Source organism: Chlorocebus sabaeus, chromosome 5 (assembly GCF_047675955.1).
Source record: "Chlorocebus sabaeus isolate Y175 chromosome 5, mChlSab1.0.hap1, whole genome shotgun sequence".
Classification (NCBI taxonomy): Eukaryota; Metazoa; Chordata; class Mammalia; order Primates; family Cercopithecidae; genus Chlorocebus; species Chlorocebus sabaeus.
In genome coordinates, this window is record NC_132908.1 from 84,000,823 (window position 1) to 84,144,241 (window position 143,419).

At 48.1% G+C, this 143,419-nt stretch overlaps 2 protein-coding genes and 1 long non-coding RNA gene across 4 annotated transcripts; 1 reads left to right on the forward strand and 2 right to left on the reverse strand.

The window, feature by feature from the left end:
• Positions 1-8,986: 8,986 nt before the first annotated feature.
• Positions 8,987-19,034, forward strand: MAP1LC3B (microtubule associated protein 1 light chain 3 beta). Its single transcript, XM_007994295.3, has 4 exons — positions 8,987-9,247; positions 14,806-14,861; positions 17,823-17,929; positions 18,562-19,034. Exons 1-4 carry the CDS (start codon positions 9,208-9,210, stop codon positions 18,734-18,736), a joined length of 378 nt encoding a protein of 125 aa, XP_007992486.1. The 5' UTR covers positions 8,987-9,207; the 3' UTR covers positions 18,737-19,034.
• A 3,950-nt stretch (positions 19,035-22,984) lies between these two features.
• LOC140711714 (uncharacterized) lies at positions 22,985-24,594 on the reverse strand. The gene is made up of 2 exons (XR_012093007.1): positions 23,907-24,594; positions 22,985-23,228 (listed from the first exon to the last, which is right to left on the reverse strand). It is a non-coding gene; the product is annotated as an uncharacterized lncRNA (long non-coding RNA).
• A 1,795-nt stretch (positions 24,595-26,389) lies between these two features.
• On the reverse strand, positions 26,390-110,419 carry ZCCHC14 (zinc finger CCHC-type containing 14). 2 transcript variants are annotated; one of them, XM_073015628.1, is made up of 13 exons: positions 109,802-110,418; positions 77,848-77,971; positions 49,457-49,530; positions 40,164-40,235; positions 36,938-37,047; positions 36,113-36,207; positions 35,033-35,087; positions 33,660-33,942; positions 31,526-31,617; positions 30,735-30,862; positions 29,586-29,726; positions 28,048-29,508; positions 26,390-26,559 (listed from the first exon to the last, which is right to left on the reverse strand). In XM_073015628.1, the coding sequence occupies exons 1-13, from the start codon at positions 110,369-110,371 to the stop codon at positions 26,504-26,506; spliced, it is 3,261 nt and encodes a 1,086-aa protein (XP_072871729.1). In that variant the 5' UTR covers positions 110,372-110,418; the 3' UTR covers positions 26,390-26,503. The 2 variants fall into 2 exon arrangements, with proteins under 2 accessions (XP_072871729.1, XP_072871728.1); XM_073015627.1 differs by lacking the exon at positions 26,390-26,559 and having other exon boundaries at positions 27,874-29,508; positions 109,802-110,419.
• Between the last annotated feature and the right edge of the window lie 33,000 nt (positions 110,420-143,419).

Here is a 143,419-nt window from a genome sequence, read left to right on the forward strand (position 1 = left end):
TCCAGCCTGGGCAACACAGCGTGACCCTTCCTCCAAAAAAAACAAAAAACAAAAATAGCCACAAATGGCTGGGCGCGACGGCTCACGTCTGTAATCCTGGCACTTTGAGAGGCGGGGACGGGTGGATCACCTGAGGTCAGCAGTTTGAGACCAGCCTGACCAACATGGTGAAACCCTGTCTCTTAAAAAAAAAAAAAAAAAAAGCCACACAGATGAGGAGCAGTGGCTCACGCCTGTAATTCTAGCACTTTGGGAGGCCGAGGCGGGCAGATTGGTTAAGCCCAGGAGTTGGAGAGCAGCCTAAGCACATAGTGAGATGTCCCCATCTCTACAAATAATTTAAAAAGTTAGCCGGGCATGGTGGTGCCTACTTGGGAGGCTGAGGCGGGAGGATCGCTTGAGCCAGGAGTTGGTGGCTCCAGTGAACTGTGATCACACCACTGCACTCCAGTCTGGACAACAGGGCAAGACCCTGTCTCAAAAAAAAAAAAAAAAACCACCAAGGCCAGACGTGGTGGCTCACACCTGTAATCCCAGCACTTTGGGAGGCCTAGGTGGGCGGATCACGAGGGCAGGAGATCGAGACCATCCTGGCTAACATGGTAAAATACCGTCTCTACTAAAAAATTAGCCGGGCGCGGTTGTGGGCGCCTGTAGTCCCAGCTACTCGGCAGGCTGAGGCAGGAGAATGGTGTGAACCCAGGAGGCGGAGCTTGCAATGAGCCGAGATCGGGCCACTGCACTCCAGCCCGGGCGACAGAGCGAGACTCCTTCTCGACAACAACAAAAAAGCCCCACCAAAACCAAAAAATAATAATAACAAAAATCCATACAGATGCGCCTATGTCCAAACCTTGAGCATCTCAGGCCAACACTATTGAAAAATAGTACCTGACTGATTACCCTGGACTCAGGTTCCTTGTTTTTCACTCCATCCCGCAGTTGTTAGAATGCTCCTCCTTCCAGTGACCATAATAAATAAACTGAAAGCAAACTCCTTTCACAAGGTGGACCTACTTATTCACAAGTATGTCATGGTCCACTGATCTCAAACTCCTGACCTCAGATGATCTGCCCACCTTGGCCTCCCAAAGTGCTGGGATTACAGGTATGAGCCAGGAGCCATCACACCTAGCCTACTTGGAATTATACTATTAATAGTTATAGCCATAGACACAGCATAGTGCTTGGTACATAGTAGTTGCATAATTAATTTATCATTGTTGGATGAATCAGTGACAACCACGAACATCTATTCAGTGCATATATTGTGTGACTTTACCGGTATTATTTACTGCTACCAATATGTTTTTTTTTTTTTTTTTTTTCTGAGGGAGTCTCACTCTGTTGCCAGGCTGGAGTGCAGTGGCGTGATCTTGACTCACTGCACCCTCCAACTCCCGGATTCAAGCGATTCTCCTGCCTCAGCCTCCCAAGTACCTGGGACTACAGGCACCCGTCATCACGCCCAGCTAATTTTTTGTATTTTTAGTAGAGACAGGGCTTCACTGTGTTAGCCAGGATGGTCTCCATCTCCTGACCTCGTGATCTGCCAGCCGTGGCCTCCCAAAGTGATGGGATTACAAGTGTGAGCCACCGCGTCCGGCCTTTGTTGTTGTTGTTGTTGTTGTTGTTGTTGTTACAGGGTCTTGCTTTGTCACCCGGGCTGGAGTGCAGTGGTGCAATATCAGCTTACTGTAGCCTTGACCTCCTGGGCTCAGGTGATCCCCTGACCTCAGCTCTTGAGCTAGGAATACAAGCAAACACCATCAAGGCTGATTTTTTTTTTTTTTTTTTTTTTTTTTTTTTTTTTTTTTTTAGAGATGGGGTTTCGCCATGTTGCCCAGGCTCGTCTAGAACTCCTGGACTCAAGTGATCCACCCCACTCCTACCTGCCAAAGTATTGGGATTACAGGTGTGCACCACCAGGCCCCACTGATTTTTGTATTTTTAGTAGAGACGGGGTTGTAGAGACGAGGTTTCACCATTTTGGCCAGGCTAGTCTCTAACTCCTGACTTCGAGTGATCTGCCCAGGTCAGCCTCCCAGAGTGCTGGGATCACAGGCACGTGCCACCACGCCTGGCTTCATTCTTAATTATACAAATATTGTATAAATATTTCCTCACTGTTAAGGTAAACACTACAGATAAAACAAAAGTTTTTGTTGATCACCATTCAATCCCCTCTCATCCTTCGGGATAATCACTGTGAGCAATCTGGAATATTCTCTTGCTGAACATAAGCTCCAAACAGATCTACAGAAATATATTTATAGATGTGTGTCTTTTTAAAAAGTAGGCTGGGCATGGTAGCTCATGCCTATAATCCCAGCACTGCGGGAGGCCGAGGTGGGCGGATCACCTGAGGTCAGGAGTTCGAGACTAGCCTGGCCAACACGGTGAAAATCCATCTCTACTAAAAATACAAAAAGTAGCCGGACGTGGTGGTGTGTGCCTGTAATCCCACCTACTCAGGAGGCTGAGGCAGGTGAATCACTTGAACCCAGTAGGTAGAGGTTGCAGTGAGTTGAAATCATGCCACTGCACTCCAGCCTAGATGATAGAGTGAGACTCCATCTCAAAAAAAAAAAGGCCAGGCGCGATGGCTCATGCCTGTAATCCCAGCACTTTGGCAGGTCGAGGCGGGCGGATCATGAGGTCAGGAGATGGAGACCATCCTGGCTAACACGGTGAAACCCCATCTCTACTAAAACTACAAAAATTAGCCGGATGTGGTGGCGGGCACCTGTAGTCCCAGCTACTCAGGAGACTGAGGCAGGAGAATGGTGTGAGCCGGAGAGGTGGAGCTTGCAGTGAGCCAAGATCATGCAACTGCACTCCAGCCTGGGCAACAGAGCAAGACTCCATCTCAAAAAAAAAAAAAATTGTTTCAACTAATAACATCCTGCCATCTACCAGGGAGATCAGCCATTAAACAAGTGACCACACAGATAAATAACATAAATTATAAATTGTAATGCTCTAACAGTAAGTAAAACTAACAAGATCTTATAACAGAGACCAGACTTTGGATGATCAAAGGTTCTTTGAGGAAATGACATTTATAAATCAAAGGAAAATTTGGAGTTAGCCAGGAGGAGAACACTTGATGGGAGAATGTTCTAGAAAAAAAGGACAGTGGCCAGGCGTGGTGGCTCACACCTGTAATCCCAGCACTTTGGGAGGCCAAGGCGGGCCACTCACCTGAGGCTGGGAGTTCAAGACCAGCCTGGCCAACATGATGAAACCTTGTCTCTACTAAAAAAATACAAAAATTAGCCAGGCGTGGTGGTGGGCACCTGTAATCCCAGCTACTCGGGAGGCTGAGGCAGGAGAGTTGCTTGAACCTGGGAGGCGGAAGTTGCAGTGAGCAGAGATCGAGCCACTGCACTCCAGCCTAGGCAACAGAGCAAGACTCTGTCTCAAAAAAGAGAAAAAGAAAAAAAGGACAGCTGGTTGTCCCTGGCTCACTTAGTAGGAGAAGCCAGGAAGGGAGTTCTCAAGGCAGTGGCATAGACAATGGTGGGAAGGAGCATCACTTGCCAGAGATCAGGTACTCAGGAGGCCCGAGGGAAATAGAAGGCTGTTTCAGTCCAGGGTGTGATCTGAGCAGAAGCTGAAAATATAGGATGGAAATGAAAAATGACAAGAAAAAGAGATAAAAGAAAATATAGGATGGAGTCAGAATGTGAACTTGTGGAACACCAGATGAAGCCCTCACAAATTCGGGAATGACACAGTGAGAAAGTGGTGTTTTGGGAAGCCAACTCAGGCTTCAGTGAGTAGCATAGTATGCAAACGAATTGTATGCAGGACGATTTTATGTGGTACAGAAACATTTTATTTTTTATTTATTTTTATTTTTTTTGAGACTGAGTTATTTTTTTTGAGACTGTTACCCAGGCTGGAGGGCAGTGACACAATCTCAGCTCACTGTAGCCCCCGCCTCCCGGGTTCAAGCTATTCTCCTGCCTCAGCCTCCCCAAGTAGCTGGGATTACAGGCGAGTGCCACCACACACACACACACACAAATATTTTTGTATTTTTAATAGAGACAGGTTTTTTGCCATGTTGGCCAGGCTGGTCTCGAATTCCCGACCTCAGGCGATCCACCCACCTCAGCCTCCCAAAGTGCTAGGATGCCACCGCGCCCGACCTTTATTCTGGTTTAGTATTTGATACATGTAACTAGCACATCAAATTTATGATTGCAGGGTCATTACTGCTTATGGCAAAGCTATTTTAATATAACTTAAATAAAAAATGAGCTGTTTGAAAGAAAATGGTAACCATAGAAGATAGTTGGTGATATATTAATAGCCAAGGATGAAAAGCGCACGATTAGAGGGACAAAAGACAGACAGCAAGAATAAGGAAGGCCGTGTACCCAAAGCTGTGGAATGATGGAATTAACATTGACCATCAGAATAGAATGAAAGGCTGGGAGTGGTGGCTCACACCCAGAATCCCAACACTTTGGGATGCCGAGTGGGGAAGACTGCTTGAGCCCAGGAGACTAGCTTGGGCAAAAGAGTGAAACCTCATCTCTACAAAATAATAATAATAGAAAGAAAAGAATGATTGTGAGAGCTACAGCAACATCTGTTTGTGGGAAGGAACCCAAGGGGAAAGACAGTGCCAGCAGAAAAGTACTACACATTGAATCCTGACAGCTTAATATGTCCTTAGAACACGTTTACAATCCTTTATGTAGAAATGTATCCTTTAAAGAATGAGGGTGCGTGCATTCTAAAATGAGGAAGAACTAGATAGAAGAGATCATTTGTTTTAACACTATGATGAGGCTTTACAATAATGACCTCTTTGTTAGTGAGAACTGATAACATCTAAGGAAATAAGTTGAATATAGGGCTGGGCATTTTCCAATTGGTTGCCTCAAAGGTCACAAGTAGTATTTCTTGGACTGAAGAAAACCACATTAACTGGGCCACGCGGTGGCTCACGCCTGTAATCCCAGCACTTTGGGAGGCTGAGGCGGGCGGATCACGAGGTCTGGAGATCAAGACCATCCTGGCTAACACGGTGAAACCCTGTCTTTACTGAAAATACAAAAAACTAGCCGGGCGTGGCGGTGGGCACCTGTGGTCCCAGCTACTCGGGAGGCTGAGGCAGGAGAATGGTGTGATCCCGAGAGGCGGAGCTTGCAGTGAGCCGAGATCGCACCACTGCACTCCAGCCTGGGCGACACAGCGAGACTCTGTCTCAAAAAAAAAGAAAAAAGAAAGAAAGAAAGAAAACCACGTTAACTGTATCCCAATCAGTTCTCAAAATTTGATGTGAAAAAATGGGATCTTACCCACTGCTCAAAAGAACTAGTCACACTAACTGGAAAGAAGGGAAAATACTCAAACGTTGAACAAGAGGGTCACAGTTTAAAATAAGCGGGCTGATGGAGCCTCCACAGTTGTACACCTTAACAGTCCCGGAATGGAGCAAAAGCTATAAACACAGCAGTCCTACAGAATTTGTTTAGAATTAAACAAACAGGCAAACAAAAACATGGTGGAACCTCAGCGCGTTCCACCAGGTGTTAACACACTCATTTAAGAAACAGCTGCCGGTCGCGTGACTGATTTGTCAACGCTTTACCACGCGTTCTACTTTGCAGATTCTTGAAGCTGAACAGAGGCCAAACTTCCCTGGGGAGGGGGACACTCAACATACAGCCTGCTCTGGCTACTTAACATTCCCTGAAGACTGCAGTCTATTCAGTGTCAACCTCTAAATCCTCCTGACCAAATCCTTTCTGAGAATAGCTCCCTGCACTCCTCTTGAGCAATACTTGTTTGTTTACTTGCTCTCAAGAGCAAAGCGATGACACCACGATGGATAGGACACTGGGCCTATAGTGGTGCAGACAACAAAGCCAGTGGCCTCTCTCTTCCAATCAGAAAGAGGAGAGGAGGGAGAGGCCGAGCAGGCCAGAGGCCCCGAGAAAATTCTCCGCATGACTTGCCATCCATATTGAGTGTGGCAAAAAATAACCCCGATGCCTTCCATAGGGCAGGTTAATGTTTTGTGATTCATTTGACAGGTTCTTACACACAGCTAGACAGCATGATTTATAGCCACTTACATCACTCATGCTGGGCCATCGCATTCAATTCTTAGCAGTTACATCATTTCCCCACGGTTATGGTCATTTCATGGTATGAAAAAAGGAATAGGTTGCCACTGCTGGGCTTTCAAGAATGAATGATTATTTGGTAGTTTAAAGGCGCCGTGAAATTCCTAGAGAAAACATTGAGTAAATTAAAATGAAAGATGTGTTCTTGCTTTTCTACTTTACGTGGATTATTACAGGGAACATTAACGTTTATATTACACTATGCTTATATTAACTAGCTTAAAATGATTCATGAGTAATATTAATTTACCACTCCGAATATTGTTCACTACATTAAATTTCTACTAAACTGCAGTCTTTTGGGTCACATGAAATGTTTCATAAATACTCAAGCACACTTATGCTTCCAAAAGTTACATGAAGTTATTTCTTAATTTATATTTATTTGTATATGAATGTACATTATTATAATATATACTATATATAATTATATATTAACTGTGTTGTTATTACACGGGGATGAAACCTATGAGCCACCTTTATACCCCAATCACTTTGGATTCTTTTCTGACAGCCATGGAAGGATATATGGCTTTAGATTCAAGTTGGAATTAGAAGTTAGGCACAGAAGTGTAGCAGATTTGCAAATGTGGACTTCACTTCTGTATTTTAAAAACACGCAGAGTAATCCTGGCCCATTACTACACAACCATCGATGCTACTTCCTCTGGCCATGAACCCAAGGCCTGGCGTAATTTGGTAAAGCTTTATGGATGCCCAAGGGTAGGAAAATTTGAGACTCTGCTTCCCCTCCCCCATCTCCATATGCCAGATATCGATTTTTCCCCTTCTTCTTGCATTTGGAACAGTTGTCCAGCAAGAGAAAGAAAAAGCCCATTTCTTACAAAGCAGTAATTCAGCCAAGAAAGCACTCACCAGTCAATACTTAATATCATAAAAATCCAGAAAAGAAACCAACACAGACTCCACTATCTTTTAAGACTTCAAAACTGATAATTTTATGTTTGGCAGAAGGTAGGTACATAATATGTGCTTACTGGATTTTTTTCTATTTTCACAGAATGCAAATCAACAGACTATAGACATCTTCTGAACTCTGTCCTGTCCTCCCGGGAAGCAGAGGTTGCACTGAGCTGAGATCACGCCACTGCACTCCAGCCTGGGCAACCGTGCAAGACTCTGTCTCAAAAAACAAATAAAAAAATAAAATAAACAAACAGTGGAAGAATAAAGAACTACAAATAACATCATTCTTCTGATGGTGGGAGTAATTATCCAAGGATCTATGACAGTACTTGGCTTCTCTAGAAGAAATCCCAGCTGTATAAAACCACTTTAAGAAATATATTTCTTTTTTTTTTCTTTTTTCTTTTTTTTGAGACGGAGTTTTGCTCTTTTCCCCAGGCTGGAGTGCAATGGCACGATCTTGGTTGACTGCAGCCTCCGCCTTCCGGTTTCAAGTGATTCTCCTGCCTCAGCCTCCGGAGTAGCTGGGATTGCAGGCGCCCGCCATCACACCCTGCTAATTTTTGTATTTTTAGTAGAGATGGGGTTTCACCATGTTGACCAGGCTGGTCTCTAACTCTTGACCTCGTGATCCTCCTGCCTTTGCCTCCCAAGTTTTGCATGTTTCAAATTCACAGTGTAGATTGTATCAGCCTAATCCAATCACTTTATCCAATTGGGATAGAAGAAAGGCTTTTACAAAGTCAAAAGGAGAAATCCTGGAACTATGGGCTCTTTCAAAGTATTAGATACTAAAGAACAAAAACAGCCAAATAGCCGGGAGCAGTGGCTCACGCCTATAATCCCAACTCTGAAGGAGGCCGAGGCGGGAGGGTCGCTTGAGGCCAGGAGTTCAAGACCAGCCTGGGCAACAAAGCGAAACTGCGGCTCTACTCCCAGCTTCTGGGGAGGCTGAGGCAGGAGGATCCCTTGAGCCCAGGAGGTCGAGGCCGCCACGAGCTATGATCGCGCCACTGCATTCCAGGCTGGGCAACAGAGCAAGACCCTGTCTCAAAAAAAACCCAAAGGATCCAGTGCTGTTCCTACAGAGACACGTTGGCCATAGGCTGAGGTGGGCAATAGCAACCAAATATCGCATGGTGATTGACGCCCTGCGACCCATTTGGAGTCCTCAAATGTGACTGCCCTGTTACAGATGAGCCCGAGACTCAAAAACTGTCACGAGTGTAAGGTGTCCCGCGAGTTCAGTGGCTGGGAGGCTGAGGGGTGGACAGGGCGGCTAGCGACGTGGGGCAGCCTGGCCGTCGCCGCAGGCGACCTAACGGGAGGAAGATCTCACAGCCACCAGGAGCGTCCCAGGATGAAGGCCTCGGGACAAAAGCAGTTCCGTAGACGCCCCAAGGCTGGGCGCCGAGTGACTGCGGGCGGAGGTCACCAGCGGCCGCTCCCCGGAAGCCACCCACGGACCGCACGCGCCCCTGCACGCGGAGGGGGCCCGGGCTCCACGGGCGAGCGGCGACCCTGTCTCCCGAAGAGGGCGCGGCCTGCCCTGCGCGCCTCAGCCCGGGGTGCCGGCGTCTGGGCCCGCACCGCCAAGTCTCTCTCCGGAGGGGAAGGGATGGTCGGGTTTACCCCATGTCCCTTCCTTTGACCGCTCCCTCAAGAGCGCCCCGGGACACCACGCCCGTGGCTCAGCCTCCCCCGCCCCGCGCTGCCCTCTCCTCAGGGCCGGGCAGCAGGCTCCCGAGCGCCCACAGCCCCGGGCTGCGGCCCGGCCCACAACCGTCACCTCAGGCGCCTCAGGCGCTCAGCATTGCTGGGCGGGGCAAGGGCACCACCGGGAGCATGCGCAGAGCGCCCGTTTCACCCATCGCGCATGCTCACACACCTACCCCGCCCCCACGCTGCGTGCCTCCCCTGTGTTCCGCCACGCCCGCCATGGCGGCGGCCCCGGCCGGCTCTGGCCCCGCCCCTCGGTGACGCGCTGCGAGTCACCTGACGAGGCTGCGGGCTGAGAAGACACAAGGGAAGTAGCTATCGCCAGAGTCGGATTCGCCGCCGCAGCCGCCGCCGCCCCCAGGAGCCGCCGGGACCCTCGCGTCGTCGCCGCCGCCGCCCAGATCCCCGCACCATGCCGTCGGAGAAGACTTTCAAGCAGCGCCGCACCTTCGGTGAGTGTCGCCGCGAGGGCGCCGGGTGCGGCGGGTCCGGGGTCCGAGCTGTGGAGGGCGGCAGGGCCTGGGACGCCGTGAGGGGCCGGGGCCGAGCCGGGAGGCCGAGCGGGGCCGGTGGCTGCCGGCCGGCGGGGCCGAGGGACGCGGGGCCCGGGGCACTGTGAGAGACCCAGGCTGGGGCCGAGCCGGGAGGACCGGGGGCTGGTCTGGGCCGGGGCGGCCTGCGGACCCCTCGGAGGCCTAGGAGGAGGCAGCCCGCGGCGGGCGGGCGGGGACCGGTGCGCTCGGGGCCCCCGGGCCTGCTGAATCACCCGGCGCCCTCCGCGGCGGGGTCCCTGCCGCACCCCGGCCACCGCCGCCCCCTCGAGCGTGCTGCCGGGCGAGGGTCGCGCTTCTGGGGCCCAAGGGCTCCGGGGCCACGCTGGACAGTTCGGCTCTGGAGCCAGGCTGCGCCGGGACCCGGCGCGTCACCTTCAGGGCGAGTTTTCCCGTCGAGGGAGCCCGCCCGGCTGCGAGTGCCCCTTACAGACCCCAGAGCCTCGGTCGAGAGCAGGGGAACGTGCTGGGCCCCCGGCCCCGCCGCGCCCGGGACGGCCCACGGCGGTGCTGACAGTTCTGTGTGTAGCCCGGGAGCTGGGGCGGGAGACTTCTCTTGGGTTTGCGTTTCCGTTCTCACCTGGACACCAGGAATACATCCCTTTTCCGCCAGTTAGGACTGGAAACCAACTTAGGTGTCCTGGCATTTGGTTAAACGTGCAGGTGTCACCATCACAATATTTACTCCACGCAGATGGTGCGAAGTGATTCTTTCCCTTTTGAGCAAGAGAACGCAGCAGATCCGGATATCTGTTTTTGCCTAAGCTCCGGGCACCGGTTTGGTGGGGAAGCACCGTGTTCATCCCAGTGGACGGCGAGTGCCTGCCGCCATCCCCGTCTGGAGCCCACACAGTGGTGCTGTTTGTCTGCTTTTGCCTGGTTTCCCGGAGTCTAGAAAGAGCTTAGCGTTCATTTGAGTTTGGATATAGTTTTGCAGGTCTCATTATTGACCGTTATTTTATTTCTTGTGCCTGAGAAACTTCAGTAAATGAAAATGGACCTTGGCTTGCCAAGCGTATCTTCTCCAACAGCCTCTTGAGGCAGTCCGTTGGTTAGCAAGACTTAGACGTGCCCTTTTTTGTTAGAAGTTTTCTTGTTAGTGACCTTAATGAACTCTTACTAGTGTCTAGGCTTATTGAGCCCTGAGGGCAGCATTTAAGGCAGATTTTCTTTCTTTCTTTTGTTTTTGAGACAGGGTCTCGCTCTGTCACCTGGGTTGGAGTGCAGTGGTGCAGTCACAGCCCCCCGCAGCCTCGACCTCCCGGGCTAAAGCGATCCATCGGCCCACCTCAGATCTGGCTTTTGTTTTCACCAGTGAAAAGTTAACTGGGAACATTTGTGTAGGAGAGATGCCATTTTTCTCATAACAGAAACTATAGTTATTTTCTTTTTTGCTTATAGTACTTTTGGGTTATTCTGGAAAAATCTCTGCGAAGAGTAGGTAGTAACGGTAGGAAATGTGAGATTAACACATCCGAACAAGGAATTTCCTGGAACCTAAAAGTGGCCCTGAGGGTAGACCAGCAATAATGCCCCATTTTTCTTCCCGTCGATGTATGTATCTTATATCCTCTGTATTTTCAGGGTTTTTCCCTTGGCTCACCTTTATTTTGTCCCTTCCCCTTTAAATGTCTCTTTAATAGTCACTTTGTAGAAACGTCTTAAGTATCTTTTAACAGCTGTTACCTTTCCTTGCTTCTGATTTTGGTAATTAAAAAATCTTTCTAGTTCATGAATATTTTGGTAATTTTGATCGTGATTACTGACAATTTTCAGACATGTGTCTCACAGGAAGTGAGGGAAATGGATCCTTGCAGAGAACCTCTTTATGGAGTCTAAGATTAGCCCCATTAGCTTGAGTGGTGCCTTCTCTTTCCGAGTGAGTGAGTTTAAGGTTAAAACTGAGTAGAATTCTGCTGATAAACTCTACCAGGATTGAGAGGGTTCTCAAAGTTGAAATGGATTTTAAGACTCACTGAAAAGAACCCCTTCCTTTTGTAGCTAAAGAAACTGGGTGGGGCCTGGCGATGAAGATCATGGTCCACCTAGTGGCAGAGTCTGGACTGGTACCTTTAACCTGGCCTGAATTCTTCCAGTTTCCAGTAGGTAGCCATCATTTCCAGTATATTAAGTGGACCAAGACTGTGAGTCAGGACACATAGTGTGTCCTGGGAGATGTATTGGAAAACTGGAATAAACTTAAAAAATTAAAATTGTGTGGGGCATGGTGGCTCACACCTGTAATCCCAGCACTTTGGGAGGCCAAGGCAGGATCACTTGAGTTCGGGAGTTCAAGACCAGCCTGGGCAACATAGTGAGACCGCATCTCTACCAAAAAAAAAAACAAAAACAGACATAGAGTTGTTGTTGCTGTGTGGCCCAGGCTGGTCTTGAACTCCTGGCCTCAAGTGATCCTCCTGCCTTGGCTTCCCAAAGCCCTGGGATTACAGGTGTGAGCCACCATTCCTGGCCTGGGGAGGGGGAATGCTTCAATTCCTCTCTGAGAAGTAAATCCTGGAAAATATGTGTAACTGAAATTGTAACTGAAGATATCTCAAAACAACTTTGCAAATAATGTGTTCATTAAAATAGGAAACCTTAGGCTCCTACCCTTTATTTTAACGTTTGAAAAGGCTTCTAAGGATTCTTTTTTGTTTTAGAAGAAAGGAATATGGGGAAGGAGATTAGATTTTGGTGTGCATCTGGAGCAATCATTCAGTTGTTGATTAACTATCTTCTATGTAAAGCCTAAGCCCTGGGGGAACACAGTTTGGCCTCGAACTGGGTCCTTGACTGCCAGGGGGACAGTCTGTGGAGAAAGACAAATAAAAACAGATCATTACAGCATTAGGAAACTAAGGAAGTAAAAGACTTGCCCTCTTCTGTGCCATTGACTGTGCTGTTCATAATGCTTCTGTTGAATATACTGTTAGCCTCTAAAACAGCTGTCTCCTGAAGAATGAGTGGAGCGTCAGTGCGTACTGTGTACAGCCAGTTCCTCCAGGCTCAGCACTGGGTGCGTACCGTGTACAGCCAGTTCCTCCAGGCTCAGCACTGGGTGCGTACCGTGTACAGCCAGTTCCTCCAGGCTCAGCACTGGGTTTTCGTTGCTGCTGGACAGGCTGCTAAGATGCTCCTATGGGAGACTTGGGTGCTATTCTTTACAGCTTAAGGAAGTAACTTGTCTTTATACTTCACACCTTTCATGAAAATAATCATTTTGGTCTTTTTAGGTCGTATTTTAGAAATAAATCAGGGTAAAGATAACTTTAAACACTATAGTGTCTGACTTTGAAACTTCATAGAGCCTTTATGTTTTTTCCTTCTTTCCTTTTTTTTTTTCTGAGACAGGGTCTCACGCTGTTGTCACTCAGGCTGGAGTGCAGTGTCATGATCTCAACTCACTGCAACCTCCGCCTCCCGAGTTCAAGCGATTCTCTTGCCTCAGCCTCCCGAGTAGCTGGGATTACAGGCACCCACCTCCACGCCCAGCTAATTTTTGTATTTTTAGTAGAGTTGGGGTATCACCATAATGGCCAGGCTGGTCTTGAACTCCTGACCTCAGGTGATCCACCCGCCTCAGCCTCCCAAAGTACTGGGATTACAGGCATGAGCCACTGCACCCGGCCACTAAATTTATCATTATTTGCATATTTATTCAATAGGAATATGCACTGGTAGAAATCCATGAGTTTGCAATCTTTGTGGCAAAGATGTTTATATTTAGTAATGTATCTTAGAAGCTGATTTTAAAATTTTGGATGGGGAGACAGAAGTCGAACTTATGGCAGTACTTGAAAATAGCAATTTTAAAAGTTTTTATAAAGAGTGATACTAAAATTGGGCCAGGCGCGGTGGCTCACGCGTGTAATCCAGCACTTTGGGAGGCCAAGGAAGGTAGATCATGAGGCCAGGAGATCGAGACCATCCTGGCTATGGATGAAAACCATAGCCCGTGTCTACTAAAAATACAAAAAAATTAGCCAGCCGTGGTAGTGGGCACCTGTAGTCCCAGCTACTCGGGAGGCTGACGCAGGAGAATGGCGTGAACCCGGGAGGCGGAGCTTGCAGTGAGCGGCGATTGCACCACTGCACTCCAGCCTGGGCAACAGAGTGAAACTCCATCTCAAAAAAAAAAAAAAAAAGTGATACTAAAATTTTTTTTAATCCGAATGAGATTGGCAATGATGTTAGAGTAACGTCATCTTTATGTAGGTCACACTATCTTTTTTCTGTCTCAAGAAGTTCATGACATTGATTATTTATTTGCCCTTACCATGAGAATCAATCCTACCGTAGTAAATCAAGGCGATTTTGCTCATTTTTTTTTTTTTTGGAGGTTTTAAATAATGCCATCTAAGTCATATGTTCACATATTGCCTTTTTTTTTAATACATGTGTTGCTTTGTAAGTGACTTCTCTCCAACTATATTTGTGGGTTTTTGAGAACTGAACTTGGCTTGCTTTTTTTCCTGTATTGCCCACAGTCTAGTACAGCTGTTGAACTTTGAATCAGTAAGTCGTTCTGTTAAAAGGGAGAATAGATATGTTTTTAGAAAAATATTCAACAGTAGACTTTGTGTCTTAAGCTGTGATTTCTCTTAGGTACTGAAGAAAACTAAAAAGAGTATTTTTTTTGTTTCCATATTCCGTTCTTTTTTGTTTTTTTGAGACAGAATCTTGCTCTGTTGCCCAGGCTGGAGTGCAGTGGCGCAATCTCTGCTCACCGCAACCTCCGTGTTCCAGGTTCAAGTGATTCTCCTGCCTCAGCCTCCCGAGTAGCTGGGATTACAGGCATGTGCCATCACGCCCGGCTAATTTTTGTATTTTTAGTAGAGATGGGACGGGGTTTCACCATGTTGGCCAGACTGGTCTCGAACTCCTGACCTCAAGTGATCTGCCCACCTCGGCCTCGCAAAGTGCTGGGATTACAGGCATGAACCACTGTGCCCAGCCTCATATTCCATTCTCTTGAGCGGTTTTTCTCTTAGGCACCATATCATTAAAAAGCTGGAAGTGATCAGAGAAAATTGCATTTCCTGGTTTATAAGGGATATAATGGATTCCATTTTCAACTATGGAAAATTAACAAAAATTGAAGTTAATATTATAGGTAGTAGTGGTCTTTGGAGGAAGGATTGGGACTCATGCAGTGGATCTGCCTTGTATATCTGTCCACAAACTTGGGCTCCCAGTTCCTTGAAATTAGTTGTCCCATATTCCTGGTCTGTGTCCTTATCACCTGATGTAGAGCCATGTATGTTATGTTGCCTTTGGCCTTAGATACAAACCTTTATCGGATGTGAAGTGTTCATGTTTTGTGTCCTTAAGTTCCAGGAGAGATGTCTTCACCGTTCTGCTGTGCCACAGCTAACAGCTGAGCTTGGGTGTAGAACCAGCAGCAGTGCTGGAAAGAAACTGGCCCTTCATAATGCTTCTATCTCTTCATTTCATTGCAGAACAAAGAGTAGAAGATGTCCGACTTATTCGAGAGCAGCATCCAACCAAAATCCCGGTAGGTAGTCTCAGGCCTCGGTTTCAGTCACGAATGTACACAGGAGAGCACTGCATAAGTGCATCCACTTGACAGGGTTTTTATAGGAATCACAAGACACCCAAACCCTGGATGTCAGCTTCACAACCTAGAAGGAGGTATCCTTTTTTTTAAGAGACAGGGTCTCACTCTGTTTCCCAGGCTGGAGTGCAGTGGTGCAATCATAGCTCACTGCAGTCTCAACCACCTTGTGCTCAAGCAGTCCTCCCTCCTCAGCCTCCTGAGTATCTGAGACTAGAGGCGAACGCCACCGTACCTGGCTAATTTTTTAAGTTTTTTGGTAGAGACAGGGTCTTGCTGTATTACCCAGGCTGATCTCAAACTCCTGGGCCCAAATAATCCTCCACCTTGATCTCTCAAAGTGTTGGGATTATAGGCATGAGCCAGTGGCTGGCCTCAGGATCCAAGATTTCTGTACTGCCTCTAATTTCTGCTACCACTTAAACTCAGGCAGGTGGAGCCTACACACTGATATTTCCTTGTGGATATCACACTTCTGAACATGCCTGCCAGGTAAAGCTCTCAAACTTACCAGGGAAGGTGATGACAACTTGACTCAGCCTTACACAGAACCTTATGTAGGTCTCACACAATGGAACAATGTACAAATAAGCATTTTTCTTTCCCAAGAAGCATGTAAAGATTTCCCATTCCTGCCACTCAACTTCTCTTTGTTGTGATAGGGTAGAAGAATTACTGTATATAGAGAAGATGTCTGCAGTGCTCAGTAAACACAGACGCTAATGAGACTCAGAGGCTCATCTGTGGTCAGATATTATAGCAACTTAGAATTAAAAAACAAAATATTTTGCTCTATGGAAAGGAAGTATGGTGAGGAGCTGATGGATTATTTATTTATTTATTTATTTATGAGACGGAGTCTCGCTCTGTCGCCCAGACTGGAGTGTAGTGGTGCAATCTCGGCTAACTGCAAGCTCCGCTTCCTGGGTTCACGCCATTCTCCTGCCTCAGCCTCCTGAGTAGCTGGGAGTACAGGCACGTGCCGCCACGCCCAGCTAATTTTTGTATTTTTAGTAGAGATGGGGTTTCACCATGTTGGCCAGGATGGTCTTGATCTCTTGACCTCATGATCCACCCGCCTCGGCCTCCCAAAGTGCTGGGATTACAGGTGTGAGTCACCACGCCGGCCTGATAGATTTATTTAAATTAATAATATGAAACTATATTTGTTCCCTGTGTAGTTCAAATACATATATATATATATATTAAAAAAATTTTTTTTTAAGGCAGAGTCTCGCTCTGTCACCCAGGCTGGAGTGCAGTGGCGCAATCTCAGCTCACTGCAAGCTCCGCCTCCTGGGTTCACACCATTCTCCTGCCTCAGCCTCCCAAGTAGCTGGGACTACAGGCACCCGCCACCACACCCGGCAAGTTTTTTTTTTTTTTTTTTTTTTTTTGCATTTTTCTAGTAGAGACGGGGTTTCACCATGTTAGCCAGGATGGTCTCGATCTTCTGACCTCGTGATCCACCCGCCTCAGCCTCTCAAAGTGCTGAGATTACAGGCATGAGCTACCGCACCCAGCCTCAAATACTTGTATTTTTAACCTCATTTGAAGAAGTATTTTCTCAAAATGAAAGTACCAGGTCATTATGCACAAAATTTTGTCTGTAGAACCATCTAATAATGGACTCTACTCACCTTGTCAAATATAATTTTTTCATGTCAAATAGTCTCTAGTGGAAAAACATTGAGCATATTACTATAATTAGGAACTTACACATTTATTAAAACACATGCATTTATTTATTTATTTTAATGGATGAGAGGTTTTTATGTTGCCCAGGTTGGCCTCGAACGCATAGTCTTGCCTCCGTATGTGCCAGGACAACCATTCAGAGCCACCGAGGCTCCCGAAACACATGCATTTGCTTGCATTAGAACTTCAGCCATGTCTCAGGATATGGTAGTTTTGGAATTGAGAGTTTCAGATGTTTTGTGCTTGAAGCTAGCTCCCAGCCTCTCTGCTTCGGTAAGGCTTGGTCTTTTTCTGACTAGATATGTATTTTTCATTGTTCCAAAATTGAAACACAAAGGATACATAGCAAAGTATTTTCCCCCACTTCCTACCTGGTGGCAGCCATATCGTATCTCGTGTACCGTATGTTGTAAGGGGTAGATGTCTAAGCTAGCAAATGATCACTCTTCACAGGAGAGCTACAAGGAAACTTAATGAATGTGCTTTTTCAAAGCCCATTTTGGCTTGTGCTAGTTAGAATGTAGGAGGCATTTTATCTATTTTTCATTGTTGATGACTGTTTTACTTATTTGTTGATTGGAGACAGTCTAGCTCTATGCCTAGGCTGGAGTGCAGTGGCGCAATCTCAGCTCGCTGCAACCTCCGCCTCCCAAGTTCAAGTGATTCTCATGTCTCAGCATCCCAAGTAGCTGGGATTACAGGCACCTGCCGCCACACCTGGATAATATTTGTATTTTTAGTAGAGACAGAGTTTCTCCATGTTGGTCAGGCTGGTCTCGAACTCCTGACCTCAGGTGATCTGCTCGCCTCACCCTTCCAAAGTGCTGGGATTACAGGCGTGTGCCACCATGCCCAGCCTGATGACTTTTTTTTTTTTTCTGAGATGGAGCGTCACTCTGTTTCCCAGGCTGGAGTGCAGTGGCACGATCTTGGGCTCACTGCAAGCTCCACCTCCCGGGTTCATGCCTTTCTCCTGCCTCAGCCTCCCAAGTAGCTGGGATTATAGGCGCCTGCCACCATGCCCGGCTAATTTTTTTGTATTTTTATTAGAGACAGGGTTTCACCGTGTTAGCCAGAATAGTCTTGATCTCCTGACCTCATGATCTGCCCGCCTTGGCCTCCCAAAGTGCTGGGATTACAGGCGTGAGCCACCGCACCTGGCCCTGATGACTATTTTAAAATCACTTCTGGCTTCCTTTCCAGGTGATAATAGAACGATACAAGGGTGAGAAGCAGCTTCCTGTCCTGGATAAAACAAAGTTCCTTGTACCTGACCATGTCAACATGAGTGAGCTCATCAAGATAATTAGGTATTCAGCCACCTTTGTTTTATAATAAATTTCCTTTGAGTAACTTCTTGTTCTTTATGAAACTTACAGATAAATATTTAGTTCTGGTTAAAATCTTCAAAAAAATCTTTTTCAGCTGAATTCAGTTCTGATTAAAACCATTTCAACTTAAAACTATAAAATGTTTCTTTTTTGAGGTTTTATATTTCTTACTTGCTAGACTTCAGATCCAGTTTCTTTTATCATAACATCTACTGTAGATGTTTCCTGTTGCAAATCAATGTTACAAGTTATTAAGGTTTTGTACAGCAAAGCTAAAGAGAATGTAGACTCAGTGAGTGGCAAAAAATGGCACAGGCTTAGATCTTAGAATAGTTTGGAAACTGTATTTGAACTACTTTCTTACATTAGACATTTTAACAGCTATTCAGACAGCATACTAGTTTAAAGTCAGCCTAAAGTGTAATCTTTCAGTGATTATAGCTCATATCAGTCTAATCAAAGGAAATGTCCTGTGCTTTATGAGAAGTATTGGATTCAAGAGCATTTAGAAAATTTTCATATTTTATTGATCAGATGGGTGATATTTTAACACATGCTTCATCCTTCTTGTATTGTTGTCAATATTTCTTCATGTTGTTTTCTTTCGATAGAAGGCGCTTACAGCTCAATGCTAATCAAGCCTTCTTCCTGTTGGTGAACGGCCACAGCATGGTCAGCGTCTCCACACCAATCTCAGAGGTGTATGAGAGTGAGAAGGATGAAGATGGATTCCTGTACATGGTCTATGCCTCCCAGGAGACGTTTGGGATGAAATTGTCAGTGTAAAACTAGAAAAATACATCTATTCTAGAATTTTTTAAACCCTTACCAAGGAAAAAAAAGGGATGTTACCAACTGAGATGGATCAGTTCATCTAATCACAGATCATCCAACAGTAGTGTTCCCACCTAGGAGTGTTAGGAAGTTGTGTTTGTGTTTCAAGCAGAAAACTGAGCTCCAAGTGAGCATGTTCAGCTTTGGAAACTATATTATTTAATGTAGGCTAGCTTGTTTTCAGATTTTAAAAATTTAAAAATAAAATACTTTGCATTCTAAGTTGCCAATAAAATACACCTTCAAGTTATTTTAATGCTCTTTTCTCACTAATAGGAACTTGCAATTCCAGGAGTAATATAAAGGCTTTCAGAGAGACCCTGAGTCTTCTCTTCAGGTTCACAGAACCCGCCGCCTTTTCGGGTAGAAGTTTTCTACTCAGCTAGAGAGATCTCCCTAAGAAGATCTTTAGGCCTGAGTTGTGAAGCGTAACCCCCGCAAAATGCATTTGCCATCAGAGTTGGCACAAATGCAGGGTAAATGAGGTGTAAGAAAACGGCCCTGACTGTAAACTGCTGGAGGTCCCCAGCTTCTAACAGAACCACACCCAAAGTCCACACTCTTGCAGGGGTAGACATTTCTGGTTTGTTCTCTAGATAGTTACACACATAAAGACTCCACTCAAAAGGAAACTTGAATAATTTATAATTTTGATCTAGTTTCTTAAAAGACCCTGGAGAAAGAGTGGCATTTTTTCTGTTTCAGGTTTTAAGTTCAAACTGGTGCCTGTGTTGTTACGGAAAGCAGCAGAGTACCAGTGTCATTCTGGAAGATAGTGGTAGAAACCACAAAATGGTGTAACTGAAAGCATTAACATTCAGACACACTCGCTTCTGCCTTCTGGCTTAAAGCTATGGATGATTCATGTTTTTTAGTGTTAAATGTATAACTCAATATTACTGAAAAGGTTCCCACATTTTGAATAGTAGTTGTCACTGTTAGGTCAGCCAGCCATCAGAATTCTCCCACACTAAGTGCATGTCAGTTGTGGAGAAAACATAGCAAAAAGAGCCATACGCTCTTTACAGATACTAATGTCAAGAGTTAAACCTCCTCAGGTTCAACCTGTGATAAAAGACCAGTGCTTCCCACTACCTGCATGTGGTTTGCTTTTATAATTTTCTTGGGAGTATCACAGGAAAATCACAGTTACACCACTTTAGACCCTATGTGTAGCAGGTCACAACTTCCCCTTGTGTGTGTAGATGTGTATGGAACACCTGTGTACATTAGTGAAAGCTGTTTACTGTAACGGGGAAAACCAGATTCCTTGCATCTGGGCCCTCTACTGATTGTTAAAGGAGTTCCTGTCACCTGCTCTCCCCCAGTGCATGCGTCTGTCCACCTGGCTAACTTTTAATATGTGTATTTTTACATTATGTAAATTCTTAACTGGCCTGTCTCGTTTAGACTGTATACATCATATCTGACATTATTGTAACTACTGTGTGATCAGTAAGATTCCTATAAGAAATACTGCTTTTTTTTAAAAAAAAAAAAAAAAAGTAACATGCTGAGGGGTGACCTATATCCCATGTGAGTGGTCACTTTATTTATAGGATCTTTAAAACAAGTACATTTTTAATGAACTAAGTTGAATAAAGGCACAATTAAAAACTCATCAAAGCTCAGTTTAATGGGATCCGTTTTTGAGACTTGGATCCCACACTGTGTGTACTTTCCAAAGCAAAGCAGGTCCCTGTATTCCCAAGGAGGGGCATCCAGGCTGGTCCTCTCGTGCTGAGGGGGCACTCACATGGAGGAGCACCACCCTCTGAGGGCCTCTGCCTTGTCAAGGGCACCCTCCCCACCTTGGCCAAGGGCCTGCCACCAGGTCTAGCCTTTATAAAGCGAAGTCCTCTTGAGAACTCGTGTGTCACGGGCTATAAGGATGGATGCGAATTGACTCACGTTTTGTGGAAATAAACACCCAACAACCTACTGCTGTAAACCAGCCACCACAAGTATCAGGTGTGTGTGTGTGGTTAAGAAAGTGTACCCTTGGGGGATGTGGGGAGCTGCTGGCACCGTGTACAGATGCAGCACACACACGCCCTTCAGCACTCAGACCAGACAAAAAGTAGCCAGCCTCCTCATCTAGGGAACTCTGAGCCCAGCTCCAGTTTAAGTAGGCACCTAAAAGTCTGTTGAAAAATACAAGAGTGACATGAGACAACAGACAACTGCCTTCCCAGGCCAGGTGCTCAACAGAAGCAGCTTGTCCCTTGTCCTGTCTTCAGAGCTCCCCGTGGGTGCTGTGTCCCCACTTACTTCCCTGACGTCACCAGAGCACATGCTCAGTATGTTGCCACCTCCCAAATCCAGAAGGTGTGGTCTTAGATGCCATGGGATCGTGATTCTGTATGTTGCCGAGTCGGTCACAGGCTGGTGTAGCAGCTGGTGGCTTTTGTCATTGTGTTGCCCCCCTCTGCAGCAGGCCTGCTCCTTCCCTGGGAGTCACTTCTGGATAGGGCCACATTCCCAAGGTATCTGAGATCCATTCATGCCAACTTTCATTTTTATGGAAACTCACGTTGAAACATCTTTAACCCCAAATCAGGAATTTACATCTTTGTTATTAGCAGGGACACTTTAAAAAAAAAAAAATACACGCCGGGTGCGGTGGCTCACACCTGTAATCCCAACACTTTGAGAGGCCGAGGCAGGCGGATCACAAGGTCAGGGGATCGAGACAATCCTGGCTAACACGGTGAAACCCCGTCTCTACAAAAAAAATTTGAAAAATTAGCCAGGCGTGATGGCGGGTGCCTGTAGGCCCAGCTACTCGGAAGGCTAAGGCAGGAGAATGGCGTGGAGCTTGCAGTGACTGGAGATGGCACCACTGCACTCCAGCCTGGGTGACAGAGCGAGACTCCATCTCAAAAAAAAAAAAAAAGAACACTTGGCCAGGTGTGCTGGCTCACGCCGGTAATACGGCTAAGGTGGGCAGATCACCTGAGGTCCAGAGTTCGAGACCAGCCTGACCAACATGGAGAAGCCCAAGTCTACTGAAAAATACAAAATTAGCCAGACGTGATGGCAGATGCCTGTAATCCCAGCTACTCCAGAGGCTGAGGCAAGAGAATCGCTTGAACCCGGGAGGTTGGCGTGAGCCGAGATCATGCCATCGCATTTCAGCCTGGGCAACAAGAGTGAAACTCCATCTCAAAAGAAAACAACAAAACGGGCCGGGCGCGGTGGCTCAAGCCTGTAATCCCAGCACTTTGGGAGGCCGAGATGGGCGGATCACGAGGTCAGGAGATCGAGACCATCCTGGCTAACACAGTGAAACCCCATCTCTACTAAAAACACAAAAAACTAGCCGGGCGAAGTGGCGGGCGCCTGTAGTCCCCGCTACTCGGGAGGCTGAGGCAGGAGAATGGCGTAAACCCGGGAGGCGGAGCTTGCAGTGAGCTGAGATCCGGCCACTGCACTCCAGCCCGGGCGACAGAGCAAGACTCCGTCTCAAAAAAAAAAAAAAAAAAAAAAAAAGAAAACAACAAAACTTTGGCACCTTGATAGAGAATGAATGGATTTAAAATCAGGTATCCCTTTTGTAAATCTGAGAGGGGAGAAAGGATGGAACCCCTAGTTTGGAGACTCAGACTGATCTGAAAAGGTGTGTGGGTACATATTCTGAGACAAAGACCTAGTGACATCAAACACAGCCTTTTTTAAAATTTTTATTTTCAGTACATTAAATTTACTCATAAAAACATTCTAAAAATGTACAATTTGTCCTTTTTAACAAAGTATAATAAAACATAAAAACCCCAAAAACAGAATACTTGACATTTACAATTCAAAATCAAATTAGCGGAATATTAAATATTTACAAAACTATATCTTTTAAAAATATTTATAAAGTTACATGCAATTTTGTAGAATTGACAAAAGAATGGCTCAAAAATGGGAGAATTTTCCTTCATTCCTAAAAAGAAAACATGTCCAATAGAAGCTGTGAAGGTATCTTGAGTACACAAGGTGTCCAGTTTCAGTACCAAAGCCTTCTCTTTATGTGCACGTAAGACTCATACATGTGATGAGGGCTTGTTACAACGCACGTGAGGCCGCGGCTGATGGCCACTGCCCCCTTCCTTGGTGAACAGTGGAGCAATGTTGACCTTTGGCCTCAACCAGCACAGTATATGGTTTTCTAGAATATTGCGAGTGTTGATTAAAGACGCTTTCATTCAGACCCTTGGGACTTTTCAGCAAATTCGCCTCTTCAGAACCCATGGCGTTCAGTGCCACCTGACTCATTCTTTGGGAGTCACCTGCATGCTGGAAATGACAGCTACCCCCGCTCAGGTCGCACAGGACTCTCCTCTGGGACAGCAGTCGAGTCAAGCAGGCTGACGGCTTTCCTCACAACCTTGAAGACCTCAGCACGCGGTACCATCAGTCATCACGGCGTACAACGAGCAGGGCATACAACAAAACGCTGGGAAGCAGGAAGAGTGACAAGAAAGTGACGGGGAGCAAGGAGGGTGCAACCCGGTTCCCATTTGGCAAGTGCCTAAAGCCCCGCTCAGCCTCTGTTCAGAGGGGAGGCGTTCCAGCCAGGTGACGTTTAGGCCAAGTCACTACCCCGCCCACCACTGTGCCCCAACACAGAGTCTGTGGTAGAAACTAACTGTGCTGACTCTGGGCAATAAAGGACCTAGAATTCTAAGAACTGAATGAAGAATACGGAACCTACTAACACCCCTACATGAACAAGCTGACTCCTGTAATCTTTTGGAGATGACACATGATGCTGGTTTTTCAAATACCCAATCACATATATGCATTCAAGAAAATAACTTGTCTTTATTTTTATTACAAGTGCTAGCTCCCATTTCCTCAGTGCTCTTCAGCAATGAGATTTTATGTTAAACACCTTCCAACGGTCAATATTACCATGAAATCAACATTAGAAAATAAGGTAGAAAACTGAGTGTTTTGCTTAAAAAATAAAACGAAGGACTAAATAGCTGTTGTATCCCAACATCACGTTCTGCTTCCATCTCTACATTCCACTTTCCCCATTCTTGGAGATTAAAAAAACTGGCTTAGAAACTTTAATATCTGACAGACTACAAAGGGCAAAGACGTGGCACGTGGCCAGTGCCACACCTACCTGGTTGCCACAGCATTCTGAAACAGACCACAATTTCAGGAAAATGCCTAAGTACTTGAAAGGGTATGTTCTGTGTTTTCAGATGAGGAAGTCTGATGAACACAAGATGCTCTTCAGGCGCGCCAACCTCGGGTGCTTTTGGAGAGATGCATCCGAGCTCACTGCTGGCAAATTCTCTCAAGTCCAAGCCTGCGGCTCCCTCAGGGAGAGGCCCTCACGGATGGGCGGTTCCATTTTCTCTGCACTGTGTGGTTCCTATTTACAGCTCACGATTCTCGACTTCGGACGGCCTCCCTGGAGACGTCACACCGCCCACACACGTTCAAGACGCCTGGAAGCTCCACAGAGACCTCCGCTGCGGGGGGCAGACCCGGGACAATGTTGGAACTCGTTTACCTCAATGCTGAATGGCAGGCTTCAAGTTGAAAAGTTTCTGTTTTAATGTTTTGCTGGATTTAAGGTTAACCTCTAATACTTATCAAAATAGTTACATGGGTAACAACAGACGCTTTCATTCCCCTATACTGACCACTAAAACAAAAATTTACATGTTTTTTTCCTTTTGTTATGAGACGGTTTTCAACAATTTCAGTGTTGAAATAGGATTTATTTAAAATATTTCTTTGTTTAAAAAACCAAAAAATTTAAAAGTTTGGCTTTCAGCACATATCCAGGCCACTGGAATGGCCTTCAGAAATATTAAAATCGTAAACATCAATGAACACTCTAAGTCTTCCTTTAACGTAATATGAGAAGGTCCAGTCTAGTACTCTTTAAGGCAAAGTTGTGTCAGTTCTCATTATTTTGACATTTTGTAGTGTTTATAATTTAAAAGATCAACGTAACATTCCCCTAAATAGCTGTTGTAATAAGCATCACCATTACTTCAACACTGTAATACTGTGTACTATGAGGAGAAAGAGGAGGTCTGTTAATTCTGCATTGCATAGAAATAAAATTCAACTAAAATAAAACTAACAAACTCTACGAAAAGCCTGTCATAAAGAAAGTAACAACTTTCTGCTTTAGTTTCTATGAAGTTAGGAACTGCTCTTAAAATTGAACCCTCACATCACAATGCCTCATTCTAGGGTATTCTTTTGATTTACATCAATTTTTCATGAGGCTGATTGTCCCATTTTAAGAATGGTCTGAATATTTCAATTTTTTTTTTTTAAATAAATATCCAACTGCAAAATCCCTGGCAAGATTTTACCACTCAGAATTTTAACACTGACAACTTTAGCATTTTAGATGGGTATTATTTGAGCAGAAAATTCCCTTTAACCTTGAAGATTTAAGTCTGTGAATTTCAGACAAAAGGCTTTCATTTCCATGGGCTGAAATTTAGAGATCTACAGTGAGGACTTTGATTACTACCTGACCAAAACCAGACTGGCACAGATCTCGTAGCTCTCGCGTGTGTGGCCTCTTCCAGAGTCCTACCACTTCCCACTGTTTTCCAAGTAATTTTTAACGGAATTAACTATCAATACACAGCCTAATACGAAAGAAGTTGACAGGAGAAAATTCCCAATCTTTTGCTGATAAATGACAGGACTGTATCATTGTTGAAATGTCTGTCTCAGATGCGAATCCGCTAGCGATAAGCCTCGGGGTTGGAAGTTCTTGGGGAGCCCGTGGGAGATAAAGCAACTTGCAAACTCTGCTAAGGACGTGCAGCATCCTCACCGCCACTCACAGAGCCGCGCTGTCGCCGAGCCCCCTCGGGAGGTGATTTGTAGTGGAAGACAGGGCTCGAAGCCACTGACCGGCTGGGAAGAAAGATACTCTCAAAGCTCTGACGACTATGGATTCTCTGGGACTTGGACCCTTAGAAATTAAGTTGTTGCGAGTAAACTATTTCTATTTAATAATGTAGTTTAGATTTATTTGCAGAAAAAATGAAAAACCTGAAACTGCTACAAGTGCTTGGAGGAGGGAAGGAAATACTAAAATCTCTGTTGTGTCCTAAGTCGAGTAGCCTGCTGGTGCTGACTCTTTAAATATGGATTATTGGAGTCTCTTGCACTGACTGTTCTCAGAGGAGTTTGGCTCCCAGAACCGCAGAGATTTACATCAGGATACATTCTTCTGTAGTGCAATCCTTAAAAATCCCAGAGATTAGTGCTAATCACTTTAGGAACAGAACAAAACAAAGTCGACATTTTCCCTAGCCCAGGGGTGTCAAGAGTCCGGCGGGTGGAACTCCACCTGGAGAACTCCAAGCTCAGTTCTCGATTCAGACCACGTGTAGCTGCCCTGGAATTGACGTGTGAGCCTAGGAGGGCCAATGATGGCAATGCTCTTCGGGAGACGTGGGGTCTCTGCACTGCAACCAAACGTGTAGGTGGCCGACTTCACCGGCCACAGAGATGCCCACTAGGCAAGTTCTGACACCAAGCTCCAATCTAGGGTTTTGGCAATAAACCGAGTTTGATGCACTTCTACGCTAGATTTTTCTATCCAGTCTAGGAAAAGTAAAGCACCTTTGGATTAAAAAGATTAAGCTCAACAGCAACTAGACTTCTCAGTTTTGTATTTAATTTTCCTTATGTCTCCATGGCTTAATAATGTTCTGTTGCCAGAGAAAAATATCAATCTGTGGAGTCCAGACTTTCTGCTGGAGGGGCGTATTTCAACCTAAAAGTACCTAGAGAGAGGGGAAAAAAGAGGTCAAATTGGAATGACTGTAGAATCACCACCATCCACCAATCTGTCCAGTCATTTCCAGAGCCACTGGGCAAGATTCTGGTGCTGGAAATCTAGGGCACCCATCCTGACCGTTTCCACTCCCTTCCTGCCCCTGCAAAATGGGAGCTAATATTACAAGTTGATCAAATCAGACCGGGGTAAAATGACTCAGGAAAAGTTACCAATCTTTTTTTTTTTTTTTGAGACGGAGTCTAGCTCTGTCGCCCAGGCTGGAGTGCAGTGGCACAATCTCGGCTCACTGCAAGCTCCACCTCCCGGGTTCACGCCATTCTCCTGCCTCGGCCTCCCGAGTAGCTGGGACCACAGGCGCCCGCCACCTCGCCCGACTAATTTTTTGTATCTTTACTAGAGATGGGGTTTCACCGTGTTAGCCAGGATGGTCTCGATCTCCTGACCTCGTGATCCACCCGCCTCGGCCTCCCAAAGTGCTGGGATTACAGGCATGAGCCACCGTGCCCGACCACCAATCTTTGTCTTTAGGAGCTTTCTCTGGGAGTCAGGCTCTGCACACGTCGGGCAGGCTGCTCTAACATGCGTCCTTTCACTGGGTGAGAGCAGATGAGCGCTGGCGAGTGCCCCGTGCCTCTGGAGATACAGCCGGCTTTATGAAGGGAGGCACAGACCCACTGAGCCCACGTGGCAGAGCGCCCGTCAACCCACCTTGCCTGCAGACCTGCTGAGCCAGCAGGTGTGTTTCTAAAAACTCCAGGTGACCGTGACGTACAGGCAGGTCTGAGAATCACAGATCTAGTGCAACCCTTAGAAGCAACTGGAAGTCTGCAGTCATCAAGTGACTCTGGCAAGGTGGCACCATGAGTTGTCAGAGTTGGGACCCACTTTCCCAGTCCCCAGTTTCCAAAACAGACAGCAAGAAGAAACCTATCATAATAACTTATAATAACTACATCAGACATCCACTGGGATTTGACTAAAGACGACAAAAAAATAGTGGAGATAAAACAGGAGGGAACGGAAGATGCAGCACGGCCGAGGGGTAACAGCCCCCCACATCCACAGCTGCGCCGGCAGGGGGGGGCAGAGGGGACAGTGAGCCCCACCCCAGACGGTCCAGACTGAGGCAGCGCCACAGCCTGAGCCCCAGTGTAAGCCAGGGGGCAGCACTGAATCCTTCACGCTCGCGCTCTGGGCTCGAAGCAAGACATGGCAGCCCAGGGAGGCCCTGTCCACACTGGCTAAGCACCTTCTAGAACAAGAGGCTGTCTGAAATCATCATGACTGTTTTAGACCCAACAGCAGCCCTTCTAGGGACCTCACAGCCTATCATGAAGCTTTCCACGCGCTTTCAAAAAGCATTCGAAAAATTATTTGCTTTACAAAGAAATAAGTTTACTCTTCATAAAAACCAAGCATTTGTGTGCATTGGTCCTGCGGGAGCCTGGTGGGCGCGGCCATGGCGCGCGCTTACCTGGCCGGTTGAAGTCCATGGACGGCTGTTTGCAGTCCTGGGCGCGGTGACCAGTGGCCCCGCAGTTGTAACAAGACAGGTTCCCGCTCTTTTTGTGACTGGAACCATTGCTACTGCCCACCAGTCCTTGGGTCTGGTACACCCCTGCTGTCCCCGCCATGAAGTTCTGCATGGGTGGCACAGCAAACGTGGACTGCCCGCTCAGGACAGGGTCTGGGGTCCCGCTGCTGCTGTAGGGGGCGTGTACGACAGGGAAGGTGGAGCTGCCGCCGTACTGCTGGGCGCTGACGTAGCCACTGCTGCACATGGGACTGAAGGGCAAGAACGGGAAAGTGAACACGGACGGACCGGAGAACGGGTGCTGGAAGTAGTTGGCGTAGCTGACAGTCAGGCCACTTGAGCCGCAGCTGCCGCTGCAGCCACAGGACGTGCACACGATGCAGCCCGGCGGGGGTGGGGCGGGCTGCGGGGGTGCCGGGGGCTGCTGATGGTGGTGGTGGTGGTGGTGGTTCGGATTCGAGGCAGGAATGTTTCCTGTGGAGCCGCCACCACCACTGTTGCTATAAAAACTGCTTTCAGGGACGGAGGACAGCGCCGGGCTGGAGCTGGGGGCTGGGCAGCTGGGCAACGTGGCCATGTTGGCAAAGGACGTGGAGGGGTGGCTGCTGGGAGAGGCAGTGTTGCTGTTTGCACAGAAGCCACCCTGCAGGGGGCCCACTGGCATACTGCTCATTGCAGAAAAGGCAACTTTGGTGTTGGCTGTATACAGAGCAGTCCGGGGGTTTATTATTGCAGGGGGCACACTTATTTGCACATTATTAGGACAGGAGGTTTGCCCAGAAATGGCAGAATCAGCAGGAACAGATGACGACAGCAGCAGTTTGATAGGCGGACGGGCGGCGTGGAGGACTGTGCTGGGCGTCCCTGTGGCGGCCGTGCTGGTCTCCACCACCAGGGCCGGTTGCTGTGCTGTCTTCAGCACCCTGTCCAGTGTGGATGCATGCACGACTTTGGCCCGGGGACCAAAGGAGACCGTGGGTGACATGGAGCTGCTCTCTGAAAGCCCAGAGAGGACCTGCACAGGCTGGTGGGGTGCAGATGCGGGCAGCACGTCCATCATGGCGCTGCCAAAGCTCTTGTCCACTTTCATGCTGCTTCTTGGTCCAGATCCTTTATTCCTTTCTTCTAGAGACAAAAGTGAGTGCACAGACGACGAGAGGAGCTTCATGTCCGCGCTGCCTCTTTCCGGCTTGTGCACGGAGTTCAGCATGCGGATGGGTGCGATGTGTGAGGCTGTGCTCAGCATCTGTGGGGGCAGGGGGTGGTGGCCTGATGGATTGGAGCTGGCCTCATTCTGCACAGGGAGAACCTGGGCCGTGGGTCTGGCAGAACTGGAAGTGAAGTGATTCAGGAGCATCACCGGCTTCTCCTTGTCGGAGCTCTCCAAGTGAATCTCCACACCTAGAGAGGGAAACAGAGTGGTCAGTGCCATTCCACAGCCGGGCCAGGTGGAGCCAGCGCCGCGCACGTGCCCTTACGTCTGTCATTCTCTTCGGCGCTGTCGGAGCTCTCTTCCCGGGCCTGCACCCCCATGGGGCTGGAGGAGGAGCTGGAGTACTCGGAGGAGCTGCCTTCCCGGGGCAGCTGGTGATGAGGCTGCTCCACTTCCACCCGCAGCTCTGCAGAAAAGGGCCAGAGGAGCGGCCATCAGCCAGTGCCCCTGCAGCTCAGCCCCGCCCCGTGCCCTGCATCGCACTGTCGGTGGGTGCTCCTTCCAGGGGCACGCAGGGCTCTTAAGAGTCAGAAAACGAACATGCCGGCCCAGGCTGCACAATGACGGATGCAGCAGAGATTCAAGTGGCAGTGCTACTCAACACCCCTCAGCCAGGGCCCCACCTGACCCACCATCAACCCCAGAACAATGCCTTGTGACGGGAACCCCCGCGCACCACCAGGAACCATCACACCGCTACGCCGCGCCCCCTCTCGTGAGGCGGCCGAGTCAGGAGATCTTTCAGTCAAATCCCCACTTAAAATCCATCCTGGCAGGTTGTTTTGTATTTTTTTTTTTCCTCTCCCAAGCCACTGCTCCTCCTGCTATTTCTATTGTGAAGAAAACCTGGCTCCTCTCGTGAGACAACAGAGCAAGCGCGCCAGGTGTCCCACCCTTTCTCAGAGGGGAGGATGAAAACCAAATTGCTGAGATTGCGGGTCCCCCAGAGCAGGAAGGTCCATGGAGAACCATGTCACTGATGGGTCAACATTAAAGGCACTGACTTCAACGTGGCCTCTGGGCACCAGTCCTGGGGAGGGAGGCAGGCTACTCCCATCTCATTTCTGCTCACCCCTACACACTTGCCCTCACTGTGGCAGGTTCTGGACCTGATCCTTTTGCCCAAGCAACTTCAGAGAGGTGACTGCCCTCTAGCTCCTAAGCCAACTGGCCCTTCGATTTTCTTATGGCAGAGACTATAATAGTTAAAATAATGGAAAATGAGTATAAAGATTTACAAATGTAAAAATCAAACAGGTGTGATTTGAAGTTTAATGATCACAAAGAACACAAGGCCCCCCCCGTGTGTGAGTAACCCACCTGCCCGGCACACCGGCCCCCCTGCGTGTGAGTAACCCACCTGCCCGGCCCCCCGTGTGTGAGTAACCCATCTGCCCGGCACACCCTTGTTCACCTGCTGCGTGGCTGCCCCGCCCCGACTGCACGGGCCCGACGTGGCTGGTGGGGGGCACTCGAGCCACACCACTGCTGGTGACCAGCGATGGCGCCGAGGGGTTCAGACACCGTCTCTCTGACTTCTCCCTGTGAAATAATCAGGCACAGGAACAAGTGAGCACTGCCTCCCGTTGCTGCTTCACACGCAGCTTCAAGACGGGCCGACTCCACACCACAGGGCAATTCCCTCCAGATCATCAAGGCAAGAAAGGAAATCATTCTGATTGGTCAAATTTACTATAAAGGTCCTTTCCTGTCAAACCTAAAACACATTTGTAGAACTTTAAAAGCATGACTAGGCTGGGCACAGTGGCTCATGCCTGTAATCCCAGCACTTTGGGAGGCCGAGATGGGCAGATCACCTGAGGTCGGGAGTTTGAGATCAGCCTGGCCAATATGGTAAAACCCTGTCTCTACTAAAAATACAAAAAATTAGCTGGGCGTGGTGGCATGTGCCTGTAATCCCAGCTACTGGGGAGACTGAGGCAAGAGAATCGCTTGAACCCGAGAGGCAGAGGTTGCAGTAAGCCAAGATTGCGCCACCTCACTCCAGCCTGGGCACAACAGAGCGAGACTCCATCTCAAAAAAAATAAAATAAATGAAATAAATAAATAAAAGCATGACTAAGGACTGGATCAGCAAGAGAAAGTAATCCAGTCACTGGTATTTAGCACGGGAAGCCCTAGCACTCCATTTGGCCGGTGAGAAATGGAAATAAATGCAGGTTCCAAAACCCACTTCGCACTCACTTTTCCAGCTCCAGCTGGGTCTTGAGCTTCTTCTTTGCCCCCATGGTGAGAGACTCAAATTTATTCAGATCTTCTTCAGTAAGGCTCAAAAACTTTCACAGAAAAAACAAATTACAAAGTTACTGAGACGTAAGTAGGACTCTGAGAGCAAAGAACTTGGAGTTGAATTCAGTACATTTATTCTACCTCTGGGATATGCAAACAGACCCAGCTGAACTCGGCAGTCACAGGCTGGAAAACCCTAGACCGTTTACGTGCTAAATGACTTGGTGTCAACAGTTCAACGCCGAGACATGGTTCTGAGCAAGAGTGTCCCCGGCCCCTCTAAGGCACCTTCTGTGCAGGCTGCGTAGATGGGTGCACCACCTCACAGGCTGCTGGCTCTGCCACTTGCCCTCTGCTCTGTGAGTAAATACCAGCAGGTACATGCTTTGGGGCAGGTGACTAAAGAAAACATCTCGCATAAGTCACAGTTTCAACCGCCGTGGAGATGCGAGTTATGATAGCGTGCCACCCTCCCCCTCCCCAGGACAGCCCCATCATAATGCAGTCCCTTCAAAACTCACCACCCTCTGCGGGATGGTCTTTTTTTTTTTTTTTTTTGAGACGGAGTCTCATTCTGTCACCTAGGCTGGAGTGCAGCGATGTGATCTCGGCTCACTGCAACCTCCGCCTCCCGGGTTCACGCAATTCTCTGCCTCAGCCTCCCGAGCAGCTGGGGTTACAGGCACCCGCCACCATGTCCGGCTAATTTTTGTATTTTTAGTACAGACGGGGTTTCACCATGTTGGCCAGGCTTGTCTTGAACTCCTGACCTCAGATGATCCACCTGCCTTGGGCTCCCAAAGTGCCGGGATTACAGGCATGAGCCACCGTGCCCGGCCAGGGATGACAGCAACTTTGTCAGGTAGCAAGTGATCCAGAAAAGCAGATGCCATCCACACAGAATGGTTGTGTGGCTACTCCACTGTGCAGGCTGGTGCTACACAAACACACCAGCCTCTACTTTTCATGTTATTTCCTAACACGATTTGTGATTTAGGCCATCTCAATGCAAACATAAGAATAAAACATTTAAAACTAATTATGAACAAGGTTAGTAAAATCTCTGCTTTTTAAGATTCACAAATCCTTGGCCAGGCACGGTGGCTCATGCCTGTAATCCCAGCACTGTGGGAGACTGAGGCAGGGGATTATGAGTCAGGAGTTCGAGACTAGCCTGGTCAACATAGTGAAACCCCGTTTCTACTAAAAATATAAAATATTAGCCAAGTGTGGTGGTGGGCACCTGTAATCCCAGCTACTCACAGGAGGCTGAGGCAGGAGAATTGCTTGAACCCAGGAGGTGGAGGTTGCAGGGAGCTGAGATCGCACCATTGTACTCCAGCCTGGGTGACAGTGCGAGACTCCATCTCCAAAAAAAAAAAAAAAAAAAAAAAAAAAAAAAAAAAAAAAAAAGATTCACAAACCCTCAACAGAGGGTATTACAAATACCCTTACAATTTGGATTTAACTATGTAGTAAAAGCTTGATTTGTAGGTTCAATTGTAGATTTTTCGAGAAATGAAATTTTTACATAGATAAAAGCCACCAAGCTGGTTTGCCCAGCAGAGGGAGTACAGAGCTCAAATACCTTGTATGGGTTTAATCTAGTTTTATCAGTGACATCAAGACTTAAGAAATCTCAGAATTTTTTTAACAGTGAAAACATGTTCCTCATAAGAATTCTCTAGTATGACTGCTTGGAAGATGTAAAATGCACCCATTCCTCTGGATCTGGCCCACCACAGCGTCTGCGCCAGCTATGCCAAGAGATGTCTAAAAGGGGCACCATGCCAGAGGTCAGGATTTCTGTCCACAGCAGGACTCTGGGGACGGACTGTCCCTCATGTCATGCAGAGCATCTAGTTTGTGAAGGTCTGGAAGCACCTAGAAAAGCTGTCTGTTTACAACACATCCTGTTTGGCTGCAGCTGCAGGCAGCCTCTGCAAAGCCTGCTCACTGTCCCCTGTAAGAACAGGCGGTGCGCCTCGGCCTCCCTACTTCTTCCACCTTGTGTTGGTTTTGGAAACTCAATTCCCCCAGAGAGGTCTTGAGAAAACAATCTATATGGCCAGCCAGGCAACCGACATACCTTCTCCATGGAGAGCTGCTTAAAGACGGGGTAATACTTGTGCAAACGCAGTTTTCTAAGCCAGTCTAGAATCCCGTTCTGCTCCTGGGTCTGAGGGGTCTGCAGACTGGAAGGCATGAGGATGGCAGGTGATGTGTCCATCTGGGTCCGGTAAGCCAGGGCTGAGCCCGCGCTGCCCGCATGGGAGCAGTGGGGCAAGGGGGCGGCTGAGCCGGCTGGGTGCTGCCCGTGGTGCTGGGCTCCGCTCTGCGAGGACGGGATACCAGCGACTCCACACACAGGCCTGTGGGACAGCGGCAGAAGGGGCACAGAGAGACTGTGGCTGCTTCCACAACCACAGACTCCACCAAAGACCTCACTTCTAGGCCCTGCTGTGCCAGCCTCTGCCTCTTGGCCTGCCCTGCTGTCACAGGCCACCCTGAACTGCAAACACTGGTATGCTATGACTGCCCTCCCTCCCCAACCACCTTTCTGCAGCTAAGATTTCTGTAGTGCATGCCTGTGCACAGGTGTGCATACAGGCAGCTGTGCAGATACACACATATGCCTCTGCCTGTGCTGGGGAATATCAATCTACTTGTTTGCACACACGTGTATTATGTATGTGCACGTATCTGTCATCACCAGACTTCTGGTTTAGCTGCTAAGTTTCTGTTACTTGTACTTTTTAAAAACATGCTACTCCAGTTAAGTATTTCTGTTACTTCTGAGTCACAGAATAACACTGATAAATCATAAACCAAAATAGACTACTAAATCTTCAATATTCAAATACAATTTTTTTAGAAGAGCAAAACGTAGAAAGCTAGAAGGTGTGACCAGCACTCCACTCTGGCCTTGCTCCTTAACTGCAAAGTCACACCTGCCGACTGGGCGCTTACCCCACCCCGATACCAGGAGGATGCCAGTCTGCTCCTCGAGACCTTGCGCCCAGACTACATCTCCACAAGACTCCCTTTTGGGGTGCGTGTGCACCTATCTGTGACAGCCCACCTCACAGTCAGTGTGTTGCCGGCACGTGACTGCAGCCACCCAGGGCCCGTGCTGACAGAGGACGCTCCTCAGGAACATGACCCTGTGCTTCCAGGAGCAGGCTTCTCACAGCCAGGTTCTAGGAAATTCTGGTTTCCTGGGTCTGGGACGGGGCCCAGGACCTTGCACTGGGGAGGAGTCCCTGGGAATTCTGATTCCAGTGGCTCAGAGAACTCTTGTTTTTGGAAATCGTAAATTGAATCATCTCTACCCAATTCTTCTAAGTATCATCCAGGACTCAACTTCAGCATGACTTAATTCTAGAAATAACTTTACACAGAACTCAAAGTAAACCTCGTAAAATGCTCATTTAAAATGTGCTGGTTACACAGATTTCTCACCTTCCAGACACGCCCATCACGGTACCTACTTTAGAAAGGGAGGGGTTGCCAGGACCTATAAATTTAAAAATAAATACCATTAAAATTTATAGACAATGAAAACATTTGTTTTATTTTATTATTTTTTTTGAGACAGTGTTTTGCTCTTGTTGCCCAGGCTGGAGTGCAATGATGCAATCTCGGCCCACCGCAACCTCTGTCTCCCGGGTTCAAGTGATTCTCCTGCCTTAGCCCCCCGAGTAGCTGGGATTACAGGCACCCACCACCACGCCTGGCTAATTTTGTATTTTTTTACATTTTATTTTGGAGACGGAGTCTTGCTCTGTCACCCAGGCTGGAGTGCAGTTGGCGTGATCTCAGCTCAAGGAAAACCTCTACCTCCTGGGTTCAAGTGATTTTTCTGCCTCAGCCTCCCAAGTAGCTGGGACTACAGGCATGCATCACCACACCCAGCTAATTTTTTTGTATTTTTAGTAGACACGGCGTTTCACCATATTGGCCAGGCTGCTCTTGAACTCCTGACCTTGTGATCCACCTGTCTCAGCCTCCCAAAGTGCTGGGATTACAGGCGTGAGCCACCGCGCCCGGCCTAATTTTGTATTCTTAGTAGAGACAGGGTTTCTCCATGTTGGTCTTGAACTCCCGACATCAGGTGATCCGCCTGCCTCAGCCTCCCAAAGTGCTGGAATTACAAGCATGAGCCACCGCGCCCAGCCGTTTTTTTGTTGTTGATTTTTTAAAAATTTTTATTTAATCGGCCGGGCGTGGTGGCTCACGTCTGTAATCCCAGCACTTTGGGAGGATGAGGCGGGCGGATCACAAGGTCAGGAGATCAAGACCATCCTGGCTAACACGGTGAAATCCTGTCTCTACTAAAACTACAAAAAATTAGCTGGGTGTGGCAGCGTGCACCTGTACAGCTACTTGGGAAGCTGAGGCAGGAGAATGGCATGAACCCGGAAAGCAGAGCTTGCAGTAAGCTGAGATTGCGCCACTGCACTCCAGCCTGGGCAAGAGAGCAAGACTCCGTCTCAAAAAAAAAAAAATTTTTTTTAATTTAATCATATTTTATAAACTCACTTGGACTCTGAAGCTGCTGGGGGGGAGAGGAAGTGCTGAGAAACCTCCTGACATGGTCATTTTTCAACACGTGAGAAGGTAATGAGGCCAGGTACCTAAAAAGCAAACAAGTGGTCTTACCAGCATGAAAATGGCATTCCTGCTGACACATTGAAAGAAAAAAATTTAATTTTTAATCAAGAGAAATGTGTATTAGAGGAAAAACCCAGAAGTGCCAGAGCCTCATATTCTCCTGCTTTAAATCAACTGAGTTCTTGCCTGATTGCCACTCCTTCTTCAAGCCCTTCCCCTCCCTGCTGCATCCATGGTCATCAAGGCCGACGACAGGAGTCATGCCCTGTGACACGAGATCAGTGCCACCCACCATCAGCCAGAAAGGGGCTTGGACATTGGTCCCCACGGCGCCGGCAGCAGCACGTTTACGGAACTGGTAGGCCATGTTACTGCGTGTGCCACGTGAACCAAGACACAATCGAGGGTCCAGAAAAACTGTTTAAGAGACGCCAAGTTTATCTGGGAATAGTCTCAACCTTGGACTACAGGATGGAAATAGCAGCCCAGGATTATTTCACAGGACTGCCAAAGCCCACGAAGTGGTGGGACCCACCCTGGAATTCCCTTCCTCATACACTCAGTAACACCCTTAGCTTACTGAGGGCTCCTGAATCCTCCAGAACTAATGGAAATCCCTAGAGGCCAAGTAGAGACCCGGGTCCAGGTGGCCACACGTCCTCCCAGAGCTCCTTGGAGGACTATGACATTGACCACGGGACCAGCCTGTCCCTGCCCGCTCTGGACACACTGGGCGCCTGGTAAGGGCCTCACCTCAGGCCTGAGTCCAGATCCACGTGGTTTCGCTCCACATAAAACGCATCCGGACCAGCTAAGCAAGGAATGAGTTTCTCCAAGTTCTCTTCAGGGTAGAGCTGAGATAGCTGAAAGAGAGAACAAGGCAGAGGAGGTGTGTCCAGATCCATCCGACAGAATTCCGCTACTGCAGGAAAACCTGGGGCAGGTGCTCCATGGTGCCGCCTGCTGGTCTGATATGATTTACACCTACCGTCAGAGCTATTCTGGGGCCCACATCCACATAGGGTGTAGAAAGCCACAAAAGAACATCGCTCTCACAGTGACATCAGGAAAAGCTTCACAATCTGCACAATCACAACGTTCCTTGAGCCCATCTGAGAGTTGCGGGGCCACCAGGTCAACTTAACTTCAAATGGGACCTGCCCCCATGAGAAGCCACGGCACAAGGCCCCGGTGGCCGCCACACCAGCAGGCCCAGAGAGACAGGCTCCAACGGACACACTGCCACAGGCCGATGTGGCCAACAGAAATGCTGGAGCCCCAGGTGGGGCAAGTGGGCCCTTTTTCCCAAGTTCTTTTCCGCAGGAGGAGCCAGAAAGAGCCCCATCACTGGCACCTGGGGACCAGGCACCGGGCCTTGTGCAATTCCCGGGACCACTCTCTGGATCTGAGGCAAAACCCTTAAGATGTGGCAGAACAGACAAAAATTGCTCCTGGCCCCAGAGTCCAAACAAAAGCCCCAGTTTTTAAGAGTGGGGCAAGGGCAATACTTCCCTTCCTCTGCCACCAGTCACAAGAAGACCCGTTGCTCCTGGACGAACGGGAAAAGCAAAAGTGATCTGGCACTGGAGGAGGTCAGCTCCTGCTAGGGAGGGCAAAGTGCTGAGGAAGTGCCGCCCCGAAGCCCAGGCACACAGGCCTGCCCAGGATCAGGCTGGGCTGTGAGAGTGGAGAAGGACCTTGCCCCCACAAGCCCAGCACCAGGCAGCAAACAAGCAGCAGCGGTCTACCCCCGAAAAGGGGTCAAGAGGGTAGAGAGTGCCCTGCTGTGTGCCACAGGCCTGCAGGGACGGCTGAAAGCCGGGAGTGAAGCGAAACACCAGAGAAGACCCTCCAGGCTCAGGCAGCAGCTGCCTCCACTGCAGAGGCCCTGCAGGTAACCGTGACAGCAAGAGAGCCCAGCGCCAGCTCCATCCTGCCCAGATGGCCTACAGGACCCCACTAAGGGCCTGGCAGAAGAGGTGTCGACCCTTTCCAGGCATAAATGCCACTCTCCTCCGGCTCCACGGTCATCTAAACATGTCTGACATTCAGTCAACATTTGTAAGACATACCAAAAAAAAATTAATAAAGGGGGAAAAAAAACTATTGTCAAGAGATAAAGCAATCATTAGAACCAGATTCAGAAATAAGTCAGAAGTGGGACCTATGTGACAGGGACTTTAAACAGCTATGACGGACGTACTAAAGGAACCAGTGAAAATGACAACATGCATGAACAAACGGGAACTTTCAGCAGAGAGATGGAAACTTCATAAACACGCCAAATGGAAAACCTAGGGGGGAAAACACAAAAGAAACCCCGGGCAGCAGAAATGAGAACTTGAGCACACGGACAGGCTCCGCAGCAGCCTGGGCAGAGCTCAGGGAATCGGCTGGCGTGGAAGCGGGCACAGGAACCACCCAGACACACACACAGAAACGCACAAGCGTGGGAGAGCGGTGGGGCGGCAGCAGTAGGGGTCTGAGGCTTGTGCAGCCTGAGTCCAGGAGAGAGGAGGATGCAGCAGAAGAAATGCTTGAGGAGAAAATGGATAAGAATGTTCCAAAACTAGGCCAGGCGCGGTGCCTCACGCCTGTAATCCCAGCACTCCGGGAGGCCAAGGAGGGCAGATTACCTGAGGTCAGGAGTTTGAGACCAACCTGGCCAACATGGTGAAACTCTGTCTCTACTTAAAAAAAAAAAATTAGCTGGGCATGGTGGTGTGCGCCTGTGATCCCAGAGACTCAGGAGACTAAGGCAGGAGAACTGCTAGAACCCGGGAAGTGGAGGCTGCAGTGATCCGAGATCGCACCACTGCACTCCAGTCTGGACAACAGAGTGAGACTCCATCTCAAAAGAAAAAAAAAAAAAACACTGAGACAAAAGCCCAATGAGAGGTCAAGGTTCCAGCCAGCATGAGTGGAGTCCAGGGAAGCTGTGTTTAACAAAAGGAGGAACTACACACAGAGGAGAGGAAATTTAGTATTTGAAACACTACAGAAGGAAAAGCAGATTCCCAGGGGGATGTGTTACCCTCAAAGGCGTGGCACTGTCGTGTTCTTCAATGCCTGAGAGGCCAAAAATATGAACGTAATCAGACATCATCCTCACTCCACGTCCTCCTGCAGGATGAGGCCTTTGGCTTTATAATGAAAATGTAAGACTGTCTTTGGAGACATTTACATATGTTATCCCCATTCACAAAGGTGATGCCTGAGATGCATCACTCTGGCTGAGACAATGGTTCACGCTACAGCACAGGCCAGTGGGCCCTAAACATGTGTGCAGTTACATCTGTGTGTACACATGCTTATGTAGGCAAAGAGGCATTTATTTAGTAGTATAACTTTTTGCTCAAATGGTAACTGCTGAACCAGATATTTGTAAAGATAAAGGTGGTGTACACCTGTGGTCTCAGCTACTGGGGAGGCTGAGGTGGGAGGATCACTTGAGCCCCAGGAGGTCAAGGCTGCAGTGAGCTGTGATGGCACCACCACAACCCAGCCTGGGCCAGAGAGCAAGATCCGGTCTCAAAAAAAAAAAAAAAAGAAAAAAGGAAAAGAAGAAAAGAGAAAAGAGAAGAAAAAAACAGATAAAGGTAGAACTAGGTGAAGTCTCTACCCACTCAGCCACCTGAGTGTGCCTCTCTCCCCCAGCCTTTGCCAAGGAAACCTGGGGGGCTGAAAAGTAACAAAAGAAACCAAATGTCCTCATCAGTCACTCACGCCTGGCACATCTCTCAGCGTCATCTCAGTCTCAACAACTGAAGAAGGGATCCGCGGGGTCACGGTCCTGTGCTTGCGGCCACACTCACGTTGGCAGCGGGCCTGGGACTCCACTGTGGCTGGGCAGGAGGCCCCACCCGCGCATGCTCGCTCGCTAGCTGAAGGCAATGGCCTCTGAAATTACTCCGTGGTATCATCAGCCACTGGGGAACGTGATTCTTTTAATTTTTTTAAGAGCCCGTGATTACCTTACCTTTGAAATAAATTCAGTCACTTCAGAGGAAGATTTGGTTACTGATGTTATTGAAGAATCAGACCATAAGACCTTAAAAACAAACAAACAAACAAAACTTAGAAACAGATGCCACATACTTAGTTCCCAGCATGTGTCCTAGTACGACTGGGGCACAGGTTCAGTCGGCAGCTGAGTCCAGTGGGCCGCACACCTGCTGTGGGAAGCATCTAAGCATCCCTTGACTTGTTAAAAAAAGAACAGTCCCATAGCTCCAGGCCCTCTAAAGTTTAACTTGTTTTGTGCAAATACTCAGATATCACCAAACTACTCGAGTGGGGTCTACAGCTGCCTCCTGTAAGTTCCAGAAAATCCCTGACAATTACAATTGCTTGTGTGTGCCCTGTGCAACTTCCTTCCTCAGGGGACCTCCTCTTCTTAGGTGAGCCTACGTGCCTCAGACGCAGGACCGACGCATTCCCAGGGAGCAGCCCTTCAACCAGCAATAAGGGCCGTGGTGCGCCCAGGTGCTGTGGGCACACAGTGAGCCCAGGCCCTGCTCTCCGGACACTGCAGAGCTGTGGGGGCAGTGTGAGTCCATTGACAGCAACAGAACAGGGCGGTGATCACTAGGGCAGCAGAGGAGGGGTCCGGGGAAGAGCAGTGAAAAGGGCTTTCTGGAGGAGGTTCTGCAACGTCTGGTGTGCCCAGCCCTGTGAGCATCTGCTTTCCTTCCCAGCATGCAGCAGCGGGCGGTGTCACTGCATGGCTGCCCAGATGCACTCGAAGCTCCCGTGGGGAAGGGCTGGTGTCTTTTTGCTCAGCTTTCCCCCGCTATCACAATGGTCGTCACATGACATGCTAACTAAAGCCGGCTGAGGGGGAAGGAGAACGTACTTTTTGCACATTAGAGGGAATTTCTGCATGGAGAAGAGCTTGGGTTGACTTTTGAAAGGCAAATAAGAAGTTAGCTACAGAAATGAGATGGACAGAGGGGATGGTCTGAGATGACAGGGAGGAGGACAGGTCAGGAAGGGACAAGCACCAAATGAAACTATACTCAAGTCCACAAGAAGCCAGGGGATTTCAAGTCGGCAAATAAAATGACCAAATATATTATAAATAAGAAAATGTTGAATTAACAATGATTTAGAGCAAAGAGAGCTCACAGGCAACCAAACCACCTCTGCTCCCTCACCCACACCCACAGGCGGAGTCCAGCCCGTCCAGCCCGAGGCGTCCACCCTCCTGTCTGCTGAAACTCAGGTCAGTCTCGTCACATCACGCAGCAGTCACTCCTGGGTCTGTTTCAACATGCTCTCATAACACACAGGCCAGTTGAGGGAAGGGCCAGCTCTTCTTCACCGGAACCCCAGTGCCTACCAGAATTCATCAAGGTAAGCACCAGCATCCTTGGAACTGACAGCTGCAAGGTGTACACCTTGCCACCCAGAATCTTCCACGCCTAAAATGAAAATGCTTGAGGCCAGGCGCGGTGGCACACGCCTGTAATCCCAGCACTTTGGGAGGCTGAGGTGAGCAGATCACCTGAGGTCAGGAGTTCCAGACCAGCCTGACCAACATGGAGAAACCCCGTCTCTACTAAAAATACAAAATTAGCCAGGTGTGGTGGCGGGGGCCTATTAATCCCAGCTACCTGGGGGGCTGAGGTGGGAGAATTGCTTGAATCCATGAGGTGGAGGTTGCAGTGAGTCCTCCAGGCCTCTAGGCTGGGCAACAAGAGCGAAACTCCATCTCAAAAAAAGAAGAGGGGAGGGGAGGGGAGAGGAGAGAAGAGAATGCTTGAGCTACTTCTCTGCCTGAAATATTAAAATCTTTCAACACTAAAAATCTTGGGGATAGGTTCCTAAGCTGCTCCCCACACAGAACTCCAAGAACACCGCCAACGATGGGTGCAAACCCCTGCCATGCAGATGCCTGGCCCCCGTGCTGCTGACAGCGTGTATCTTTCAAGGTAAAGTGTGTCATAGAAAACGTCTCCTCTGCACAGCTCTTACACCTGCCTCTAGGCTGAATCTTTCCTATGGCGCCCTAACCCAGGGAAAACATGAAATCCAACACCCCAATGATACAACGTGGCATGGACAGATCATCTGATGTTGAAACAGACAACCTGCTTTTCCAAGAGTTACACACTTTAATTACGAATAACTCTTCTACTTTGTGTTGGGATACATTTTTCTCTGACTTGCAGGTGCACCTCACATTTCTCCCTAAGGCTGTCAGAAAGTGAGCACTGGAAACAGAGACCACACGATCAGGCGGACACCAGCCCATGTCACTCTGCAGGTGATGATGGCTGATGGCTAAGCTGCAGCAGCCACGCGATCCAGACCCGGCCAAGCCTCTACCTCACCTGACCACTTGCCCCGGAGCGCCAGGAGGCAAACCGGCCGCTGGAGGGGCGTGGGGGCAGGAAGAGCATCCTCTTGTCATGCCTGCCTGACCTGTACTATGGGGACACGTGTCCAACCAAACTCACAGACATCCATGGCCAGCTACCTCGTTACTTTACATTTCACCAAGAAAAAGTGCTGCCAATTAGATTCTGGCACAGCATTTTCTATCACATCCCTGAAGAGCTACTTAGTCTTATCTGGATGAATTTTAACGCATCTTAATCATACCCCAAAGCCAAATGTGCACACAGCCCATGCACACTCAGGACATCTTCACATGCAGAGTCTAGTTCCTCCGACTCACTGTGCACTGGCTCTGAACATCAGCGTTTTTCTACACAGTCTCCCCATCCGGAGCCCCTGAAGCCACACGGCCTCATTCTGCGCAAGAAAAGGCTCTGCCAGGCATCCCTGGGGGCAGGGTCCAGCCACACCCTTGAGGGGACAGGCAGCCCAGTACCCCCCAGATCTGAGGAGAGCCAAGGCCCAGCACAGAGACAGGCAAAGCCAGCAGGAAGAACACAGCAGCCGAGGGAAAGCATGGACTCTTTCTAAGAAAACTAAAAAGTTTTCATCGATACTCTTACTAAGCTAAGAGAAAAAGGCATATCCGAGAACAGGATGCTATGAAAAAAGAACTGTCAGAGCTCAAGAGTTCTCTGAAATGAAAACCAGGCAGTAGGAATGAAACGCTCAACTAAAGACAGGAAGAGGCAGCCGTCCACAGAACAGAGCGAAAACCTGACAGGACGTGGGCTCGCATGCACACCAGTGGAGTTCCAGCCAATGGGGGAAGACGTGGGGGAAGGAGCAGTTTTCTAAGCCCTTGTGAATAAGCAAACACACACAAAACCGCTCCAGGGGAAATACAGTGTTGGATACCCAGTGAGACATGAAAACACCCAGAATCCACCACTCAGCTCCGCCAAGGGTCGCCTTCTGCAGCCACACTCATCACCACAGGTCCCCCAACCTTGGAAGGCAGGGTTGGCCCAGTGCCTGCTGCTCTGGCAACACCTGAGGAGTCACTGGGCCCTCTACCGTGCACAAGCACACGTGCTGAAAACAGAGACTCAGGGAAACCTCACTTGCCAGGACTCCGTCTTTGTTAATAGTGACGGACAGCTTACTCACAACAGTCAATGTTGCTTGGGCTATGACTTTTTATTTTTGAGACAGAGTTTTGCTCCGTTGCCCAGGCTGGAGCGCAGTGGCGCGATCTCAGCTCCACTGCAAGCTCTGCCCACGGGTTCAAGTGATCCTTGTGCCTCAGCCACCCAAGTGAAAAAATAAACTTTCAAAGAAAAGATAACATTAAAATAATGTCTGGGTGACTTTAAAGGATGGTTTAATAAGAGTTGTTTATTAGTATTGTTTCATAATTTTTTTTTCTTTTTTGAGACAAGGTCTCTCACTGTCCCCCAAGTTGGAGTGCAGTGGCATAACCTTGGCTCACTGCAGCCTTGACCTCCCAGGCTTGAGTGATCCTCCCACCTCAGCCTCCTTGGTAGCTGGGAATATAGGTGAGTGCCACAATGACCGACTAATTTTTGTATTTTTTTGTAGTGATGGGGTTTCACCATGTCACCCAGGCTGGCTCAAGCGATCCGCCTGCCTCAGCCTCCCAAAGTGCTGGGATTACAGGTGTGAGCCACTGCCCTTGGCCTCTCTCTCCCACTTTTTTTTTTTTTTTTTTTTTTTTTTAAGAGACGGGGCTCGCTGTGTTGCCCAGGCTGGTCGCAGTCTCCCGGCCTCCAGGTGATGCTCCTGCCTCAGCTGCCTACATGCTGATTTTATATCAAAAACGTTCCATCATTTGCTTCCTGCTTATTGATTTGATTTCCTCAGCAACTAGGAACTAGTAATTATAATTTCAGCAACATCAAAACCAGCTCCATAGAAAAAAATCTTATACATCTTGAAGTCATCTTAATCCAGTTACATATATCTTCCTATAAAACAGTAACCTTTCATTTGTATCCTGGAAAACAATACATAAAAATTAAAACGAGAAACAAGGCTGAGAAAATCAGTGGGGCAGGAAGAAGTTATTTATTTCTCCCTGAATAAGTGAAAGTTTTCAGAAAAAAATGTTTCTTTGATTCTTGCCATACTGTTAGCAACAGACTGTTCTACCTCACTGAAGTATGGCAGACATTCCTACGAATGCTGTTTTATTGCTCTAGTCACAGTGTAATCGCTATTTATTTCCACTTACAAAGGACAACTTAAAGGACAACTTGATTTTCATTAGTCAAGGTTCTATGGACAAAAGGAAAAGTTTGAATCTTCAAGTATTTTTTTTTAACAAAAAGAGCTGTAATGAATTATAACTGACGGTGAACTGCACGTATTGAAAGGGGTCCATGTGCTGTTCTGATCTGAGGGCACCTGTGAGCCACGCCCCACCACAGCAGGGAGCATCACCCCTGAGGTGTCCCCCAGGCCCTCCCCAGGAAACCACTGACCGCTTTCTGTTGCTACAGATGAGTCTGCATTTTCTAGAATTTTATGTAACTGGACTCATACACGGACTCACCGAGTACATACTTTTTGGAAGGAGTCGTCTAGTTTCTTTCACACAACACGAGATTCATGCATCTCGCTGAGCATCTCAGTTGTCCATTCTGAGACCACTCAGCATTATTGCCGGGTGGTATTCCACTCCGTGGACGTAACACCAGGGCTGGCCTGTCCACACGTCCGTCAACGGGTATCTCGGTTGTTTACAGTCTTGGAATGTTACAAACAAAGCTGCTATAAACACTCATGCACGAATCTTTTATGAACATGTGCTTAATTCCCCCAGGGTAAATACCTAGGCTGGAACTTACGGGTCACACTTTTTAAGAAACTGCCAAACTGTCTTCCGAAGTGGCTGCCCCATTTCCCATTCCCACCATCAGTGAATCAGGGAATGTGATTCCAGCTCCTCCACACTGCAGCCTGAGGTGGGTAGGGTCAGCGTTTTTCATTTGAGTATTTCAGGAGGTGTGCAGTGCTCTATTCACTGTGGGACTTGGCATTTTCCTAATGATGAGAATGGTGACTATCTTTTCACATGTGTTTATTTGCCACCTATGTATCTTCCTTGGCAAATCATCTTTTTTTTTTCTTTGTGGAGACAGGGTCTCACTGTTGCCCAGGCTGGTCTTGAACTCCTGGCCTCAAGGGATATTCCTGCCTCGGCCTCCCAAGTAGCTGGAACTGCAGGCATATGTCTACACCTGGCAGAACTCTCAAAACTTAGTAAGAGGAAGCAGCTTGTTGGGCATGGAGGCTCGTGCCTGTGATCCCAGCAACCCTGGAGTCCAGGACGGGAGGATCCCTTGAGGCAAGAGTTCAAGACCAGCCAGAAGCAGATACCATCTCTCTCTTTTTTTTTTTTTTTTTTTTTTTGAGACAGGTTTTGCTTTTGTTGCTCAGGTTGGAGTGCAGGAGCATGATCTTGGCTCACTGCAACCTCCGCCTCCTGGCTTCAAGCAATTCTCCTGCCTCAGGAGACCCAAGCAGCTGGGATTACAGGTGCAGCTACCACGCCCTGCTAATTTTTCTATTTTTACTAGAGACAGGGTTTTGTCATTTTGGCTAGGCAGGTCTCAAACTCCTGACCTCAGGTGATTCGTCCGCCTTGGCCTCCCAAAGTGCTGGTATTACAGGTGTGAGCCACCACGCCTGGCCGGAAACCCCATCTCTTAAAAAGAAAGTTTTGAGAATTCTTTATACATTCTGAATATATAAATCCTTCATCAGCTACACAACTTGCAAATATTTTCTCCTAATCTGAGCCTTTTCATTCTCCTCATAGTGTCTGTCAAAGAGAAAGTTTTAAACTTTAATATATTCTAATTCATTGATTTTGTCTTTTATGGATGTTTTTGGCACTGTATCTCAGAAATCCTTACCTAATTTAAATCACAAAGTTTGTTTTCTCCTAGCAGTTTTGTTTTGGGTTTACATTTAGGTCTCCGATCACTTCTGAGTTAATGTGGTGTAAGGGCTGCAGCGGGAGGCAAGGCTCGCTTCTCCTGCATATGGATGCCTGTTCCAGGGTGTCTGCTGAAAAGAGCATCCTTTCTTCACGGCACTCCTTCAGACCCCGCGTGTGTGTGAGAGTCTGTCTGGAGCCTCTTCTGTCCCACTCCTCTGTGCTGCCTTCCCTTCTGCTACCTCATGGCGCTGTGATCCTGCTGTTTCAGAAGTCTTGAAATCAGGTAGTGCGAGTCTTCCAATTTGTTTTTTCTTTTCAAAATTAACTACTCTAGTTCTTCCCATATTGCTTTAACTTGATTTTTTTTTTTTTTTTTTTTTTTTTTTTTTGAGATGGAGTCTCGCTTTGTTGTCAAGGCTGGAGTACAGTAGTGTAATCTCAGCTCACTGCAACCTCTGCCTCCTGGGTTCAAGCGATTCCCCGGCCTCAGCCTCCTGAGTAGCTGGAACTACAGGTGCCCACCACCACGCCTGGCTAATTTTTGTATTTTTAGTAGAGACAGGGTTTCACCATGTTGGCCAGGCTGGTCTTGAACTCCTGACGCCATGTGATCCACCCACCTTGGCCTCCCAAAGTGCTGGGATTACAGGTGTGAGCCACTGTGCCCCACAAACTTTCAGAATCAACTTGATTTCTAAAATAGAAAAATATGGCCAGGTGTGATGGCTCATGCCTGTAATCCCAGCACTTTGCGAGGCTGAGGCGGGCGGATAGCTTGAGCTAGGGAGTTCGAGGCCAGCCTGAGCAACATGGTAAAACCCCATCTCCACAAAAGTACAAAAATTAGCTTGGGTGTGGTGGCATGTGCCTGTGGTCCCAGCTACTGGGAGGCTAAGGTGAGGGAACTGCTTAAGCCCAGGAGGTCGAGGCTGTAGTGAACCAAGATCATGCCACTGCACTCCAGCCTGGTGACAGAGCAAGATACTGTTGAAAGAAAGAAAGCTAGTAAGAAAGCAAGAAAGAAAAGAGAGAGAGAAAAAAAAGAAAAAAGAGAAGAGAAGAGAAGAGCAAAGCAAGGCTTTGGCCGGTCAGGTTGTATGAAGTTCCCACACCTTACACTGTGTGGACCTGACTTCCAATTTCCTCACCACAAATAACTGGACTAAGGATTGGGAGCAAACTGAAGCCCACCGTGTTACGACCACACGTGAAGACAGCTCCATGAACAGCACCTTCTTTTTTTTTTTTTTTTGAGACGGAGTCTGGCTCTGTCGTCCAGGCTGGAGTGCAGTGGCCAGATCTCAGCTCACTGCAAGCTCCGCCTCCCAGGTTTATGCCATTCTCCTGACTCAGCCTCTGGAGTAGCTGGGACTACAGGCGCCCGCCACCTCGCCCGGCTAGTTTTTTGTATGTTTTAGTAGAGACGGGGTTTCACCGTGTTAGTCAGGATGGTCTCGATCTCCTAACCTCGTGATGCGCACGTCTCGTCCTCCCAAAGTGCTGGGACTACAGGCTTGAGCCACCGCGCCCGGCCTACAGCACCTTCTTGAGGGCACAGTCCCCACCAGTATCTGAAGAGGCCTGACACCGCAATGCAAGGAATGAAGGAAGGTGTCACTTGTGACCACTGCAAAATGTCAGCTAATACCTAGGGTCACTGGGACTTCTGCTGGGTTCCAGGGCACTCAGAGAGTCCCTGTCGTCTTTCCCTGGGCTCCACCTGGGCTGTACGACATGAGACCCAGGAACTCCGTGGGTGCCGAGACTCTGGCACTACCATCACAGGCGCCAGCACCCTCCAAACCTCAGCAGCTGAGGATTTTCCTTACATTTTCAAAGGAAAAACGCACAGCGTAACAACTGCTTGTCACAACACAGTCTCCCAAACCAAGTGGAGACTTGTCCCTTTAGTAGAAAACAGGTTTAAAGTATTTTGGTGTAGCCACACTCTTCAAAAAATCAGTAAGCTGCACAGGCGGATCATGCCAGATGCTCACAGGAGTTCTGTCTGGAGAGCACTCTCCAGTGACGCCGTCAGTACTCGACGCACACGTGGTCCAAGGACAATGTGCCCCTGCCAGGGTTCCTAACAGAGCCCTGACTGGGAGCTGGGCACCGTGACACACTTCCCAGCCACTTAGGCATCCAGGTGGGACCAAGAAAGTAAATCTGGCCAACAAAATGTAAGTGAAGTGTCTAGAGGGTGCTTTCAGGAATGTTCCTTAAGAGAAAGATTTCGAGTCTGCCTTTCCTCCTCCTGCATCCTGCTGCCCAGGATGAACGCGTGAGGACTGGTGTCCTGGCTGCCACTTCGGGCTGGGAGCAGAGGTCAACATCCTAGGGAAGTCAGAGTAGCCAGAGGAGGCCTGTACCCCTAAGGGCACCCTGAGGTTCTGATGGGGCACAGCAACCAGGGAGCAGAGTGGCCTCCTGCACGCCCTGCTGTGAGAGGGAAATGGGCTTCTGGCCGTCTCGACCCTGGTCACCGGGGGTCACCTGGAAACACAACACTGCTCAACTCTCCTGATTCTTTGTGGTACCCAACTTCAGTGACCAGCCCCCAGCAGCTAAGCATGTCAGTTTAGGGAGTGTTCCCTGCCCAGACCAAGGAGCTTTCATCACCAGTCTCCACAGACACCATGGACCCGGGTTCTGTGTGCGTTGCTCTGCAGGCTGCCTCACCCAGTTCTGCTAGAGCCCCGTGAGGTATGCACCATTCACACCTCAAATGACAACCCCAGGCCCTGCCCGAGCTCCCACCCTTCCCGCCTGTAGAGACCCCGCAGCCAACAACCCCCACCCTGGAGATGGCCCACCCCGAGCCCAGAGCCAGCTTCCTATACAGCACTGGCACAGGGCTTTGCACAAGGCACAGCCTTAGCTAGGTAAAGAAAAGCATCTCCAGGGTAAGTGTTTCCTTCCTACCCTTACAGGAAAGAGGGGAAAAAAACTTAGCATCTTACCTCAAAGGAACATTCAACATTTCTGTCATTTTTTGTGTGTGATAATCCCTTCAGGTCTATCTTTTCAACACTCACTGTAAAAGTAAAACAAAAAACAAAAATGAAATAAGAGCTTGAAGTATATACATGATTATTTAGCATTTGATATTTAGCAGTTTTCAAAATGAGGTTCTCAGCGCCCAGGCTGTCCTGTCACTTCAGTGGTGCCTCATCTAGAACCAGAGCCCAGAGAGGAAGGCGGGCGGCAGCACCGATGCAGGGCAGGTTTGCAACAGAAAGCAGGGAAAGCAAAGCCACGTCTGGCAATGGAAGGGCAGGAAACAATTCCAGAGTATGACATACGTTTATGGACCCAGCAAGAGCCCAGATGCAGCTACAACTGAGTATCTGTGCAGCCTCCCAGGTTCACCCTCAAAACCGTTACAAATGTGTCCCAACTTCTGAAAAGCTAATGCTCAGCATTTTCAATTGTGACTGTTTTAGACAATATTTCCCCAAGAACACAGTTACCTGGGAGCCTCTTCCATGTGTTTTCTTTTCTTTCTTTTCTTTTTTTTTTTTTTTTTTTTTTTGAGAGTAATCTTACTCTGTCTCGGCGGCTCACTGCAACCTCTCTGCCTCCTGGGTTCAAGCGATTCTCGTGCCTCAGCCTCCCCAGTAGCTGGTATTACAGGCGCACGCACCACCATGCCTGGCTGATTTTTGTAATTTTAGAAGAGAAGAGGTTTTGTCATGTTGGCCAGGTTGGTCTCAAACTCCTGACCTCAGGTGATCCACCCGCCTCAGCCTCCCGAACTGCTGGCGTGAGCCACCATGCCTGGCCTTTCTTTTCAACAGAATTCATTCTCATCCTTCTCTGTGGGGGCAAGGATGAGGAGACCAGAACAGCAGTCCTGGGGGAATCAGGAAGACAGAGAGCACTGTCTCAGAGCAGAACCAGGCTGCAGTGAATGAAGCTGCACAGGATGGATGGCGACAGGGACGAGAGGCCTCACCAGGCAGCCCGGCAGGCATCAGCCTACTCATCCCGTTTTCCCGTACACTGGTGTGTGTTTTTCTCATCAAAAATAAGATGACACAATTAGGTTTTAAGCACCATTTTTAAATGAGCCCAAATATCTGCTTAAAACAAAACAGCCGCGTATGGAACGTGCTGTAGTTTCCGACTCAGCCGTATCAAGGCAGGCCTGCCCTGCCGATCCAGCGCTGACGCTTCTCGCTACCCAGCACACCCGGCTCTGCCAGCTTCCATACCTCCCGGGCGCCAGGAGCCCCATGCCGCAGCTTCACACACAACTGGGAAAGAGGCTATGGGAGCATTCTCCCGCCTTCCTCCACCAGCCTTCGCTGGGTCTAGAGGCCACCTGGCCATGTGCGACGGGGATGTCTGCTAATTTGTAGAATCTGACTTTGTTCAATGTGAAATACTCAACACAACTTCTCAGAGCTGTGAATGTGACACTTCCTGCAGGCACCCAAAGACCTCCTGGTCTCCCACACCAACGTTCTCCAGAGCCCTCTCCACGGACGCCAGTGCTTCCACACAAGGTCACGGCTACCTCAAAAACCTGTATGGCCAAAAAGCTTTTTGGGGCAGCTGAGAGCAGTGATTCACGCCTGGTATCCCAGAACTCTGCGGGGCCGAGGCAGGTGAATCACAAGGTCACGAGATCGAGAGCAGCCTGGCCAATATGGTGAATCCCTGTCTCTACTAAAAATACAAAAAATTAGCTGGGCGTAGTGGCAGGCGCCTGTAATCCCAGCTACTCGGGAGGCTGTGGCAGGAGAATCGTTTGAACCCAGGAGGCAGAGGTTGCAGTGAACCGAGATCGCGCCATTGCACTCCAGCCCGGGCAACAGAGTGAGACTTCGTCTCTAAAAAACAAAAGTTTTTTGGGGAAAAAAATCTCAGAAACTCCTTGTGAACTGTCAGTGTACATTAGAATATTAAGGACTCTGAGAAGTCCTACAGTACCTAATAATTTTTTAAACGATTCCCCACATTTTTTGGCCACATAACTTCTTCTCCTAACATACACGAACTTCCCCTAGAGAAGGACCTGCTCTGTGCACACGCTCTGGGGATGGTTCTAAGCCTGCACTGCCCAAATCACCCATGACAAGTTAAGTTAATTAAGAATGAATAAAATTGGCTGGGTGCGGTGGCTCATGCCTGTAATCCCAGCACTTTGGGAGGCCGAGGAGGGCAGATCACCAGGTCAGGAGATCAAGACGATCCTGGCTAACACGGTGAAACCCCGCCTCTACTAAAAATACAAAAAATTAGCCTGGCGAGGTGGCAGCGCCTGTAGTCCCAGCTACTCGGGAGGCTGAGGCAGGAGAATGGCGGGAACCCGGGAGGCGGAGCTTGCAGTGAGCCAAGATCGCGCCACTGCACTCCAGCCTGGGCGACAGAGCGAGACTCCATCTCAAAAAAGAAAAAAAAAAAAAAAAGGAATGAATAAAATTAAACGTTCAACCCCCCAGTTTCCTGAAGAACCATGCTGAGGGTTCTGCAGCCACAGGAGGCTAGTGGCTGCCACACTGGGCGGTGTGCTCCCGGACAGCACTGTCTAAACCAACACCCGCCTGTCCGCGAGCAGCTCTGTGGGCCTCCACCACGCCCCCATCTGCATGTCCTCTGTGGCCGCCCCATGATGCCACGGCTGAGGAGCTGTGCTAGACACCACTCTGCTCCTGGAGCCAATGACACTGACTCCCTGTGTCTCTGCAGAATGAGCCAGCCAACCCTGAGCTGAACCAACCATCCTCGCTCGCTCCCCAGCATGTGCCACGAACACCCGGCCACGTCCCAGGTCCCCCTGCAGGTGCTTCGAGGTGGTGGAGCACAAGGCAGCGGGTGCAGCCCTCCCAGCAGCACCACCTGCTCCGCCGGGGACCCTCATGCATCTCACAGATGTGGGAGTCCACTCGGCCTAGAGTTCTTTAAGCTTAAAATAGCACCTCACAGGAAGGAATTACTATAAAAAATACAAATGTTTATTTCCTTTCTGGCAAAACAAAGAGCACAGCACATTTAGAGGCTGCACAGTCCTGCTGATGTTCACCAGTGAAACTACACGCTGTTCCTGCCTGACTTCCTCAGACTGTCAGCAAATACATAGCTTTTCTGTTTTTCTAAAGCGGTGCTTCTAAAACTTCCCACAATGACATCACTCTAATCCATATATTTTACTTTTTTAAACAACATATAGTGTCAATGAATACAGAAACACGCAGTCAGCATTCTCCCTGGCCACAGACACCATGTGTACCTCATGTCCCAGGACTGAATAATATGAGGGTTTATGAAAAAAGTAAAAAGAAAAAACCCCCATCTGGACTGAGAGTAGGAAGTGACTCACTCATATCTCGTATCTGGACAGGAAAATGGGAAAAGCAGATGAATGTTATTCAGCTGTTTTCAAATAAAAGAGGCATTTCCAAGTCTAGGCCCCAAATGCTGGCGCATCCCTCTGCAGAATGGCCAGCCTGGGCAGTGGCCGCCCCCGGCCAGGGCAGCCCCGGGCCCAGGAGGGACACAGCGAGGCTCCCTCTACTCCTGCCCTGGACCCCGTGTGCTCCATGGGCTCTGAAGGCTGAGAAGAGGAGCCTGGGAGAGCGGGAAGACCAGGCACAAGGAGTGAGGGGCCGGGCTAGTGCGGGGGCTGGGTGACCAGCCTGAGTTAAGGTCAGGAAGGATTTAAGCACGCTCTCAACTCTGGAGCCATTACAGATCGTGATTCTAAAAACCACAACAAGAAAAAAGGCTTATAGAGCATCAGGATAAACAGCTTACGCATGCCAGGCTTATGCCTAAGTGACGGGTTGATGGGTGCAGCAACCCACCACGGCATACATTTACCTATGTAACAACCTGCACATCCTGCACACGCACCCCAGAACTTAAAAAGAGAAAAAAGGCTTAGATATTAAGTAGAAAATTACAAATTCTATGCATAACATGATGACAGTTTTGTTTAAAATGGAAATGAAAACACTAAAACTGAACGATCGAAAGTGATGGGAACAGCTGTGTACGGTGGCGAAGTGAAGAGCAGCTTTTCCCCACATTTCTGTAATGTGGTTTTGCCATCTCAAAGCGAATACCTATCTGCACACAGACACTCATTACAACCCACTTCCAGTCTGCCCCCAGTGTGGCTGCCTTCCCCTCCCTCCCTGGTCACCCCACTGCCTTCTGTGGAGCGTAAGCAAAAGGCTAGATAAATTCACGGGCGGCCAGGCGCAGTGGCTCATGCTTATAATCCCAGCACTTTGGGAGGCTGAGGCAGGTGGATCACCTGAGGTCAGGAGTTCGAGAACAGCCTGACCAACATGGAGAAACCCCATCTCTAGTAAAAATACAAAATTAGTCAGGCATGGTGGTGTATGCCTGTAATTCCAGTTACTTGGGAGGCTAAGGCAGGAGAACGGCTTGACCCCAGGAGGCAGAGGTGGTGGTGAGCCGAGATTCACGCCACTGTACTCCAGCCTGGGCAACAAGAGTGAAATTCCATCTCAAAAAAAAAAAAAAAAATTCAGGGGCAAACAGCACCCCATCACCTGACAGGAGACAGCAGAGCCAGAGGGACTACGAAGACAGGATCCGCACTGGCCAGAAAGCCTCCGTGAAGAAAGTGTTTGGCGTGCATGGCGATTCGGCCACAGTGCATGGCAGCCAAAGCCATGAGGAGGCTCTCCTGGAGCACTGAGGCTGGTCAGCACCGCACCCAGGCAGGCCTGTGTGGGCACAAACAGGGCTGGGGCAAAGGGACCCGAGGCTGGGCCAGGCCTGCGCCCTCCTTCTGAAATAAGAACACAAAGGATGATGTACTTTTCCCTCTGAAATGTCTGTTCAAACCTTTCTTCTTTTCTCATTCCAGGTACACAATAGGCATTTTCCCCAAGTCTTACAAGTTACATCACACCGCCTTCGATAAAATGTATAATCATATAGACTATCATTTCATAACTGCATCAATACCTAGTAGCATTTAGAAACCAGTACTCTAATGTAACTGAAAAGGGGGAAGCTGGAGTAAGAACGGTGATGTCGGAAGTCAGGCCTCCCTTTGGTCCAACTGCACCACACTGTGGTGTTTTGATGCCAAGGTGAACAGTTTCTGATTTTTTCCTTTTACACTTCAATACCTCTACAATCAGATACCAGGGACATCTCACACCTGCTGCTGGCCATGTGACAGGAATAACACGGCTGTGACAGCCTGCCGACTATGGAGAAAATGAGGAAAGAGCCAGCAACCAGGTACAGTAGGTTAAAAACAGGTACAGTAGCTTAGGAAAAACCCCGAAACAATGACCAGGTGCGTGCTCCGATGCTGCGGTGACGTGGCAGTGCATGGCACACAGAGCCCACTGCACACGAGGCATGGACGCCTCGACCCAGCCGGCTGGACGGGATGCACAGGAGCTAGACTGTGCGTCAACTGCAGGAGCACCTTACCTCATTGATTTGGGTATTTTCCTTTCTATGCCTGTATAAGAATGATACTATGAAACTCTGCAGCCAAGTCTTAAAGGGCTTTTTCTTTCCTTTTTTTTTTTTTTTTTTTTTTTGAGACGGAGTCTTGCTCTGTTGCCCAGGCTGGAGTCCAATGGCACAATCTCGGCTCACTGCAAGCTCCACCTCCCGGGTTCACGCCATTCTCCTGCCTCAGCCTCCCGAGTAGCTGGGACGACAGGCGCCCGCCACCACGCCCGGCTAATTTTTTGTATTTTTAGTACAGACGGGGTTTCACTGTGTTAGCCAGGATGGCCTCGATCTCCTGACCTTGTGATCCACCCGCCTCGGCCTCCCAAAGTGCTGGGATTACAGGCGTGAGTCACCGTGCCCGGCCTTAAAAGGCTTTTTCAATAAAACTATAACCAATAAAAAGCAGCATGTTAGTTTTGTGGGCAATGCGTTTACTTTTTTAGGTACAGAGAAAGTCTTCCAGCCAGTAGCAACTCACAGTTAATGTCACAGTTAACGACACACGGGAAGGAGACGGAATGATGCCTCCCAAGACCTAAGTTCGAATATTCATTCAGTAACTAAAGTCAGTTTTGTGTCTGCTTCCTCATTTGTTAATGGGGATAGTAGTTTAAAAGGACCAATAGTTTGTAACCAGATATGAATAAAAACAGAAAATGGTCCTAGTAAGTATAAAGATATAAAATCCCCAAAAAATAAAGGGCCCTGTTGGGGCATTCACACGGGGCCTGGGTCCACAGTCAGCACTGGCCCGGTCTTCTTCCCAGTTGGGGCATTCACACGGGGCCCAGGCCCAGCGTTAGCACTGCCCTGGTCTTCTTCCCGCTACTGAGGAACAGGAGAGGGCCCTACAGTGGAGTCCCCAAAATACAACTGATTTATCTCTAAGGAGCCTATGGCTCCAGAAGCAAAGTGTCCTGCCTCACCTTTGTTACTAATAAGCAAATTGTATTATTTGGTTAAGATGTACTTCTGGTTTGTAGGGGACTCAAAAAGCTAGGAGCTAAATTTACCACTGTATTGCTATTTAAACGAGCTAAGACAAGCCATGAATATTACTAACTCAGTTTCCTTTCTGAAGTGCCTGGGCATGGATTATGGAATCCTCCTTATAGGATTCCCAACAGCCTGGGAGAAAGGACAATGCTCATACAAGTACTTTTTTTTTTTTTTTTTTTTTTTTGAGAGGGAGTCTCGCTCTGTCGCCCAGGCTGGAGTGCAGTGGTGCAATCTTGGCTCACTGCAAGCTCCGCCTCCCGGGTTCATTCTCCTGCCTCAGCCTCCTGAGCAGCTGGGACTACAGGCACGCGCCACCACGCCCAGCTAATTTTTGTATTTTTAGTAGTGATGGGGGGGTTTCACTATGTTGGCCAGGCTGGTCTCAATCTTCTGACCCTGTGATCCGCCCACCTCAGCCTCCCAAAGTGCTGGGATTACAGGCGTGAGCCATTGCACCTAGCCACAAGTTCTCACTCCTCACTCTGCTAAGCAGTCTCTCATTTGGCATTTTGCCTTAATGACCAAGTGCGATTTCCCAAGTAAAGCAAAACTGAATCAAAAACCTATGATATTCCTATAAATTAAAAAATAAAAATAAAAAGATTAAAGCTTGAGATAGACACCTCAGTTACTCTGATTTGATCACTACACATTATATACATATGTCAAAATATCACATGTACCTCCAACCCAAAAGATATAACTATGAGATATCCATAGAAAATAAATACATCTTACAAGTTACACTAAAGAACCACATACAATTTAAACAAACAAGATCTTAGAGGATGATTAAAATGTTCCAAAGTCAAAATACAGGTAACCACATCAATTCTGTATCTTACATATCTAATTCTACAATGACTAGGTTGGTAAATCAAACCTCAGGACAATCAGCACAATAGCTGTAGATTATTTTGCTGTCTACCAGCAGCTCTCTACATCCTTTAATTAAAAGGAACCAAACATTTTCCCACACAATTTTATGCTACTGACAAACATTTTTTAAAGTTTATTTTAGAGATGGGTCCTGGTTGTTACCCAGGCTGCACTCAAACTCCAGGGCTCCAACAATCTTCCTGCCTCAGCTTTCCACACAGCCAAGACTACAGGTGAAAGCCACTGTGCCTCGCCTAACAGGCCACTTTGAATTCACTGACTGAAATGCATGCAACAGTATGCTTTTATGTTTATAATTATTATTATTTTGTTGTTGTTGTTGAGACGGAGTCTCGCTCTGTCGCCCAGGCTGGAGTGCGGTGGCGCGATCTCGGCTCACTGCAAGCTCCGCCTCCCGGGTTCATGCCATTCTCCTGCCTCAGCCTCCGGAGCAGGTGGGACTACAGGCGCCCACCACCGCGCCCGGCTAATTTTTTGTATTTTTAGTAGAGACGGGGTTTCACCGTGTTAGCCAGGATGGTCTCGATCTCCTGACCTCGTGATCCGCCCGCCTCGGCCTCCCAAAGTGCTGGGATTACAGGTGTGAGCCACTGCGCCCGGCCTATAATTATTTTTTAAAGACAGAGCTTTGCTCTGTCACCCAGGCTGGAGTGCAGTGGTGCAATCTCAGCTCACTGCAACCTCCACCTCCTGAGTTCAAGCAATTCTTGTGCCTCAGCCTACCCAGTAACTGGGATTATAGGTGCACACCACCACGCCCAGCTAATTTTTGCATTTTTAGTAGAGACAGGGTTTTGCCATGTTGGTCAGGCTGGTCTCGAACTCCTAACCTCAAGTGATCCACACACCCTGACCCCCCAAAGTGCTGAGATTACAGGCATGAGCCACTGTGCCCAGGTGATTCTAAAGTTTTAGACAAAGAGACCAGACATTTTATAAAACAGAATTTGCAACACATTTCAGGAAGGCACCGAACAGGGAAGTATCCAGAGGACACTGGCCACATCCCAGACTACCCATAAACTGATTCCTCACAACAAAATGCCCTTCATTTTCTTTTTGACAGGGTCTCACTCTGTCACCCAGGCTGAAGTGCAGTGGTATGATCTTCGCTCACTGCAGCCTCGAACTCCTGGGTTCAAGTGATCCACCTACCTCAGGCTTCTGAGCCGCTGGGTTTACAGCCATGCATCGCCATGCCCAGACGATTTTTGTATTTTTTTTTTTTGTAGACACGGGGTTTCGCCTTGTCACCCAAGCTGGTCTGGAACTCCTGGACTCAAGTGATCTGCCTGCCTTGGCCTCCCAAAGTGCTGGGATTACAGGCCTGCACCTTCACGCCCGGCCCAGCCCTTCATTTTCAGATGAAAGCATAGAAATACTCCAAAGTCAGTCTTCTATCTGCTATAATATATATGCGACTGTTCCCATACACTTTCTTTTTTTTTTTTTTTTTGAGATAGAGTCTCGCTCTGTACCCCAGGATGGGGTGCAGTGGTGCGATCTCAGCTCACTGCAAGCTCCGCCTCCTGGGTTCACACCATTCTCCTGCCTCAGCCTCCCGAGTAGCTGGGACTACAGGTGCCCGCCATGACGTCCAGCTAATTTTTTGTATTTTTAGTAGAGACGGGGTTTCACCGTGTTAGCCAGGATGGTCTCTACCTCCTGACCTTGTGATCCACCAGCCTCGGCCTCCCAAAGTGCTGGAATTACAGGCGTGAGCCACCGCGCCCGGCCTCCGATACACTTCCATATAAATACTCAAGCTGATTACTAATAGAGTCACCTACATTATCTTAATTTCAAATCGTAGAAAATATGCTTCATCTTTCCTGGCTTTGTCTTGGGATCAGAAGAAGTATTTATGTACAAAAATCTTTTATTAAGTCCATTTATCTGTTTTCATCTTTGATTTTCCTTATCTCCCATTCATGTTTATTGTTTAAATCTGTAGTTCTATCAGATTCAAGTTTGAAAGGCAACACAAAGCTCCTCTCCAACATAAACATACCGGTGTTACTCCATTTGTGCCTCCAGAGTCAGAACACAAAACAAAATCTGAACTAGAACTCTGATTTTAGCAAATAAAGTTAGGGGCCTTATCACAGGAAAAGATGTTTTTCTTAAAGGTACAATTGACGACTTGGAGATTAAAAATAATTCATCAATAAATAGCCATATATTCTAATGCATTAAAAGGGCACTCTTAGGTAAAGTTGTTACGGCTTTCCTCTTACTTTTTTGGGGCCAACCTGTGTTTCAGGGAAACTGAACTAAAGATGATCTATGAAAACATAGTGTTGGGAGACTCTGGCTCCAGGTAAGAGGGAGCAGCAACAAAAGCTCCTGGAAAGGAGACGTTCCTCTCTGATGTGGGGGCTGTGATTCCAGGTGGGGTGACACCTCCTCATTGCCTTTTCTTCTCTCTGTCCTCCCACAAAGATGGGGATGGTCACTGAAGTGCACAGCAGAGAGGGTTAAAGCTCTAGCTTTCCGGATGACCAAAAAGGGGAGCCCTTGGGAACTGGAAGGACAGAAGGACAGCAGAGAGGGAGGATTTCAGGGGAGCAACCCTGTGACGTTGTTGACGCGTTCACCCCAGGGCTGCCCATGTAAGACTCTCGACTGCAGAACACACCTCCACCAGTCTCAGGCTGGACGGCAGGCAATGCCCCCGAAGGACGAGGCCAAACAGCACCGCCAAAGCTCGGAAAATGGAGCTGGCACCACAGCCACACCCCACAGAAGGCCGCACAGAACTTGCTGTCAGATCCCAACCAGGTCAACTGCTCCAAACCAAAAACATCACCATTCTCTGTAGGATTAAAGATAAGTCAGAGTCTCGTATCATACTATTCAAGAAAATCAACAGATCCCAACACTGAGATGACACAGATGCTAGAACTACCAAAGACACCGAAGCAGTTACAGTCACAATGCCCCAACAGGGAGGGGCACACACTCTTGAGATGCACAGACAGACGGAAAGCCTGTGCAAATTCAGATGTAAAGAACCAAATAAAAAATTAGAAAAAAAAAAAAATTTAAATTTTAGGAGTGGGAGAATGGCTGAAAAAGTCCCAAATTTGGTGAGAGACATAAGCCTATGCACAAGAAGCTCAATGAGCTTATTCAAACAAGATAAGCCCAAGGAAATCAACACCCACACACATCATAATCATAATGCTAAGATCCAAAGACAAAAAAATCTTGAAAGCAATCAAAAACAATACATTACCTCGTAGGAGAAAACCATTCAAATGACTGGGAATTTCTCATCAGACACCACGAAGGCCAGAAGAGAGCAGAATCATATTTTAAAGTACTGAAGGCAAATAACTACCAACTATAATTCTACATCCAGTGAAGGCGAAATAAGACACCCTCAGATGGAGGAAAACTGAGAGGACTGTTTGTCAGGCCCGCTCTGAAAGAACTGCTAAAGTTCTTCGAACAGAAGGAAAATGAACTGGAAGGAAACTTGGACCATCAAGAATGAAAGAAAAGCAAGAGAAATGGGAAATATCTGGGTAATATAAAAGCAGTCTATTCTGCTTTTGAATTGTTCAAAATAGGTTTGAGAAGGTTGAAAACAAAAATCATTAACGTGGTCCCAAGCAGCTTTCGATGCACGCGGATATAATTCCTAAGACAACTGTGACCAGAAGGGCAGAGGCCTGGATGGTGGCTGTGTTTCTACCTCTCACCGGCACTGGTTAAGTGGGCTCCAGGCAGACTGGAGTCACTGATGGCTCTACAAAAGATTCAATGAGAAAACACTGCTGCTTCCAAGAAACCTAATTTTGTTTTTTTTAAGTGGGAAGCTTTTTATCAATGCAGGAATTGTCCAGTGAACCTTTTATTTGCTACCAGGTAAGTCAGCTGAGTTGGGATCAGTAAATTTAAAAGATGCTGACAGTGGCCAGGCATGGTGGCTCACACCTGTAATTCCGGCACTCTGGGAGGCCAAGGCAGAAGAACTGCCTGAGCTCAGAAGTTAGAGACCAGCCTGGGCAACATAGTGAGACCATTTCTACTAAAAATTTAAAATATTAGCTGCACATGGTGGTGCACACCTGTAGCCCCAGCTACTCAGGAGGCCAAGACTGGGGGATTCCTTGAGCCCAGGAGTTCAAGGATGCAATGAGCAGTGATCACACCACTGCACTCTAGCCTGGGTGACAGAGTAAGATATTATCTAAAAAATAAAAAACAAAAAAGCCAGGAGCTGTAGCTCATGCCTATAATCCCAGCATTTTGGGAGGCTGACGTAGGCAGATCACTTGAGACCAGGAGTTCAAGACCAGCCTGGCCAAAATGGGGAAACCCAATCTCTACTAAAAAGACAAAAATTAACTGGGTGTGATGGCCCATGCCTGTAGTCCCAGTTCTTCAAGAGGCTGAGGCATGAGAATCACCTGAACCTGGGAGGTGGATATTACAGTGAGCCACGTCACTGCACTCCAGCCTGGGTGATAGAGTGAGACTCTGTCACAAAAAAAAAGAAAGAAAGAAAAGGAAAAACTAGAAAGGGCTCTGTGGTGCTAGATTGTCAGTGAGAAGGCCTGGGAGCAGCCACATTCCATTAGCAGGGCACACACACTGCATCAGATTTTGGCTTCTAAAACCCATTTCCCACTAAATGAACCAAGACCCTTACAAATTGTTGACTTCAGGGCTAGGGGAGAGAAAGCTGAGCCTTGAACATCTTGTTGTGCCAGAAAGCAAGGAAGTGCTCATAGAATGATGGGACGTATTAAAAAGACACAAAACATCAGTTTTCAGGGGCTCCCACCAGCCAAATTTGGTACAGCTTCAACATCAGAGTAATGACAGTAATAGATTATAACTCACTGAATAAAACAGGAAACAATAATCCCATACAAACTTAAATAAATGATTAAGCTGAAAGTCTGATAAGAAACAGACTATTTATCTAGTTGGAAAGTAATTTTTACACAGGAGAATCCTGGCAGACAGCATGAAAATTAATAAAGTGACTGTCATCAGTAACGGAACAAATTGAGAGCTTGTACCACCCGACGGGACACAGCGAGAGCAGCGTAGTGTGTTCCTGGCAAAGATGTACAGCCTGAATCAAGTCAGGAGAAGCATCGAACAAACCCAGATTGAGGGATGGTTGGCAGAATTAGTGGTTCATAATCTTCTGAAGTATCCGGGTCGGGAACGACGGAGGAGCAGCTACCGAAGGACACAAAGGAGGCCAAATGCACCCTGGGATTCAGAACTTGACCCTCTGGGTATAAAAGGCATTACTGGGACAATGGCCGGAATGGGAATAAGCCTGAGAATCAGAGGGTGGTGACATCTCAGTGCCAACGTCCTGATCTTGATGGCTGTACTGTGTGGTGATGGACGAGAAAGCCATTGTTTGCAGAAAACACATGATCAAGATTTGGGGATGTTGGGGGATCAGACCCACAATTCACTCCCAATGTTTCAGGAAAGTTCTTTATATTGTAGTTACAACTTTTCTGTAAATTTGTAATTCTGTTTTTCAAAATAACCTTTTTTTTTTTTTGAGATGGAGTCTCGCTCTGTCACCAGGCTGCAGTGCAGTGGTGTGATCTCAGCTCACTGCAACCTCTGCCTCCCAGGTTCAAGCGATTCTCCTGCCTCCAGCTCCAAAGCAGCTAATTTTTGTATTTTTAGTAGACAGGGTTTCATCATGTTGACCAGGATGGTCTTGATCTCTTGACCTCATGATTCGCCCACTTCGGCCTCCCAAAGTGCCGGGATTACAGGCATGAGCCACGGCACCTGGCCTGAACTGAACCATATTTAAAGACGTTGATCTATTCCCTCAGTGTGTACCATCAGAAGAAAGGCACTGTCTGTCAGTGCTGCTTATTTTTTTGGTTGGAGAGGCTGACTTTATTTTTTTCTAGTTAATTATGATTGCTGTGCTATCTTCCTGTATTTTGTTTTTACTCTGAAAGATCATAATCCATTCTTCCAAATCTTCAGGAATTACTTGGTATAGGATTTAACAGGCCACCATGTGATCAGATGTTCCTTTGAAGTTTCCTTTGATATTTTATTACCAGATAGTCCCCAAGCCACGGCGTGTGGGCTCAGCCGCTGCAACTATGCGATGACGTGCTGACCTGAGAAACACACATGCTGACCATCTGGCCAAGAACTGAAGACCAGGGCAAAATCAGAGCATATCACAAACATTTTTCCAGAACAGGGTTGTAGTGTCTCTTTTGATGCCAAATTTTAATTAAATAATAATTGTTGAAGGAAAACTAATTTTTTAATTAAAGAAGGTTCTATATAATTATGCAAGATGTTTAGAAATCAACTTATTTTATTTTTCTAGGCCTCTCATCTTCCCAATCAATTGATTTAAAAAATATTTTTAGGTACTCCTTACTCCAAACATCAACAGTATTTTTCTTAAATTTTAAACAATTTTGGCCGGACACGGTGGCCCATGCCTGTAATCCCAGCACTTTGGGAGGCCAAGGTGAGCAGATCACCTGAGGTCAGGAGTTCAAGACCAGCCTGGCCAACATGGTGAAACTCCATCTCTCCTAAAAATACAGAAATTAGCTGGGCATGGTAGTGCACACCTGTACTCCCAGCTACTTGGGAGGCTGAGGCAGGAGAATCGCTTGAACCCAGGAGGTGGAGGTCGCAGTGAGTCAAGATCATGCCATCGCACTCCAGCCTGGGCAATAAGAGCGAAACTCCCTCTCAAAGACAAACAAACAAAACAACAACAACAAAATGTAAGTAAGAGAGGCTGGCAAACTATATCCCCTGAGAGTTAAGAATGGCTCTTACATTCCTTTTTAAAGAGTTATTTTAAGGCTGGGTGCAGTGGCTCATGCCTGTAATCCCAGCACTTTGGGAGGCTGAGGTGGGTGGATCACCTAAGGTCAGGAGTTTGAGACAAACCTAGACAACATGATAAAACCCCATTTCTACTAAAAATACAAAATTAGCTAGGTGTGGTGGCACATGCCTGTAGTCCCAGCTATTTGGGAGGCTGAGGCAGAAGAATCACTTGAACCCAGGAGGTGGAGGTTGCAGTGTGCCAAGATTGTGCCACTGCACTTCAGCCTGGGCAATAAGAGCGAAACTCTGTCTCAAAAAAAAAAAAAAAAGTTATTTTAAAAAAAAATTGGCAAGGCGCGGTGGCTCATGCCTGTAATCCCAGCACTTTGGGAGACCGAGGCAGGTGGATCACTTGAGGTCAGAAATTTGAGACCAGCCTGGCCAACATGGCAAAACCTCGTCTCTACTAAAAATACAAAAATTAGCTGGGAGTGGTGGCACACACCTGTAATCTCAGCTATTCAGGAGGCTGAGGTGAGAGAATCACTTGAACCTGTAAGGCAGAGGTTACAGTGAGCTGAAATTGCACTACTGCACTCTGGCCTGGGCAACAGAGGGAGACTCGTTCTCAAAAACAAAAATTATGAGACAGAGACTATACATGACCCACAAACACAAAAACATGAATCACCTGGCCCTTTACGGAAAAAGTTTGCCAGCTCCTGAATCAGAGTGTCAGTGGAAATGCTGACAACAATATACCTTTTGAGCAAATGAGATGATGACAAAGTGGCTTTGCTTTCCTTGGTTTATAGCCGAGGTCAGCAAACTTGACTTTTTTTTCTTTTTTTTTTTTTTTTTTGAGACAGAGTTTCGCTCTGCTACCCAGGCTGGAACGTAGTGTCGTGATCTTGGTTCACTGCAACCTCCACCTCCCAGGTTCAAGCGATTCTCTTGTCTCGGCCTCCCGAGTAGCTGGGATTACAGGCACGCACCACCATGCCTGGTTAGTTTTTTTTGTATTCTTAGTAGAGATGCGGTTTCGCCATGTTGGCCAGGCTGGTCTCGAACTCCTGACCTCAGGTGATCCACCTGACCTGGCCTCCCAAAGTGCTGGGATTACAGGTGTGAGCCACTGTGCCCGGCCAGCAAACCGACATTCTCTACGGGAAGACAATTTAGTAACAAATACCACGTGAGAATTTTCACATTCAAAATACATATAACGTCATCTAAGATTCAAGAGGAAAACAGAATTCTGCCAACACACTAGGAAAAGACATTCCAGTAAAGCTCTTTTGGGGCAGAGTCTTAAAAGACACATACACATTCCTAAAGATGGGGAAGAAACAGACCTCACCCCTCCACCCACACATATTTTGGGCCGGGGGAACAGAGCAGGCAGCCTGGAGACCTGCCAGACTGCAAAGGGTCTGTGTGAAACGGCAAGGGGGTCAGGTGTTGTTGTTTTTTTTTTTTTAATTTTATTTCAGGCAAAATTCACATAGAGCAAAATACAGAGATCTGAAGTGTACAATTCAACGAGTTTGGGTAAATTCATATACCCACATGATCACTAATCCTTGAATCAAGACGCAGTGCTTTTCAATTCTCTAAAAAGTCTCGAACATCATATAAACAGGACCATACATGGGTCCCGCTTTCATTCAACACTGTATTTTTGAGATTCCTATGTGGTTACATGTATTAGTTTTGAAAATGACCGAGTTCTCTTCCCTTGTACAAATACACCACAGTTTGTTTATACACATCCTCCCACTCATGGACATCTGGCTTGTGTCCAGTTTGCGGCTATTATGCATAAGCTACTATAAGCCTTCATCTGCAAGTGCTGGTGTGGACGTACCCTTTCATTTCTTTGGGATAAATTCCCTAGAACGAGAACTACAGGAATATAAGATACATTCATCACTTCATAAGAAATGCCAAACTGTTTTCTTAATGGTGGTAGTATTTCATCCTCCTATCAGCTGTGGATGAAAGCTCCAGCTGCTTCTGATCCTAACATTTGCTATTTTGTCCTTCTGACTTTCATCACCCTGGTGAATAGAAATGATACTCTCCCGTGCCTTTGATGTGTATTTCCCTGATGACTGGTGACTTGAATCACGGCATCCCTGGACAATCTGTGTATATAAGCATGAAGGTATGAGTCCTCTGGAGTTAACTGCCTTTCTTTCTTCTGTTGGTGGAAAAAACCTAACTGCATTAATATATGTGTAATCTACTGTTTGGAATGCATACGGTAATTCTTCTATAGGAAGATAATCTTCTTCAGAATCATTAACTTCTTCCATTTCCATATACAGGTTGTATTCCTAATCTGAAAATCTGAAATCCAAAATGCTCCAAAATCTGAAATGTTTTGAATTATTCTTAATGAAAATAACTTTCATGCAAAACTTGACTTTCCACAGTCCTCTGGCATCCACTGTTGCAAACAGCAAGTCCAGGTTAGCCTGAGTCTGGCTTCTTCACAGGTGAGATCTGTTCTGCTGTTCTCCTTTGAAAATGTGTAAGATCATTTCTTGATCCCTTATCAGAAACAACAATGCGTCTTGATGTGGGTGTTTTCAACTCCCCTTCCTCAGCACTCGGACTGCCCTTTCGAGGGAAGACTCACGAGGCCGTTTTCTGCCCATGTGTACTGAATGCGCTCCTTCCTTTCATCTTCTCTTCCAGACACCCTGCGTTTCAGAGGCCGAGCTTGGCTGCCCGTCTGCGCCACTCACCTCTCTACCTTGTACCTCCACGTTCAGCAATCCTCGAACACTACTGCATGTTTTGTTCTGGCGGTCACTTTTACATCCCAACAACTCTTTCTTGGTCTTCATTTTTTCTTTTATCATGGCACCCAGCTTTCACTTGACAAATGCAATATCCCCTCAACCTCCCAGAGAATGTTAACTGGAGTTTCCCTAAGTAGGATACTTATGAAAATGATCAGCCTCTGTTCTCTGAATTATCTGTGTACTTTGCAGTAGTCTGAATTCTCCGCCAGAGTTCTTCACCCTTCGTCACACTGCAACCCGTGCTGTGGCTGGCTTCCAGTGGTGCAGACTTTCCTATCCTTGAATTCGGGGCTGTGGCCATGAGACTCGCTGTGGACATCACAAAGAGGCAGAAATGACCGTGTGCCGGTCCAAGCTCAGCCTTACGGATCCTCATGGCTCCCACGTGCCCTTGGTCACCAGTTCAAGGAGGATAAGGGACACCTGAGTCAGAGCCACCCCAGCCACTGTGACCTGAACAGTCACCCAGCATAGCCCAGCTGACAGCAGCCAGCCCATGCTGGCTCATCCGTGAGGAAGGCGCTCATCTTGGGTGCTCCTGAGCTCTGCTGGTCGGCTGTTAACACAGCTGTGGCTGACCAACACATCCCAGGCGTCTCTTAACCCTGTTCTGGTCTGTCTTTACAAGCTTCCTTACATCCTTTCTCTAGAACAAAACCTTATAAAAATAATTGGGCACACTTTAACGTTCCTATCCCTAAAACTATGAAGAGAAGTAGGAAGGGATAGATGCAGGGAAGAGAGGGTGAGGGGCACAGGGCAGCGGAAAGGGCACCACGGTTCCTGGGCTCCTAGGCCCTCCATCCATGATCACGAAGGAGGAGAGAGGAGCACTCAGCAGCAGAGGTGCAGCGACAGACCCCCACCAACTCAGCAACGCCACCAAGAGAGCAAACCCCAATCCCTTTCTCTTTAGGTCGAAAGAGACCTGGAGGAAAAAATCCAGTACTTTTCTGCCAAACGTCTTTCTTTAATTTGCTTTCAAGGTATCTTTATTACGTGGTTTAATCTACATTCTCAATAATAAGAAACCACTTCAATAATTACCAAAATTATGCTTTAAAAATCACAGTAAAGGGAATATTTATAGCAGAGGGGAGAGTTTAAAAAATGACCTGGGATAAGCCAGGCGTGGGGCTCACACTTGTGATCCCAGCACTTTAGGAGGCCGAGGTGGGTGGATGGCTTGAGCCCAGGAGTTCAAGACCAGCCTGGCCAACATGCCGAAACCCTGTCTCTACAAAAAACATGAAAGTTAGCTGGGCATGGTGGTGTGCGCCTGTGGTCTCAGTTACTCAGCAGGCTGAGGCAGGAGGACCCCAGAGGTCGAGGCTGCAGTGAGCTGAAAAACTGAGACACTGCACTCCAGCCTGGACAACAGAGCGAGACCCTGTCTCAAAAAAAAAAAAAAAGGAAAAAAAAAGAAAAGAAAGAAAGAAAAGAAAAAAGAAAAAGAACCAGGATTGTTTTCCAGCAGACACCCCTTCTTCTAAGTTCTACACAATACAACCAAATGTCTTCACACCTGAACTAAGAGCTGTACCACAATCACACCAGATACTTCCTGCTTTAAAATTTTATTACCAAAAGCCAGTTTTCATTTAAAAATTGGAAAACTGTATTCTTAAGACTAGCAGTTAAATAATAATTTTCCTAAAATATCAACTTACTTTCTCACTTTACTTGTCTATATTAATGGGATAATTTTTAGAAGCATTACTTCTTTTAGCTGTTGTTAGAATTTGAACATTCACTATCACACTGATGAAACTGCTGCTTCTTCCCTATATCTTTTTAGGACATACCATGTTATACTTAAGAACATGATATAATTTATTTTTCTTTGGTTTTTTATTATATAGCTACATTGCGTTAATTTCATTTGTTCTTCACAAAGAGAAACAAAAGTAGTTAATAACTGGTAAAACATAAAGCAGACAATAGATTCTTTTTTTTTTTTTTTTTTTTTTTTGGAGACAGGCTTTCACTCCTGTTGCCCAGACTGGAGTGTAATAGCATGATCTTGGCTCATCGCAACCTCCACCAGCCAGGCTCAAGCAGTTCTCCTGCCTCAGTCTCCTGAGTAGCTGGGATTACAGGCGTGCGCCACCATGCCTGGCTAATTTTTGTATTTTTTGTAGAGAAGGGTTTTCACCATGTTGCCCAGGCTCGTGTGGAACTCCTGAGCTCAAGTGATCTGTCTGCCTCGGCCTCCCCAAGTGCGTAAGCCACTGCGCCTGATAATATTTTTAAAGTAGCAAAAACAGGAAATGAACACCCTTTCCTTTTTTTTTTGAGATGGAGTTTTGCTCTTGTTGCCCAAGCTGGAGTGTAATGGCACGATCTCGGCTCACAGCAACCTCCGCCTTCTGGGTTCAAGCGATTCTCCTGCCTCAGCCTCCCAAGTAGCTGGGGTTACAGGTACGTGCCACCATGCCCAGTTAATTTTTTAAATTTTTAGTAGAAATGGGGTTTCACCATGTTAGCCAGGCTGGTCTCAAACTCGTGACCTCAGGTGATCCGCCCACCTCGGCCTCCCAAAGTGCTAGGATTACAGGCGTGAGACATCACACCCAGTCTTTTTTTTTTTTTTGAGATAGAATTTTGCTCTTGTTGCCCAGGCTGGAGTGCAATGGTGCAATCCTGGCTCACTACAACCTTCATCTCCCGGATTCAAGCAACTCTCTTGTCTCGGCCTCCCAAGTGGCTGATATTACAGGCGCGTGGGCTACCACACCTGGCTAATTTTTATATTTTAAGTAGAGATGGGGTTTCCCATGTTGGTCAGGCTGGTCTTAAACTCCTGACCTCAGGTGATCCACTCAACTTGGCCTCCCAAAGTGCTGGGATTATAGGCGTGAGCCACCGCACCCAAACTTCCATTTTTAACGATTAGTGATGTGGCACTTGAATTTAGGGGCCCTAGGAATATCACTTATTTACATATTAAGGTAAACATTCTGCTCGGCATTAGTATGTTCCAAGCGCAGCGCCAGCCATAAGTGATATAAAAATGAAAAGGTTCAAAGAACTGATGCTGTGCTGGGCTTCAAGGGCAGGGTCTATTCCGGGCAGAGGGATGCTGCAGTAAGGGCCCAGGAGCAGGACAGTGCTGTTTGCCTCGGAGCGGAAGGGGAGTGTCAGAAGCTGATATGGGGAAGGAAGAAGGTCACACAGAGGCAGCAGCTCCCTGGCTGGTGACACCACAGTGAACATGGAAAAGAAATCCTGCAGGTCCACTGCATTCAGATGTCTTGGTTTGAAATGTGATACTTTCTAGCTCATGAGCCTGGGCAGTTATTTCACCCCTCAAAGCCGCATGTCCTCGCCTGAGCAAAAGGAATCCTGGCTCTCGCTGCACGGCGCGGGGCTGGGCAAGTGTGGGCTGACTGCAGCGTCCTTGAGCCACCGCGGACAAGCCGTAAGCAGGGGCGTGCAGTGACACAGGGTGTACTGGACTGGTCCCTGCTTGATAGACAGACTGAAGAGAGGCAAGGCCAAAGACAGAGGGATGTATGAAGTGACAGATAAGATGGAGGCCCAGATGACGGGGAAGAAACGGTGACAGCCTCGCAGGGCCAGAGCCACCATGTGGGAGAGAAGCTGCCTTGGACTTCCAGGTTTCTGCTCTAAGCACTCGATTGCTGGGATCAATCACAAATATTGGAACCATGTCGAAGGCATGCAGGAGCTGGCAGCTCCATGCTGGGCAGGCGACTGTGTACCCACTGGCTGCATGGGTGAAAATATTCACGTTACCAGTGGCTGACAAGGACTTGGAGTCTGCAAGGGTCTCAGCTGAACTCAGAGCTGAAAGCCACCAAGAGAGGGATAGTGGCTGCAGAACAGGCTCAGGTAAGACGGCTCAGGGAAAGCGTAAAGCAGGGTACAGAAGAGTGCTATCAGGACCACTAGCCTTTGAGGGACACGAGAAGAAGGAATTTCAAAGGAAACAGAGAGGCAAGGGGAAAACCAGGCAAGGGTGTTCTCAGGAAACCGATTTAATGGAGCCCACCGGCTTCACAGGGATGACGTTTCATAATTTTAAAAAAACAGAAGCAGCCAAGGGAGGATGGAGTTTGGGGCGGGGCAGTCACAAATGCCAGGAAAAGGTAGTGAGCTCTGAAAGCACCTACCTTGCTTGTCAACTGAGGAGCCCCTCATGACCCTCCGTGAGAGCAGCTTCAGGGAGGTGCAGATGCTGAGGCTGGGGTGAGTGGTGCAGGTGCTGAAGTGAAAGAAACAGCGAAGCCCCATGCTTTCCGGCAGTGTGGCTGTGTGGTGACAGGGAGGAGGGCTCAGGCGGCCCAAGTGGACATGTGTGCCCACGCCCAAGTGGAGATACCTCGGGGGCCCTGAGAAAGGAGACAAGACTGAACACAGAGGGGGATGCCAAGCACCTGTCTCCCTCAACAGAGGAGTGGACCCAGCCTGGCAGGGGAGGCGGAAGAGAGGGGCAGATTGGCTTCTGAACAAGCTGGAAATGGAGCGCTGACCTGTGACAACCTCCAGCAAAGCCACCTGCTGGAAGGAAGTGGGGGTTCCTGGGGGACAGAGCCATGCTTGGAGCGAGCAGCGCTCACGCAGAAGGAAGTGGGGGCTCCTGGGGGACAGAGCCGTGCTTGGGAGCGAGCGGCACTCACGCAGAAGGAAGTGGGGGCTGCTGGGGGACAGAGCCGTGCTTGGGAGCGAGCGGCACTCACGCAGAAGGAAGTGGGGGCTGCTGGGGGACAGAGCCGTGCTTGGGAGCGAGCGGCACTCACGCAGAGCCCGACTAAGGGTATGTGGCATGACCTGGGCCTGCTGGGCCCCAGTCATGGCAACAGCTCCTATTCCACAAATAACAAAGAAAAATCCTGGGAAAAAATGTATTTACAGAACAAAACACCCCTCTGAAGTCACTGGAGAGTAACGAGAGCAGGCAGAACCTGGAGGAAGGCCGCAGAATACGGGAGGGTACAGGTTTGTGCCTTTCACCCGAGGGCAGGCCCCATCAGTGCCCCCGTCAGTGCCCGGCCCTGGGAAGAGGGGATAGGGCTGGGATGAGCGCAGCTGCCCACCAAGGAGAGCCTCCCAGACAAAGCCCAGGCTCTGCACGTGCCCACCGCACACCTGCTGCCCCAGCCACGGGTGGAGGGCCGGCTTCACACAGCTGGTGCAGTCTAAGGACTAAGGCACCTCCATCTGCTGCCCACCCCAGCAGAAGCCTCGACCTTGTCCAAACAATATTCCCTGTTGCAAGAGAGAAACAACACTCTTCAGAACACGAGAAAAGCTGGAAACTATAATCACACACAACGGCACAATCTAAAATTAGACATTCATAAAAACAGGGAAACGTGAGGAATACTCGAGAAAGTGCGATGAATGGACACCAGCCCTAAGTGACCCCCATGCTGAAACTGGCAGACCAGGATTTGAAAGCAGCTATTATGATGATGTTCAAAGATGTAAAAACAAAAATGCTCACAATAAGTGAATGGATAGAAACTCAGCAGAGAAACAGAAATTATAAAAAAGAACCATATAGAAATTCTAAAACTAAAAATACAGTATCTGGTATGAAAACATCCATTAGCTTGCTGTGCCAGCAGACTGAAAATGACAGAATGGTACAAGAGCTTGAAGATAGATAAAAAGAAAATGTCCCGTCTGAGGGAGAGAGAGAAAAGAATTTGAAAAATGAACTGAGTTTCAGCTCAGATTTGTGGGGCAAGACCAAAGGTTTCTCATACATGAAAACTAGAGTCTCAGATGGAGAAGACAAGGAGAATGAGGAAGAAATAATACTCCAATACTGACTGAAAAGTTTATGTTGTAGTGAAAAGCATAAGCTCAGACACAAGCAGTTCAGTAAACAAGAAATAAAAGAAAATTACACCAAGGCACATCATAGACAAACCATTCCAAACCAAAGATAAAGAGAGAATCTTCAAAGCAGCCAGAGAAAAATGGCCCATGGCATACGGCGACACAAATGCTAGAGGACTTTTCATTAGGAAAACAAGAGCCAGAATATAGCAAATTGACATTGTTAAAGTTAAAACAAAAACTCTCAATGAAGAATTCCATAATTAGCCAGAATGAAGGCAAAACAAAGATATTTTCAGATAAATGAAAACTAAAATCCACTGTCAGCAGAACTGCACTGAAAGAAAATGTGAAAGGAAGTTTTTCAGGCTGACGGGAAATGAGACCAGATGGAAATTCCAATTTTCAGGATAAAATGAAGAGCAGTGGAAATAGTAAATAATATGGACAATATAAAAGACTATCACCTTTTTCCTTTTACTTTCTTAAAATATATGCAAAAATCCTAGGCCTGTCTTACACGGTGCAGAGCACACGTAGCTGGATCCATGTGATAAGTACATATACAGGACGGGGCAGAGCTGCACTGATGATGCCTGGTAAACGGCTGACAACTGGTGAGGACAGGGAAGCCCCTGATCTGTGCCATCTGCCGATCCACAAAGCATAAATGTCCCGCCATGGTTGACGACATGCCACCATCAGTCACCAATGCAACATCAGTGGGCTTTAAAAAATCCTGGAGGCCGGGCGCAGAGGCTCACATCTATAATCCCAGCACTGCGGGAGGCCGAGGCAGGTGGATCACCTGAGGTTTCTCCAACATGTAGAAACCCATCTCTACTAAAAATACAAACTTGGCGGGGCGTGGTAGCACATGCCTGTAATCCCAGCTACTTGGAAGGCTGAGGCAGGAGAAATGCTTGAACCCGGGAGGTGGAGGTTGTGGTGAGCCGGGATCATGCCATTGCACTGCAGCCTGGGCAACAAGAGTGAAACTCTGTCTCAAAAAAAAAAAAAAAAAATCTTGGAAAGTGAACAATAGGCTCTCAGGAGATACCATAAGCTGGCCTCGGCATCCCACTGAACAACACAGTGACAAGAGGCTTCTGTGTCACATGGAGTGGCTCAACATTAACTCGGAGTGGAGCCTGAAAAGGTAAAGATGTGTACTGCATTCCTGTTGCTTCTCTTAACTGGGGGGCTCATAGAGGGAGCAAAGTCCTATTGTCCTACAGCTCTTATACGATGAAGAACTTTACTCCTATGTCTCTAATCACATTTTCTTCAGGGAAATTGAGAAAACAGTCACTCAAATGATTCTCTGTGCCCTAGGGCTCAAATCAGAATCCCTGGCTGAGGAATGCTACAGGCAACCAGCTTAAAAATAGTACAGATGGTCCCTGACTGAAAAAGGCTGGAGTTAATGATTTTTCAACTTTACAACAGTGCAAAAGCAACATGCACTCAGAAGAAACTGCTTCGAGTGCCCACACAACCATTCCACTGTACTTTCAGTACAGACTCAATAGATTACATGAGAGATTCAACACTTTAAAGTAGGCTGTTTGTCAGATAATTCTGCCCACCTGTAGGCTAATGCAAGTGTTCTGAGCACATTTAAGGTAGGCTAGGCTAGGCTAAGCCATGATGTTTAGCAGGTATGGTGTATTCGGTGCATTGCAACTTATGGTATTTTCAACTTGCAACCCCCACTGTGAGTTGAAAAGCATCTATGCAGTAAAATGAAACTGTCTAATCTAGGTGGAGGGTACTCACTGTGAAACTTCTTGAACTTTACTGTGTGTTTCAAAGTCCTCATAATAAAATGTTGGATAAAGAGCCAATAAAGAAATCGAAACTATCAAGGCTTGATTCCAGCTGCACACTGGAATCCCAGCACAACCCAGGAAAGGCCACAGACTGAGGGCATTTTAGAATTTAGATTTTAGGTGAATTCTTGTCTTCTTAGAATTCACGTTCTAATTGGTTGGGATAGATTTTTTTTTTTTACCGAAAGTACAAGACTTTGGAGTTTGTATGGCACAGCAAACACAAACCCCAGAGGCGCACAATGGAAAACATTCATTTAGGTTAAAATATAAAAAACCACAATTTTAAAAAAGCTGAGTTGTAACTGATAATATGGTAACTACCTATAGATATGACCCACATAAACATGGATTCTTTGGAACCTCTAATTTTTAAGAGTGCAAAGGGGTCCTAAGACCAAAAAGGTTGAGAACTACTGGTATATAAACAAGTTGAATGAAAGTATACCTCCTTCACTGTCTCACAAAAAGAAAACTTTAAAAAATTATAACTCCTCAAAGTCCAAAGTTACAGAACTTATTTTGTTGAGAGTATTAGTAAAAGCAGTTTCCATCTTAGCTTGTACATTACGACAGCTTCCCTAGGTTTCAGTAAATCATCAACACAGGGACTAGAATGCCTGGAGAGTGCCCTGCAGTTCTCAGCCACATCCACAAGGGCAGGGGACTCAGAAGCCACACACAGTGACCTGGAGCTGCAGCCAGGCACCGGGTACGGGGTTTACTAGGCTACAATCTCTACTCCTGAACTGGAAAACGTTCACAATAAGTAGGTCAGGAAAAAAAACGAATGATTTCACTAATGTGTACTTGTAGGCACTGCCCATACAACTGTGTGTTTTCCACTTTCAGCACAGTCCCACCTTTCTTTTCCTTTGCTATTTTCTTCAGCCGGCCACAGGGTTAAGAGCATGAGCTCTGGCTTTGAATCCCAGCTGACCTCAGGAAAAGGTCTTATCTGTGACTCAGTTCTCCCATCTGTAAAATGGGGTAAAAATCACCACATGGGATCAGTTAGAATTAAATAGGTATAATCAACCCTCACAGGGCTGTTATGAAGATGATGTAAGTCAGTATCTGTTATGTAAGTTAGTCATGTGCTTGGACTGTTGTTTCTTGAGCTTTTATATACTAAGAAATGTTTAAAGTGCCTGACCACTCTGTAAGTTAAACTGTATCACTGTAAGATTTCTGAAGAAGCTGAGAAAAAACAAAACAGAAGCAGGATACAGAAAAGACAGAGAGAAAACATTATAGTAAGAAAACTATACAACTTAGAGTGACTTTAAACTTTCTGAAGAGCAATAACCTGCACCCAACAGAATATTAAAAGGATTCACATGAAAAGTGACTAAGAAAACCAAGTTAACTCGCTTGCCAATTTCTAGACAAGAGAAACCATGACTCTCTATGACCAATGAACGCAGAATGCTGCAGATAATTAAGAGCTTCTGCTCACTGCGGTATTTTAAGCACTGTGGGGTTTGAGAATGGCCACTCGTGGCCTCAGAGCCGACCCGCCGGCCTACGCAGGCTTTGCCACAGCTCACATGAGAGTCAGCTCACCCTCTGTCTCTCTGGGCACCAAAGCATGCGGACGAGACAATGACAGGTACTCGCTATTTTGAAATTATACGGAAAAAAACAAAGAATGGGGATGTCAACAATTATGTCTTGAAGAAAAAGCACTGAAGAGTCCATCCCTTAAGATTCACAGGGTGTGCAGGGCACAGATTCCTAGGCTGGACTGTCTGGGGACAAAGCAAGCAGCACTCCACCGCAGGCCTTTCTCCTGGGATGACGTAGGGAAGGAAGAGGAGGAGCCCTTTCTACAGCGGAGGGACTCCCTGCAATTCCGATGCCAAGTGTCCACTCCAGGGTTGGAGCACTGCGGCACCTCCAGGATGAGGCTGTGGTGAAGACGCTCAACTAACAGCCACAGACTCTCCCAAGAGCAGTGGATAAGACAAAGACTGTTGTGACCTCAGGGGGTTGTTACAAGGGTCAAGTGGGGACAGGTGCCCTCGCAGGGCTGCAGTAAGGAGTTACTGTCTCCATACCATACTGTGCTCATCACATACGTCAACACAGGCTACAGCTGCTGAGGAAATGGGTCCTTCCAGAGTTAGGATCTAAATCAGAGATAGGTGGCTCTCGATGGCTTTGTCAGAATGGGACTTTAGAAACAAAGCAGTCATAAAGCCTATGGAAGGCAGGAAGCGCCACGCCAGGGATGGGGACAAGGGGGAGAGAGCACGGGGCAGGCGAGTGCGGCTCCGGGCCTCACATGGTGCACCTGCTAGAAGACAAACATCTTTGTAAATAACACAGGGAGAACAGAGGCCAGCAGATATGGACACAGCCGGCCTCGGTGCCTCCAAGCCATTGGGGCTCAGGACAAGTGACCCCAGTGAAAAGCTTGTCCCACCCTTGTCTCTCTCTCCCCACTACTGATGATTCTGCAAACCACACAAGCATTTATTTTACTGGGAATGCATTATCTGGTCCATCCAGTCCTACAAACTACCTTACTCTCCCCTCCCCAAAGCCTCCACTACCAAGGCATGGTTAGCAACTTTGCAGCTGATCGTAACACTGCAGAGGCTGGCGTGCAGAGCCACAGGGGCTCAGGCCGCGCCTCACCACCCACACTGAGCTGTCCACGTGTACATTAAAGAAAAATAAAGACTCTGGTAGCCAGTCACATTAGCCATGTTTCAAGTGCGCAGAAGGCACGTGTGGCTGGTGACGATCAACTTGGTACAGGCGGAAAACACTCCGTCACCACAGAGAGCGCTTCAGGACAACACTGCTCTAGTGGTTAAGGCTGATTTCCACGTGGAGGGGGGAGGAGGGTGTAAAACTTATTCCTCCCACCCTTTTTTTTTTTTTTTGAGATGGAATCTCACTCTACCACCCAGACTGGAGTGCAGTGGCATGATATCGGCTCACTGCAACCTCCCGCCTTCCAGGTTCAAGCAATTCTCCTGCCTCAGCCTCCTGAGTAGCTGGGATTACAGGCAGGCGCCACCACACTCAGCTAATTCTCCTGCCCCAGCCTCCCAAGCAGCTGGGATTACAGGTGTGCACCACCAGGCCTGGCTAATTTTTTCTTGAGACGGAGTTTTGCTCTTGTTGCCCAGGCTGGAGTGCAATGGTGTGATCTCAGCTTACCATGACCTCCACCTCCCAGATTCAAGCAATTCGCCTGTCTCAGATTCCCGAGTAGCTGGGATTACAGACATGTGCCACCATGCCTGGCTAATGTTGTATTTTTAGTAGAGATGGGGTTTCTTCCTGTTGGTCAGGCTGGTCTCAAACTCCCAACTTCAGGTGATCAGCCTGCCTCGGTTTCCCAAAGTGCTGGGATTACAGGCGTGAGTCACCGTGCCCAGCTTAATTTTTGTATTTTTAGTAGAGACGGGGTTTTACCATGTTGCCCAGGCAGGTCTCGAACTCCTGACCTCAAGTGATCTGCCCGCCTCAGCCTCCCAAAGTGCTGGGATTATAGGCATGAGATACCACGTCTGGACTTCTCCTTAATAAACATCAATATTTGAGATTTTTACAGACAAAGTATATTCATGTATTACTTATGGAATTTAGAAAAATACACATAAGATTAGCATTTATGAAAGATCTGAAAGCATTTAACAATGCCCTCACGGGGATCTGGGGTGTGCCCATCCTCCATCCGTCAGACGTCCTCCTAAAGCCTTCACGTGCACTCACCTTTGCTGTGTTTCCCTAAGGGCCTCTTGGGCAGCGACTCCTCCGTGGAATGTGCTGATGTGTGCAGGGCATTCTCCAAACTATCACTGACACTGCTGACAGGAGCCTCGGTTCTCGGAGTGATCTGAAGGAACAGAAACAGAATCATCTTATTTTCTCCCACGGAGTTAGTAAGGGGACAATTTTATTTATTAAGTCTTTCATAATTACCTTGGTTTCCATTTTTCTACAAAACACATATTACTATAATAATAAGCTTTCTCCAAGAAAGATGAAAATGTCACCTACTACCCTCCACTGAAAATGCAAACGAGCTCAGATAACTTGAGCCAAACATGGGAGCTTACGTCTTGTGGCTGGGGTTCATCAGGGTGCACAGAAACTATGGTAGCCAAAGAGGCCAGGTGTGGTGGCTCACACTTGTAATCCCAGCATTTTGGGAGGCTGAGGCGCATGGATCTCTTGAGCCCAGGAGTTCGAGACCAGCCTGGCCAACATGGTGAAACCCCATCTCTACTAAAAATACAAAAATTAGCTGGGCGTGGTGGCAACTGCCTGTAGTCCCAGCTACCTGGGAGGCTGACGTGGGAGGATCACTTGAACGCAGGAGGCAGGGGTTGCAGTGAGCCAAGATGGTGACACTACACTCCAGCCTGGGCAAAAGAGTAAGACTCCATCTCCAAGAAAAAAGAAAAAAAAAAAGAAACTATGTTAGCCAAGGTGGTGTGAAATATATATTTTTATTTGTGGCAAACTTTTATTTTCACATTTCTTCAAATCAAATAGTTCCCTATAAAATGAATTAAACAGCAGGACTTAACATTCTCCTCCTATAAATCTTAAATCATAAAATGCTCTAAAAACAACAGCAAAGAACAGAATACAACTGGGTCTATTTGGGGTACAGTTTGAAAAAGCATATCCTAAAATTACATCCCAATTCCATTTCTAGGAATTTGTCATACAACGTACTCACACGTGAGAAAAAGACCTGACAGGGTGTGCCCACTGCAGGAGTGTCTGTGATAGGGAAAGAGGCGCACACCCTCAGTCCCCATCGACAGAGACCTGCTAAGCAGACAGTGTACCTGCAGATGACAGCCGCCCCCGAGCTGTGGGTGGGGGAGGCCCTTGTGACCACCAGCGCTCCCAACACACACCAAGCCCAGAAACAAGCTAAGGACTAGCCAGGCTCATCCCACCCCTCCTGCTTCCTGGGTTCAGTGATGGTGTGAATACGGAATAAGCTGGAAGGGGCCCAGAGGGGCGAGAGGAGGAGGGTAGCAATAATTTTCATTCTCCCCTCCATCAATATTTTAAAATTTCACAGCCAAAACACATTTATAACTTATAGGATTTAGAAGAATAAAAATGGCCAATGCTGTAACTTCTTTACGGTCTCAATGTATTTCAACATTTCAGAGGATATAAGAGAGAGGCGTAAGATCTTAAAGTTCATCAAAAGAGCTGATAAGCAATGCTGCATTCACAGTATGGGAAAGTGCACGGCACAAGCAACCTGGAAGATGGCCTGACCTCTCCAGCCTCTGCTTGTTCTTTCATCTCATACCTGGACCGTAGGTGGCAGTTCACCAAGACGTCCCCTAAGTTCACTGGCAAGCACAGATCCCAGCACTCTCTCTGCAGAGGGCTGGGCAGGTAGGCGTGGCCTCGACCTCAGACAGGATGAAAGTGGAGGTGGAGGCTGGAGTTGGGAGGAAAGGGTGGAGACTGCCGCCACTCCTGCAGGACCAGCACCTGCTGTATCCCACAGACAGTGAGCTACACGGGCCACACCCAAGTCCACAGTGAGATCCCCTGCCCCCCAGCAGGAAGCCCTCCTGGGCTGTTCATGCAGGGAGAGGGACTAACAGATCCCACGCGGCTCAACAGATGCCTTCCAAGAAAAGCAACTCGTCACAGGGCTACATAATTGGGAAGTTTATATAACTCGAGAAAATAAGGCCGGGTGCAGCGGCTCATGGCCGTAATCCCAGCACTTTGGGAGGCTTAGGCAGGAGGACTGCTTGAAGCTAGGAGTTTGATACTGGCCTGGGTAACACAGCGAGACCCTGTCTCCATTTAAATTTTTTAAAAAGTAAAAAAAAAAAAAGAAAAAGAAAAGTCCTAGCCGTGCAGTAACTCCTCCAGAAAGTCAATTCTTTGGATAACATTACTAACATGTTATCAAGAAAACTAAATTTTGTGAATTACTTATATTTGTAATTTAAATTGGGTGATTTCTTTCTGATTTAACAAAGTCTCTTTCATTACTCAATGGTTAGAGATCCCAAAAATGAACTCCTTTCCCATTAAACAAGATAAAAGAACAATACAAGTACGATGCAAACCTTACACAAAGAGATTTTTAGTTCCAAACAGTAAATATTACTTTGCAAGACAACTCAGGAAGTTAACATGTTAACTGTATAAGAAACACAGCCAAGGCTCGGCGCGGTGGCTCACGCCTGTAATCCCAGCACTTTGGGAGGCCGAGGCGGGTGGATCATGAGGTCAGGAGATCGAGACCAACCTGGCTAACACGGTGAAACCCTGCCTCTACCAAAAATACAAAAAATTAGCTGGGCGTGGTGGCGGGCGCCTGTAGTCCCAGCTACTCGGGAGGCTGAGGCCGGAGAATGGTGTGAACCTGGGACATGGAGCTTGCAGTGAGCCGAGATCGCACCACCGCACTCCAGCCTGGGCGACAGAGTGAGACAAGGAGGGAGGGAGGGAGGGAGGGAGGGAGGAAGGAAGGAAGGAAGGAAGGAAGGAAGGAAGGAAGGAAGGAAGGAAGGGAGGGGAAAGGAAGGAAACAAACACACAGCCGAGACCAGGTTTAGTGGCTCACGCCTGTAATCCCAGCACTTTGGGAGGCCAAGGCAGGCGGATCACCTGAGGTCAGGAGTTTGAGACCAGCCTGACCAACATGGTGAAACTCATCTCTACTAAAAATACAAAACTAGCCAGGCATGGTGGTGCACGCCTGTAATCTCAGCTACTGGGGAGGCTGAAGTAGGAGAATCACTTGAACCCAGGAGCTGGAGGTTGCAGTGAGCCAAGATTGCGCCATTGCACTCCAGCCTGGGCAACAAGAGTGAAACTCTGTCTCAAAAAAAAGAAAAAGGAAAAAGAAACATAGCCAGGTGCAGTGATTCACACCTGTTTACCTCCAGCACTTTGGGAGGCCAATGCAGGAGGATCACTTGAGGCCACGAATTCAAGGTCAGCCTAGGCAACATATTGAGACCCCATTTCTACAAAAACACAAAAATTAGCTGGGAGTCATGGCGTGTGCCTGCAAGTCCCAGTTACTTGGGAGGCTAAGGTAGGAGAATCGCTTGAGCCCAGGAGTTTGAAGCTGCAGTGAGGTATGATCATACCACTGCACTCCAGCCTGGGTGATAGCGAGACCCTATCTCAAAAAAAACAAAAGAAATATAACCACAGCAGAGTCCATTCAATTTGGCCTGATGCCTGATGCATGAACCTCCACATTCTTTTAGCTACTTTGATATACATTCTAAGTCCTGGTTCTAAGAAGGGAAAGAGAGCTGCCTTTTCTCTTTTTTAAGAGACGGAGTCTTGGCTGGGCACAGTGGCTCATGCCTGTAATCCCAGCACTTTGAGAGGCCGAGGTGGGTGGATCACCTGAGGTCAGGAGTTAAGAGACCAGCCTGGCCAACATGGTGAATGAAACCTCGTCTCCACTAAAAATACAAAAATTAGCCAGGCGTGGTGGCAGGTGCCTGTAATTCCAGCTATTCGGGAGGCTGAAGCAGGAGAACTGCTTGAACCCAGGAGGTGGAGGATGCAGTGAGCTGAGATCGTGCCACTGCACTCCAGCCTGGGTGACAGAGCAAGACTCCATCTAAGGAGGGAAAAAAAAAAAAGAGTCTCTTCTATTACTCAGGCTGGAATGCAGTGGCACAATCGTAACTCACTGTAGCCTCGACCTGCTGGGCTCAAGTGATCCTTCCACCTCAGCCTCCTGAGTAACTGGGACCACAGGTGCACACCACCACGCATAGCTGCTGAGAGTGAGCTGTCTTGACAACCAGCATCAGCAGTTCCAACTTTGCTGGTAGTGGCGAACCTCCCCGCCCCCAAAAGAAAACACGTGTGATCAGTGCATTCTCGCACACACACACACCGCCTGCCCACCCTAAAACACTCCAAACAGCCACAAAGGAAAGCCAGCCTCCTGACTCTCAACCTGCTGGGGGAGGAAGGGGAGAGGAGGGCTGAGCAGGGGAGAACACAGCCTTGGAGAGGAGGAGAGCGGTACTGATTAGTGCTTCTCAGCCTGGATGGCACACTGGAACACCAAGGCCCTGAGAAGACCACGTCCCACACTCCCCACCAAAATCAGAGTTTCTGGAAATGGGGTTTCTTTTGTTTTGTGCCTGAAGCTTCTCTGGTGATTCTAATTTGCGGCCAGGCTGAGAACCAACCATGACCCCAAGTCCAGGTTTTCTACTGCACCCATCATCCGGTCCATTCCCGGCAAGGACAAAGAGGAGACCCAGAGAAAACAGGAAGTCCTTTCCCCACACAGACAGGAAGAGCTAAAGGCTGTAGGTCCGTCTGCCACAACCACAAGTGGAAGGGGAAAGCCCATGAGCCACCCTAGCAAAACACACGCACTGCATCTGACATCGAGACAGGAAGGAAAACTCCTTAGAATGGCAACTGCTGGAAAAGAAAGACCTGTTTTCCTCCGTATATTTCCCCAAGGCATTTCTTCTTAGTTTTCCAAATGTTCACTTTTTCCAACCAAGCCTTTATCATAACTTTGCTCCTTTGTTTACATTGAAAGCTGTCTTCAGTTGTGTTTCCCAGAAATGCTGTTTTGGGGTTATTTTTGGTGAAGTCAGTTTGCTCCACGTGACCTATGTTCGACTCAAATGCTCTCTGACTCAGGCTCACCCACAGGACTCGTCATCTGGCCTGATGTGCACGAGAGGGAAGACTGACCAGCTCCAAATGCTGCCTTCTGCTACTGCTAGGAAGGCAACGGGAAGCTGCTCTCTTCCTCTCCACGGCCAGCCTCTTCCCACGACCCACAAAGACCCTCTGCCCGGCCCTGCAACCTGGCGTCCAGTCCTCCCCCAGCTCTTCACTCCATGCACTGCTGCCCTGGGCACAGCCATCACATCCGCCTGAGGCCCTCGCCCTGGCTGTCTCCTCTGCCTGGAAGCGCCCCCTGTGCCTTCCCATCTATACTCAAATGTCCTTCTCAGCAAGACTTCTCGATGCTCGGCAAGGCAGCTGTGTTTTTGGTCTGCTTTGTTCACTGCTGTTCCTTTGCACTTCGAACTGGGCCTGGCATGAAGCAGGCCCTTAATAAGGATCTGTAAAATACATCACGATATCACCAAATTTTAATGAAATTCAGAATCAAACAAATTGAAAAGCACTTCTATTTCAAAGAAAAATTTCTGCAATCTACATTATGTAACAGACAATCAGAGTGTTCCACCAGATCTACAAAGCGCTAACCCAGGAATGAAATATGACTCTGAAGCAAGCTACTGGTAGTCACGGGGCACACCCGCCTCTGTGGCTCTTCCAGGAAAGCTGAGGCTCCACACTGGCCGCACATCTAGGGGCACCTGGACTGGGGCAGCCCGCCCCTGGCTCTTATGCAATTAACCTTCTTATTGTTACAGTTTAAAGAGACGCCTCTGCTTCCAAACTTTAATGTGCAAAATGCCTCCGGATCTGGTTGAAACACAGGTTTGATTTATAAGGTCCGGGGTGGGCTTGAGAATCTTGCATTTCTAACCAGCTCCCAAATGACAATGATGCTGCATGAGTATTTCAAGATAAATCTTCACCATGTTCAAAACAGTCAAAGGCTCGACAGCCTCCTCTTATTTTTTAATTAAAAAAAAATTAACAGAGCCAGGGTCTCACTATGTTACCCAGGCTGATCTCAAACTCCTGGGCTCAAGCCATCCTCCCGCCTTGGCTGGGATTACAGGCGTGAGCCACCGAGCCCAGCCTCCACAACCTCCCTTTGGATGGGATGGAAAAGGGAATCCCTGCACTGCGCAATTAGACCAGAAGGACTCAAAGGCCCTTCCAGGCAAGGGTGAGAAGCCACGCCTGCAGATGGCGTGAAGAGTTGACGGTGGCTGCGGGTCGTGACCCCTGCTAACTACCCCCGCCCTAGGTATTTACGCTTTTTTTTAAAAAAAAGGTTTTTCCTCTGTTCATGCCACCTGACAGAAAGAAGAAACGTAGCACTACACAGGCTTCTTTAAAGCTCTGTGCTTACAACTCACTTTAATGTTTATGAACCAGACCATAACTTTTAGAGGAGAATTAATTTCTAAAAATCTATTTCCTGAAAGCTCCTCCAAAGTCATCCAAATGGGACGTGCTGACGCAGTCAGATGAAAGCAGAGCACCCCCAACACTGACGGCAGCCTGGGTCTCCAGAAGGCTCGCTGCACCCCACTGGTGGGCATTTGAAAACTGCTCAGAAAAATGGCAGTGAGCTTCTAGAGCAGGGTTTTAACCTTCTCTTTGTGCCCGCGACCTCTCTGGCAGTTTGATGACACCTACTGAACCCTTCTAAGAAACATATTTCAAATGCATAAAATACACAGGACTGCAAACAAAGTCAATTATATTGAAAACTGTCATCTAAGTATTAGGGGACGAATGGGCTTCTCGAACAAAGTAGGTGGGTCTCAGGTCACTTCACAGGAGTGCTAAGCATAAAGGAGACTTGAAGACGCTTTCTACAACTGTGAAATCAAAGTATCTGTGACTCCATCTGTGGCCAAGTCACAGGTACTGTTCGTACGACTGTGGATTCCTGCCTGCTTCCATAAAGGGAGGGAGTGCTCAATTCCCAGTTAGAGGCTGGAGAAAGAGAAGTTGTGATGGCTTCCACTCTCCACGGCTAGGAGTTCCTACTGGGACAGTCACATCTAACCGCGCCCACCAGAGGGGCAGCCCACCACTGCCTTCCTCACCTTGTTTCTTCACAAATACGAAGGACCTGAACAGTATTCACATAAGCATGCCACATAAAAACAAGCCCTGGAAAACCCTTGCAGTCACTTTGGAGGTCAGGTGCTTTTCATGAAAAAAAAAAAAAAAAAAAAAGTGTGTGTTTTTTTACTAAAGAGACAAGGTCTCGCTATGTTGCCCAATCTGACCTCTAACTCCTGGCCTCAAAAGTGGTCCTCCAGCCGGGCGTGGTGGCTCACGCCTGTAATCCCAGCACTTTGGGAGGCCGAGGTGGGCAGATCATGAGGTCAGGAGATGGAAACCATCCTGGCTAACACGGTGAAACCCCATCTCTACCAAAAACATTTTTAAAAATTAGCTGGGCGTGGTGGTGGGCGCCTGTAAGTCCCAGCAACTCAGGAGGCTGAGGCGGGAGAATGGTGTGAACCCTGGAGGTGGAGCTGGCAGTGAACTGAGATTGCGCCACTGCACTCCAGCCTGGTGGTCCTCCACCAGATCAGACCTGTTGATAGATGAAAACTGTCTGCTTTCTCCTCTGGCAGGAGAAGACGCTTCATTCCTTTTGGAAGGAAACCTGAATGAGGACTGCAAGCCTCTCATTTTACCAGACACTAAACCCAAAATTAAGGATAATGGAGATCTGGTTTTGTCAAGCCCCAATAATGTAACACTGCCCCAAGTGAAAACAGAAAAGGAAGATTTCATCGAACTCTGCACCTCTGGGGTAATAAGCAAGAGAAACTGGGCACAGTTTACTGTCAGGCAAGCTTTCCTGGAGCAAATATAATTGGTAATAAAATGTCTGCCATTTCTGTTCATGGTGTGAGTACCTCTAGAGGACAGATGTACCACTGTGACATGAATACAGCATCCCTTTCTCAACAGCAGGATCAGAAGCCTATTTTTAATGTTATCCCACCAATTCCCATTGGTTCTGAAAATTGGAATAGGTGCCAAGGATCTGGAGATGACAACTTGACTTCCTTGGGGACTCTGAACTTCCCTAGTCAAATGGTTTTTTTTTTGTTTCTTTTTGTTTTTTTTTGAGACAGAGTCTCGCTCTGTCACCCACGCTGGAGTGCAGTGGTGTGATCTCGGCTCACCTCAAGCTCTGCCTCCCGGGTTCAAGCGATTCTCCTGCCTCAGCCTCCCGAGTAGCTGGGACTACAGGTGCCCGCCATCACGCCCAGCTAATTTTTTGTATTTTTCGTAGAGACGGGGTTTCACCGTGTTAGCCAGGATGGTTTCAATCTCCTGACCTCGTGATCCGCCCGACTCGGCTTCTCAAAAGTGCTGGGATTTCAGGTGTGAGCCACCGCGCCCGGCTGAACAGTTTTTTCCAATGGCTATTCAAGGTAAGATAAGTGTTTTTCTGTTTCTTAAGAATGGTACATTTAAGATAGATTAATATATGTAAATCTTCATTTATTTGTATGTGTTCTCTAAAGATCCATGTGCTTTTTTATATAAGTTTAAGTGGCCTTTTGAAAGTAGGAAGGGTAGACAAACGGTCTACCCAGGTTTTTTCCTTAAATAGTGGTATTCAGTACAACACTGGCCAATGGTAAGGATTTTAACATTTTAAAAATAATATTGCTCATTATTTAATAGATATCTTAAGGAAAAATTATATAAATTCAGGAGAGTATCATGTCTCATAATATCATATTATGTTGTGCATGTTCACCCAGCTGTTTTAGAATATGTTCTTATATTACAATAAATGATACCCTTAATTACATAGTCAAAAAAAAAAAAAAAAACACAAGTGGTCCTCCACCTCACCCTCCAGAGGAACTGGGACAACAGGAGGTGCATGCCACTATGCCAGGCTTAACCTACAAACAGCTCCTTATCATCTACTGCCTCAGGTTCAAACCCCTTCCCCCGTTTTTTAGGACACTGCTAGATGTTTTTCCTAGCTTAACTTTTAAAGTCTTATTATTTCCTAACCTAGGGGTTCTCAACTGGGGGCAATTTTTGTCCCCAAGGGACATTTGGCCACGTCTGAAAACATCTTCTGTGAACTGGGGTGGGGATCCTCATGGCATGCAGCCAGTGGAGACCAGTGATGCTGTTAAACATCCTGCAGCACCCAGGACAGCTCCAGAGCAAGGAAGTACCTGGCCCCAGGCCTCAGGAGTGCCAAGGCTGAGAGGCCCTCCCTGATAGAGTTTATTTTCCCTAATACTGAGTACTGCGTCTGCATGTGGAATACCCGGGAGCTGGCAAACCAGGTAGGCTGAGAAAGCCAAGTCTAGACATGTTTGAAAAGAACACGGTCAGTTTAAAAAGCCAGGTGTCAATGGAATGCCTAAGATGTCAAGACACATTGCGAGAGACCATGAAGAATAAAAGAACAAAAAGTACTAGCGTTTTTGTCTGTCTGTTTTTTGGAGACATGGTCTATGCTGCCCAGGCTGGTCTCAAACTGCCAGGCTCAAGTCATCCTCCTGCCTTAGCCTCCTGAGCAGCTGGGACCACAGGTATGAGACAATGTACCTGGCTATAACCACCTTTTGTACAATTCTTTCCAAGTATCCATTATGCAGGCATGTGCGATCATCTGTCTGATCCCTGCAGTAAGCGTGATGTACACAGATCAAATTATCTCCATGTTAAAAACAAGAAAAACTGAACGTCAGTCCCTAAATGCCTTCCCCAAGGTCATCTGGCCAGTAGGGAGCAAAATCAAGTGCAGACTTGAGGTCCTGTAACTACAGAGGTCTGTGATTTACGCAGATTAAATCCAAGGAGGCGAGCGGAGCACAGCGGTCAGGAGACATCTCTGGCGGCCACAGTGCTGGGTCCACATGGGGCAGCCCCTGTTTCCTCCACTATGGGATGGAAATAACGGCACCTACCTAAGGCTTTTGTGAGAATTAAGTAAAATGCATTTCTAGTACTTAGTGAACTGGAAAAATGTTAGCATGAAAAATGTTAGTTGCTATTATTGTGGTGCTCATGGTGTAGCTGGAGGGCAATTAAATTGCTTCAGTGCTGTGACAGAGACTCGGAGCTCTGGGAGGATCCAGGAGGGGCACTGGGAACTGGGCCTCCCAGAGGACAGGGCTCCCTGTGTCTGCAGCACCTACTGCACCCCTGTGGGCAGCACACCCCCAGAAGCACCGAGGATGAGGACAGAGCCACCCACAGCCACCCCAGCTCCGTGTTCCCTGCACTGGGGGCCAGGGCCTATCTTCTCAAGTAGAGACTCTACCATGACATGTGTTCGTCTGTTCTAAAACCAGTGCACTTGCCAGGCACAGTGGCTCATGCCTGCAATCCCAGCACTTTGAGGGGCTAAGGCAGGAGGATCGCTTGAGCCCAGTAGTTCAAAACCAGCCTGGGGTGAGGAGCGAGGGCTCACACCTGTAATCCCAGCACTTCGGGAGGCTTAGGCAGATGGAACTCCTGAGGTCAGGAGTTCAAGACCAGCCTGGCCAACACAGTGAGACCACATCTCCACCAAAATTTAGAAATTACCTGGGCATGGTGGTGTGTGCCTGTACCTAGCTACTCAGGAGGCTGAGGTGGGGGAATCACTTCAACCTGGGAAGTTGAGGCTGCAATGAGCAATGATTGCATCACTGCACTCCAACCTGGGCGACAGCACAAGAAGCCAACTCAAAAAAATAAATAAATAATGAAAACAAGTGCATGACAGCTTGAGTAATTATTTAATTACTTGGACTACAGTTAAAATGTTCTCAGGAGTCATATGCTCATAGAGCTGCAGGTGGGTGGCCTCGTCCTCAGCCGAGTGTAAACTGGGGCCACTGTCTGGACAGCAACAAGGCAGCATGTGATGAACTTTTTTTTCCATCTGTAGCTTTTCACCCACTAATCCCACTGGGAGGAGTCTGCTCTTAGGATACAGTCAATCAGTGACATAGTCAAAGGTTTGTGTGTAAGATTTATCTCAGCTTGAGCAAAAAGAAGAACAAACAACATAAACATCCCAGCAACAGATTACTACTGAAATAGGTCACTAAATGTGTATGTCCAGATGACTGAATATTATGCAGTCTTAAAAGGCATGCAGGATGCTCACAGATAATGTGAAAACGGGCAGAACGTATGTCAGTTGTTCAGGCACTGAGAAAAGACAAACGTACACTGAAATATTAATAGCATTTATCTCTGGATAACTTTTATTTTTCTGTTTTCCAATTTTCCTGTGAGGAACAATCACTGCTTTTAGAATTTAAACAAGTTACAGATATTGAGTCTAAATATAAATACCTCCCTACAAGAAATGAATGATATGAAAAGTATAGAAAAAGCAAGCTTCTGAAACCATAACCACACTTTCCTTCCACATATATCCCAAGGGCCAGGCACATCAGGGGCCAACATGAACTCCAAAGTGTCTACCCCATGAACAAAGCACAGTAAACATGACTATGAAAAAAGAGTGTTTTCAATTTGGTTTCCAATTAACCTGCCTCTATACAGCAAGGAGTAACGTATGTTAAATACTTTTAAGCCAATGTAAAAAACATGGAACATAAAAAGAAAAATGATTTGTAAGCATTTTACTAAAATAGTCATTACGTGTCTCTAAAAACCAGAACAAGAAGACAGAGAGTTTAAGAGTGAAAGCTATTTGCTGACTTAGGCCAAGTGAAAGCCAACGCTAACCAAAAAATCATTTTCCATGTAAAAACATTCCTTTTAATATTTCTTACCCTAGAGCTCTACTCATTAAAAAGAGAGAGAAAAAAAAAATCACTGCTCAAAATCTCAGCAAAGGGAACCCAGTACTTAACTAGACAAGCTCCCAGAGTGACCAGATGCAAATCTCTTTCACCGATAGCCACAGGGCAGCACAGCCTCCACTAGGAACACTAGCCCTAACTGCCCACCCACGGGTGCTTCCAGACCTCCAGGTGCCAAGACATCCCACCAGGGGCCAATCACATTGGACTTCTGGGGTAAGGCCTGCCTACAGCCAGCCTCCAACACACCCAGAATCCCTGTTCCAGAGACTGCCTGTAGAAACAGCAGGGAGTCTGAAGTCGAGAGCCCTAGGTAGGCTAAAGACATACTTTTCTAGTCCTGTAATCCCATAAAACAGGGTTAAAAGGGCATCTTAACAGATTTATTGACTTCAGAGAGAACACCAGCATCTTGCCTGCACTCATGAGCAGCAACTCATTTCTGCCTTCCTAGCTCCTCCTTGCCTTCCTGTCCAGCAGCGACCTACTCACCACTACGGTCGGAGGCCGGTAATGAGGCTGACCTTCATTGTTGACCAGGTTCTGACTACTTCTGTCTTCCAGTGTTTCCCAGCAACTACTACCTTCCACTAAAAAAATGACTTTATGCACCAGGAGAGAAAACGCCTGCACAGACAAGTGCAAGTGTCAATAAAACTGGGGTGGGGGTAGGGGCGGAACTGAAGTAAGTCAGAGGAATATAACAGTGAAAAATTGTCAACTTCCTGCAGTGATGCCAAATGCTGGCCCTAGACTCAGACCCTGGGGAGGGCCAGCCCCCATCACTAGCCATGCGACACAAGTGACGTGACTTTTCCAAGCCTGTGTCCCTATCTGTAACGTGGAGACAGTCACCATACTGACTTCCGAGGGTTGGTGCAAGGATTGAAGCAGCCAGTCCACCAAGCGTGGCTCTCAGGATGGAGCCTGGCAAACAGCAAGCGCCCAATCCACAGCCATAGGGATCCAGGTTGGCACAGTGCACCGAGGCACGCACGCAAAGCCTCTCCCTCAGATCTTCCCTCTCAAGACGGCCCCACAGAGCAGACCACCAGCAGCACCGCTATGGCGTGGGCGGGGTGGGAGAGAAACCAATCAGAGGCTGCTTGAAAAAGGTACAACATCAGCAGTTAGGAGTAACAGGTGACAGCAAGGGAACACACAGAAGTAACACTGACAGGACGTGGCCACGTGGGAACAAGCAACCTAATCTCAATAATCTCTGAAGACAAGACCGTCAGAAAGTAAATATGGTCACCATAATGGTCCCTTCCCCCTCAAGAAAAATTCACTTTTTATTTTTTATTTCTGAGATAGGGTCTCGCTCTGTTGCCCAGGCTGGAGTGCAGTGGCACAATCGCAGCTCAGTGCAACCTCCCACCTCAACCTCCTGAATAGCTGGGACTACAGGCATGTACCACAGTGCCCAGCTAATTTTTTATTTTTTGTACAGATGGGGGACTCCCTATGTTGCCCAGGCTGGTCTTGTACTACTGGCCTCAAGAGATCCTCCCAACTCGGCCTCCAAAAAGTGCTGAGTGGGATTACAGGCATGAACCACTGCACCCAGCGTAAGAAAAAATTTAAATTATGTGACACTCGTAATGTTAGAAACAGTGAGCTGCAACAGCTTCAGGGGCAGAGGCCGCAGCTAGCACCCTCTCCACTGCAGGCATAGGTACAATCTAATTCCACTGATGCCACATCCAAGAGGATGGCAGATGAGACATTCCCTGATGGTACTTTTTTTTTTTTTTTTTTTGGAGACGGAGTCTCGCTCTTGTTCCCCAGGCTGGAGTGCAATGGTGCGATCTCGGTTCACTGCAACCTCCGACTCCTGGGTTCAAGCGATTCTCCTGCCTCAGCCTCCTGAGTAGCTGGGATTACAGGCAGGCACCACCACACCCAGCTAATTTTTGTATTATTACTAGAGATGGGGTTTCGCCATGTTGGCCAGGCTGGTCTCAAACTCCTGACCTCAGGTGATCCACCTGCCTTGGCCTCCCAAAGTGCTGGGATTACAGGTGTGAGCCACAGTGCCTGGCCTATCTTCGAGACTTTTGATGTTAAGTACATACTATACACAATATTGTTATCGTGAATATTTGGCCAGGAATATGCTTAAACACTGGGGTTTTCTTAGAGAAGCTGGCTAAATGTCTAATTACAGTAAATAAACTACACCATAATGACCATTTTGGTTCCCACTATAACATACAACTCCCTGAGATGGGCCATTCAAAGCAGTGAGCACGTTCAAGCAGCTCTTTATAGCCCTCTGGGAATACTAGCCATGGTATAGGTTCAGTTTCAGAACATTAAGGCGTCTAGCATGGGAAAGAACAGGACTTGAAGAGGCCAGAAGGAGCAAGAAACCCCTGGTTGAAAACAAGAGTGCATCCAAGGTCCAGAAAGTGTCAGTAAAATCGGCTAGCAGGCTTTGTTTCTGCAGGCACCACAAACTCTATTCCAGGAGTCTTCTTGGGACACCCTACTATGAACAAGGCATTGCTGCTTCAGAGCCAGGGACCCCATCTCTTACTGTCAGTCATGCAACAAAAGATAAGACCAGAAAGGGCTCACCTGGATTGATCACAGAAGACATTTAGGCCAGAAAGTTTCAGATTTACCTTCCACTGCAGCTACGACCAGACCCTCACCCCCAGGCACCTGGTATCTGCCCAACCAAACTTCACGCCTACAGGAGAGGCCTGGCCCAAGCCCGCTTCTCCGGCGAGTTCACCACACGCCTGACTCTCCTTTCCGTGGCTGACCACCACCAGGGGCCAGAGCACGTAGACAACCATTCCACTGACATCCTCCAGATGGACCCATGAACTTCAAGACACTGGGCCATCCCAGCCTTCTCTCTGTACAGCACCTCATCGTTTTAGCAGCACATGTTCCAGCTAGTATAAAACTCCCCTTTACAGTTGCCCTTCCTCAGGGATAATGAATCCTTCCTAGAACACATGGTTCATATTTATTTCTGCAACCCTTGGAGTATATAAAGCAGGCGGTTCTACTTTCAGTAATGGCTGAGACATTGGACCAATCCTCTTGCAGATAACTATAAACTCTGGACAAAGCATAAAAAACAACAAACTGAACAGGACCTAGAACAAGCAGAAACTGGAGGGGGCCTGTGCCCAGAGCGAGCTGAGCACTGCATGGGTTTCCTGTCCTGGGGCAGAACCTGGTCCTCATCAGAGAAGGAGGGCAGCTAAAGCTCATAGAGAATCCCATAGTCTCACTTAAAAAACCAGAGAGGGGAATTCTGGTAGACAATTGCAGCTGGAAAGCAACGGGGTAAACCTGGAAGCAAGAGCACCCTAGGAGGGGACACCATGCTCTGCACATCAACTCTGTGTGAGCCCTGAAGCAGGCAGGCACAGGGCAGGTCCAGGACAGCAAGGTCACACTACAGCAACTGAGCAGAGATTTTAGCTGCTGATAACACAGGAAGAGTATCTGGAGTTTGAGTCCAGCCAAACTGACTGCCTGCTAAAACAAAGCATCATCAATCTTCAGGAGGACAGAACGAAGTCCAGAGTTTCTACAACGGATCACTCACAAAATCCAAGAAGCAATCACAATTATTAGACATGGAAACAAACAAAAACATAAACTATACAAAAAGGAAAGGGTTAGCTCTGGAGACCAGGCACAGGACACTCCCACGTTGGCAGCACAGACAGGGACTCAGCAGCCCTTACAACAGGGCTCAGGAACAGAAAGGAAAAGGGACTTGGGCTGGACAAGCCAAACGGGTCTCAAGAGAGAAACAGAACGTTTTTTTAAAAAGTGGAAATTCCAGTGCCAGGTGCAGTGGCTCACGCCTGTAACCCCAGCACTTTGGGAGACCGAAGCAGGCAGATCACCTGAGGTCAGGAGTTCGAGACTAGCCTAGTCAACATGGCAAAACCCTATCTCTACAAAAAATACAAAAATTACCTGAGTGTGGTGATGGGCGCCTGTAATCCCAGCTACTCGGGAGGCTGAGACAGGAGAATCACTTGAACCCAGGAGTTGGAGGTTGCAGTGAGCCGAGAGCGTGCCACTGTACTCCAGCCTGGGTGACAGAGCAAGACTGTCTTAAAAAAAAAAAAGGAAATTCCAGAACTAAAAAATGCTATTTATAAACGAAGAAAAATCCCGTGGATGAGCTTTAACAGCAGACTGGAGATAACAGAAGACTCAGTGAATCTGAAGATAGATCAATAAAAAGTATCCAACCCAAAGAACAGAGAGAGAAAAAAAGATCTAAAAGGAAAACAATCGAACAAAGCTTCAGGGACAGTATCACACAGTTTAACACACCTAGAGCTGGAGTCCCATAAGGAGGGAGAGATTGAGGCAGAAACACATTCTGGAGAAATTATGGCTGAAAATTTCCCACAGTTGGCAGAAGGCGTGAATTTACAGATCCAGTAAGTTCAGGACACCAAATAAGATAAATTCAATAAAACACTTGGACACATCACAGTCAGGCTGCTCAAATACCAAAGACACAGACCATCTTAGAGCCAGCTGGAGAAAAACAACTCGTGAGCACAGGGGAGCAGCCAACAGAGGAGTCCTGGAGGAGAGACGGGGTCTCAACCTCTCTCAAAGTCCCAGAAGAAGCAAGCTGCCAACAAAGGACCTCACATCCAGTGCAAACATCCTTCAATAGCATGGGTGAAAGTGAAACATGTTCTGATAAAAGAAAACGAAGAGCCTTTCTTGCCAGCACACCTACACTCCCGAAAATACTAAAGCGAGTTTGCCAGACTGAAAGGATATGGTAACAAACTGGATCAGTGAGGAATGAAAAGCACCAAGATGGTAAACAGGCCTGGTTCCACTTAGGGGTTGGGGAAGAAAGGTAAATATGTGAGTATATATAAAAGACAGTATTTTCCTCTTAATTTTTTTAAAGGTACATTCACACTGAAGCAAACAACAATTCTGTATTTGTTGTGACGTCTATAGCATAGATGTAATATGTACACTTGCCACAGCAAGGACCAGGAAGGCACCTGGTTGCAAGACAGTGGCCAGTTTCTTACGCTGCACAAGGCGTGGCACAGTATTAACTCTAAGCAGACTGGAAAGTTCAGTGTCTACACTGGCATCCCTAGACCAGTCACTAAAATCATGCAACAAAGGAAGCCAACAGATAAAACGAATTCCATGAATCTGCTTAAATGAAGTTTTAGAAATGGCAAAACTAATCAATGGTGGATAAGAAACAGAACAGAGGGAAAGAGTTTTTTTGTTTTGTTTTGTTTTGTTTTTTGAACCACTGCACCTGGCCAAGGGAAACAGTGAAGGTCTGAGGGTGGGGGGTGGAGAAGGTGGCAACTGACTGGAAAACAGCGGAAGGGAATTCTCTGGGCTGACGGTGATACTGCACAAACCCCCATCAAGGCTTATGTCTCTGTCAAAACTGAAGTGGTGGGCCGGGCACGGTGGCTCATGCCTGTAATCCCAGCACTTTGGGAGGCCGAGGCAGGCAGATCACAAGGTCAGGAGTTTGAGACCAGCCTGACCAACATGATGAAACCTTGTCTCTAATAAAAATATAAAAAATCAGCCAGGCGTGGTGGCAGGCGCCTGTAATCCCAGCTACTCAGGAGGCTGAGGCAGGAGAATTGCTTGAACCCAGGAGGCAGAGGTTGCAGGGAGCCAAGATTGCTCCATTGCACTCCAGCCTGGGCGACACAGCAAGACTCCATCTCGAAAAGCAACAAAACAAAACAAAACAAAACAAAACATGAAGTGGTGAAAACACTCAGATGACATACTTAAAATAAGTACATTTCACTAAACGTAGGTTTTACCTTTAAATGGAAAGATAAAAAGGAACCCGAACAAAATATTGGACTGCGGTACTGAGGACTATTATTTACATACTCGGTGCTGAAGGAATAAAGACGAGCCGCTGGGGCCAAGGCAGGGAGAGGAGCTTTGTCACCAAGACCGTGGATCCCACCCAGGGCCGGCTGCACACATGGGGCAGCCCCGGGCATCAGCAGAGCCTGCGGAAGCCAGGGATGAGATCACACTCCCTACTTCTACCAGCCGCAGAGTCTGGGGCTCTCTTCCTTGTCTCATTTCATATTCCTCAGGTTTTTCCTCTCACTTTGAATGATGAAGTCAACACACAAACAATTTTAACTTCACATAATAAAAATAGCCACTAACTAACGTCACCTTTGTCAAATTATTTATACTTAACCTCTCTGTGTCTGTTTTCTCACTGCTAAAATGGGGACAAAAATATAACCTAACCCATGGAGCCGTTATGAGGATTAAATGAAATACATGCGACGCCCTCAGAGCAGCCTCCTGCACCTGGGTAACACTGACACGCCCCCACTGCATCTCCCCCTCCCCCCCCAGCCTGCTGCCCCTCACCGCACACACCTGGGAACAATGACAAGCCCCCACCACATCCCCCTGAGCCTGCTGCCCCTCACTGCACGCACCTGGGGAACACCAACACACCCCTACCGCGTCACTCCCCTTGCAACCTGCTGCCCCTCATTGCACACACATGGGCAACACTGACACGCCCCCACAGCATCCCCCTGCAGCCTGCTGCCCCTCACCACACACACCTGGGTAACACTGACACACCCCCACTGCAAGGCTCCCCGAGTCTGCTGCCCATCACTGCACGCATCTAGAAACACCGACACGCCCCCACACATCGCTCTTCCCTGTAGCCTGCTGCTCCTCACCTCCTATCTTTATTAGCAATTGTAAAAGGAAAAGTAACATTGATAAATTACCCTCCTCAATACAGTATTAATGGTACGCTAGTTTAAAAGCCTTACACCTATTTAAACAACCCACACATGTAAGTGCTCTGAGAAATGACACACTGCATGACATGCGGCACAGTATTAACTCTAAGCAGACTGTGGAAAGTTCAGAATCTACACTGTCATCCCTAGACCAGCCACTAAAATCAGGCAACGAAAGAAGCCAACAGATAAAATGGAATTCCATGATTCTGCTCAAATGAAGTTTTAGAATAGGCGAAACTGACCGGTGGTGGAAAAGAAACAGAATCGAGCAAAAGAACAGAAAAAAGGCCCCGGAGTCGGGTTGCGGAGAAGGTGGGAACTGACTGGAAAACGGCATGAGTTCTCACATATGAAAGACACTCTACCAGGAACCTGGAGTCAGGAGAATCTCCCAGAGGTGGCGTGTAAGTTCTGTGAGTATCTATTTATGTCCGGGTAGAGTTTACACACCACACAGTGCTTCCCACACAACCCCAGTACTCCATGCTTTCAAAGTATCTCATTAATTTTACTAATTTTTTGTTTTTTTGAGACAGAGTCTCACTGTTGCCCAGGTTGAAGTGCAGTAACTCGATCCTGGCTCACTGCAACCTCTGCCTCCCAGGTTCAAACGATTCTCCCGCCTCAGCCTCACGAGTAGCTGGGATTACAGGCACACGCCACTACGCCCGGCTAAATTTTGTATTTTTAGTAGAGATGGGGTTTCACCATATTGGTCAGGCTGGTCTCAAATTCCTGACGTTGTGATCTGCCTGCCTCGGCCTCCCAAAGTGCTGGGATTACAGACATGAGCTGTCGCGCCAGGCCAATTTTACTATAATTTGGTTGTTAGCATTATTCTCAAGCTTTTAAATTTTATTAAAATGTCCAAAATAGAGTAGGGGTGAGGGTTGTTCCTCTTCCCCGTACATTAAATCTCTTCCTATTTCAAACAGTTTAATCTTTTTTCAATTCTAGACTGTAATACTTCTAAGAATTAGTTCCTATATATACATGTTTTAATTAGAGTAAGAAACCTAAGGATAGGCCAGGCACGGTGCCTCACCACCTGTAATCCCAGCACTTTGGGAGGCCGAGGTGGGCAGATCACCTGAGGTCAGGAGTTCGAGACCACCCTAAACCAACATGGTGAAACCCTGTCTCTACTAAAAATACAAAAAGTAGCTGAGTGTGGTGGCGTGTGCCTGTAATCCCAGCTGTTCAGGAGGCTGAAGCAGAAGAGTCGCTTGAACCCGGGAGACAGAGGTTGCAGTGAGCTGAGATCGCACTGCCGCACTCCAGTCTGGGCAACAGTGCGAGACTCCGTCTTAAAAAAAAAAAAAAAAAAAAAAAAAAAAAAAACAGAAACCTAAGGATATAATTTCTTTCTGGTAATTCTACTGATGCTTTTATGCAAATGTCCCAAATAGACAAATGATTCCATAATGCTCCCTTCTTAAGAGTTAATCTGATGTCACTGTTGAAAGTATAAAAGAAATACAAATGAAACTTTAATTAGAATGAGTAACAGGTTTTCAATTTATTGACATTACGCAACAAACTAAAACAGACATTATGTAGCAAACTAAAACATCAAGGCTTACCATGATTTAAAGTTTTAAAAGCATTAAAGAAATATAATCCAAACAAACTTACAGAACTAAAAATGTTACTCCATGGAAATGAACTCATCCACACACAGGCCTCCACAGGCTCCACAGGAGAGGAGGCCACCAAAGCATCATGATGCCATGTGGCTTCTTCCGAGCTCTCAGCTGACGCATTCACAACCTTGTATGTGTGCAACCCCGGTAACCTAAAGCCCAACTCTTGTGTCACAGAGTTTCTCCCAATGAAAGCTTTGGTATGCCAGTTTCTTCTTTTCTTTTTTTTTAAATAGAGACGGGGTTTCGCCATGTTGCCAGGCTGATCTTGTGATCTCAAGTGATCAACCTGCCTTGGCCTCCCAAAGTGATGGGGGTTACAGGTGTAAGCCAGTGCACCTGGCCTTGCATGCCAGCTTTTGAAAAATATAAAATTAAAAATAAGAAAGTAGGGCCAGGCGTGGTGGCTCACACCTGTAATCCCAGCACTTTGGGAGGCAGAGGTGGGCGGATCACAAGGTCAGGAGATCAAGATCATCCTGGCTAACACGGTGAAACCTCGTCTCTACTAAAAATACAAAAAATTAGCCAGGCATGATGGCGGGTGCCTGTAGTCCCAGCTACTCGGGAGGCTGAGGCAGGAGAATGGCGCGAACCCGGGAGGCGGAGCTTGCAGTGAGCCAAGATCACGCCACCGCACTCCAGCCTGGGCGACAGTGAGGCACTGTCTCAAAAATAAATAAATAAGAAAGTAGAATACAGATGTTAAAATTCAAGTTAAACTTCACTAGAATCTACAGCTACATAATATATATGAAGTAGTCATTGGATAAAGGCAAAAATTAAAAAGATAAAAAGTATGAGTTGGTAACAGGAGTTACTACTGTGGCCACTGAAAAGAAAAACCTGAAGGGAAAAAAGCACTTGTACTACGGCGGCTTTTCATCCACCCAACACCTCCTGCCCCTGGGTTTAACGAATGCTCCATAGGTGAGCCCCTAGTAGGTGGTAGGAACTGCTAGGCTCTAGTGATTTAAAAAGGCAGTCTCTGTCAAAGTCAAAGTCTTAGGGGCAGAAATAGAACACAGCACATAAGGTCTAGGATAAGGATGCAACAACAAAATGACTGGTATCGATGAACCAATAATGGGGATGGGGGTATCCGGTGTCCAGTCTGAGAGAACAGCCTCTCCCAGGGCACAGGAGAGAGAAAGCACAGTGAGGAGGAACTGCGTCCACAGACAGAGGTGTGTACGGACAGGCAGGGGACAGATCACAAAGGCCATGGCACATCATGCTAAGACCTATAAGACAGAAATGAGGCTCCTGCATGCTTTTGACCAGGACCATTCCAGTGACACAAGGGAACTGATGTTAGAGGCTAAGAGGGGGCCAGTGAGACCAGAGGGGGTTATGGAGGCAGACCCAGGCCAGGGAGACCAAAAAGGGTTACCAGAAGGCAGACCCAGGCCAGGAGACTAGAATGTTAATGAGGCTAGACCTAAGTCAAGGTCAGAGTTGGGCACACCAGTGTTATTTCTAAAAAGAGTTAAGGTACCAATGCTTCTGAACTATTCAATTAGAAAATAAAATGGAGCAGCTATGAAGTTGTTTCTTATAGACGTTAAACATTGACATCAGCTGACTTGCATTCTAACATGGATTTCTGATCAGAAGCAAAGTGCAGTTAGGCCAGGCTGGGGCCATGCTGGTTCCCTGAAGACTATTCTAATCTACGTCCTGCTTCCCTGGCATACTGCCTCAAATCTAAGCCTTCGTCCAGAGAAGTGTGCCATATATGTGACCACCACGGCAAGTGTGGTAGGGAGAGAAACGGGGGAGAAAGGGGAAGTGGGAGGAGAAAGGAAGGAGAGGAAGAAAGGAAAGTAGGGGGGAAAGAAAGGGAGATTCTGAGGAAACACTGAATCGGGGCTGTAACAGTGTCACTGGAGACAAATCTAAAGATATTTAGGACTTGTTCATAAACCAGCTGGAGGGGATAAAAAAGGGCATCTCTATGGCAGGCCTGGGCCTCTGGCTGGAGGGAATTAGAAGGGAAAGACAGAGCAGGTCAGGGTTGGTGTCTTGGTCTGTTTTGTGTTCCTGTAACAGAATGCCACAGAGTAGGTAATTTATAAAGAAAAGAAGGGTATTTCTTACAGTTCTGGAGGCTGAAAGTCCAACAGCAAGAGCCTGCATCTGCTGAGGGCCTTCCTGCTGGGACATCCCATGGTGGAAGGCAGAAGAGGGAAGGGTGACAGAGCCAGGGAACAAGCCAGCAAGAGGAGCCCCACACCGGCCTTTACAAAAGCACTCTCAGGTGACAAGGATATTACCTCACCGTAATGGCAGTGGCAGAGCCCTCGTGACCTACCCATGTCCCAACACTGCTGCACTGGGGATTAAGTTTCCGAGATGCAAACTTTGGGGGAAACACTGGAACCATGGCAGGCAGGAAGAGAGAAACCCGCCTTTGCACACACCGAGCTACTGGGAATTTTCACTGGAAGCTGAAGGTCTGGTTGAGCCTTTAGGTTTTTTGGATTCATCAGTGAGACTGGCAAAACCACAGCTGAAAAGGTTACGAATTATAAAGCAAAAAGAAAGACAAAGGAGAGAAGTCTGAGGAATAACATCATCAAAAGTGCAGAAAAGCAGAGGAAAAACTGAAAACAGATATTCAGAGAAGAGGAAAACCAGCAGTGCCAGAACTGGCGGAGGCAGCGCAGATCCCAGCCGGCCGGCACACCCAGGCTGCAGAAGCCACCATCCGGGGGAGGTGCCTCGCAGCCATATTTATTTCAAACAAAACCCAAAAAAAACCTTTCCCGGGGATTCCTCTGTGTAGGAAAACCACAAAAACGAACGAGAGGTAAGAAACATAACCGAGAGTATCCAATGAACCTGGCCAACATGAGGTCATCTGGATGGAGACATCCATGAAGTAGAACGCAGGGTCCAGAAGTGAACCCAAATAGATGTGGGAGTATACGACAGAGACGGCTCAGATCTCGGAAGGCAGAGACTATTTAACAGATGGCACTGGGACAAATGGGCTGTCATCTGGAAAATATAAAACTAACTTTGTACCTTATACCAAACCAATTCCAGATGGATCCGTTTGGTATAAAAAGAGAATGACACAAGTTCCATAGGCGACACTGCAGGGGACTGTCTTTAGAATGTACGGGGTGTCATGTGTATTATGCACGCACAATACATGCATATGTATAATATGTATGATGAGAAACGCATTATACATTATGCATTATGACACAAAAGCCAGAAGCCATACCAAAAAGGACTGATAAATATACCACTTAAAAAAAAAAGAAGAGAAAACAACTGCATGGCAAAGTCAAAAGACAAGATTAAAAACCCAAAAAACAAATACATGCAATTCCTACTAAAGACGATTTCCTTGAAACTTACAGAGTTTCTAAAAACTAACAACCCAGCCAGGCGTGGTGGCTCACACCTGTAATCCCAGTACTTTGGGAGGCCGAGGTGGGTGGATCCCTTGAGGTCAGGAGCTTGAGACCAGTCTAGTCAACATGGTGAAACCCCATCTCTACTAAAAATACACACACACACACACACACAAATTAGCCAGGCTCAGTGGCACAAGGCTATAATACCAGCTACTTGGGTGGCTGAGGCAGGAGAATTGCTTGAACCCAGGAGGCAAAGGTTACAGTGAACCGAGATCACACCAGTGCACTCCAGCCTGTGTGATAGAGTGCGACTCCATCTCAAATAAAGTAAAAATTAAAAAAAGAAAAGACCAACAACCCAACAGAGGTGAGCAAAGGAGATAAACAGCTCACCAAAAACCAATGAAATAGTTTACTTGAAACAATATTCAACCTCACTCCTAAGATAAAACTACACCACACCAGGGTAAGTCTCCACCTAACAGAATGGCCGCGACCAGCAAGTGGCTAACTCACTGGGCTCGTTAAAGGTTAGGGAAACAGGCCTTGTACATGGCTGTGGGAATTCTAAAAGCAGATCTTGGCAACAGGTAAAATACATGCAAAAGCACAGACCATTTGACCGAACTCCACCTGTGGATTTCTACTCCACAGGCAGAGTTACCTGACTGCGAAAGGTGCCATCTGTCGTCTGTAACATGTGGGTGATATGTACGTAACATGTAAATGACACTGAACTGGTTGGTAATATGATGGAACAAAATGTTATCAATAGGGCCTGATTAAATAACACATTCGTGCCATGAACAAGCTCTTTATGGACTGACAGAGAAGCCTCACCTGGAAAGACTGCCAAGAGAAGACCAGGAGGCACCTGTGTGTGCAATGGGACATCAGGTATCTACTTGTAAATACATATGGTTTCTCTGGAAGATTCTATGAGGAAGTGTGCTATCTGCAAAGAGGGGAACTGGATGGCTGGGAAGAGGGTAAGAAACATGTTTTTTACACGTGAAATAAAAGTTATCAACACCCAGGGAAAGGAGAACCTTGCCTGACCCTTAAAACATCCTGGGTGCCCTTCCCTGCCATCTGTGGGAGAAGGGACTTTCCATGCAGCTGCCTCTGGCACTTTTCCACTTCTTACCTCTGGTTACATTACCTATTTAAAATTTTTCTTCACTGAAGAGATTGCTGAATACTCTTCTATAAAAATTGTTTTTGTTAAAGAGGTTCAAGGCAAAAGGCAGGTCACAGGAGGCTGAGGAATAACTGAAGGTGAGGAACTAGAGACAGCAGAATTGACTTCACGAAGCATGGCTGTTACAGCATGATGAACAGCGTGGATGTAAGATCCTACGTGTATCTAAGCATATGTATGGTGTCTTGAAAGAACGTGTGAACATATATGTGCAGAAACACATCTGGAAAGACACACATCAACCTATTCGCGTGGACCAGCGCCAGCCAGTGGGATGGAAGGCCTTTTCTGCTAGCTGCTCAGGGAGGCCTCGGTGGTGAAGCCACGAAGAGAACATGAGCTGGTAGGGATGAGTGGTGTTACAGGTGGGGTTTTGTTGGCTGGTAGAGGTGAGTGATGTTAAAGGTGGGGTTTTGTTGAAAACAAATCAGAGGATCATTATGATTCTGTTTATGGGTCGGGTGGGAAAATACTAGAGGTCAAAGTTTGGATTGTAGGAGGGAGACAGAAATCACAACGTTCAAACGCTGACCCACCAGTGACCCTGAGGAAATAGAGGGGTGTGACCAAACCATCAGTGAGGGATCAGCCTTACACAGAAAGGAAACACAGAGAAACTAAGGAGGCATCCAGGCCCAGATAACACATTTGAAGGGCGAGTGATTTTTCTGTGAGCCTGCAAAGCACCTGCCCCACTGGCAAGCTGGGTAATGAATGGCAGGCGGGGTCCACAGTGACCTTCTTTGAGGGTGAGCGGCTGGGGCCAGGGCTTTGGGGCCAGCACGTGAAGTCCTGTCCTGCTTAATCATGCCCTGATCAGACATGACATGCAGCTGCTAGAAGAGCAATTATTTGAAAGATACTCTGTCTTGCTTCTGTCTTCTCACTTTAAGGAGCTTCGGGTCTTTTAACCCAGAACAAAACAGAAACTGCTAAGAATTAACCTATTTTGTTAGTTCTGGATGATCTCTTTTTACCTTTGATAGGAAATGTTTCTACAATGCATCAGGTCTCTCTACAATAAAAACACCTACAGAGACCGGAGGAAAAAAAATTACCTTGCTAAAACGAATTTCTAAACTGCATATGTCAGACTAAAGTCCAAAACCAAAAGCCCTTCAATAATGTACCCTAATAAGGTAACTTGCAGCAACAGTTCTTAAACTAATAAGATAACTACTGTTCCAACTGGCAGTTTTTCAAAAAAAAAAAAAAAAAAAAAAAAAAAAGAAGGATCTTTTTCTAAAATCTAATGCCTCTAAGGTGGGGGGCGGGGGAGAACACTAAAGCAGAAATTTTTCCTAGCATAACAAAAATTTCTTTGTCATCAATTCAACAAACAAAAATGCCCCAGCGCAAGTACCTCTTACTATTCTATTCTACCAGCCGGACTCGGGAGTTTTAAGACTCATGTAGATTTGTTGGAAAAGTATGTTAATCCAAAAGGTAAATGAAGTTTTACAGGACTAAAGAGAAAATGGGTAAACTAAAGCCTAAGAAAACGGTAAGCTTCACCTGCAGCAACAAGACTAACGCAGAGGCTTATCTCCAATTATCTTCTCACTTGAACAAACATACCATCATATTACTCATCACACCCAAACATGACACAGAATTTCCAGTTCCTACAACTATGCTCGGAACACAGTACAAAACAGCAAAACTCAAATGTGTGTTCAACTAAATGAGGCAAAGGTGAACTAGCTCATGTCAAAGTAAATGGCCTTCATTTAATGTGAGGGCAAAGGACAGTAATTACAGTACCACATAATCCAAGCCATTACACAGTAGATGGCAGTGCTATTGCAGCTCCATCATGGCATCAACAAAAACACAACCACCAAGAAAGCAATCAGGACTGCATCCCGGCATGGTCATGCACTGCATAATGATGCTTCCATCACCGACCGCACGGACCGGGGTCCTCTAAGATTCTAACACTGCATTTTTACTGTACCTATTCTGTTCAGATACACGAATACCACTGGGTCACAACTGCCTACAGTATTCAGTACAGCAACACGCTGCACAGATTTAGAGCCAAGGAGCAACGGGCTCTACACCGTGGCCTGGGGTGCAGCGGGTTCCGCCACCTAGGTTTGTGTAAGTGTACTCTGTGGTGCTCACACGACAAGATCAGCTCAGGATGCCTTTCCCAGAACGTATCTGTGTCCTTAAGCAGCACATGACTGTATGTCTCGATTCTGGTATCATGTACTGTACTTTACTATGAAACAGGACAGTGTTTTAGACCTGTAACAGCTGGCCGTAAAAATTTAAAAAAATCCACTGTGTGTTAGGATATTACCTCCTGTGATGTAATAAAACAAGCAATGTATACAAAGACAGCCAGAAGATTTAGTTCACAGACAAGTTCACAGACCAGGCAGTTTCCAGCTGCCCAGGAGAACAAGTGTTAAAGATGGAGACAAAACAGTGCTTTTAGGGCACAGCTATTCCTTTAACCATCAGTGACAACAGCTGCTCCAGAGAGTCCGTTCTTATGGAATGCTAAATAACTCTTGGCTGCAACAAGCCCAGAGTTTAGGGCTAAAGGAGAAACCAAAATAAGCCACTTACACTTTGTCTGATAACCAAAGGATGAACTATCCCACATTTCACCTCTGAACTGCAATGATTTTCAACAGCTTATGAAAAGCAACGAAGCAAAAGCTGTTGCTGATCTTTGGACAGAGATTTTCAGCAGGTTTATTCACAGTATTTGTGTCCATCTGAAGTTTCTACAGTGCTTATTCTCGGGCACTTACAATGCAAGCCACAGAGAGTTCCAGTACTGTTCCACAGCACATAATCCTAAAGGAAGACCACCATCCCACCACACCCCTGCACCAAAAACTTTAAAAACATCATTTTAGTAACCCCTCAAAAAAACCAGCCCCATGAAGCAGTTCATTTTCCACACCCTGAGGATGCTGAAACACAAAGGGCAGGGCCCTCACAGCTGGAGCTCAGGCGGGGCCCCACCCCTGCCCACCAGGCCCTGCTCCCCCATACCTGTCGCTGACCAAATACACCAGTCTGGAGGCTCTGTACCAACAGCACCGTGTTCCCTGCCACCTCCAACTGCAGCTTCCCAGGCTAGCTGAGGCCACACCTACACAGCTCTGCACACGGCACCTAGCAATCCACCAGGTAGAACAGGAGCCCTCAGGACAGCCCTGCACAGACACGTGCGCCAGTGGTCCACAGAGGATGCGCTAAGTGTTAGGCACTGTGCATGGGGGTGAAGACAAAGAGCCTATTAACCATGAAGAAAAAGGTCTACAAGCAAGCATGTGAAGCAACCCCAAGTTCCACTCGCTGAGGAACGCGTGAGCACAGCTTGGCCTCTTCACACAGGGGAACGCCACTCAGCCGTGAAAGAGGAGGAAGTGCTGACACACCCACAGCACGGAGGGGTCCTGAGATCACGACACTCAGTGAAGGCAGCCAGTAACAAAGAGCCACACGGTGTGTGTTCCCCTTACATGCAACATCCAAAAGACACCCATAGAGACAAAAAGGGGTGGTCAAGGGTTGGGCGGCACAGGGAATGGGGAGTGACTAATAGACACTGGGTTTCTTTTTGGGGTGATGGAAACGTTCAGAGGCAGTGGTCGTGCTTGCACAGCTATATGACTATACTAAAATCCACTGACTTCTACACTTTAAGAGGGTTAAGTGTATATAGTATATGAATTCTCTTTCAATAGGGCTGTTATTTTCAAAACAAGAATAAGCATGTACATATACCACAGCATATTAATTATCACTGACACAAAGAAAAAACTACAAAGGATTTATTTTAACTATTTCCAGAACTATGGTCTTTTACTTACGTAAAACAGACATCAGAAAGTTTAAGCCAACTATCCCCCACAGCTGGCACCCTGGAACAGGCGACTGCAGGAGCAGCAAGCAGCAGCATTACCGGCCACCAGGCAGAGTACAACTAATTCAGCCTACCATCAGTGTGGCTACTGGGAGTATTTTTCTTACTGAAAGTAAAATACAGGTGTGTCTACTTTACACTCCCCACACTTTTACACCTCTGTAAGTCCTCAGAATAGTAAGAATTTTTAAATAAAAATACAGAGTTTGGACAAGGAATTGCAAATAATGACTTTCTGATAATACAGTTAAAATAAACCTAAAAAAATTTTTTTTGAGACAGGGTCTCACTCTGTCACCCAGGTTGGAGTGCAGTGGCACGATCATACCTCACCTACAGCCTCGACCTCCTGGGATCAGGCAATCCTCCCACCTCGGCCTCCCAAGTAGCAGGGACTACAAGTGTGCACCACCACTTCTGGCTAATTTTTGTATTTGTTGTAGAGACAGGGTTTCGCTGCATTGCCCAGGCTGGTGTTGAACTCCTGCGCTCAAGCGATCTGCCCACCTTGACCTCCCAAACTTCTGGGACTACAGGCATAAGTCACCTTGCCAGGCCAAGAAATAAAAATTCAAATTGGATAAATAATTTTAAAAGCAATTGACATTTGTATCTCTAAAAGAAAAATACAAAGTCTCTAAGTTGGAAGAGTTCAACACAAAATACCACAGCTTACCAAAGAATGCAGACAGCTTTAACGGGGCTGCATTTTCAGGATTACCCCAAATGTTAGATTTAGAAACTAAGAAGGCAAAATATTTAAATGCTAGATTTCATCTAAGTTGACTGCTCCAAGCAACAAAGGGTTCATCAGTGTCAGTATTAGCTTTGAGGCAGCAACAGAAACGAAAGTTAAATGAATGGGGCTGAAATTAGCTTAGCAGTGACACTGAGGATGTAGGGAAAACTAGAAACCATGGGTGTTTTGAAATACGGAAATGACAACCCAAGATTACTCCTTATAATAATCCTCTCCTTAAGGGTCACAGAATTTTCCAGTTTTCCAAAGATGAAACTAAAAAATTGCCAGCTCCAAGTAACTATTCAAAAACCAATTTAGAACACATAAACGTTCATGGCCAAGATGTAAATAACTGCATCTATAAAATATGCCTTGCTTTAAGTTAGCATACCTCTATAAAAATGAGTGTTAAAAGCCAGAGAGGCCATAAATACGGAGAAAGCAGCATTTACTGCACCTCTGCTGGAAGCTCACGTTACCTATGTAATCCTCAAAACAAGCCTGTGAGGTAGGTTACATCCCTTCCACTGCAACACGGACACCCTGAGAGGCAGAAGGATCCTGGCCAAGGTTGCACGGCTGGTAAATTCAGTGCCCGTGGCCTTGGGGTTGGTAGGAGGGGGGTGTGCAGGGGTGAGCTGAGAGGAATAGATTAGCCCCTTCATCTCATCAAAGGGATTTCTGCTTGACAGAAAGTCTCTCCTATAAAAGATATTTTTGTTCTAGATTTAGCTCACTGCCCAACCAAAGTAATAATCACCACTGTCTGCATAAAGTGATGCACCCGTGCTCACGCAGTAAGAATCCCCTTAAAGAGCTGACGTTACTGTAGCAACAGCCATAGAAATTATTAGTGGGTGGACTCTACACAAAGGAGTAACAGCACATGAAAACTGACCATAAATGAGTGGGATTCCATGAATAGGCGACAATTTGCCGGCATGTCAAGGCTTACACAGATTACCAGAAACAACTACATTTCCTAGGACCCTCTGCACAGCACACAGCCTGGAATCTAGGGTGAGAGCTGAACTTAAAAACTATAGTCTTGGAGATAAATGTCACACACAAAAAAATCAATTAAAAAAAACAATGTATGTATCACAACTACTTCTTAGATGAAGACATTAAAAAGGAAAAGCCACAATCTAGGATTGAAAGCTTTAAAAACACACACACACACACACACAAAAACCTAGCAAACCAGACGGTGTTCTCAGCCACTCATAAAAGGAAAGTCTTATCAAAGTTTTAACTTCAAAGAGCTTAAAGACACTGCAAAGAGGCACTCAGCAGGACTGGTCCTGACTGCAACCTATTCCCTCCCCCCAAAAAAAAAAATCAGTTTGTAATCTAAATACACATCACACCAGGTCAAAGTAATCTCTTCCGGCAGCAAAATTTTGGCACTGGATTGCAGGGGGCTGTTAAAAATAGCTTGAGCCCCAAACACTTTGCGTTTTCAGTTCTGAAACACTTAGACAAAAGTTCACATCGCTAAGTGGATGGCCAGGATGCCCTTCCGGTTCAATTTGGAGACCGGAGATCTTTAACTTAATCTAACGTTCCTTAAGGCACCGGTGTCCTCCCACTCAAAGTCGGCCTGGATTTTGTTTCTAAGGGTCGCCAATAGGTTTCACGGGCATTTAAAGCTCTAAGAGTCTTTTTCTGTCCGTTACAGGTAGCCTGGCTCTTAAAAACGATCACACACAACGTTCACAGGCATGTGCACATTCATAAATACACACACGTGTGCACACATACATGCCCACATGCGACACACGCGTACATCATACAGCATGCACGTGTCCATAAATGAGCTCACACGGACAGCCACGTCCCGCGCCGAGACCCCCAGCGACACAGGCCCCCCGAACACCTGTGTGGAGGGAGCGGCTCAGCGCCTTGCAACGTTCACCTCACCGGCGGCTTCTGGCATGGCCACGGCTCCTTCCCTTTCTGGTAATAAATACCAGATTTGGGGAAACCAAGGCGCCGCAATGTGTTATCTGTCACCCAAGGGCCCCATTAAGGGGACAAAGGCCCTATCGCGTTTGCAGCCAGCTAAGTGAAAGGAGGGCACCCGGGACTGTGAGTTCTGACTGCGGACGTCTCCCGCACCGCTCCCGCGGATCCTCGGACCCAGGGCCCCTGCAGCCGCTCCTGCCCAAGGGGCGCGAGGCGTAGGTCTGGAGGCTTTGGAGCACGCAGAGGGAACTGAGGGTGTGGGTTCAGGGCCGCGGTGAGGTCTTGGGGCTTGAAGTGCAGACTTAGGGTGCGGAGTGGGGGCTTAGGATATGGGCTTGGGACACGGGATGGGGACTTGACATGTACGGTGGAGGCTTGGAGAGGTGGGGCACACATTTGGGGTGCGGGGTAGAAGCTTGGGATAGGGCTTGGAACACGGGTTGGGGGCTCGCGGTGCAGGCTGGAAGCCTGGGTGGGGGCTCTCGGTGCAGGTTGGAGGCGTGGGTGGGGGGGTTGCGGTGCAGGCTTGGAGGCCTGGGTGGGGGGCTCGCGGTGCAGGCTGGAGGCTTGGCGTGCAGAGTTAGGGGCGCAGAGTTGGGTACAGGGCAGAGCTCGGGGCGGGCACGCACCTTGTGACAGGCCGGGCAGGTGGGCAGCGCGCCGCCCGGCCCGGGCGCGCCCTTGCCGCCGTGGCCCCCGCCGCCGTTCAGGCTGCTCTGGATCTGCGTAAGCTCCTGGCGCAGCACCTGCTTCTGGTGGAAGCTGAAGGCCGGGTGGTTGGAGGCCATGGTGAACAGCAGCAAGAACTCATCGCCCGTGCGGCCCTCGTTGAGCTGCAGCCCGTAGTTGTGGATGATGGAGTCGATGTGCGTGAGCGTGCGGTAGAGCACGCCCGCCGCCTCGCGCTGCTCCGAGCCCAGCAGCGCCAGCGACACCAGCAGCTTGCTGCGCACCACCTCGTCCGTCAGGTTGGTGAGGCTGCCTAGGTCGGCCGGGTTGTTGGCCTTGATCTCCGAATCGCGCAGCGAGTGGTAGTCCTTGCGGGCCAGGTCCTCCAGGCACGAGCCGAGGAAGCGCAGCTCGAGCGGGATGCACAGGTCCAGCAGGCCGCACAGGAACTCCACGCGCTGCGGCGACGGCAGCTCCGAGAACCAGCGGTACACGCCGTCCCTCTGCAACGGGCAGCGCTTCTCCACCATGCTGCCGCCCGCGCCGCGCCGCGACCCGGGGCCGGGGGCCGCGCGGGGGCGGCCGGGGGGCGCCGGGGGCCGCGGCCGGGGCGCGCCGGGGCCGGGGGCGCGCGGGCCGGGGCCGGGGCCGGGCGAGGGCGCGCGGGCGCCGCGGGCCTGGCGGGCGCCGGGGCGGGGGCGGGGACCGGGGCCGGGCAAGGCTCCCGTCAGGGGCCGGCGGGCGGGCGCGCGCGAGGCGCCGGGGGGGCCCGGGGCGGCCGGGGCGGCCGGGGGCGGCGAGCGGCCTCGGGCCCCCCGCTCACGGGGAGGCGCCTTCCCCGCGCCCGTGCCCAGCGGCGGCCGGTGCGCGGCGGCGGCGGCGGCTGCTCCTCGTCGTCGTCGTCGTCGTCGCCCGGGAGGCGGCCGCCCCCATCTCCCCCCGCGCCGCAGGGTCTGTCACTGCGGGCCGCCCCCCGACGGAGCCGCCCCGGCCATGCCGTCGCCGCCGCCCGCGCCTCCGCCCAGGCCGGCCGTTACCCCGGGCCGCGGGCGCGGCGTCGCCGCCTGGGGAGCGCTGGGGGCCGCGGCCGCGGAACGGGCGCTGGCGGGGGAGGGACGCGCAGCGGACGGCGCGGAGGGATCCGGCCGGGACTTGCCGGCCTTGCTGCTCCCGCGCGGCGGACGGATCCGGGCCCGAGCGCGGCGGCGGCGGCGGCGGCAGCAGAGGCGCCGTCAGAGGAGCGGAGGGATCGTCGCGCTCGCGGCTGACGGGCGGCCGGGACCAGCAGAAGTGGGCGGGGTGGCCGCCTCTCGCGACAGCCCGGGTCGGCCGGGCCCGCCTCCCCCCGCTGATTGGCTCAGGCGGCCCGTTCTCGGCCCGTGATTGTGCCTGGACCCCTATCCCATTCGCCCGTGCCGCGGCCACGCCTCCCCGGGGGTTGTAGATCATGTTGGAGCCACCGCCTCCCGTCCCTCGGCGGCAGTGAGGACGCGATTGGTCCGCGGAGATCGGAGAGGCGGAAAACCCGGGCTGGATTTCTGGTTGCTTTTGTTCCCGCAAATTTGCGTGGAGCATTGTTTTTGGGCGAAAACGGGGCATTCGGCCTTCCTGCTTTATTTCTGAGCGGTGTAAGAGGGAGGTAGTGGGTATCTTCGAGAAATGGCCGCCGCGGGGTCCGGACCTCCGGGTTCCAATCCCGGGTCGACCACTGCTAAGCTGTGTGACCTTGGACGAGTCACTTGGCCTCTCTGAGCCCCAGGCGCCTCCCCGGGAAAATGAGGGTAATAATAACCGCCCCCGAGGGCTTGTGCGAAGGTGATGAACTCACAGAGGGCCGGCACCGGCACTTTTGAGGCGGCTGACTTGCACTGGGGGTGTGGTGGGAGGTGCAAGCTTTCTCCAAAAGCCTGGTCCGAATGGAGCCTTTAAATCCGCCTTCTTTCCGCGGCTACTTCCCCAGCTCGCCAAACCGAGAAAATGCAAACACAGGGGCGGGGGCAAGGGAGCTGACCTGGCTGGAAGTAAACAGAAACGCCACCCTCCCCTGGCACTTGCATTGGCACCGGATTGCAGGTGGGGGAAGGGCCGGTGCACCCAACCACCTTTAAATCCCACCACTCTCAGACAGCCAAAGGAGAGCCGCGGGGGCTGGACGCTCATTCCTCTCCTGCCCTTCCCCGAGAGCGCTGCTTTCAGTGTCTGTGGATCTAGAACGGGGTCTGTTCATTCACGGGTTCCAGGTCCCAAGCGCCCGGGGGCAGCTGAGAGCAAAGCTGGCGCCCTCCCTACCCCGTGGAGCTCACACTCTGGTTCTGGGCAGTGCACAATAGAGATTGGTTGAATCAATGAATGAACTTTTTCAGGATATGGTCCAAGGTGCTGAAAACTTCTTAACAAAACACTTCAGCCAAATCTGGCACACCTGTGGTTCCAGCTACTGGGTAGACCGAGGCAGGAGGATCGCTTGAGGCCAAGAGTTCAAGGCCAACCTGGGCAACATAATGAGACCCCCCCCGACCCCCCAGTCTCTCCAAAACAAACAAACCCTACATTCTCCAGTCAGGTCTTCAAAGATGAGCAGACATTGCAGAGAGGCACGGTTGGGAACAAAAAAATTTGCTCTCCACTCCCCCAGCCTCTTCCACACCTTGGACACATTTCCCTGGAGCCACCCCAGTGTTCTTGGTCAGTGTAGGAAGAAGCAAAAATCTAAATGAAGTCAGGTTGGCTCCCACATGGGCACAAGGGCAAGGCTGGGGACAGTTGGGTCTCCTCATCTTATTTCCAGGTCTAGGCTGATTTCTATTAATAATTAAATTAATCATTGTTCTCCTGGACCTCACTTCTTAATGTGATTCCAGGGAACTGGCCACATTCCAAAATCCATAATCTGAGGTAGTGAAAGACCATGAACATCAAGACAGTTTGACTGGGCTCAGAGGCTCACATCTGTAATCCCAGTACTTTGGGATGCCAAAGAGGGTAGATCCCTTGAGCCCAGGAGTTTGAGACCAGCCTGGGCAACATGGTGAAACCCTATCTCTATAAAAAATACAAAAATTAGCCTGGTGTGGTGGCATGTGCCTGTAGTCCCAGCTACTTGGGAGACTGCAGTGGAAGAATTGCCTGAGCCCAGGAGAAGGAGGTTACGGTGAGTGGTGATCCCACCACTGCACTCCAGCCTGGGTGACAGAGTAAGACTCTGTCTCAGAAGAAGAAGAAAAAGAAAAAGAAAAGACAGTTCAATACCTTCATTTCTTATTGATAAAGCAAGCTCTTGGGAGAAAGATCTTGGAACCTTATCAGTGCTGGGGGTGGAGGTGGGGCTTATGCAATCCAGCTTGAGCTGACAGTGAAACCCCCAGGCTTCGGTATCAAGTGAGCTCCAGTCCCAGCTCTGGCTGACTGTGTGAACCTGGCTGTGCATTCAAAGGCCTCTGAGCCTCAGTTTCCTCATCTGTAGAAGGGAGCCAGGAACCCATCATCCTGGCTAGCAGTGGAAGTCAAAGGTGCTCATGGAAAGCCCTTGCTGGCTGGAACAAGGGAGGCCTGAGCTGTGGAAGTCCTTGGATCAAGGTCCTCCCCACTTCCCACTGCCTTTTTGGTCCTTCTTGTGTGCTCTTTGTGATTTAATGGCTTAGTAGGTTGAATCATGTCCCCCCAAAGTACATCTCCACCCCAAATCTCAGAATGTGACGTTATTTGGAAAAAGGGTCTTTGCAGATATAATTAAGGTGAGAGTCAAGATAAAATCATACTGAATTAGGGTGGGCCCTACATGCAATGAGACTGTCCTTGTAAGCTACAGAAAAGAACACATAGCGACTTTGGGGGAAAGGAGACTATGTGCAAGGATGGCAGAGATTGGAGCTGAGGAGTGCCTGGGCCTGCCAGAAGCTGCAGGAGACAGGAAGGACCCTCCCCTAGAGCCTCCAGAGGGAACAGGGCCCTGCCCACACCTTGACTTTGGACTCCTGGCCTCCAGAACTATGAGAGGGTAAGTTGCTATTGTTTTCACCCCACCCCCCACTCCCCACCCCTCCTGCACTCACACCTGCTGTGGTTATTTGTAGGGCAGCCAGGGAAACTGAAACAATGTAATTTCCCCCCAAATATCGGTGTGGCTCAACTCAACCCAGTTCACAGCAAATATGAAATCCCTGCCCTACAGGACCAGACCTCAGGAAGGCCTTGGGGGCCTCAGAGGCAAATGAGACCAGGTCTATCAACCATACAGAACTGACAACCTGGACTCCCCACTCTGAAGCAGGCAGGCTGCCTGAGGGAGGGGGCCTCCCTCATGGGGAGAGGGCAGACGCTGACCTCCCAGGCCCTCCAGCATTCTCTGGGTCCTGGCCCCGAGATTCTGGTTTTCCACACTGGGCACCTACTGTCTCCCCCTTCTCTGACTCTGCCTGTGCACAAGGTGACCCCGGCTGCAAGCGTGCCAGGAGCTTTTCTCCACCTCTGCCTCGACATCTGCCGCCTCTCCTCCTCTGGAGAAGGAGGCAGCTGAAGGACACCAGCCCCATGCCTTGCTGGAGCGGCTGAGATTGCTGGGAGGAGGTTGGGAGAGGACTCGGGCTCAGGCTAGGTCAGGAGGATGGGCCCTGCCTCCTTGTGAGTGGGCCCAGCACCGGGGGGAGCCCACAGTCTAGGGTGCTGTTCAGCCAAATTAGTTACCACTGGGTGTATGAGGTCTGTGGTTGTGCAGGGTTGAAGGGCTGGGTGTCATTTGCCTCTGAGGTCCCCGAGCCCTTCCTGAGGCCTGGTCTTATACAGGGCAGGGATGGAATATTAGTTGCGAACTGTATTGCGCTGAGAGCCACACTCATGTTTAGGGGAAATGCCATTGTATTGGTTTCCTGTGACTGCCCTACAAATAACCACAAAGAGGCACGGGGAGAAGTGGGGGCTGTCCCTTCCACAGGGCTGCAATCAAGCACAAATGACTGCAATAGCATTAATTTTGAGAGAGAGAGAGGAGAGACTTGGAGTTCACCACAAATTCCCCAAATAAACAATTTACAAGGAGGACGTGACACACCTGGGGTTACTGCTTAGGTCTAAATTAGTGATACCGACTGTAGCAGGTGACCAGGCTAAGCCCAGAAATGGGCCACGAGGATCCCAAGCACATGCTCTTCCCCCAGACTGCCACCATCTTGCTTTTCCTTCAGACCTAGGACCCCACGAGAGGAGGGATCTGGAGGCCAGGCCAGGGGCAGGACAACACAAACAGAGGACTCAAAAGTTAAGACTCAGACTGGGACGGAGGCTCCTTAAGTGATCGGGGCTGGAGGTGCACGGAGAAGCCTGGCGCGGCAGGGAATTGTCTCTCCCTGGGGTGCTGCCAGGGTGTGTGCAGTCTCCAGCTGCAACGGGCACTTCCTTCCCTTGGCCTGAGTCCTGCTTTCCTGTGATTGAGGAGGTTTGGGACCCAGCACCCTGAGCGTGGAGGCCATAAATCCAGTGGATCCCTGAACTTCCTGATGGGGTGCTGGCTCCAGGCCTCGGTTCCTGACAGCCTCATGTAATTGCCAAAACCTCGTGGGGCTGTTTCTGATACTGCTATCAAAATTCCCATCATACAGATACTGAATGGTCAAGGGCATCGCCCGGGCCACACAATTAGTTCATGCTGGAATTGGATTCTGCCCTAAGTCAATTGCCCATAGACTCTGCCCCTCCCAGGGGGAAGCCACAAATGTGACATATTGTTTATTTGCTATTTTTGCAAAGGTGTCTGTTGCTTGCCAGCTTCTCCAGCCATGACTGCAGACAAAGTCCACCTAGAGTCATAAATGGGCAATCAGCCCCGAACGACATCCAGCCCCGGTTTCTGCACAGCGAGGCGTTTTTGTCCATGGCAGACCTGCTTAGCCGGGTGTCTTTGGTGTGGGGCTAGATGCAGTATTTCCCCAGTGGGAATGACCTGGGGTCTTATTTAAAGTAGATGGCCCTAGGCCTGGCCCCAAGTATGGAGTCAGGGTCCCTAGGGTAGGACCTTGGAATCTGCATTTTTTTTCTTTTTTTTTTTTTTTTGGAGACAGGGTCTCACTCTCACCCAGGCTGGAATGCAGTGGCACGATCTCAGCTCACTGAAACCTCCACCTCCTGGGTTCAGGCTGTTCTCCTGCCTGGGTCTCCTGAGTAGCTGGTATTACAGGCATGCACCACCATGCCTGGCTAATTTTCTATATTTTTAGTAGAGATGGGGTTTCATCATGTTGGCCAGGCAGGTCTCAAACTCCTGACCTCAAGCCATACACTGGCCTTGGCCTCCCAAAGTGCTGGGATTACAGGTGTGAGCCACTGTGCCCGGCCAGGAATCTGCATTTTTGCTAGTAACCCTGGTCATCTCAGTGCACACCAAAGTTTGAAACCACTGTTGGGCTGTGGAGTTCTTGCTTCCAGACTTCCAGGGCCTATGGATTGAACAACAGCAACCACAGTAGTAATTAGAGTTTCAGTCTGAACCACATGCCTGCCACGCAACAAGGGTTTCCTCCCGTTTTACAGCTGGGGGGCCTGAGGCTTCATAAGGTTGTTACTGGCCTGAGGTAGCAGAGCTGATAGCTCCTGGGTTCTTAACGTTAAGTTTTGCAGCCTTATTTCTGTTGTATATTTTTTTCATATTTCTGTGTTTCTTGCACTGCAATTGTGATATCCTCTGAAAGCCAAGGATGAACTCACTGCTGACCTTGGTTTTGTTTGTTTTCACCTTTTCTTGTGAAAATGTGCAAACATACTCAAAAGTCAAGAGAATCATATGGTGATTTCTTATAGTCCCCTTTGGCCAGCTTCAGCAAAGATGACATTTTGCCACTCTTATTTCATTCATTCCTCTCACCCCACCCCCGACATACACACATGTTCTTTCTGGAGTATTTTCAAGCAAATAGAGGATTTTAAAAAACATGTAAATGACTGTGTTGTTTTGTCTGATTATGACACAATACGTGTTCCTTATGAACAGCTTATACCTCACTAAAAAACAACATAAAAAGCCACAAATCATCTCACTTCCCAGTCATAACCAACTCTAAAAGATACTCTTCTAGACACTTTTGTATTCAAATATATTTATGCACACATACTTTCACAAAAAAATAGTATACGACACAAAAATAGGATGGCACTCCACATTTTGCAATCTATTTTTTTCACTTAACAATACATCCCAAATGTCTTTTCATATCCATGACTCTACTCTAAATCATGGCTCTTACGGGCAGCACAAATCTTTGTTTGGATGTAGCATGATTTATTCAAAAAATCCCCTCTTGTTGGGCATTCAGGTTGTTTCTATGCTGAGAGTTTCCAAAGGCAGTCCTGCTTACCCTGGACTTTTCAAGAGGTTGAAACCTGATCTGCCGCCTCTAGATCCTGTGTCCCTGGGGTTCAGAGAAGTATCGAGAAGATGAAAGAACTGGAGAGCTTCCCAATGCCATCTGAATCATCTTCACGTTACCATCACTGTTTTGTTTGAAATGAAGTCTCAAGACATGAGACACTCCCAGACTCAAGTGTGGGTAAAAAAAACATTCCAAAGGCATATAACATATTGTTTGGGTGATGAGGTGTGACTCTAAAAGCTCTGTTTTTGAACAAACATACCAGGGCTCACCCAAACCCAAAACTCTCTCTCCTTCAAAGTCGTCAGTCTAGAAGGCAGTACTCTCATTGGGATAAAACCGTAATTGCTTGAAAATACATCTGTGAATTCCTCTTTTAAAACTTTCAGGGTCTGGTGTCGGTAACATTTGGACTTACTGCAGGCTGGAAAGCCTTCATGATTCAAGGTGGATTGATTTCTATAAATAGCCTGTGCCCACCAAATAAATTAGAAGCAACAGAATCTATGATGTCTAGCTTGAGCTGAAACAGATTTATTAAATTACAACGACATCTCAAAGTCTCTGGAAGGGTCAGAGAACTAGGTGGGGATGCCATTTTTTTGTATCTTGTTCAAAAAGATGCCTGTTTTTGCCCTTTTTTCTATCAGGTTTTTGCTCTATGTTTCTCTTCATTTTTAAGAGTTTTTATTGGCCGAGTGCAGCAGTGCACGCCTGTAATCCCCGTACTTTGGGAGGCCAAGGTGGACAGATCACTTGAGCCAGGAGTTCAAGACCAACCTGGCCAACATTGTGAAACCCCGTCCGTAATAAAAATACAAAAACTAGTTTGGTGTGGTGGTGGACAACTGTAATTCCAGCTACTTGGAAGTTTGGGGCAGGAGAATCGCTTGAACCTGGGAAGCGGAGGTTGCAGTGAGCTGAGATCACGCCACTGCACCCCAGCCTGGGTGACAGAGCAAGACTTCGTCTCCAGCCTGGGTGAGAGAGCAAGACTTGGTCTCAACAAAACAAAAATAACAACAACAAAAACCAACCAACTAACTAACTAAATAAATAAATGCCTTTGAGGGTCAGGCAAAAAGTAGATGAGTGACACTGGATGGTATAATAAAATAGGGGGTGGTGAGGCTTGTGGCCAGTCAGAGATTAAAACTGCTTTTTGTTTGTTTGATTAAGAGACAGGGTCTTGCTCTGTGGCCCAGGATGGCATGCAGTGGTGCGATCATAGCTCACTGCAGCCTCGAATTCCTGGGCTCAAGAGATGCTCCCACCTCATCCTCTCTAGTAGCTGGGACCACAGGTGTGTGCCACCACACTCAGCTAAGTTTTAAAATTTTTTGTAGAGACAGGGTCTTGCTTTGTTGCCCAGGCTGGTGTCAGACTCTTGGGCTCAAATAATCCTCCTGCCTCAGCCTCCCAAAGTACTGGGAACAGGTCTGAGCTGCTGCGTTGGGCCCTTTTTTTCTTTTTCTTTTATTTTAAACACAGTTTCCTAGGGCGGCTGTAAACAAATGATCATGAACTGGATGGCTTAAAACAACAGAAATTAATCGTCTTAGAGTTCTGGAGGCAGAGGCCAGAAACCAAGGTGTTGGCAGAGTTGGTTCCTTCTCAGGCTCTGAGGGTCTCTCTCCCAGCCTCCAAGGGCTGCTAGCCAACCGTGGGGGTCCTCCGCTTGTGGACTCATCACTCCAGTCTCTGCCTCTGTCTTCACGTGACTGTCTCTCCCGCGTGTCTGTGTCCAAATTCCCCTCCCCAAGCTTGCAATTCACCTCCTCAGTGCCCCCAGTACTTCCTCTGTGAAATGGATGTAAAAATATCTACTTCACAACATGGCTGGGAGAATTCGTTGAGATGGTCCTTAGCAAACGCTTCGCAGGCGCTCAGGAAACAGTGGCTGGCATCGCTTGGAGAAGGTCTTCACCCTGGTGGTGGTTTTTGTTTCGTTTTGACGAAGTCTCGCTCCGTCACCCAGGCTGGAGTGCAGTGGCGTGATCTCAGCTCACTGCAAGCTCCGCCTCCCGGGTTCACGCCATTCTCCTGCCTCAGCCTCCCGAGTAGCTGGGACTAGAGGTGCCCGCCACCACACCTGGGTAATTTTTTGTATTTTTAGTAGAGACAGGGTTTCACCGCGTTAGCCAGGATGGTCTCGATCTCCTGACCTTGTGATTTGCCCGCCTCGGCCTCCCAAAGTGCTGAGATTACAGGCATGAGCCACCGCGCCCGGCCACCCTGGTGTTTTGAGGTAGGTGAGGATTCCAAGAAAGGCTCCATCACGTAAATGACATAAATGCAGCTAGTGCCCGGGTGGGAAGTGTCCCATCGCACTGGAGCTGTGAGCAGGCTCCTGACTCCAGATGAACACCCCTTACCTGTGTGTGTGTGTGTGTGTGTGTGTGTGCCTATGTGTGTAGGGGCACGTGTGTGGTATGTGGTCTGCATGTGTGTGTATGTGTGTGGTACGTTGGCATGTATGTATGTGGCATGTGTGATATGTGTTGTATGTGGTGTGTATATGTGTAGGTGTGTGTGTGTATGTGATATGTATTTGTATGTGGTGTATGTATGCATGTGTAATGTGTGTATATGTGTGTGATATCTGTGTGTGGTATGTGATTTGTGCATGGTGTGTATGCATGTGCTATGTGGTATGTATGTGTGTGATATCACTGTGTGTGGCGTGTGTGTGTATATGTGTGTTGGGGTATATGTGTGATATGTGGTGTGTATATGTGTGTGGTATGTGGTGTGTATGTGTGTTTGTGTGTATGTGGTATGTGACATGTATGTATGTGTGTAGGTGTGTATGTGCATGATGTGTGTAGGTGTGTGTTGTATATATGTTTATGAAAGTGGCATGTGTGGTGTGTGTATGTGTATGACATATGCTGTGTATGTGTATGTAGGTGTGTGTTGTGTATGGTGTGTTTATATGTTTATATATGTGTGGCATGTCGTGTGTGGAATGTGTGTTGTGTGTGGTGTGTGTGGCATGTATGCTATGTGGTGTGTATGTGTGGTGTGTGTGACGTGCTGTGTATGTGTATGTGTGGTGTATGTGTTTATGTATGTGTGTGGGTATGTGTGGTGTGTGTGGTGTGTATGTAGCATGTGGTGTGTGAAATGTGTGTTGTGTGTGTCATGTGCTGTGTTTATGTGTGTGGTGTATGTGTTTATGTGTGGTATGTGTGTTATCTGTGTGGCATGTGTGTGATATGTGGTATGTGTGAAATATGTGAATGTGTGTGCTATGTGGTGTGTATATATGTATGTGTGGTGTGTGTGTGGCATATGTGTATGTGTGGTATGTGTGTGGTATGTATGCGGCATGTGGTGTGTGTGAAATGTAAGTGTATTGTATATGCTATGTGGTGTGTATATGTGTATGTGTGCTATGTGTGTGGCATATGTGTTTATGTATATGGTATGTGTGTTGTGTGTGTTGTGTGTGGCGTGTGTATGTGTAGTGTGTGTGGTATGTATGTGGCATGTGGTGTGTGTGAAACGTGTGTTGTGTGTGCTATGTGGTATGTATATGTGTATGTGTGGCATGTGTGTGGCATGTGCTGTGCATGTGTGTGATGTATGTGTTAATGTATGTGTGAGGTATGTGTGTTGTGTGTGTTTGTGTGGCATATGGTATGGTGAAATGTGAGTGTTGTGTGTGCTATGTGGTGTGTATATGTGTATGTGTGGTGTGTGTGGTGTGTATGTGGCATGTAGTGTGTGTGAAATGTGTGTGTGCTGTGTGCTGTGTGGTATGTATATATGTGTGGCATGTGTTGTGTATGTGCGTGTGGTGTATGTGTTTATGTGTGGTATGTGCCAGCTGGTGCTGGCTATTATCATTTGCAGATGAAAGAACTGGGTCAGAGTGGTCACTTGCAAAGGACAGCCCGCCAGCCAGGGACAGAGCTAGGGCTCAGGCTAGCAGCCTCACAGTGCCTCTCACCAAGCTTGGCCAGGCTAAGGGTTTTGGCACCAAAAACAGGAAGGGCAGAAGTGCCAGAGGACAAAGCACTTTCATGCCTCATTTAGCCCTGGTGACATGCTTTGAAATCAATAGATCATTATCCTCACCTGGCCGAGGGGGAAATCAGGGCCTGGGGGAGGCCAGCAGATACCAGCAGGGCTAGGACATGAACCAAGGTCTCCCAATCCTAAATCCCACTGCTTCGTCCCCTCCAGAGCAGCTGTGGGTCAAGGCTGGGTCTGGATGGCGACGTTGGCGAGGAGGGTCACATGGACCAGGTTCCTGAAGCCGCACAGCTGTGGCTGGTGTCCCGGATGCTGACGCCTGTTGAGACCTGCTGGTGGCTGGGGTTTCATGTCCTCATTTCACTTGGCCCTCACAACAATCTTGCAAGTATAACATTCTTCCCCTTTTACAGATGAAGAAACTGAGGTTTAGAGAAGCCACTTGCCCGGTATAGACAGCCGAGAAGGACAGGTCCAGGTCTGCTTAATAATGAAGCCTGTGTCTTCTCTGCTGTGTGATCCTAATCACGTTAGGGGGTTCTTGAGGAAGCAGAGGACTCTGCCCTTGCATTTGAGCAACAGCAGCTCCAATAAGTATATGTGCGTGCATATGTGGTCCTGTGTTCCTATTGATATTAATAGGTACAAATTGTGTATTAATATATATTAACATGTATTACTATATAATAAGACATATCTGAAATCTGGCTTCAGCTTAAGACTTTGTGTGAGAGTGGTTTGGGGGCTAACACTTTTTTAACCTGCTGGTCCACGTGTCGTACATATGATTCCTTGCACATATTTGAGTCTTGGCACGCCTGCTTCTTTTCTCTTACCCAGAGATGACTCTTCACTAGGAGGCTGTCACAGAACCGTCAGAACGACCACTGGTGTAAGACATAGTAAAGCCCACCCGTGTGTTCCTATGGAAGCAGGCCGTGCAATACACATAGACCAGAGGCTTAATTAAATGCTCAGCTTCTTGAGAGCAGGAGTCAGGGCTGAGGCTGATTAAGTTTGTCACTTTGGATTTCCAGCTCCGGATGGGTACCATGTATGCAGTTGGTGCTTATTAAATGTTTGCTGGTGGTCATTCTACCTTCTTTTTTTTTTTTTTTTTTGAGACAGAGTTTTGCCCTTGTCGCTCAGGCTGGAGTGCAATGGCACGATCTCGGCTCACCGCAACCTCCGCCTCCTGGGTTCAAGTGATTCTCCTGCCTCAACCTCCCTGGTAGCTGGGATTACAGGCACCTGCCACCACATCCGGCTAATATTTGTATGTTTAGTAGAGACAGGGTTTCACCATGTAGGCCAGGCTGGTCTTGAACTCTTGACCTCAAGTGATCCACCTGCCTCGGCCTCTCAAAGTGCTGGGATTACAGGCGTGAGCCACCGTACCTGGCATTATTATTTTATTTTATTTTTTTGAGACGGAGTCTCGCTCTGTTGCCCAGGCTGGAGTGCAGTGGTGCGATCTTGGCTCACTGCAACCTCTGCCTCCCGGGTTCAAGCAATTCTGCCTCAGCCTGCTGAGTAGCTGGGACTACAGGTGGCCGCCACCATGCCCAGCTAATTTTTGTATTTTTAGTAGAGATGGGATTTTGCCATGTTGGCCATGTTGGTCTTGAACTCCTGACCTCAGGTGATCTGCCTGCCTCGGCCTCCCAAAGTGCTGGGATTACAGGCGTGAGCCACTGTGCCCAGCCTGTTCTGGCTTCTTACATAAATTTTTACAGTGCTTCTCCCAAATAGAAACATTTTTTTCTGTAAAGATTACGGTACTATGTTAATTTCTCCAAAGAGTGGGCTCTCTCATCTATCAATTATGGTTTGTCATGTATCACTATGGTTTTATCCAAATGCTTGTAAAGTGGAATTTTCCCAAAATGTTGTTAATATTTTCTTATAACACGGTATTCATCTCAGGAAGGGAAAGACTTGAACTGGAAGAGAACTCAGCGGTCATCCAGATTAACTCTTTAATTAGCAAATGAGGAAAGTAAAGTTCAACATGTCAGAGGGACTTCCAGGGGTCACCTGGCAAATCCACTTAGCAACCTGTATTTGGGAACTGGTTGCTGGTGCAGAAAATAACTGATCTGATTCACAACATCTTCAGATTCTAGATCAATTATATGCTTGGCCAAATTTTTCTGTTATAGTTATGAGAACATTTTTCAGTAACATGTTCTATTCACTATCCATCCAAGCCTCTGTCATTAGATAAGATTTCACCCATGTAACCTGCCACCTAGACACCCCTGGAGGGCAGGGGCGGGGTCTGTTAGCTCACAGCGACTAGTATATACATTTGTTGGATGAATGACTGATGGAACTTAAATTGAAACACAATATATTACTTTGTCATTTATTCCAACGGTCCACTTAGTATAGATCCTGCACTAACCTGTTTAGTTGCTTCTGGGTTTTAGTGACAAATGCCTTTGGTTGCAATTAACAGTGACATAAACATATGGAGGCTTATTTTCTCACAGAATAAGAAGTCCAGAGATGGGCAGTTGCTGACGCTGCTCCAGCAATAATACTGTTATGTTGGCATAGCAGCCACAATTCTCTTGGTTTTTCCTCATGGTAGCAATATGACTGCCATAGCTCCAAGCATCGCATCCTGCATTCAACGTGAGAAAAAGGGAGTAAGGTATGAAACCAGCAGATGAGGAAAAGCGAACGCTGCTTTTTTCCCCTGAGAAACCCTCTAATAGATTTCTGCTTCAATCTCATTTGCCAACACTGTACCAATGGCCACCCCATAGCTACAAAGGAGATGAGGAAGGATAGTGGGCAGGATCTGACCGAAGTCTTTGTGATTGGGCTTGCTCTCTTATGCCTCTGCTGTCACCCAGAGAGAAACATGCCCAAGTTAGCCCCCTGGTCCCACGAGGAACATGAGAAACGGGGATCAGAGCCATCCTAGCTGAACTCAGCCCAGATCAGCAGGCCTTAGTGGACCCTGAGATGGGTAAGTCCAGAGCTGCCCAGCTGAACCCAGTCTAGATCAGCTGACCCTCAGCCTCCCCTACCTGCAGATGTGTGAGAATTAATGAGTATTGTTTGTCAATGATTTCTTATTCAGTATGTTTGTAGCCATGGTTAATGGATACAGAAGGCAAACTTCGTGGTTTACCATGGGGTCAGTATCAGAGCATTTATTGAGGCAGACACTGGGGCATAGGAAAGAGGCTTAAGGCACTGTGTCCTCCTGAGGAATGTACGTCCCCAGCTGGCGAGCCTGATGCGTACGTGAGTGAATGAAGCCCCAGCGTCACGTTGCTTTGCCGTGAGGTTTCTTGAGTCATCACCTCCTCAACAACAGAAGCTACTGTGTGCCTGGCATCATGTTAGGCTTTTTACACATTTAATCCTCAACACAGCAGGCTTTTTACACATTTAATCCTCAACACAGCCCTGCACCAGGGAGGGTGCTTTGGGCTGCACGCATCAGAAAATACAACTCAAAGGGCCTAAGCCATTGTCAAGAAGTCCTGAGGTCTGAGGCTCTTCAGAGTTGGTTGACTCCGACTCAAGGACACCACTGAGGACCCAAGCTCTTTCAGTCTATACATTCTGCCCTCCTAGCGTGTCAGCCTTAGCCTCAGCCTGGCTGTCCTCATACACTCAAGTGGCTGCAGCCATTCCAGCCAGTACCCAGTAGCAGAAGAAAGAGTATAAAGGCAAAAAAAAAAAAAAACAAAACCTTTCCCCGAAGTCCCTCTGCGGACTCTCATTGGCCGGATTGTCTCACTTGGCCGTGGTTAAACCACCCAGGAGAATAGAGTCACCATGGCCACCCTTGAGCAGTTAGACTATGGCTTCTGGGGCTGGAGCCAGGCTCCCCGAAGGCCATGGCTGTGCAGAGTGTGAGTGCCAGAACGCCATCAGAGTTCCGTCTGTAAATCAGGCTAGTACGGCTCAGAGAGGTTATATAACTTGTGCGAGGTCACACCTGGTAAGCCATAGTGCCAGGTTTCCAACCCGGATCTGTCTGACCCCAGATCTATCCCCTAGACCCCGGCTGCTTTCCACAGGGTGGTGGGCCGGGGCTGACATCGTCCCAGGCTGCTGCTGCCCTTCTGCTCCCGCGCTCTTCGTGGTCATCCTCCTCCATTACAGCCCATTTTCAATCATGTAGGTCAGTAATCACTCAATTTTCAGCTGGGCAGATACAGTCACAGTCCCGGATCATGGCATGGGCTCGTTCCAACACTGTTGTCTGCAGGCCAGGTCTGCCAGATGAGTCCGCGCCCCACTGGCAATGGATTCCGCAGCCCATGGACACGCTTTCTTCCTTCCCGTTCACCCCCTGGCTATTTCTCTGAGAACCAGCAGTGGTGCTAGGAGGAGGGAAGGAAGTTATTGAGTCTGTGTCACTCGTTAGCATCTCCGGGGAAGTGTGACCAGGAGGAGGCTGGAGAGGCTGTCTGTCCGTGGTTTCCTACTGTCAAACCCACGGCTGGCCCTCACGGAGGACACCTGCGGAACAGGCACGTTGTCCGCAACATTGTCAATCCTCAGCTCCAGCGCCGTGATTATTACTCACGTGAACACTAGCCTCCACCCCGCCTTGACCCGGAGCAGACTGCGCTGGAATGCTCCTCACCCAGTCGGCTTATTAATGGTTAGCAGCTGTTAATAAGTGAAAGCGTTGGAAAAGGCCAGCACTTTGGAAACCTGGTTTCTGTACTTCCTATCTGTGGGCTTGGGTGTGCCTTACTCCCTCTGTGCCTTGGTTTTCTCGCTGTGTAATGGGTAATGTCTTGCAGCATTGCTGTGTGGTTCGAGGACCATGAATATTGAGGTTCCAGTGCTTTGTAGGCACCCAAGAGTGGTGGACACTGATACCATTATCACTGGACTTGGGCTAGTAAAACTGGGAGGAAGTCAAGGCTCCTAAGTGAAACCACTGAGTTGTTTGTTTGTTTTGAGATGGAGTCTCGCTCTGTTGCCCAGGCTGGAGTGCAGTGGTGCAATCTTGGCTCACTGCAACCTCTGCCTCCCAGGTTCAAGTGATTCTCCTGTCTCAGCCTCCCGAGTAACTGGGACTACAGGTGCACACCACCACGCCCAGCTAAATTTTGTATTTTGGTAGAGAAGGGGTTTCACCATGTTGGTCGGGCTGGCCTTAGACTCTTGACCTTAAGTGATCCACCCGCCTCGGCCTCCCAAAGTGCTGGGATTTTAGGTGTGAGCCACTGCGCCTGGCCGAAACCATTGAGTCTTACAAACTTCAGTGCCAATTTCTTATAGCCCTTGGGGTGTGGCCTGGGTTGGACTCTAATGAAGAGTAGTAGTCAGCTGGTATCTTAGTAGTCAGCTGGTATCTTAGCATACACTGAAGCAGGGGTTGATATTTTCCATGAGGACAGGCTTCAAAGTCTTGTGAGCTTCCTTGCTCTGTCCAGGGAACTGGGAAAGAAAAATTTAAGGGATTTATGCTGTCTTCTGGGTAGGGGTGTAAGTTCCTGTTGCTGCTGTAACTGTAATTACCACACACTTAGTTGCTTAAAACAACACAAATTTATTCTCTTGCAGTTCTGGAGGCCAGAAGTTCAAAATGAGTTCCATGAGTTTAAAACCAAGGTGTCATCAGGGCTAGTTTTCTTTTTTTTATTTTTTTGGAGACCGAGTCTCACTCTGTCACCCAGGCTGGAGTGCAGTGGTACGATCTCAGCTCACTGCAAGCTCTGCCTCCCAGGTTCAAGTGATTCTCCTGCCTCAGCCTCCCGAGTAGCTTGGACTCCAGGCGCCCGCCACCATGCCCGGCTAATTTTTTGTATTTTTAGTAGAGATGGGTTTCACCATGTTAGCCAGGATGGTCTCGATCTCCTGACCTTGTGATCCATCCACCTCAGCCTCCCAAAGTGCTGGGATTACAGGTGTGAGCCACTGTACCCAGCTAGGGCTGGTTCTTTCTGGAGGCTCAGAGGGGAATCCATTTCCTTGTCTTTTCCAGTTTCTAGAAGCTGCCTACAGTCCTTGGCTCATGGCTCCTTCTCTGTCTCCAAAGCACATCACTCTGGCCACTGCTTCCACAGTCACATCCCCTTCTTTTACCTTTGACCTTCTTGTCTCCCTCTTTTCTTTTCTTTCTTTCTTTCTTTCTTTCTTTTTTTTTTTTTTAAAGACAGGGTTTCACTCTGTCACCCAGGCTGGAACTCAGTGGTGTGTTCACAGCTCACTGCAGCCTTGACCTCTTTGGGCTCAAGCGATCCTCCTGCCTCAGTCTCCAAGTAGCTGGGACCACAGATGTGTACCACTATGCCTAGCTAACTTTTTAATTTTTTGTAGAGATGGGGTCTCCCTATGTTGCCCGGGCTGGTCTTGAACTTAGTATCATGAGAACAGCTTGGGGGAACTGCCCCCATGATTCAGTTACTTCCCACTGGGTCCCTCCCACAACATGTGGGGATTATGGGATTACAATTCAAGATGAGATTTGGGTAGGAACACAAAGCCAAACCATATCATTTCACCCCGGCCCCTCCCAAATCTCATGTCCTCACACTTCAAAACACAATCATGCACTTCCAACAGTTCCCCAAAGTCTTAACTGTTCCAGCATGAACCCAAAAGTCCAAGTCCAAAGTCTCATCTGAGACAAGGCAAATCTCTTTCACCTATGAGCCTGTGAAATCAAAAGCAAGTTAGTTACTTCCTGTATACAATGGGGGTACAAGCATTAGGTAAATACATCCATTCCAAATGAGAGAAATAGGCCAAAACAAAGGGGTTACAGGCCCCATGCAAGTCCAAAATCCAATAGGGCAGTCATTAAACCTTAAAGTTCCAAAACAATCTCCTTTGACTCCATGTCTTACATCCAGGTCATACTGATGCAAGTGGTGGGCTCCCATGCCCCTCCCAGCTGCTTTAATGGGCTGGCATTGAATGTCTGTGGCTTTTCCAGGTGCACAATGCAAGCTGTTGGTGGATCTACCATTCTGGGGCCTGGAGGATGGTGGCTCTCTTCTCACAGCTCCACTAGGCACTGCTCCAATGGGGACTTTATATGGGGGCTCCAATTCCACATCTGCACTGCCCTAGCAGAGGTTCTCCATGAGAGCTCCACCTCTGCAGCAAAATTCTGCCTGGACATCCAGGTGTTTTCATACATCCTCTGAAATCTAGGTGGTGGTTGCCAAACCTCAATTCTTGACTTCTGTGCACCTGCAGGCCCAACACCACATGTAAGCCACCAAGGTTTGGGGCTTGAACCTTCTGAAGTAATGACCTGAGCTGTATGTTGGCCCCTTTTAGCCACAGCTGGGATGCAGGGCACCAAGCCCCAAGACTGCACAGAGCAGCAAGGCCCAGGGCCTGCCCTCGAAATCACTTTTTTTTTTTTTTTTTTTTGAGACGGAGTCTCGCTCTGCCGCCCAGGCTGGAGTACAGTGGCCGGATCTCAGCTCACTGCAAGCTCCGCCTCCTGGGTTCACGCCATTCCCCTGCCTCAGCGTCCTGAGTAGCTGGGACTACAGGCGCCCACCAACTCGCCCGGCTAGTTTTTTTTTGTATTTTTTAGTAGAGACGGGTTTCACCGTGTTAGCCAGGATGGTCTCGATCTCCTGACCTCATGATCCGCCCGTCTCGGCCTCCCAAAGTGCTGAGATTACAAGCTTGAGCCACCGCGCCCAGCCTCGAAATCACTTTTTCCTCCTAGGCCTCCAGGCTTGTGATGGGAGGGGCTGCTGTGAAGGTTTCTGACATGCCTTGGAGACACTTTCCCCATTGTCTTGTCAATTAACATTTGGCTTTTCATCACTTATGCAAATTTCTGCAGCTGGCTTGAATTTCTTCTCAGAAAACAGGCTTCTTTGGCCGAGCATAGTGGCTCATGCCTGTAATCCCAGCACTTTGGGAGATGGAGGCAGGTGGGTCACCTGAGGTCAGGAATTCGAGACCAGCCCGATCAATATGGTCCCTGTCTCTACCAAAAATACAAAAATTAGTGAGGCGCAGTAGCAGGTGCCTGTAATCCTAGCTACTCAGGAGCTGAGACAGGAGAATCGCTTGAACCTGGGAGGTGGAGGTTGCAGTGAACCGAGATCATGCCACTGCATTCCAGCCTGGGCAACAGAGCAAGACTCTGTCTCAAAAAAACAAACAAACAAACAAGAAAACCCAGAAAATAAGTTTTTCTTTTCTGTCACATTGTCAGGCTACAAATTTTCCAAACTTTTATGCTCTACTTCCCTTTTAAACACAAGTTCCAATTCCAAACCATACCTTTGTGAATACATAAAACTGAATGCTGGCCGGGCACGGTGGCTCAAGCCTGTAATCCCAGCACTTTGGGAGGCCGAGACGGGCGGATCACGAGGTTAGATCGAGACCATCCTGGCTAACACGGTGAAACCCCGTCTCTACTAAAAAATACAAAAAATTAGCCGGGCGAGGTGGCGGGCACCTGTAGTCCCAGCTACTCGGGAGGCTGAGGCAGGAGAATGGCGTGAACCCAGGAGGCGGAGCTTACAGTGAGCTGAGATCCGGTCACTGCACTCCAGCCTGGGGGACAGAGAGAGACTCTGCCTCAAAAAAAAAAAAAAAACCGAATGCTTTTAAGAGTGTTCAAGTCACATCTTGAATGCTCTGCTGCTTAGAAATTTTTTCCACCAGATACCGTAAATGATCTCTCTCAAGTTCAAAGTTCCACAGATCTCTAGGACAGGGGCAAGATACTACCAGTTTCTTTGCTAAAGCATAGCAAGAGTCACCTTTGCTCCAGTTCCCAACAAGTTCCTCATCTCCATCTGAAACCACCTCAGCCTGGACTTCATTATCTGCATCACTGTCAGCATTTTGGTCAAAGCCATTCACCAAGTCTTTAGGAAGTTCCAAACTTTCCCACATCCTCCTGTCTTCTGAGCTCTCCAAGTCTCTAGGAAGTTCCAAACTTTCCCACATTTTCCTGTCGTCTTCTGAGCCCTCTGTTCCAACCTCTGCCAGTTACCTAGTTCCAAAGTTGCTCCTGCACTTTCAAGTATCCTTATAGCAGCACCCTACTCCCAGTACCAATTTACTGTATTATGCTACTCTCAGGCTGCTGTGAAGAAATACCCAAGAGTGGGTTATTTATTTATTTATTTTTGAGACGGAGTCTCGATCTGTCACCCAGGCTGGAGTGCAGTGGTGTGATCTCTGCTCACTGCAAGCTCCACTTTCCAGGTTCACACCATTCTCCTGCCTCAGCCTCCTGAGTAGCTGGGACTACAGGCACCCACCACCATGCCCGGCTAATTTTTTGTATTTTTAATAGAGACAGGGTTTCACCGTGTTAGCCAGGATGGTCTCAATCTCCTGACCTCGTGATCCACCTGCCTCGGCCTCCCAAAATGGTGGGATTATAGGCGTGAGCCACTGTGCCTGGCCCAGGAGTGGGTAAATTATAAAGAAAAGAGGTTTAATTGACTCACAGTTCCACAGAGGTGGGGAGGCCTCAGGAAACTTAAAATCATGGCAGAAGGCACCTCTTTACAGGGTAGCAGAAGAGAGAAAGAGTGCCAGCAGGGGAAATGCCAGACACTTATCAAACCATCAGATTTTGTGAGAATTCACTCACTATCACAAGAACAGCATGGGGGAAACTGCCCCCATGATTCAATTACCTTCCACTGGGTCCCTCCCATGGCATGGGGATTATGGGATTACAATTCAAGATGAGATTTGGGTGGGGATACAAAGTCAAACCATATCAGCCACTATGCCCGGCTAATTTTTGTCTTTTTTTTTTTTTGAGACGGAATCTCGTTCTGTCGCCCAGGCTGGAGTGCAGTGACGCGATCTCAGCTCACTGCAAGCTCCACCTCCCAGGTTCACGCCATTCTCCTGCCTCAGCCTCCCAAGTAGGTGGTACTACAGGCACCTGCCACCACACCCAGCTAATTTTTTTTGTATTTTTAGTAGAGATAGGGTTTCACCATGTTAGCCAGGATGGTCTCGATCTCCTGACCTCGTGATCTGCCCGCCTCAGCCTCCCAAAGTGCTGGAATTACAGGTGTGAGGCCACTGCGCCCGGCCTTTTTTTTTTTTTTTGAGACAGAGTCTTGCTTTATTACCCAGGCTGGAATGCAGTGGCGTGATCTCGGCTCACTGCAACCTCTGCCTCCTGTGTTCAAGCAATTCTCCTGCCTCAGCCTCCCCAGTAGATGGGACTGCAGGTGCGGGCCACCACACCTGGCTAATTTTTATGTTTTTAGTAGAGATGAAGTTTTGCCATGTTGGCCAGGCTGGTCTCGAACTCTTTACCTCAGGTGGTCTGTCCACCTCAGCCTCCCAAAGTGCTGGGATTACAGGCATGAGCCACTGCGCCCTGCCTTAATTTTTTTTTTTTTTTTTTTTGAGACAAGGTCTCACTCTGTTGCCCAGGTTGATCTTGAATTCCTAGCCTTAAGTAATCCTCCCACCTTAGCCTCCCAAAGTGCTGACATTAAAGGCATGAGTCACCACACCCGGCCAAGATTCATAACTTAATCACATCTGCAAAGTCCCTTTTACCATGTGAGGTCACATCCCCAGGTTCTGCGGATTAGGACGCAGGCATCTTTTTGGGGGCTGTGACTCAGTCTGCCTCAGTGGGTACACAGCAAGCCGATGATGGGGGTAATTAAGTGAGCATTAAATGTCGCAGGCGTGCTATGTTCTACAGCAGTCATCATGCCCCTGGGGTGTGAGGTGATCCACTGAGGACCAGGAAGAAGAAGGGAAATTATTGCTTAAGATTAAGCAAGAAATCAGGCGTTATAAGTATTGACTCCGAGCTGACACTGACTCTCCGTACCCATGACAGTCTGGTTAGAAAAACAGAAAACGCACTGGTTAGTTTAGCAGAGAGAATTTAATATTGGGCATTGGTGGAACAAGGAATGGAGGACTGAAGAGGCAGAAAGGGGACCCGAGGTCACAGGCGGGGACACCCCTCAGGCTTGATGGCACTGCAGTGGTGGCTTCTCAGCTGTCACCCAAGGGAACCTTGCAGGATGAATGGGAGTTTCATGGTGAAGTCCCATCTGCCAGTTTGTTAGCTCTTTTTTTTTTTTTTTTTTTTTTTTAAACGAGACAGGGTCTGGGTCTGTCAATCCAGGCTGGAGTGCAGTGGTACGATCTCAGCTCACTGCGACCTCTGCATCCTGGGCTCAAACAATCCTCCTGCCTCAGCCTCCCAAGTAGCTGGGACCAGAAGCATGTGCCACTACACCTGGCTAATTTGTATATTTTTTGTAGAGATGGGACCTCACTATGTTGCCCAGGCTGGTCTTGAACTCCTGGGCTCAAGCAATCTCCCCACCTTGGCCTCCTAAAGTGCTATAGGATTACAGGCGTGAGCCACCATACTTGGTTGTTAGCTCTTAAAATATGGCAACATACGCTGGTGAAGTATTGGCTTAGTAGAGTGGATCTGTAACTTCTGGTACCTATCTTGTCTGGTTCTGACTAAATTCGGTGTATGCCTTAAAAAGATTCATACAAAGGAACTGTGGAATGAAGGGAACACTAATAAGTAAAGCAGAGTAAAGAGTGAGAACGCATCAGAGCAGCTGTCTTACTCCTGGCCTCAGTTCTTCATCAGACATATCCCAAGGTAAAAACAAAGGCAGCCAGTCAATCAGCCCCGCAGAGGACAGTCACACAAACCCTAATTATCCAGAAGTCTATTCAAAGTACAGATTAGGAAATCCATCATTGTTGACAATAATCCTCACCCCAAATGCATATTTTGCCTTGAGATGTAATGGAAACCATCATAATTAGCAAGACATAAAAAGAATATTGTTTAATCTTTTACTTGGCATTTAGAAATTTCCATTTTGGCTGGTCATGGTGGCTCACACCTGTAATCCCAGCACTTTGGGATGCCGAGGCGGGTGGATCACCTGAGGTCAGGAATTCAAGACCAGCCTGGCCAACATGGTTAAACCCTGTCTCTACTGAAAATACAAAAATTGGCCAGGCGTGGTGGTGTGCGCCTGTAATTCCAGCTACTCGGGAGGCTGAGGCAGGAGAATCTTGAACCTGGGAGGTACAGGTTGTAGTGAGCCAAGATCACACCACAGTACTCCAGCCTGGGCAACACAGCAAGACTCCATCTCAAAAAAAGTCCATTTTGATAGGAGTTTTATGATTATACATAAAATATGAGAACAGCAATGCATATATATAATTCATAAGTTTTAAGATACACGAATATGGTGGGCACCTGCGGGAGAGGTTTTGCCCATTAGGATCTATGATCTAAACACTTTGGGGACTGCTGCCCTGAATAATTCATGTCTACGAGCTATCAAAAAACCCAGACCAGGCCGGGCATGGTCACTCATGCCTGTAATCCCAGCACTTTGGGAGGCCAAGGCAGGCAGATCACTCGAGGTCAGGAGTTCAGGACCAGCCTGGCCAACATGGTGAAACCACGTCTCTACTAAAAATACAAAAATTAGCCGGGTGTGGCGGTGTGCGCCTGTAATCCCAGCTACTCGGGAGACTGAGGCAGGAGAATCGCTTGAACCCGGAGGCAGAGGTTGCAGTGATCCGAGATCGTGCCATTGCTCTCCAACCTGCACAACAAGAGCGAAACTCCGTCTCAAAAAATAAAAAAAAAAAACTCAGATTAAACAGTGATGATAAATGTTTCATGAAATCAATCAAGAAAGTTCATAAAGAGGATGACCACACTTTTTTTCTGTCTGTAGGATCCGTATTTGTTGTTCTGTGCCACATTAATTACATAACAGTTATATAATATATGTATCCAGGCCTTGATAATTGCTATTGTCTACAAGATGCTCTAGAAGCCCAGAGGGAAAACGAGCCTGAGAAAGTCCAATAGGACTTCATGGAAAAGGTGGCATTTAATCTAGGCCTTCCCTGAAGCTGGAGAGTTCCACGTGGCTGGGATTTAATCTAGGCCTTCCTTGGAGCCGGAGAGTTCCACGTGGCTGGGATTTAACCTAGGCCTTTGTTGGAGCTGGCGAGTTCCACGTGGCTAGGGAGGTCCTACAGTTATGGTGGAAGGTGACAGGCACGTCTTAATTAATGAAGCTCTAAATGTTTTTTCACTGGGGCCAGGCATGGCGGCTCACACCTACAATCTTGGCACTTTAGGATTACTTTTTTTTTTTTAAAAAAGCAGAGGGTCTGTATCTTTCACCAGATTCTTAAGGAGTCTGTGACCTGAGTTTTAAGAGTGGGAAAACTGTAAGGCCACGCTCAGGCTGGATTCGAGTCATGTGACCCCTCCCTTCATCTCTCTGAGCCTCAGCTTCCTGATCTGTGCAATGGGGCAGCCTCGTGGACATGCAGGATTGCAGTTTTGGACGTGCAGAGCCTGGCATCCAGAGGAGCCCAGCGCCTGCCAGCTGCAGTGCCCAGCGCCAGCAACCCCAGGGTTGGGGGCTAACTCCATCCTTCTCCCCAGGGCTACACCAGCTCTAGCTTCCTGGCTGCCAGTTTCCCCAGCAGCTTCATTTTGTTTATTTGCAAAGGCTTCTTGGGGTCTCCTGGAGAAAAGATTCTCAGCTGAGTTCCAGAAAACGAACGCGCTCTGCCCATGCTCGGAGAGCTCCCAGCTATTCTCTTGGCTGGCCGGCTCAGAAGAAATGATGTTAGGAATGTTTATCTCGGAGGAAGCGGAAGAGCTCCTTTCAGCAAAATTAGAATGAACCACAAAACGTGGTGCAGGGGGCCTTGTCAAGGCATCATAGTGTGGCGCCGTGGGGACATCCACTTCCTTTGTCCTGCCTCAGCTGACAGTGCCTTGGAGATGCCCCGAGCTACGTCAGCCCGGCTGGCATCCAAGGGGCTCCTCATTGGCTCACAAGACACGTTGCTTCTTCAGGACCAGAGAGACTTGGAGGTCCTCACCTGCAGCCCCGAGCCTTTGTTTAGGCCGTGCTGTCAGGCTGGCTCTCTATGGTCAGCATCTCAGCGTCCCTGCCTGGCCAGCAAAGGGGTGACATTTTCCTTGGGTGCCCTCTTGCAACATTGTGTTAAATTCTCCAAAAGCTGCAAACCCTTATGGTGAAGTTTGTGTCTAGAATATAATGGTTAAGGGCGTCGGTTCTGGAGTCGGAATGACCAGGGTTTGGGTCGCGGCTCCATTTTTTTATAGCTGCCCGAGCCTCCGTTTCCCAGTGTGCGAAACAGCTGGTAACCACCATTCCTACTCCCATGGGTGTTGGAGAGTTGAATGAGATCGTCATTACAAAGCATTCAGCACAGGTTAAGCGCGGATAGGCAGAAAGGAGATAATCAGTGGTAGCGATTATTATTTTAGTTGTCTGCTTATAAAATCAGAAAATCTAAAATAGAAAAATACAAAGAAGAAAACCAAAGGTGCACGTAGCCCCACGGCCCGGCGATCCACGCTGCTGGCCTTTTGTTAGCTGTCCTTCCTGTTTTTTGGTTTTTTTCCTATGGGTGTGTATGCGTGTATATTTCATAGGATCTGTTCATTGTTGAATGAGATAGTTTATGTATGTATAGACATGTCAGTTTTTTCTTAATACCAGGCATAATATATCTTAACCCACTTTTTTAAAACTTAAAAATATATGGAGAACACATTCTCCAAATCATTACATTTTACCATATTGCATATTTTTTCATATTGTAATGTTTCAAAGTAAGGATGTGTTTTAGAACCAATGTCAAAAGAAATGTGCCAGCTATTTCTTCTTTTTTTCCCCCCTAAAATGGGGGTTATGATAACCCTGGTAATACAAATAACAAATGATGGCTTCTCAGACTCAAAGAAACACAGCAGCCTAAAAGATCCTTCTTAAATGCCACAAAGGATTCTTCAGTGCCATTGTTGTAATTAACTCACTTGACCTCTATTTTTGGACATTTTGGCTCCTTCTGTTTTTTTCACTATTACCCACCATGCCGCACAATAAAAAGCCTGCAGGAAACGCAATTCGATGGGTCAATGGGCCCTGAGGGATGGAGGCCGAGTGGAAGGTGGAGGGACCTGAGACTTTCTGTCAAGGTCATGGCCAGCCTGTGCTGACCTTGTAGGGAGAAAGATGGGGGGTAAGTACCCCAGCCTCCCTCCCCTCCCTCCCTCACATCTCATGCCAGGGCTCCCCCAGCGGGAAGCAGAGAGGGTGAGGAAGGGGGAGGGTATGGTTCTCAGGCCAGCCCCTGGGCAGGGAGAGACTGACCTCGGTTGGGCAGCCGTGTGGCCCAGCACACCAGCCCTGTGGATCTGAGATGCCGGCTTTAGATGGGGGGGACTTACAACAGGGGCTTTCCCTTCCCCAGCGGAACAGAAGGTGCCGGCGAGAGGCCCTCCTTGTCAGCGCCAGGGACAGATTGCTCAAGAATCTGTGTGCTCCAAGGCACAAGAGGGGTGCTGTCTCCTTTTCTGGAGTTCCGTCTCATGCCTACGTTTCGGGTAGGATGCTATTTTTAAGTGACTGGCACCGTGGATCAGTACAGTTGGAGGGAGGAGAGGGGATGCCACACATAGCAGGGGTGGGTGCTGCGAGCAGGGGTGGGGAGAGGAAAGGGGGCTGCGTTCGAGCCACTCTGACAATGAGGCTGAGGGCTGGCTGGCTGTCACACCCACGGCCGACATTAATCACATCCTGCCTGGCACTCCCCAGCAGCTCTGACACATGTGACCACACCCCACTTCTGGAAAGCTCCCCCCGCAGGCTCTGCAGAGCGCTTCTCGCGACACTTCCCATGCTGGATCCGTGCCCCCAGCATGGATTCCTTCCGCCTGGCTCCGGCCTGGGGTGGGCTCCGGGCCGCCATGGGACCAAGGCGGAACGCATTCCATGGCAGGCTGTGCAACGCAAGGCTGAGCACGCTGGGCCGCTTCGGGATGCTGGCGGTTACGTGGGCGGTGGGACGGGTGGGGTGACACAGAACACGCCTCAGTTGCTCCTCCAGCTAGGGTTTTGGGGTTGTAAGCAACAGAAGCTGGCTCTTGCTAACCATGTTGGGGCTGGAGGCAAGGGTGTACCGGCAGGACCTGAGCTAGCTAGAGTGGAGAGGTGAGATGACAGCCAGGCCGGAGTGAAAGGGTGGAACAGGCCCCCTTGCACAGGAAGGGGCCTGAAAGGTGGGGACTAACAAGCAGCCTCTGACTGGGAGGTTCTGCCGTGATCAATTTGCTCCATGCTACAGAGGGGACTTGCTCAGGGCCACGTGGCTAATTGGAGGCATGGACAATCTCCGAACTCAGACCTGTGATGGATGCGGTCCTCTGATCAGTCTAAATCTACTGGGGTCCTCCCAGCTCAGGGACGCTGTCCTCACAGGAATGCCTAATGGGGATTCCTCCCTGCCCATCCCAACCCCTGGGGCCACACATTGCTTATTTTAGATTACACCGGGCAGCCTGTGCCCCGGGCAGAGGGAGGGAGAGCTTGGGCAGGACTGGGGAGTGTGACTCATTTCTGTCTACCCAGCCAAGCACCAAAGGCGATGCTGGCAAGCGGGAGACAGTCCACAGCCACTCACCAGCAGCCAGAAGCTGGGCCCAGGGCAGCCAGGCCTCAACTTACACAGAGGCCACCAAAGAATGGCCCGGCAGGACGCCAAACCTCATTTTTCTGAGCGGAGCAAGGCCGCCTGGTCAGTGTCCACTCCACACCCAGGCCCTCCTCTCTCTGCTGCGGCCACAGCAGACACACCAGCTGCCCCCTCGCCACACAACGCCAAGCCTCCGTCCACCTCACCCTGAATGCCCTTCCCCCGTGTCCCTCCTATCTCTGTGCACGTGGCATGAAAGAATTCACGCTCTGCAGTCAGAAAACCAATGCCTGGTGTCACAACTTCCCAGTTGTAGATCTCGGGCAAGTTGCATCCCTTGTCTCTGCCTCAGTTTCCTCCTTTGTAGCATGGGGATAAGACCTTCCTTGCAGGGTTTAACAGCCAGGAATCAGGTGTGCAAACGCGGAGGCGTGGTTCATCACCGGGGCCTGCTGTGGCGGCTGTTCTCCTCCTAATAGCCACATTCCCTGGGCCCAGCCTGGAGGAATGTGCCAACCCCCAGCTTGCTCTCCCTCTTCCCGCCTCGGTGATCCACGCCATAAAAATGGCTCCTCCCAGATGCCGTGAAATAGAAGCCGCATTGCCCTCGTGGCAGGAAGGGGACATTTGGGCTACTTCAAACCAAACCAAACAAAAAACTCACTGTCATCAATTCCTGCCTTCTAAAGGAGGGGCACATTTCATCTTGGGGATGCCAGCCTAGGGATTCCAGCTGGCCAAGAACAGAGGAAACATCATTTCCAAGCACCAGCTAGTGCTCTGTGCTGCTAAAAGTCCCAGAGTATCCTGTCGTGGCTCAGTTGAACTCCTTAGTGAGCTCAGGACCCTTCTGGCTGCCAATGACAGAAATTCAATCTGAATCACTTACAGCAAAAATAATATATATTACATTATATATAATAAATATATAAATATATATAAATGTGTATATATATATAATTTTTTTTTTTGAGATGGAGTTTCACTCTTGTTGCCCAGGCTGGAGTGCAATGGCGCAATCTCAGCTTACTGCAACCTCCGCCTCCCAGGTTCAAGCGATTCTCCTGCCTCAGCCTCCCGAGCAGCTGCGATTACAGGTGCACTCCACCACGCCAGGCTAATATGTTGTATTTTAGTAGAGACAGGGTTTCACCACGTTAGCCAGGCTGGTCTTGAACTCCTGACCTCAGGTGATCCACCTGCCTCAGCCTCCCAAAGTGCTGGGATTACAGGTATGACCCAACGTGCCCAGCTGAGTAAAAATAATATTAATAGCTCACTTAACCAGAAAAAAAACCCTACAGGTGAGTCTAGCTTCAGGGGCAACTGGATCCAGGGACTCAAACGATATCTCCCCTTCTCTCGGCTCTGCTTTCCTCTGTGTGGTGACGTCACTTTCTAGATATCTTCATCCACTTGAAGAAGGATGATAGTAGCTCCAGGCTCTGTGGCAGGTTGTGTATTCTAAATTTGGCCACACCAACATATGTCCCATCCACGTGTCCTTTGTAATCATCTCAACCAATGGAAAATGTTGGAAGCAACATTCTATGACTTCTGAGGCTGGGTCCTGAAAGGCCATCCAGTTTTGTTGGGGTCCCTCTCCTTGGGGACACTTAGCCCTTGGAAGTCAGCACCATACTGTGCCTTATCCTAACCCCCCAGAGTCCATACGCTTAATCAATGCTTGTTTTACGCCACTAAGTTTTGGGGTAATTTGCGATGTGCCCTGCAATAGCTTTCGTGATCCCCATAGGTCAGAGTCGTAACTGAGGAAATAGACCTTCATCCTCCCAACACCCATTGGCCAATTCTTAGTAAAGATTCAGATAAATCCAGCCTCTGTGCGCAGGTCACATCCCTAAATCGGCAACTGTAGCCAGAGGAATGGGGAACTCTGGCTGGCTAGGCTGGGCCGTGAGCATCCTCTGGCTTGATGAAGGGTGGGTACGAGGAGTGCTGACCTTGTCAGGACCACAGTGAGTTGGCTGGGGGTGGCCATCGAGGAGAGGTGTAGGCCACTATCAGATGGATGGGGAGAGATGGCAGCCAATGTCCATTGTCATATGAAGGCAGGAGCTGACTGTTACTGCTCTGCCTCTCAAGAAAAGGTTTTGTTTGTTAAGGGGAAGGGGATGGAGATTTTGGAAGGGGAACTTAGAAAAATAAGAATACGGCCAGGCGTGGCGGCTCACGCCTGTAATCCCAACACTGTGGGGAAGCTGAGGTGGGCGGATCACGAGGTCCAGAGATTGAGACCATCCTGGCTAACACAGTGAAACCCTGTCTCTACTAAAAATACAAAAAAGATTAGCCGGGCGTGGTGGCGTGCACCTGTGGTCCCAGCTACTCCGGAGGCTGAGGCAGGAGAATGGCATGAACCTGGGAGGTGGAGCTTGTAGTCAGCTGAGATCACGCCACTGCATTCCAGCCTGGGTAACAGAGCAAGACTCTGCCTCAAAAAAAAAAAAAAAAAAAAAGAAAAAAAGAAAAGAAAAGAAAAAAGAATACAAAAATTAGCTGAGTGTGGTGGCATATGCCTGTAGTCCCAGCTACTCCGGAGGCTGAGGCAGGAGAATGGCATGAACCTGGGAGGTGGTGCTTGTAGTCAGCTGAGATCACGCCACTGCATTCCAGCCTGGGTAACAGAGCAAGACTCTGCCTCAAAAAAAAAAAAAAAAAAAAAGAAAAAGAAAAAAAGAAAAAAAAAGAAAAAAAAAGAATACAAAAATTAGCTGAGTGTGGTGGCATATGCCTGTAGTCCCAGCTACTCAGGAGGCTGAGGCAGGAGGATCGCTTGAGGCCAGAAGGTTGAGGCTACAGTGAGCCTTGATTGCATCATTAAAACTCCAGCCTGGGCAACAAAGCGAGACCCTCTCTAAAAATAAACATGGCCGGGGGCAGTGGCTCATGCCCGTAATCCCAGGACTCTGGGAGGCCAAAGTGGGCAGATCAGTTGAGGCCAGAGGTTCGAGACCAGTCTGGTCAACATGGTGAAGCCCCGTTTCTACTGAAAGTACAAAAATTAGCTGGGTGTGGTGACGCATACCTGTAAAATCAGCTGCTTGGGAGGCTGAGGCAGGAGAATCGCTTGAACCCAGGAGGCAGAGGTTGCAGTGTGTCAAGATCACACCACTGCACTCCAGCCTGGGCGACAGAGTGAGACTCTGTTTCAAAAAATAAGATAAATAAAATAAAAGAAAAAGAAAAAAGTAATGCTGATTTTCCTACCCTGTATGGGTAGGATTTAAAGAAAGCGGGAGAATGACAAGCTAGCCAAGCAACTCACGCCAGAGTCAGCCATGTTTTGTGAGGAACTAACATTTACTCGGCCTGCACGCTGTGCCCAGCCCTGCATTAGGTATTTTCTATCCATTCTCATTTAATGAACCTGCAGCTTTTGGAGGGCCAGGACCACGCCTGCAGGGCAGCATCAGGTGGGTTCATCAGGACATGTTCTGGCTGCTGGAAAAAAGGCGAAAATGACAGTGGCTGAAATGAGACAGAAGCTTGTTTCTTTCTCATGAAACAGTCCCAGATTGAGCCTAGCAACTTTGGGTGCCCTTTGGTATTTATCTGGCTGGTCTGCCAAGCCTAATATGTGGTTTCCATCTTAAGATCTGAGATGGGGCTGCCTCAGCTCCGGCCAGCACGTCCACATTCCAGCCAGGCAAAGAGGCAAGACGAAGTGAGAGCAAGGCCCAGAGCTTTATTCGTGTCTTCCACTTACATCTCACTGGCCAGAACAGTGTCACGTGGCCGTGTTGATCCAGAACCCAAGAGAGGGTTCTCGGATCTTGCACAGGAAATAATTCAAAGTGAGTCTGAGTTCAGTGAGAAGAAATGGCTTATTGAACACTACTCAGTGACAGCCCAGAAAGAAAGCCCAGAAAGTTATAGCCCAGAAAGAAAGTTATAGCCTCAGAAAGCAAGAGGAGGAGTGTCCTGTCGTCGTTTTTTTGTTTGTTTGTTTTGTTTTGAGATGGAGTTTCACTCTGTTGCCCAGGTTGGAGTACAGTGGGATGATCTCGGCTCACTGCAAGCTCCGCCTCCCGGGTTCATGCCATTCTCCTGCCTCAGCCTCCCAAGTAGCTGGGACTACAGGCGCCTGCCACCGTGCCCGGCTAATTTTTTGTATTTTAGTAGAGAAGGGATTTCACGGTGTTAGCCAGGATGGTCTCAATCTCCTGACCTCGTGATCTGCCCACCTCGGCCTCCCAAAGTGCTGGGATTACAGGCGTGAGCCACCGCACCTGGCCCAGAGCTGAGTTTTTAAATGATGTCACCCTGGCTCTCCTATATTCTTCTTTCTCTAACAGCCACATCTAGCTGCAAGAGAGGCTGGCAATGTAGCACTTAGTGCTTGATCCTGTGCCCCATGGAAACTCAAGGGCTCTAATCTAGAGGAAGAATGAGAGGATGGATATTGGATAATAACTGGTAGACTCAGCCTAAGACACTCGAAGCTGAAGAGCTGGCAGTGCCCTAATGAGATCCCCCATGAGACAGTGGTTAACTGCCTGGGCCCTAGAGGCTGGGCACAGTGGCTCATGCCTGTAATCCCAACATTGTGGGAGGCTGAGGCAGGTGGATCACAAGGTCAGGAGATCAAGACCATCCTGGTTAACACGGTGAAACCCTACTAAAAACACACAAAAAAATTAGCTGGGCATGGTGGTGGGTGCATGTAGTCCCAGCTACTCGGGAGGCTGAGGCAGGAGAATGGTGTGAACCTTGGAGGCGGAGCTTGCAGTGAGCTGAGATCCGGCCACTGCACTCCAGCCTGGGCAATAGAGCGAGACTCTATCTCAAAAAAAAAAAAAAAAAAAAAAAGCCTGGGACCAAAAGTCACACAGTCAGGGAGTTTCATCTTGGCCCTACTCTTGAAATCTGTGTGACCTAAGCCTCAATTTCCTTATCCATAAAATAAGGGTGATGATAATACCACATTTCATTGATTCTTTATTTTTATTTTATTTCTTAGAGAGAGATTCTGTGCCTAGGCTGGAGTGTAGTCGTGTGATCGGAGCTCATAGCACCCTCAAACTCCTGGGTTCAAGTGATCCTTCTGTCTCAGCTTCTTGAGTAACTGGGGCTACAGGCATGCTACCATGTCTGGCTAATATTTAAATTTTTGTTGAGATGGGATCTTGCTCTGGTGCCTAGGCTGGCCTTGACCTCCTGGGCTTAAGCAATCCTCCCACCCCTAACCTCCCATAGCGTTGGATTACAGGTATGAGCCACTGTACCTGGCTTCATATTTTATTGATTCTAAGATTTGAATTTTAACATCTCTAAAATTGGGATGTGTTTACAAGTAATGACATGTTTAGTTGACAGGTTTGTTTTTATTTTAATTCTTAAAACCAAAGTAACATAATGGTGTATCTTACAACTAATAGTGACTAGTATTTCATAAAATACAATTGCTATTTTGATGATAACATCATTTTTATTTATTTATTTATTTATTTATTTTTTTTTTTTTTGAGACGGAGTCTCGCTCTGCCGCCCAGGCTGGAGTGCAGTGGCCGGATCTCAGCTCACTGCAAGCTCCGCCTCCCGGGTTCACGCCATTCTCCTGCCTCCGCCTCCCGAGTAGCTGGGACTACAGGCGCCCGCCACCTCGCCCGGCTAGTTTTTTGTATTTTTTAGTAGAGACGGGGTTTCACCATGTTAACCAGGATGGTCTCGATCTCCTGACCTCGTGATCCGCCCATCTCGGCCTCCCAAAGTGCTGGGATT

What these genes read in the sequence shown, in the direction of transcription:
- MAP1LC3B (XM_007994295.3), top strand. Translation starts at nt 9,208, where the DNA reads ATGCCGTCGGAGAAGACTTTCAAGCAGCGCCGCACCTTCG. An exon ending in CAAGCAGCGCCGCACCTTCG is followed by an intron (nt 9,248 to 14,805) that starts GTGAGTGTCGCC and finishes ATTTCATTGCAG; the next exon opens with AACAAAGAGTAGAAGATGTC. An exon ending in AGCATCCAACCAAAATCCCG is followed by an intron (nt 14,862 to 17,822) that starts GTAGGTAGTCTC and finishes CTTCCTTTCCAG; the next exon opens with GTGATAATAGAACGATACAA.
- ZCCHC14 (XM_073015627.1), bottom strand. Translation starts at nt 110,371, where the DNA reads ATGGTGGAGAAGCGCTGCCCGTTGCAGAGGGACGGCGTGTACCGCTGG. An exon ending in CTTAGGGAAACACAGCAAAG is followed by an intron (nt 49,531 to 77,847) that starts GTGAGTGCACGT and finishes TTACTTTTACAG; the next exon opens with TGAGTGTTGAAAAGATAGAC. An exon ending in TGACTGAATTTATTTCAAAG is followed by an intron (nt 37,048 to 40,163) that starts GTAAGGTAATCA and finishes TCTCTCTTTCAG; the next exon opens with CTATCTCAGCTCTACCCTGA.